Genomic DNA, 116,083 nt, shown 5'->3' on the forward strand with positions numbered 1-116,083 from the left:
GAGGTTTATTCTAGACAACACTCCTTGGTATCGTCATTCACTGACAGATGTGCCTGTGAAGGAGCACAGCGCTGAGAATCTCCTGTGGATCAATGGGACGTTCAGGGTTAAATGAGATCGGCATATGTTTCCAGCAAGAAGTCAATTACGTTGGAGTGAGAGGCTCCAAGAGCCGAGAACATTACAGTTAGCGAGCGTTAGTGAAGTCAGCCACCTCAACTTATGTGTCCGTCATGGGAGCAGGCGGCGTGAAACTACAGCAGTGTTCAATGCGTTTTGTTGTTTACAGAAAGTGTACTCCGACTGCAGCGAACCTCCCTCTTCTGTGTGGATTTAAACCACAGAACTGTTCCTCTGTACCTGCCAAAGCTGTGCAGTTGACTGGATTTTACTTAGATTGCATACAGTCCCCTTGCAATCAGAAGGTCCTCAGATCGAATTCCACTCCCACTGTACAACCCTTGATCAAGCTGTTTACCCTTAATTGACACAGTAAAAATATCCTACTGCATAAATGAGTAAAATATTACTGAAGTTTCTTACCTAACAGTGCATCTCACCTTAGGATAAGGCATCGGCTAAACAAAGCTTAGTAACTTAACATTTAATACCATGAGATTTTTTTTAGGCTCTGCCATCATTCCAAAGTCTGACACTTCTATTTCAATCATGAGTCTGTACTTGCTTGTCCCATCTACGATTCAAAAATAATACTTGATACTCTAAATGTCTCTACACAACCATATTCACCCAATTTTACCAAAGACAGAAAGAAAATTAGGCTCTTCATCTAGGATTCCGAAATTGCTCCAGTACGTCCGAGTGGCCTTATTCAGTCTCACGACTTGCTTATTAATGGCATTCTGTTTAGTTGAGACTTTATTCACATGTTCGTTCATTCATTCATGGTTTGGTCAATGTCAGTGCTCAAAAAGCATTGTTCTTAAGTGTTGTCACCTCAAGTAGAACAAACTGTCCTGCAGTGCTCTAATTGGTCTGGGCCCTACACAAATCCTCAGAAATGCTCAAGTACTGTACTCTGAGGCATGAAAAAAATGCACTTGGATTTACTATTTAAAGTTCCATTATAATGTTTTAAAGTAATGAGTGGCTGGACTTCAATACACTTACAATTATTAATTAGTATTCTTGTGGACATGACAGCACTTTACTGGCCTTGTTCTGTTTTCGACTTCTCAGAAAGGATTTTAAAAGCACGTTAGGAATGGTAATTAGCAAAGCCGGCCAAGTGTGTATCTCTGGTTTGTCTTCTACCCACCTTTACTCACACACACACACACACACAGTCCTTATAAAACCAAATTTCAGAATCAAAGCAATACCACAATTTCATGAGTGACAATTTCATCAGCAAAAATATACAGACTGCCTAAACCAGAGATTTTTTCTTATACTAGTACTACCGCTAAGACTGAAGGACAAGTAAACTTTTTTCAGAAAACATTACTAGTTCTTTACTGTACTGTAGAACGGGATTTTCAGTTCTTAATTTGTAGCTGCCATATCCATCAGCGGTTCTGTCCGCAGAAGTCGAAACTCTAAACGATGCGTGTTTGAACAGATGCCGAGCTTAAGATGTTCTGTTTTCTTCGTCCCGTGATTTTACGTCATGCTTTAAATGACAGAAAATGTATTCTTCCACGTGTATGCATGAAAGCAACAGCAATTATTTATCATATCCATACGAGGCAAACAAAACGATAGTGGAAAACCTGCACAGGGAGCCATCCCTGGATATACAGTCAGCAGCATAAATCCAAGAGGGGTAAGTAGGGGGCTGTTAATTCCCTGTGCATGTAAAGGCAGACACAAAACACGACGCCTGCTTTATCTTCGACTGATAAGTGTAGGAGAAGCAGCCCTGTAATGGATTTGATAAGAGTCATCTGCAGCTGTAATATTACTGCGTGCCTGAGTGCTTTGAGAGGGCTTATCTGTGTCAATTGACCATTGTAATTCCATTATACAAATGTCATATACTAAAGAATAAAATCTAACAAGCAAAATTATGGTCTGTAATCCTGAAAGCACTAGTGCACTTCTACAGGGAACAGGGAAAATGCAAATAAACAAAATAAGAACAATAACAACATTTTGTTGCTATGTGTTCATTACTTATAATTATTTATTCATTTATCTGACACATTTGTCCCAGGTAACTTACGACATTATGATTGTAGACTATGCTACTTGCAGTGATTTACCCATTTGTATCAGTAATCTACTGTTGCTTTGGAGAAAAGTGACAGTTAACTAATCGTGAACATAAGAAAAGTATTTATACTGCATACTCTTAGACCTTTGTGTGGTACTATGAGTTATGCACACAAGGACAGAGGCCACTCAGTAGCAGAATAAATTCTGTAGTTTTCCCTGTTCATTTCTCTTTGCTGCTCTGGACTGGAGATCTTAAGACCATTTGAGATGGGAGCGTGACCTTGTTACCTGGCGCACCACACTTCTGATCATTACCCTGCCCTTCTGCAGCATTTGTGGTTATAATATTGCTCAATTTGTATTCTGAGAAAGTCTCCTGGGACAGAAGAGAGCTGAGAAGGCAGCATTCTAACTGAATCACAATATTTAAAGGCCAGCAAAGAGCTTTTTAAATGTTCATTGGAGATAACTATTTAAATTGGATTGGTCTGGTTTTATATGATCTTAACAGACAGTCAGTCACATGTAAAGAATGCAAAAGCAGGGACAGAGAAAATGAGAAATTAGTTACATCTTCAAGAACATAAAGGACAAAAATGGTGAGAAATGGGAAAGTGTGATTTAAGAGACATGACTGTTTAATCTTTGTATATATTATGGAAATGAAGAGCAAGTTATTTTTAAACAAACCTAAAACTATCACAAATAAGTAACATTAAGTAATGTCAATTTAGACAATAAAATTCAGGTGCAGAAAACAAAAATAAAACCTTTTTTTTCTGAATTAACTGATATTTCTTTTTTTTTTTTTTTTAAAAAAAAGAGGTCCCTGGGTCAGAAAAGGTTAAGAAGCTTGGGTCGAAGCCTTTGATATGGTCTAGTAAAGGGAATGATCTTAGCACTGAGATACAGTATTTACTGATTTTCACAAATTACTGCATTTCACAGAAGATTGAGGGAAACACAAGGTACACCCTGGTCAGGGCAGCAGCCCATCTAAGATATCCAAGGAAATGCATATGAACTCAGGAAGGAGAACATGAAGATATTCATGTTCACACTCACAGCCCTGAAGTTGAGGAGACACCACAACCCAACGGGCCTCCATGCTGACAAGAGACACACACTTCACCGGATTGTATTTCTTTAGCTCAGTCACTGATGTGTCACAATATGTCTATATACTTAGATACATTTTGACCTTGCTTTTAAACTGGATGCATAACAACATCCAAGATTTAATATTAAACACAGCCCAAAACAATATAGCAAATGAATGATAATGCCAGGGTCTCCTTCTTCATTATGGTAAAACGTGTAATGTACAGGTTGATCTCAGCTGACAGGCAAGACAAAATTAGTCGTATAATTTATTGACACTGTAAATATGGATAGTTTTCTATACTTTATTACAGCGGTACAAGTCCCGCTTAGGCTACCGCTCTGGCAAAGAGTACGATTTCAGAGACTGAGTACATTTCTCTAAGAGATTAATTAAAGACATAGCAAATAACCTTGGTAAGGTCAAAAAGTTCTACGCAAAAAGAAAATGCGTATATCTGTCATTTAAAAAAGGATATTAACATGAAAAACTGCAACAAAACATGTGATGCAAGGCAACGGAATCTCTATGATGACTAAGTGGCAACTAGTCAGGCCAGAATATGAGTGTACAAGTAATCAAGCATTGTCAATGTGTGTTTTCCGATAGAAAGATACACAGCTGTATGACAATTATTTTTTTCATAGTTTACATTAGTTTAACAATAATCTCATCTACTGGCAGTAAGGCAAATCATGGGATAATTTGGAAAGAAATCTGTTTTTTTTTTAATGTTATTAAAAAAGTGTTATTTGCAGTAATTAAGCACTTGCCTTATTAACAGTGCAAGACAGGAATGTATCATTAATTACAAGTTGATCTATTCTATCAGCTGCTAGGTGTTCTGTGATCCAAACTGAAAGAAGCTGCAGAAGCCAGTTTGTAGAAAAGAGGGCCGCCTTTGCCGTTATTATTTTGCGCACAGTCAACACTTTTATATAAATAAAACTGGATATTTAATTGGGGCAACTGATACTGACTCCTGTAACACAGCACAATTATAATAATTACCTTTTTCACTGAGCTAAGACCTGAGCTCCACCTAGGTCTTGACCCTACAACCATCAGAGTACAGAACATGTACATGTCATTAACCACCCAGGTGCTTCTTCATCTTGTGTCACTAGAGGTGTTGAGCTTGTAAAGGGGACTGCAGGTACTGTAGTGATTAGCATGACCACCTTTGGCTTCAGAGGTTCCAGGTTCAAATCCCACCTCCTGCTGTAGCACCTTTGCTGAAGGTACTTACCCAGAACTGCTCCATTTAGGGGAAAATCGCCCAGCTAGCTGTATAAATAGGTAAATCACTGTAAGTTGCTATAGGGAAAAGCATCAGCTGAAGGAATAAATGAATGTTTGCTTTAACGTCAAATGTGTTAAACTGTACTGATTCACATAAAAGGTAAGAGTAAATTCTTATTGACATATTTTGACATTTTAATTTTGATATTATTATATGTACTTCGGGGGCGCGGTGGCGCAGTGGGTTGGACCATAGTCCTGCTCTCCGGTGGGTCTGGGGTTCGAGTCCCGCTTGGGGTGCCTTGCGACGGACTGGCGTCCCGTCCTGGGTGTGTCCCCTCCCCCTCCGGCCTTACGCCCTGTGTTGCCGGGTAGGCTCCGGTTCCCCCGCGACCCCGTATGGGACAAGCGGTTCTGAAAATGTGTGTGTGTGTGTATATGTACTTCAATATATGTATGTAAAATGTGGTAAAAAATGTATTCTTACATGAAACAAACAAGAAAATAAAAAATACTGCTGATGAAAACAACCACTTAGCCACTGTACTCTTCTGAATAATTTCCCCTTTCGAAATGTAAATGACAAATAATGGAGGCAGTCAAGGAAACGCTGTCTTGCACAACTGAAGATTAACATCATTTGTATCAGTTTACAGGGGGGACACCAGGACACACAGCTCAGGGAGGTTTCTCCAAGTGCCTTGACTGGAGGCTTCTGGGAAAGGCGGGGGGGTGGTTTGAAATTAAATGGCTAAGATACACACAATCTCCACTGTTAACCTTTATAAAAACTGATTTTAATTGTTTTAAGTACCTATGATGTACTTACATCTAGTCCAAGGTGTATCATGCCTAATGCCCTATGTTTCTGGACTAGACTCTGAATCACCACAACCCTGCACTGAACAAGCACTTATTAGTTCGTTAGTGAGTGTTTTATGTACTCATCCACTTTGCGATACGTAAAAAAAATGAGGGATGGCAGAAGGAGTCAGAGAGGCACAAACAGAAAGTGCTGAAGAGGAGTCGGGGAGATGCTGTGCGATGTGTCCCTTGCCAGGTGCAAACTTTCTCCAGGAACACAGCAGCTGAGAGTGCTGGTTCACAGAGGGTTCACCCATTACGACGCCGGGCAGCCAGCTGGGAGCTAACCAGACTGATAACCCTGAGCGGCTGGCGAACAGGCCCAACGATTTTCCCATCAAGCCACCCGACGCGGCGCTCTCGCATCCAGCCAATCCCCCGCCGGCATCGATCCCATCCTAAACGAGGCTCCCCTGTTTCATACCATGAGCAATAATTAAAAAAAGCAGCACATTGATTTTAACTAATATTACGAGAGATCTGGGGGCCCACACGCTTACAAAACAGCAAAGGTTCTGGGCCGCCATTCATAGCAGAATAAAGGCGCTTGATTACGCTTCAGATGCGGCGAAAAAGAAACGCAACACCACTGTTAAACAAGTCACAACTTGCATGTATTGAGCTGCGCTCTGTCTGTTGCTCTGGTAGCCGCAGTGTAAAGTAGCCACGGTGCTTTAAGTCCTATTAACACAAGCAGGACGGTCAATAACTCTGAACTGCACTACTGCTTGTTTTGCAAGGTAACTATTGTGCTAAGAATCCTCAGCGTAAATAATTTGGACAACAGGCACTGGGGATCGCTCCACTTCATAGCTCAGAGACTTCTGAGGTACTCTTCTGTGCTATTTCCAGTAAGGTTTTCGCCTTCATTCGTGTCCCTCTTGTTCTCATGGTAAACTTACTGATTAATGTATAGGTACATGTGATGGGTAGGTACAGTTTTATTCACTTATCATATTTTTCCCATTTAATTCTCTCTATTTTTTAAACTGATAAGAGGCCAGAGATGAACACAACTAGGGCACAATAAAACAGAAACAGAACCAGAATACATATACATACATATGGATGGAAAAAAATACCGCAAAAGGGTCTGAAAGTTACCATATTTACACTTATTCATTTAGCTGATGCTTTTCTCCAAAGCAGCTTACAACGTTGAGCTATGTTATAATTATTTACCCATTTATACAGCTGGGTAACTTTACTGGAGCAATTTAGGGTAAGTACCTTGCTCAAGGTAGTGGGTGCGGTGGTGCAGTGGGTTGGTCCTGGTCCTGCTCTTCGGTGGGTTTGGGGTTCGAGTTTCGCTTGGGGTGCCTTGCGGCAGACTGGTGTCCCGTCCTGGGTGTGTCCCCTCCGGCCTTACGCCGTGTGTGCCGGGTTAGGCTCCGGTTCCCCGTGTCCCTTATGGGGCGAGTGGTTCGGACGGACGGACCTTACTCAAGGGTACTACAGCTGGGGTGGGATTTGAACCTGTGACCTTTGTGTCCAAAGTCAGCAGTTCCAACTACTATGCTACCAACTGCCCATTTAGGAAGGGTAGACATGTAGCGCTAAGAAATTGCAAAAAATTTCACCAACTCTTCCAATTCATGAGATTTATGATGCAGTTATTATTTCTCTGCTTTAGCCACCTGACCCAAAAGTACAGATCTAACATCAACATACATGTTATATGCAGTTAACAAATTATTTTAACCAGCAAGAAACATACTTCAACATACAATTACTTCATAATTTAATCCAATCATTACATTTTATTCATCGACATCAGAACCTGTAACAATTATGATAAATAACAATTTGTCCTTGGGAGCCCTATGATGTAAGGTTTATGCTCTAATTTTGGATGCTTTTAATAAGACTATGTAAATAAGGATGACTCTAAACAAGAGGTATTAAAGATGAAGCCTTCAACAGGACACGAAGCTCAAGGCTGACTTTATATCAGCTATACGATTGAATAAAGCGAGATTAAAAAACAGAGTGACAGAACTATGTTTCAGCACAAAACGTATCTGCTACTTTTAAGATGAATGTTATACTTTAAAGAACTTTTAATGTACCAATTTTGTCAATGCTACTTAACTCATTTACTATTGGAAATCAAGACATCATTACATTTTGTCAAACTTTTTCTGAAAACAACTTATTATGTCAAATCCATTTTTAAAAATTTCTGGCCAAACTTAAAGATGAATATCTGTACATGAGATAAGTATAAATGTTCAACTTTGCTTTTCTCCTCTTACCACCCAGTGACATTAATGTTGTTTTGCATAGGTGAGTAGAAACAAGATGTTTGCGAACACCCTGAAAGAAGCCAGTTCCTCATGACTGTTTGTTATAAAGTGTTCTCGAACTGTTGAGTCTTTGTTACGTTCAACACAACGGGACAGGGAAGAGTGCATCATCATCAGCATCATCGTTATAAAAGCCAATTCATTTTGTTCTTTCATTGTGGCCACTGATAATCCTTAGCATTTAACCTGTGTTTTGATGGCATGAAATTGCACCAAGGTCAATTTTAATAACTGTCTATACTCACTCAAGAGCCATCAGCTCTATTGACATCCAAGTTAAGGCCTCGCAGACTTTGACTGCAGATGAAAGACTGGCTGCACACTGCAATCACAAGGACAGATTATTATTGATATTAGTAAACGGGCATCAATACAGATCTGATTAGTGCTCAGAAGCTGTATAACAGAAAGGCACACTATGGCCATTGGTGGAAAGGCCCATTTTTATAAAAGATGCTTTGTAGGTTTTCATAGCATACCAGAAATCCTTCTGGAAACCACTGCGTTCCTCTAACATAGACAATCTTGTAGTATTTGTGTGCACAGTATATTTCCATGTTGTGTTTGGATAAGTACAAAAAAAAACTGTCTTCATATTTGTTCTTTACCAAAGACTTCAGTCACATACATTTATTTAGCTGACACCTTTCTGCAAAGTAAACTATATCATTAATCTACTTAAAATTACTTACTAATTCATACAGCTGGGTGATTTCACAAGAGCAATTTAGGGTACGCACCTTGCTCAAGTGTACTACAGCTGGAGGTGAGACTCAAACTTGTGACCTGCAGATGTAAAGGCAGCAGCTCTAACCATTATACTGGAAAGATTTAGTCACACACCAAGAATCTTTTTAAACAAAGACAATACGAGTGCAAGATGCATAAATTACACTAGCTTTAAACATTGAGATTTTAGAGAAGAAGCAAATGAGTTTTAAACTGTACTGTAAATTTTCAAAATGTAAATCTAAAACTGTGACTTAACTGTTTTTATGTCTTCAGGACTTCACATATTAGTGTTAATTGCAAAATGTCCCAGTAAATGTATACAAATAAGATTCAACCTGATAATAAAACGAAGACTGATACATTTATTTAAACAAGTAACTAACTGTTATATATAGATGACAAAACTTTACCTTTTGTTTGCACAGTTTTGTAAAGTTACATATTCAGGTCAGATTACTTTCATAGTGCAGTCTTATTTGAGATTAGGAAGTTAAAGGATCAAATAGATATGGTAAATAAACTGATATAACGCATATTATTATCATTATGGGGAACTACTGCCATCTAGTGACAGTATAAATGTCTTTTTATATATACACTGTGTATTAATTTGCATTTACCTGACACTTTTCTCCAAAGCAACTTACAATGTTAAGATCCCTACAATTATTTACCCAATTATACAGCTGGGTAACTTCACCAGAGCAATCTCAGGGAAAGTACCTTGCTCCAGGGTATTACAGCAGTATGTGAGATTCAAAACTGCAAACTCTGGGTTCAAAGGCAGCAGCTATAACCACTACACTAGCAGCTGCTATTACCATGCGATCACCATTTTTTATTGAAAATATCGATCAAAACTCCCATATGATATTGATAAGTTTTCTGAAAGTAGTTATAGCATATCTCATATTTAGTACATCAATCAAAAGTCAATAGCATTTTGCCGGAGCTTGAATTTAATTATATTGTTAGTTTGTAGCACTGCCCAGCATAACTAAGAAAGCATACAGGAAATTATTAATCTTAATTCTTTATTGTTAAGATTATTTCTTAAAAACACATCCTGATGCACTAATGCCTCAAATCTCCTGGGCTGGGCTTTACATTAGGGCCTAGGTTTGAATCCACCTCAGTACATGTGGTGTTTGCCGGTTCTCTCTGTGTTTAAATGGGTTTTCCTCGTGTGTGTTTCAAGTGAACTGAGGACTCTAAACTGCAACATTTTTTGTGTCTATGCCTTTTATTTAAGTTATAGCAGCAAAGCACATAAAAATGTAAATATTCATTCCTAACAGTGAAAAGCACCGGTCTGGCCTTGTGAAGGGCACGTCCAGAATGTTCAGAAACGGTCCAAAGCGACGCCACCTCCCTCTTCCACGGTGTACTGATGGAGACACCTTGGTGTTGGTAGCCCAGCGAAGTCGTGCAAACAGCTGCCGTTCCTGTCGTATTAGCAGCAGGAAGCAGGCTGCCTTGCGCATGCTGTAGGTTACAGATACCAGCCTTAATCCGAGCCTTGGATCAGTCCCCAGGCAATATGCTAACAGCCTCCTCTGCAAGCCAATTTACAAGGATCCGGTCATGTTTACATTAGCCCCCTCTCCGTGCATGAAAAGAGCAGGGCGACACGCGGAATAGAAATGAGCAAATATGAATAATTCAGTCTGCCTCGTGGCCATTAACACATTTTCCTCTGAATAAAGTGATAATAGGTTATCATCTGTGAAATGGAATTGCATAACAGAGGGTCTCTGGTTACACTGGATGAAATTAATTTCACAGCGCATCTGCTGAGACCTGACTTGTGAATGCTAAGCATGAGAAAATGTAGCCTTTCAGCTCTGCTAGCTTTCTAATTAGATTAGCATGCCTGTTCGCAAGTGGGAATCTGTGCCTTCGTGGAAGCATTACACTTGCTCTGCCCAGAGATCCCTAATATCTGTAATAATGGCACGTCTGTGGCAATTAGAAAAAGGTACAAACAGATCATGCGTCCTTATTGTGTTTGCCAGACGCGGCTCTAGATCAGGCCATGCACTCATTACATGGCTAACATGTCTAACTCAAGGGCTGTTATCAATAAATGTATGTTATTAATACCCGGCCGTGGCATCTTGCCTTAAGTGTCTACAGGACTGTATTTAGCAGAGCATGGTAAAAGCACACCGACAAGTGCAAGCACAAAAAAAAAAAAAAAAAAAAAAAAACTTTGCTTTGGAAACAAATTCATTAGAAAATTGTTTGCTCACATAACACTCATGTCACAAGCAGCAGTAAGCAATTACATCCCTTTTTATGCCTGTGACTCCAAAGTTGCACTTGAGGTCAGTTACACTGCTTTGCTTTGTCTATCTGATATTTTTGATTTTGGAAGGTTAATGTTCCAGAGTTGAAACTAGTGCTTTTGACAATGGCAGCAGCAACACTCCTGAAAATGACATTGAGATGCAGCAAGGACTCATTCTCTAAGGGCTCTGGACTAAATTATGACTGAGCTCATTTTTTCCTCTAAAAATTAATGACATCAGAACACTGAGAAGAACAGTATTTCACATTCTTGTTTTACAGTGAAAGAAAATTAACTAAGGACATGAGCTGGTGTAGTGTTAGGGATGTTCTCTTGCTGTCTAAACATTTTAAGGTTCAAATCCCCATCCTTGATTAAGAAACAGCTTGGAACGGCACAGTAAAAATACCATGATGCACAAATGGGTAGATCAGGGTAAAGTTGCTTATCAAACACTGTAAGTCACCTTGGACAAGGTGTCAGCTACATAAAGGTAAATTATACATGCTTTCTCCACTGTCAAAGGCTGGCAGAAGATTAATACTTCAAAACAGGTCAGGACAGTTTCACTCGGCTGTCACTGCCTGAGCCCTATTTATCACAACGTTAAGTGTTCGCATTAAATTATCCGCACTATTATGACAGTAATATTATTTGTCAGGATTACTGGCAGCCGGCAAGCCTGCGAACGAGTATCCCCATTCCTTATTGATCCCTGCCCCTTCACACAGTCAAAGAGGCTGTCTGAATGAGGACTAGAACCTTGTATGTCAGCGTTGTTTGTCAGTGACACGGTGGAGACTGAGTGCAAGGAAGAAGGGAAACCACAATTCTTATTCTTTGTGAGAAATACACCTACATTATTATTAATCACTATTTAGATGACAGCTTCACCCAAGGAAACTTACATTACAATAAGGGTACAGTGGATATGATTATTCATTTATAGTACTGGGTGATTTTTACAGTTTAGGTTCCTTGATCCAGAGCACCGCTACAGATCCTTCGACAGCAAGGTGACTGCTCTATTAACTGCTACGCACTGCCACGCACAATACGTGTGCCGAGTTCTAAGAGAGCAACTTCCACGATGATCTTCTACATACGTTTTGTCGCTCGCCTTTCCTTCAGCAACAGGAAGCAACTACATATTTAAATGCTTACAATTAAACATGTGTTTTAAATAGCAGCAAGTTTAAAGCCGTATCCAAAATTTCACAGCCATTCGCAGCATCTAGAATAGGCCAGAATCTGGAGATATCTGCAAAAAGGCCAAGAGCTTCGCCATGGTTGAAGAGTCACACCGGTACAACACAAAAGTAGACGCAATCAAGTTAGATTCCTTTGAAAATATTTCAAATTTTCCATTTCCAACATCCAGACACCATGATTCCCATTAAAGTTCCTCCCTACAAACATCACAGTCTCCACAACACACTTCATTCACAGCCCCTGTTTAGACCTTCAGTTCTGCAAACATCTGCTTTTAAGGTGTAGCCTCAATTGAGTAAATCGTTCCCTCTGGTGACCTACTGCTGCCATTTAAGTAATTAGTAATCTCTACAGAAACAGCTGCACAACCGCTGAAAACAAGCAACTTTATAATGGAAAGAATGATTAATTCATTTTCTACTGAAATTTTAAACTTAAAAATACTCAGTTGCAACAGACTCCTACAGGGCAAATAAATATCCTATAGACTTATAGTGAAGTTAACTAACACAGAATAACATGAAGAACACGCAACTGCATGTTTAATCACAAATATTGAGTTATAAACAAGTGGATACTGTGTTAGTGAAACAGCTGAAATTTATTTTATATCAGAAAATTGATAAAACATCTGGGAGGGATGTTACATAAGTGCAATTTAATTTTCCCTCCTATACATTTTGTGACTGTAAAGCAGTAAAAACATTCTGTTTTCACTTAGAAAGGAATGTATCAGTTCTTAATGAAGCCCGTCTGTTGTGGGTTGCACTTTTGTTTACTCTGAGCTGTACGTCGCTTTGGAGACCAGTGTCTGCTGAACGTGTAAATGTAAATGTTCATAGTCTCTTTATGTGGAACGATTGCAGTATTTCCTAAGGTCTTATATCCTTCACCCTTTCCAATTCCAGCTCATCTCGCTACTTCCGCTGTCATTTTTTCACACACACTTTTTTTGTGTGACTTACTTTTTCCTATCCATTGACCTTCTAGTACCAGTCAGCCTTCCTGCATTAACTTAGTACTGGACGACTATACGTGTAGATCTCAAATGCACTTTGAAAGAGTTCCACTGTTCATTTTCAATATTGCGTTTTTTTGCTTTCTCTTTGAAGTCTCTCGTAGTTTTCACCTGAATAAATACAGTTTTGAAATGAAAGCTGTTGCGGTAATGCAAAAGCGGACAAAGTCAAAACCAAGCTGGAAACCGGCGAAGAGACACATTTCTGTATATTCATGTGCAAGAGGAAGTAAAGGACGTGTCATACGAAAGACAAGGCAGCGCTGAGGCTCGGGGAGATTTGCTGCCTTTGAGCGTGACTCTTTAGTGGTAATAGGATAACCCAGACATGGCAGTGGTCTGTCAAACTGGCCCTCAGACTTGACCCCGGGTGAAACAGGAAAGATGGCTTTGTTCTCAGCAATTCAGCCCCCGTGCCACCCAGTAATGAAGTGACCTAAAATAAAAGAAAACATTCAGCCGCCGTCTGATGATTCTGCGGGATAAGAAGAGGGATTCCAAAATGGAGTCACACTTCATTTCATTTTTTTCACCGCCAACGAGATCTTAGCCCTTATCTGATAAAATTGAACAACTATTACCAGGTTGAGGCCGAGTAAAACCCCCTTGACTGCTCTTAACAGAAATCCTATACACTCCACTTTGTCAGCAGTTTTTGAATTCATCGCCGCCACCAGATGATAGGAATAATCTCACCAACCGAGATTGACAGTTCATTTCAGAAATCAATATTTACAATTTACTTCTTTCAAAGTTCATTCGGGAGAAGATTCCATATTATCCCTTTCCAAATAAGCTGATCATATCTCAGGCCAGCCCTGGAATGAGTTTTCCCAAAATGTGAATTTTTGGTTTAAAAAAAAAAAAAAAAAAAATCAATGTCAGCATTGTGCACTTTAATCTAGCCTGTGATGACAGTAAATCTTTATCTTCTTACGGGCAAACGCCCAGAGGCAGCTGACACCATTTCCTCCGAGAACAAAGCCCGGTCCGTGTGGAACGCTCTCAGACACAGGGGAACGCTAATGTGGCTGGACATGTTACGGCGGGGTCATTAATCAGACTCGGTGACAGCCACTTCTTCCTGTCCGCGGCGGAACGGCCCGAGCTGCTCTCCGCACCGAGTCGGCCCAGAGGAGGAGTGGCAGGAGAAGCGGCAGAGGACGTGTCTACCGCGTTTTTTGTGATTTCAGCTTCCACATCACTGGCCAACTAATTATCTGGCAGTCGGCTTTTCAATTGCTTCTTCCCCAGCTCCTCATGCAACTTCCCCGAGTGTCATTCTACACCCTCCTGTCTATTCTATAAAAGTACTTTTTTCAAATATTAAACAAAATTAACTTAACATAGCCACAATAAAAAACAACAGTGTTTGGACTCTGAATTAGACATGTGTTACATGTTTTTTCTCTGCTTGTAAACAAACACAGTTCAAACACAATAGACTGCACAAATAAAATTGTTTTCCTTGTGGGGGACAATAATTTTGTTTTCGCTCACAAAAATACGGTATTATCGTCTAATGGTTTTCTGGCCAAAGATGCTTGTCTAACAAGTCCTATGACATTTAAGGATGGTTTGTGTTGTGTTAATATATCCAGAAATTCACTCACTTATGTCACACAAATGAGGCAGCAAGGCTAGGCACATGGCACTGGTTTCCATTGATGTACAGCCTGTTGTGTCACACATAAAGCAAATATTCACGGAAACACCAATATGTCAAACACGGGGAACCTGTCAGCAGCACAAATCTCTCTAAAGCAGATTTGTTTGTAAGGGAACATTCAGTGGCAGCAAATAATTGATGTGTGTTTGCCATGGCCCCATTCTGTTACAATGTGAACCCTGTGTCAGACAAGGGTCTTCTATACATGTCCACTATCCAGTTCAAATGCGGCCTGTTAAAATTAATAATGCACTGTAACAGACTCAAGGAAGCTGATGCAATTATAGGTGTGCTGTGTATAATTTTCACTAGTGGTCCACAAATATTAATTTTATGTATGATGTGTTTCAGTACCAACACATGCCTTTCAGAATTAAAGAATTTAACAGTCCCCAATGTCATTTACTGCCACCTTAACTATTTCTTAATGTTAAAAAAAAAACTCCTTGACTTCTGTTGTAAATAATAATTGCACACATACAGGGCACCTTCCTCCAGTGAAAAAGCATCCAAATGGAACATAAATAAATTCAGAATCACAAATTATAGCCATAATACCTGGTGATAACGAACAGGTTTGCTTTCTTATAAAAGTTATTATAGCATTAATAAGGCATGAAAACAATACGTGATTCGGTTTCAAGGTCCCAATAATTTCATTCCTTACCCAGTGAATATACATTTTAAAAAGCATTCAAATAAAAATAAGTGTTATAACAGAATTCACTGGTTATCTCAAACAGCCCTGACTGTTAGTAGGAATGGGATATAACTACTAAAGATTTCTTCGGCAGAGACCAACACCATCGACTGTGTTCAAACAGTATTACCCAGTGTCCAGAGATGTTCAGTGTCCTACGGGAAGCAATAATTCAGTTTTAACTGATTACAGTGTGAAGCAGGGGTTTTTGTTGTAATTTACTCAGTCATCTCATAAGCCTAAATAAAGATAGGATGACTCCTCTACGATGTCCGCTGCCGGTAATGTAGTTGAGGGACTGTCTGTCCCAGCTCTGCGCATCCCTTCTCGGGACTGAGGCTCTCCATTCACCACCCAGAGAATAAAACACTGCACTCTCTTATTGACTCACAAAAATAAAATAATCTATGATGCATGGACAAGCTACAGTGAAATAATAACATCCTTAGTAGTGAAAAAGAGCCCTATAATAGAGTAATTGGGCAGATTTATTGCCGCCCACTTGAGCGAAGCCGCTGAAACAGCCCGCTATTCTATTTAATCTCATATCAGAGGAATTATTGGCTGGTAATCCATTGTTAAACATCATTTAGAATGATGGATGGAAATGTCAAACTTCCGCATGCAATCAATTCATATCTCATTAGTACGTATTATTTATGATTCCCATAATAGCCTTGCCAAGAGTCTCATGGGGAAGACTGAAACCTCAGCTGCAGCTGAAATTCAATGAGAAATACTGTAGCTTATGACTTAATAAGAGAATATAGAAAAATAATTTCCCACAGTATTGATCTCCTCTCCTGGCTGACAAATGAATTGAAAAGCTTGACCTGTAATTGAACATGTTGGGGTTTCCTTTCACAGACAAGGGCACTGACTCCATGTCAATGCTCAGTGATGGTATGCGGCGAAAAAAATCATATATACCCACGAGAAATACAGACAGATCTTAAAAGCAACTTAATGAATCTATACAAGGAATGTATATTCTTAAAGAACTTTTGTAACTAAACAATATTTTGCAGTTGACTAAACAGCACAGGATCAACAGACAGTAAAAGACAATTATTCATGGAAACCTGTCCTCTGATTCTCAACTGCTGCATTTTACCCATTTAATGTCTCTTTTAAAAAAGACACAATGTCGATTGTGTGTTAAATACACATAATCAAAACTGAAAAATCACATTTAAAATAAATAAAACACCACTACGTCAGAAGGCTCATTCATTCAATTTACAGGCTTGGAAGACAAGTGATTTTTTTAAAGGAAAGGGCCAAAATATGATTTATAATGTAATTTTTACCATCATAGTTTCATATGTACACACCTCCCAGGGGGAAATTAATTAATTAATTAATTAATTAAAAAAAAGTCAACTTTACCCATTTAGTTTCTTGTTCAACAGAGCTTCGGCAGACCAGTCCTCTGCAGAAAGATTTGCAAAAGTGCAGTTGTTAAGCTTTCTTTTCTGGGATCTACAAAAAAAAAAAAGTCATGTGTAAATACTGATAGAATGATTGAATGTACAGTATTTCTGTGAGAAAAATTACAGCAGCCATGACGTCATATTAATTTCTTATTAGGGGGAATCCAGCAGCCTTTCAAAAAGAGGAAACTTTTGCTCTTTGGAAGAGACCACACTGACTTGACACTGGTCAACATACCATCATCATCATCATCATCATCATCAATTTAAAACATTGTTATTATCTTTGTCTTGCGTAAGCGGTAAGGACAGTTTAATGCTTACAGGTTCTGATAAATTAAAGCCCGTTAATTTCTCTCTGTGACACATGTATTTGAAAAATGTATGAAAATAATAAGAATATCTGTCTCGGGGTTTTCCAAAGTTCCTTTCTAATAATATAACAAATAGGGCGTTTTATTTTAGCTACTTCGAGACTCGGGTTTTTATACGAACCTGCCATCTGCTGGAGAATTGCTAGAATTGCTCTCAGCCTGGGAAAAATTCCTCAAGGCCAGGAGCGCAATATTTTCTCTGAATGTATCTGTCGGATTTGTGTCACACGTCAGTCTCGAACATTCTGCGTTTCTTACGAGACTCCTCTCCGCAGCTGAGCTGCTCGCTGCAGTAATAATGTCACTGTGCAAACACGGGTGTCACACACACCGACTGCGCATCAACAGTCGCGTCTCTATCTAAAGAGCTTCACCCGCTGTTAAAGACGTACTTTTTTATTGCGGTTGTGAATAAATACAAGGCAAATATGAACGCAGTATCACTACCACCACCTGAAGTAACTACCTGGCAGGACTCGCTTTAATGACGTCACCAGAGGGCTCCTCCCAGCCTCCTTCTCAGTCACGACTCAGCCCCTCCCCCAGCCTCACTCTCGGTCGCGACTCAGCCCCTCCCCCATCCTCACTCTAGGCCCCGCCCATCACACATTTAACTCCACCCTTAGCCACACCCTCTGCCAGATCTAATTGAATGGCTGGGTGCTGCGGGCTGTGTTTTAGATTTGCAGTTTGTCTCACACGAATTATGGATAATACTTAATTCACTAATTTATTTTCTGTAATTTACTTTGTCATTAACCAGAATAGTGAACAGTTATAGATAAGTAATTATAAAATTATAATTATTATATAATTAATAATAAACACTAATCCAACTGATGTCCAGGAGAGGTGTAGACTTAACTATATTCCACAATAATGACGGAAATAAGAACAAGACACATATGAAGAAGACTCAGTCTGAAGCGTTTCCACTCACTACTGAGCCCCCGGTTCACTCGCGAATGAACGTGCTTAACCAGTAGGCTCCCCAAGATGGCGCCCGTGTGGCAGCTACTGAGGAACACGTAGTGTATTGTACACGCAGACAGTCGACTCGCACTCCCTGTCGGTTTTTGGAGGAAGTTTATTATTCTCGCGGGAGACGAATAATTTGATTTGTTTTTATGTGAATATTGTACAGTGGCAAGCGCTATGCTGCTTGAGATCCAAACGAGGGAGTAGCAATAGTAAGAGATGTGAGTAGACGTGACAGAAAGTTGCACTCAGCACTATTCCTGAAGTGGTACAAGGCCAGTCGACTGCACTTTCCGCCAGTCTCTGACCTCTGAGTCTCCACCTTCCTCGCTCCGACTGTTGAGTTGGGTTAAAATTCTCTAACGTTTCGCACCGTAATGTCCTTCATTATAGCTGTACGGGGGCAAAAATAATGCAAGCACCATTTACATTTACATTTATTCATTTAGCAGATGCTTTTCTCCAAAGCGACATACATGATACATCCCAGAATAGATACCAATATGAATATCACAGATACAATACCATCTTTACACCTCCCATGACAAGTATCGCACCCGGTAAGGCTTTTTGACCATAAACCCATGGTGATGAGAAAATGCATGAAGTCAGTTGTGCGTTGGCACAGCCAGTAGCGCTGGGGTGCCACAGCGTGCGGATGGATGCGTGTTTGAACTTCACTCCATCCTCCACCTGGAGCTACAGGATATTTTTTTTTTTAAAAAAAAAAAAAAAAAAAAAAAGCAATTTATTGAACATATAGCACTCACTTCAACAGCAATCATAACAGAGACCATACAAGACACTGGTGAACACTGGAGACTTCCCCCAGGTCACTCTGAGCCCCCTGCTCCACATAATGGTTAGGGTTTCATCCCTTAAACTCCCCAGAATTCCCCTGTGGCAGATTAAGCACCAGCACTATAACAGCCAATCAGAAAGAAACACAGCACTATGTACAGGAGTAGACACAAACACCAACTACAGTATTTACTTTAATCCATACCGGCCTTCCCTCAGCACCGTTACAGTATGTTCTCCCAATATTTCATGTGGGTCTCCTCCCACAGTCCAAGCACATCTCTTTCAGGTTAACTGGCAATTCTTTGTTGTCCTTAGTGAGTGCGGTGGGTTACCTTGCTCTGCTCTACTGATGGGTGAATAACTGCAGTGAGTCTGTACAGTGTATCCAGTTATGCACTACACTGTAATTGTTCTATGTACTTTAGAGAAAAACATCTCAAAGTTGACTCAGGAACCCATGTCAGTTTTTCCACTGCTTTGGGATCACAGTGTTGTGTTTGGTGGGATTGAACCCATCTTCATGAAGCCTTTTCTATTACACACATCTTGCGATGCACCTGGATTCCTCATCAGTGATGTCACCTGGGGTCGCTGAGTGTTTCAGGTCTCTCGGTATAACACATCCTCACCCAGGTGACCCACGTGGATCAATCCTGACCTAGCTGATGTAGCCTGCATCTAGGTAGAGCTTTCTTGAACCCACAACTCACCTCATATGTATGGAACCAGTGTACTTCCCGTGTTGAAGTTGACCTTTCCGTAAGCTTTGCTTTCCACAGCAACAGAGTTCTGGACTGTGATGGCAGTTGCCTTGAGCATCTTGGGCATCTTACGTGCGTCTTCACTGAACCGGTGCCAACCCTTCCAATTATTGACTTGAGACAACTGCATCCAGCACATTTCCACTGGTCTACTTTTGGATCAGGCTGTGCCACCTCAATCACTGGTACTGCTGAGCACTGGTAGGGATGAGCTCTGCTTGGATCTTTTTTTTTTCCCCCAATTATCACCAATTACCTGTCCAACGCAGGTCACAGGTATTTCTTTCATATTGTTCGTCTGTTTGAATATGTTTATAAATTGGTCTCTTTCTCCGTATTCAAAATCCCAAAGTTCTCACATCTCTCCTCTTACACTGCTTCAGTAAACTGCATCTAACACACACACACACACACACACACACACACACACACACGATTTGTGAGTCAGCCAGGACACAAATTCTTGTGTCACCAGACATCTGCAGAGTGAAAAGATGGAAAAAGTAAGCAAAGTAAGAACACGTTCCCCATACCTTTCAGACAGACAAAAGGAAAATTGTCCTCGCTCTTTGAGGTAAAGTTTATACATTCATCCACGAATGTCGGCACTTTGCGCTCTTAATGTTATTCAAGAGACAGGTGCTGGTTGTGGGCGGGGTGTGCTGGAGACAGGTTGTTAATGTGCAGGGAAACAGGAACGTCTAGAGCTCAGACAGTGACGTGCTGTAATTGTGCGGAACAGAAGTGCGGTTCATTAATGTCAGCGCGGCGCACAAAGGCCTGCCAAGGAAACGCCGTCGTGGTGGAGTCCCTCAGTACCGCTGCATTAGTCACATAGCAGGCAAACAAAAGCTGGGAGAAACAAATGTCTCTGCCAAACTTATTTGTCATTATTGCAGCTGGAAACCCAACAACGATGATGGCGGTGATGACGACGATGATGTTCAAATGCAAAGTGACTTTTTTCTGTAGGCTGGGAAAGCTTGTTATACTCAGTGCTATAGCTTATTGTGCAGTGACAGCAAAGCCTTGCGACTTCTCACATATCTGAAATCTCTCTCCCACTTTCTTTACGTTCATGGGGAGAAAATTTAAATAAAACAATCAGGACGTATTATCAAAATTTGCTAAGCCTCTGCGGCTGTGAGCTCTCGCTCTGAGAAACACGGATCTGGAGTCAATGTCTTGGCTGTTCTCTCTCTACTTTCTGCGCTCCTTTGTTCCAGTCCTGACCAGGAGTGCTGTTCTGCCACGTTCTGCAAGCTGGTCTTCTCAACCACACGTCATCACAGTCCACACGGTGTTACCACCAGTGCCGGTCCACAGTGTCGACCATTGTCCTTGCGTGGTCCTCCAGAGGTGAAGTCCGCTGTTCAGCACTCTAATACACACACACACACACACACACATTTTCGGAACCACTTGTCCCATACGGGGTCGCGGGGAACCGGAGCCTACCCGGCAACACAGGGCGTAAGGCCGGAGGGGGAGGGGACACACCCAGGACGGGACGCCAGTCCGTCGCAAGGCACCCCAAGCGGGACTCGAACCCCAGACCCACTGGAGAGCAGGACCTGGTCCAACCCACTGCGCCACCGCACCCCCATGCACTCTAATACTATGGGCGTTAATGAGACAAGTTCTGCTGAATACTTTAGGCCTGGTGGACATGAAAGGACATTTTTAACAATTATTTAAACTTCTTCGTGAGGTTTGGAATGAGGCTAGGTAAAGAAAAACATTCCGTCTACAGTGAACAATACTACTGTAGGCACAAGCCTATACGTTTGTACCATACAAAAGCAAGTGAAACGGTATCTGCCGTACATGTATAAAAAAATTGAAAGCATTGTAGAAAATTTTTGACGTAGCTTTGTATATTGCCTGTTTAAATATAAACGTGTTAATATATCTTCCATGTTGTAATGTGTTTTAAATATGTTTTAATACATTTATTTAGCAGATACTTTTCTTCAAAGTGACTTCCAACGGATACTAACTAACTAACACTACATAGAGTTCATTGGAAGTTGCTTTGGAGAAAAGCATCTGCTAAATAAATAAATGTGATATCAGCCCACACACCTTATTCACCATGGTGACTTACACTGCTAGATACACTACTTACACTGGGTCACTCATCCATACATCAGTGGAACACACACACTCTCTCTCTGTCTCTCACACACTATGGGGGAACCTGAACAGCATGTCTTTGGACTTACTAACCTTTTGTCTTACTATCATTTCATCAGCCTGTGATGACTCTCTCACCAGACTACAAGTTTGTAGGTGAAGCTGATATGCTGGCACTCACACAAAACTCAAGAGCCTTTCAGCAGATTCTCATTATGAGGTTTACTGCCAACAACAAGAAGTTAGACATTACACAAATGCAGAGAAAACTCAAGTGTGAAAGCACGAGCAGAGGGCAGGGGCTCTCAACAGGTATTGTTTTTTATGCTCTGCTTCCTCCTGAATGAAATCTAAATATGTCTCTAGAATAATGTGATTAAGAACCATCGAGCACATGGCCTACAGTCTGCCTGTCTTTTTCTCTGCAGCTTCTCCCGCTTCCTTTCAGCAAACACAGATGGCAGCATGGATTAGTTCTCTTCTCGGAATACCATTCAGAATATCGTGACAGAAGAATAATGGAAATTGTTCTTTGACAGATGCTGATTTTTTATAAACCCGCAGCTGAAAGGAAATCTGCAAAGAAGAAAACAAGAATATAGAGTAATCGGACTGGTATTTCATAGTCATTTTGGAGACTTTGTCAAAAAAAAAGAACATTTTTGTGACCTATTAGTTTATCGTTTTATTTATTCTGCAGATTTTATAAGAGCTTAAACAAACAGTAATAATTATTGTACACAAAACATTTGCAGGAATATTTACAGTTTTGCCAGATATGTGCTTTACAGTAGCCAAGTTATGCTGCGTTAAAAAAAAATGAATCACAACTTTTCAATTACGTTCTAAGTTTTATGAGAAGGATGTACTCTATACTGTTCAATAACTATCGAGAATCTACCCTTGTGTACAACTACTAAAGGCAGCACTGGCAATTTATTCCAAGGCCCCTCAGCACGCAATGTATGAAGCTTTGTAAATGTCAGTAGGTAAATGACATGAAGCTGACAACGCATTCGTCTTCCATACCTAGGAACACTGATATTGTTCTTCTATGTCACTTTGATCTATTGTTATTGGCCTTCATGTGATCCTCATGGCAACAGTGTTTTTATATATACAGTACTAAAAACTGGTATTGTTACCTGCTCAAAATGCCTTTGTTTATAATAAGATCCACTGTTTGTAGAGACTTTTATGTCAGAAGAACATTGCGCCTGGAAAACGTACAGAGGTCAACTAACTCCAAAAAAAAAAACAAATCATATTTGGTTCAGCACCGAATTCATGAAAAAAAAAAAAAATCTGTTGGCTGGTTCAAAATAAAAAAATAGCTAGATAATTACATACCACTTCAGTAGGCAGAGAATGACCCACCGTAAGCTCACTGCGCAATAGCAATTTATTTACATTACCGACGGTAATTTTTGTCCTTCAAATAATTGCACTATGAGTAGACAGGGCCATGAAGTCTGGTCCTTTGTGATCTGAATTTGAGTATAACCGTGTTTTAATTTCAAACAACATAACATCAACATCTTTAAAACATACTGCATATTTAAAGCGATTTTTATCAGAGCCACAGTAAAAAGAAGTCTATTATACTGAACATCACCATAACACTATTTTCACCCATACAAGTGAGTATTCTTCTTTTCATTCCCACATTAAATATATATTTTCTTATACTTAAATATGCAGTTGAATGATGTTCTGTTGCTTCTTTCTCCTCATGCAGTACGTGCCAGGCACAGCTCACCTAGAGGCCTTAGTGTATTTGGAGCATCACACATTGGTGCAATTGGTGGAGGGGGGTGTGCCTATTCTGCTCCTCATCTCCTTTGTGTTGTTCAGCGGGGAGCTGCTGGCAAAGTGGCAGCTGAAGACCTGCACGTAGGCCTTCCTGAAGTTCTCCGACAGGAAGGCGTAGATGATGGGGTTGATAGATGAGTTGCTGTAGGCCAGGCAGTGGGCCGTCACCCGGAACACGAAGGACGCCTGGTTCAGGGGGAAGGTCCCAAACTCTACCCAGAGGTGGACGATGTGGTGAGGCAACCAGGAGAGGCAAAAGACCACCACTACCACGAGCACAGTCTGCGCAGTCTGAAGAACAGGGTGGAGATCATAGTCATAAACAGGTGGAAATAATACATACCAACAGTTTTTTAACCACATTTTCACAGGGCTACAACTGTTATTTATTGTCCTGGACTCGTCTCACGCTGCTGCGTATCTGCACTTTATGTAGTCTCGCGTACTGTGCTGTGTTGCACCATGGTCCCGAAGAAATGACATCTCGTTCCACCGTATACAAGCTATGTAGAGAAATGACAATAAAAACCCACTTGACTTGACTTATTTCCTAGATAGCGAGGGATGGTGGCAGGACGCTAAGGGCAAACTGCCACAGGAAACAAATGGTGTGATAGAGCAACATGAGAGGAATGATCAAAGGGCCAGACAAACAAGTTTATGATCATTTATATTAATAAAATATGTTTTTGGGTGTACTTTTAAAGTCTGCTGAGGAAGATTCATTTCCCAAGCTAAAAGGATTTTTTATATTATATAATGGTTGAAAGAGAAATGTTACTCATAACGAATTAAAAAATCAAGTGCTGTCTTGTTTAATAATTTATCATGTTTTTACTAAGAAATGCCGACACATAAAACATTTTCATGTTTACATGGTAATTAATCTGGAAAACGAACACATTTAATGTGTTTAATAAAGCTTACGCTGGCTCTTATAACAAGATGGGGATACGTCTACATCCGTCTTTTGAACAAAGAAGCGTATCATGCAAATCGTGTAACTTAACGTCCAATGTACGTTATGAAGCATATAATGCAATCATGTAACTCTTCTGTGCATGAAATAATTTTCTGAATGCTAAAGTAAGATGTAGAAATTTGTACCAAGAAGGATACCTTGTGGTCTCAAGCAAATCTGTAATCCATAAGCAATGGATGACAATTAATATCTGCTATGTGCAGAATAATCTCCCACTTGCTGCACAGGTATGGTGTCATGAGAAATGCCAGAGAGAAATGTGTGAGCAGAGCTACAAAACACTCTCTAAGTCAAAAGAATCTCCACTTGAGCCACATTTTACCAAAACTGTGAGAAAAACATGCTTACATACCTTTCTCTTCGATGCCTCGGACTTTTTTGAAAAGCCTCTTAGCTTTTTGCGCAGGTGGTTTAAAACCTGTGTATACATAACACGATATAATTAACTACATAAGATGAATTTCATAAACAGTGGCACAGTGAGTAGCACTGCTGTCCCCCAGCATCTGGGTGATGCAAGAGGATGTGGATTTGGTCCCCACTCACTCTGTGTGGAGTTTACATGTTCTCTGGGTGCTCTGGTTTCCTCCCACAGTCCAAAGTTGTTCAGGTTCCTCCATAGTGCGTGTGACAGAGAGAGTGTGTTCCACTGATGTATGGATGAGTGACCCATTGTAAGTAGTGTATCTAGCAGTGTAAGTCACCACGGTGAATAAGGTACGTGAGCTGATAACTAAATTGTATCCATTGGAAGTAGCTTTGGAGAGAAGCATCTTTTAAATAAATACATGTAATGTAATGTAATGTAAATATAAGCCAGCATATGTTTTTAGGCAAAAGATGCAGCAAAATTGTGGAAAAGAGAAAATTGTTGGCTAAACTGTGATTTTCCCCAAACTTTTCAGGAAGTTACTTTAAAAATAAAGAAAAAAAAACTACAGTCCTTAGAAAAGCAGCATTACTTGTTGGGAGAAATACTGAGGAAGGGAAAATGTGCCCTCAACTTGCCACAAAAGGAAATAAAAAGAGCCATTACATAAATGATCAAGTAAACAAACATGCATGTTATATTTATTCATTTAGCTGACACTTTTTTTCCTTAAGTGACTAACAGCATTAAGGTCTTTACAATTAATTACACACTTACAACACGGCTGGGTAACTTGACTGGAGGAATTTAGGGTAAGCACTTTGTGAAGGGTACTAGCTGGAGGGGAAGCAAACCTGCGACCTTTTGGGTCCAAAGGCAGCTGCAGCTATCTATCTATCTATAAGGTTATACTGTCTGAAGGAAATCATAAGAATAAAAAACCACTGCAATGCAACGAACACTGGCGAGTATTAAAATACATGCGTAGTCTAGACATATGACCTCCCCCACACACACACACACATACAGTCTATGACTATGAAAGAGTGATGGGAACGTGTCCGGTCACCCTAGGCATAACAAAACGCAATGAAAGGAAGACTGGAGAACTGCTGCAATGACGAGTCAAAATGCAGTGAATTACTATAGTACATTTAAACGATGCTTTTCTGCAAAGCGACTCACAGTGGTGAAAGACCTACAGCTGGGTAATTTTTTAGGGGAGCGACTTAGGGTAAGTAGAACTTGCCCAAGGTACTAGAGCTGGAGGTGAGACTCGAACCTACAACCTTTCGGTCTAGAAGAAGCAAGCAAGGCTGGCTCATTACTGCTTACCACTACCGGGCAACCAGCTACACTGTAGTACAAGAGCAGTACGAGAGTCGTACAGGATGGTGCACGTGCGGCGCGTGCTCAGACAGCAGTGACTCAGGGCGGCGCGCTCCGCTCACCTTCGCGTAACAGAAGGAGATCAAGAGAAGCGGCAGCATGTAGCCGAAGACGAAGGTGAACACCACGTAGAGCTTTCTCCTGCTCTGGTCCGGCCACACTTCCCAGCAGAAGGTGCCTTCCTCTCCCCTGTGGACTATGCTCTGGTGGTAGGCAACAGGAGCTGCCATGGCCAGGGAGAGCACCCAGATGGACAGCACCCCGAGCAAGGCGTGCCGCGCCAGGCGGATGGACGAGGACCTCCTGGAGTGCACGATGGCCACGTAGCGGTCCACGGACATGACGGACAGGGTGAAGATACTGACCAGCATGGAGACCGTGAAGAAGTAGTGGATGAACTTGCAGATGAGGGCTCCCAGGACCCACGTGGGCAGCATGTAGACCGTGGACTGGAAGGGGACGCAGGACACCAGGTAGGACAGGTCCGCGATGCTCAGGTTCAGGATGAAGATGTTGGTGGTGCTTCTCGGCTTACCGGGTCTGTCCCGGGCCAGGACCGTGATGACCATGGAATTTCCCAGCACCCCGAGGCCGAAGATGAGCCCGAATATGAGAAGGGTGATGACATTGTCGGTCCCGATCTCAAAAACCGCTTCCAGGGGAACATCTCCAGTGTCCGACTGGTTCCCAAAGCTCACTTCTCCACTTTGGTTGGGCGAGGAAAACTGCTCCATCACCTCTTCCGCTTCAGAAGAATTCCTCCCTACACTACTAACTAAGACGCGCACATTTCTTCACTTTCTATGCACGAACAAATTGGAACAAAAAGTGCGACGCATTGATTGATTTGCGCAATTCCTCACACACTCCCAATCATCATGTCTGAATTCAAAACGCACATAACGTTGAGCACTTACGCCTGGCTTTTTCAGAGACTCTCTTAAGTAAACTAATGCAAATTATTCATTGTTTAATTCACACGGCTAACATTTTTATTGTTTTATCCAATGCAGCTGTTGCGTTCTCGCGCGTAAAAGCGCTGCGATGCGGCGCGACGCGACGCGTTCCCAGCACAGGAGCCCGACTAAATACTCTTTATTCCCTCGAGCCCGGCCATGCGTTCGCTCCACGGCTCTTCCCGCTCTCATCCTCTCCTGCTCCACTTCTCTTCCCCTCTTTCCTCCCTCTGTCGTGCACCTCAGTGCCCCCCTTCCGTGTTATTCAGTCCGTGGGCTGCGCCTGCGGCGCGTCAGCGCTCCTCTCCCAGTCTGCGCGTCCACTATCCAGCATCTACCCAACACTCTAAGAAAACCCTTGGGAGGGAACAAAAATGATTAGATTTACCTTTAATTTCTAGTTATCATTTCGTCACATGTCATTTCAGCGCAGCTGCTGAAACCTACATGTACTTGATGCGTTATTCATTGTTGGCACATTTTACTGAAAAGACAGGGTCCAGTGTTCATGTTAAATCTCCAGCTTCACTGAATGGACAGCACAAGGCAGAAAATGCAAAAAAACCCACAAAACTCATAATTATAGTGGTCAAATATTATAAACACATATAAATCCCCCTCATTTATGGCATTTTTTTAAATTGCAGTTGATGTTTATTGTATTATTAACTGTTACTTAGCTGATGCCTTCATCCAAGGTGGCTCACTGATACATAGTCAGCTTTGCTATGATTAATGGCCTTTCAAACATCAACATACTATTACTGTATCAATTCAAGTTGGGACCTTGATCGAGGTAGCTAAATAGGAGTGGGATTTAAACCCTGGATCTTCTGAATGTAAGGCAAAAGTCTCAGCCACTACACCAAATGTAAATGCAAACCACATTTGCACAATTTCAATCTTTACAGCAGAAATTAAACGGTGCAGCCTAATTTACATGCAGAAATGATGGCCAGCTGACATAATGAGTGCAGTGAAGAGCTGTGTGACAGAAACTGCAGCATTATGACTGGTGTCCTCTTCAGGAGCGCGTGTGGATGCTTGGCAGGCTGATTTATAAACACAGATATCATGAGAGTTTGCCAGAATTCACCTTATGGTGCCAAAGTCTGTGTTTTGTAACACAGCAATTAGCCTTAAATGCTCTTTCCTACCCAGTGATAAGGCTCAGCTGTCGATGAGTGTATCTGGAAACCTGGCTTCCCTCCACCCTGTGTTTCTCATTGTAGTTGGGAGCATTTGGCAGTTAACATTGGCTACTGACATTTTGCATTGTTCGGGAATATGCATAGTGTGTTTAGATTTAATTGATTTTAAACTCTGACAGGTGAGGTGGCATTAGTGATGAAAGCAGAAAAAAATCCATAAAATATAGATAAAGACTGGTTTCTGAACTCACGTCTGACCAAAAGTATTTCTGTGGCATCTGGAATGCCATGTGCCATATACCAAAAAGTACAAAAGTCTCTTCTTGGAAGTCTAAAATAAGACTGTACTGTCTTAACATAATTACATACATCTATTCATAACTACAGCATATAGCCAACACTACATATTTCCTTTGCACACATGTATAGAGAGAATGAAAGTTTAGGATGGCATTATTCCAGTATAATGTTAAGGATAAAGATTTGCTTAGTTTAAAGTCTAAGTACCATTTTGGTTGTCACTGTATTTTCAATTAGTTGCTGTCTGCTATAAATAGTTGTACTGGACAAATTCGACAAACAGCTCACATATTTGAGGTTGTGAGTCACATCTGATTCCTCTGCAGTGGGTATTCTTTTGATTCTTGTTTTTAGAGTATGGTAAATCAAAATGTAAGAATATCACATTTAATCTGCATTACTTTGTTCAAAATGCATCACTTATCTACATGTATCTGCGATGGGTGTGTCGTGGAGGTGTGTTAATGGAGACCCGGAGAGATGAAAGCTGCATGCGGAATTGAAAATATTCTCCCGTTATTATTTCGCCATTTCCACACAGTTGCATTGTAGGGGCAGTGGTCATACCCAGCAGTGTAGGTCAGTCTTGCAGCGGTCATGGGCAAGGTGTGGTACCGCTCAGGTGACCACGGAGAAAGGGACAGCACACTAGAGGTAACTGGATCACCTTTGCTACACTGTCCTACAACCCTGAGGTTCAACACTTGCAATCCCACAATTAATTTGATCCCATTTCTGCCATCTGGAAAGGATGGTTTGATGGCTCCCTTTGAAATGGCTCGCTAAAACTGAAAGAGTGCGTCCAAGTGGAATAAAATATGTACCCTCATTTATGGACCCTGGGTGCCACTAATCCGCATTTCACCGGTCTTAACTGTAATTTTACAGTTCTTAGCACGTTACTACATTCCCAGCAACGTTTGTCATTTTTTAAAATCAGCATTCCAGAATTGTGTTCATGTGCTGAATTGCTTGGTTTCTATCATTATTATAATAACATAGGTCATAAGGTTAGTCATAATATTTGGCTGATTCATTTTAAGAAAAACACGGTCATATGGCCGTTTTGTGCAATCATTGTAACATCACTTTAGGAGGAAATGTTATGAAAATAACCCGTTTTGATTTTTTCAGGGCATTGCTGTTGCCAGTAGATGGGGCTTTTACTGACAGCAATAAACAATTAATTATCATTCTTTATATCAATCCTCAATATGCAATTTTTTGATATTGGCAGTTTGACGGCTTCCAAATCATTTGGCTAAAATGTGGCTGCCATAAAAAGTCTGAAAAAAACATTATCTGCATACTAATTTAAAATCTACTCATTTAAAATCTTCTTATACTTCGGAAACTATTCTCCATTTTTGTCTGTCATAGTACAGCAAAATATCTACTATATAAGTGTATAAGAGGAGCCCTTGACTGGAGGAGTGAAAAGAACCTTATCGCAGATGCTTTAGGTACAAGGTACAACTAAAAAATTAATAGCATTTACTAAAAATTTATCAAAGACTGCATTGCAGGGTCTGAGTCATCGTATTCTTCCAAGTCCTTATCCAGGAGGGATGAGATGTGTCCCTCGGCTGATCGTCAGGACAGGCCGATACGCAGAGCATGAAGGAAGCTGCTGCTGTGAGGCCACCATAGAGGAAATAATAGTAAGAAATATGGACCAACGGAAGGGATCTTACGGTAACCTGTGACTGGTCACTGTCGAGTGGGCCTGCTTTTCGCCTCCACATATGGGGAAAGATGAAAGAATGGATTACAGTATATAGATTACCCATCATCCAAGGGGCATTTCTGCAGGTTGTCAAAAAAGACATGACAGTAATAAACTTCTGGGTGAAAAAAATGCCGAAAAATTCGATGCTTTTCAGACGTGGATTATGACGTGTGGACTCTGGTTTGTTGCTGGAAGATTATGACTGTGATTTTCTGCAAATTAGTCTGTGACGTACATAAAGCGCTTGCAGGAATCATATTCTTTAGAGAGTTTCATCAGGCTGATTGTCATTCATACCTGAACCTGTGAGATCATTTTCAGGGTTAGATATGGCTTGACTGTGTTACACTGAGAACACATATGGAGGAAGGCTGTGATACAGCGTTCAGGACAACCAGTAAGAAGAATAAGCTGTTATGAAACTATTTTTTCATATGAGGTGTAAATTATGGGCAACCACCACACACACACACACATTTTCAGAACCGCTCATCCCATACAAGGTCACAGGGAACCGGGGCCAACCCAGGGCGTAAGGAGACACGCCCAGGACAGGACACCAGTCCATCGCAAGGCACCCCAAGCAGGACTTGAACCCCAAACCCACAGGAGAGCAGGACTGTGGTCCAACCCACTGCGCCACCGCACCAGGCAACCACTGTTTGACTGAAAATCCAAACCCTTCTCAAATTGTAGAAGTCTTGGTAGAAGTTACTTGACTTGTCAACGGCATAATTTAAACTGAGTGAATTTCCCTCCGTTTACGTGGAAATTCTCAGGTTTCATTGTTCATCGAATCAGAATGTTGATTTGCATCATGCGATTTCATCCCTGGTCCTGGTGGAATCACCCTGTGTTGATTTTTATTTCTGCTGAGCTCATAATTTTTCATAAGAGAGCTGCCGAATGAAGGAACTGCACAGTTACTGTACGTTCAATGAAACGCTTTAATGTGAAACCAGATTTTTTTGGCTGCGGAAGCCAGTTTTTTCCAAGAATTTTTTTCTCACTTTCCATGTGTTATTATTGCGAGACGGTGCAAGAACAACATGATATGCCCATGAGAGTTTAAAAAAAATGTCATTTCCAGGAAGCAACTCATAATTAAGTAAGGTACTTTTTATAAGGGAAAAAATGTCATTTTTCCCAGAAAATATAGCACGACTTTGCCATTACCAAGAAAGCTCTTTTTACTGACCTTTCAGCTGGAGGAACTTCAGGAAATGATACAGTCGAATAACTGACCCCATCATGATGTTCTCACTGGGTCTTTACCAACAAGTCTGGTCTTAGTTTGCTGTAATATCAGATGTTTGTCATGCCCACAGTATTTTTTTCCTTCCATCGTTGAATTTCGACAGGTTGATGTTTCTACGAGCTTGTTGGCTTGGTCTCATGTGTGCGGTATAAGTCTTTTCAGAGCCCCCAGGGGTCAAGGTTAGCAGGACTTGGTAGAATGTCATGCCAGTCATTATCTTTTGGCCCTCCTGCTCTTTTTCCCCACTGTGTCCATCTGCCTTGCAACCCGAGCCCAGCCACTCTTGCAACCCTACCGTCCCCCACCATGTGTAGGGATTCTGCATTCACCGTGTCCTTCCATTACTAGCGTTATTTTACACTGCTTTAGACACAGAAAATGAAGGCACTTAAAAAAAAATAAGTGAAATTGTACTCATTTGTCCCATTTAGTGCTATTCAAATATGTGCGCTTTAAATGGTGCGCTCACCAAGTATTGCGTAATGTACATTCTTATTATTTTATGCTTAGTCTGCATTTATTTTTGTATGAGCTCATCTTCTTACTTTTGGTGTTCTTCATTGTTGAAAGATCTTTCCATCGTAATGGTCTTTATTAATACAACTCGGACTTTATTTTATTTTTCATTGTCATGATTGTGTTGTAGGTAAAACGAGCTTTTTTGAAAATCTGTTTCTGCGTCTATCATGTTCTGAGGCTCTTCTGTTTCCATAGTGACCCTTTTTCTTCTTGCCTGTACTCAGAATGTTTTTCTTCCATTGAAACTTAATGCCGCAGCAGGTGATCATGTGTTTAAGTGCATAAGGCAGATCACATTTGGGAATATTCATCTTTAATTAAATTTTGCAGAATTTAATTAAATTTGTTTAATGTACTTCTGATTTCTTTAATGTACTTTCTTTTCTTTTTTTATGGTTTTGATGAACACTTTGTTTTCATTGCTAAATTGGGTGGGCCTTTACTTTTATGAAGATATACAAAGGCACTTTCCGTGAGGTCAAGCTGACCTTTGCACTGAAATAATCCACTAGCAGTCCCATCATCGAACCTAAACCCCAGTGTCACAATAATTCTTAAACCTGGACACAGTCCAATAAAATTTAAGGGAGTGGCTGCTAAAACATACTTTCTGTCCCAAGGGCTACAGAACACAGAATACATGACTTAAAGAGTCATTGCAATTTTTCCATAAACTCACACTATGGGCAGTGTTTACAAACATCACTTTCAACTTTGAGAGGGGTGTACCTTCCAAAAGGCAGGACTATGACACACAACGCATAAATAGTATTATAAAAATACTGGGTGGCTTGAGGTCAGTTAAAGCTACCCATTAAACGTCCCTTTAAAAGTTTACCCCAACCCAACCAGACAGGAAAGTGCTTAATAGCTCTCACTGTAAAATTTCAAACCTATCCTAGTATAAGCAAAGGTACTGTCACTCAAGGGGGTGTGGTGGTGTGGCAGGGCTAGGGTTCAAGCCCTACCTGGGGTGCCTTGTGATGGACTGGCGCCCTGCCCTGGGTGTGTCCCCTCCCACTTCGGCCCTGCCCTGCATTGCCAGGTTAGACTCTGGTTCGCCACAACCTGGCTTTGGACAAGTGGTTGTTGACGATGGATGGACTGCCAGTCAACCACCTGACCCTCATACCCTAGTAAAGGAGGAACTGCCATAACAAGTTTAAATTAAAATCATTTTACATTTATTCATTTAGCAGACACTTTTGTCCAAAGCGATGTACATCTCAGCAAAAGTACAATTTACTTAAGAACAATCTATATATATATGCAAATATTTTTTTAAAAAATATAAAACACTTCATCTAAAAATTATTGTTGAATTATTACATGTATTCCACTTCCGACCGAGTGAGCTATGTTAACAAATGACTAAGCATTTAAAGGTAAATAGAGCCTGGTCTTTTGTGAATGTTCTGTTCACTGACAGTTCCACTTATTGTTCTCACATTCGTTTTGAAATTTGCGGGTTACCTCTGTCTCTTTAGCGGAGAAGGCCTGTTTTTGTGCCGCTTTTCAAAACGCATTCAATCCAACGGTTTCATAAACCGCTCTTTAAATCTGTGCTCAGGATGGGGGTGTTATGATAGCTGCTGATACATTCAACAATAACACGCCTGGATAGTCAGAGGTGGTGGGTGTTGCCTTGGCAAGTACACTGGAAAACATACAGGCGTCAGCTAGTAAACAAAATCGAAAACACACACACACACACATTTTCAGAACCGCTTGTCCCATACAGGGTCACGGGGAACCGGAGCCTACCCGGTAACACAGGGCATAAGGCCAGAGGGAGAGGGGACACACCCAGGACGGGACGCCAGTCCGTCGCAAGGCACCCCAAGCGGGACTCGAACCCCAGACCCACTAGAGAGCAGGACCGTGGTCCAACTCACTGCACCACCGCACCCCCTCTATTATTAAACAGTCACTATTAAATGATTTTTCAAGCCTGCAGGTGTCTGAGTCGTTAAGGCTTGTAAAATGAATTTCCCTGCGTCCAATCCCCAGTCCAGCTGTGGCACCTCTGACCAAGGTTCTTCGTTGAACTATAGAGTAGTGAGAATACTCTATTGTATCAATGCATAAATCACTGCAAGGCTGATCATCTAATAATGCATTGGACAAAGGTGTCAGATATGCGATGATAAGTATTAAAAATCCTACTTTTTAATATCTTAGAATGTTGTTAATGACACAAAGTTGCGACGTTGCCATACAAGAGTCAAAACTGAAATGAATACAGAATGGTACAGAATTGATGTATTATTAGAAATAAATCTAAATTCTCTACTTTTTTTTTTTTTAAATAAATCTCTTTGAACAAAACCCCTTTTGTTCACTCTGCATGACCTCCTACTGCAGACAATAGACATAAACATTTCACAAAGAAATGCTGGAGTTTCCAGGTCTGTTTTCTTCCCGAAGTGTGAGAGGAAAACTCAACATTAAGGCACTTTGGCAGATGTACCTGTGGACTGAACCATAGGGAGTGGGAGTAAAGGGTGTAAAAACCAGCGAAGCTGAGGCTCAGATGAAACTAAATGAAGTGGAACGCAGCAGAAACACACCTGTATCTTACAGGTATTTCATATTCATCATGTCTGCATCAATGTGTATGGAATGTGTACAGCGTGTTACTACTGTGTAATTTGATGATATAATAGGCTGTACAGATGGGAGTGAACACTGTATCAAGTATTTACTGTACTGAAAAAGGGCTGAGTGGTACCGTGAAGGGTGTTTGGGCGCATTCTCGCGCGTGTGTGTGTGTGTGTGTGTGGGACAGCAGCAGCAGGGCTCCTGCGGGCTCCAGATAAGTGCCTCCCCACCCCGCACAGACACACACTCTGTGTGCCCGCAGAGCAGGAAGCGAACGGCCACGTTCACCTGAGCGAACACGGGGACGAGGTAAACTCGGGTTAAAACGGGGTATTTTACCGCGCTACGCTACTACGCCGGGCTTCGGACGCGAGCGTGTGCTGTACGTGGTGCGGGCGGGGCGGCGATCGGGACAGTGAGTCCCTTCTTCATTACACACACACTTCAGGATTCCACTGATACCGTTGGCGTTAAGTGTCGCTCCGACGTGCATGGGTTCGAGTCCCACTTGGGACCTCGTTCCGGCTGCGTCCGTCCGTCCATCCGTCCGTCCGCACCTCTCAGAGCTGCAGCGCTGTGCTGGTCGTGTGGATTTGAACACGTCACCGCATCGCTCTCCCTCAGCCGCCGCCTTATTATACTGGGCTATTATTTTATATCATCATGTCATGTTCAGCGGAAATGTAAAAAGTCATGAGCAGCGCTGCCGTCTGGAGAGTTTCTAGCAGCTCGGGCATCGATCCTATTCCTATCCTAGGTGGTCAATCAGTGTCGCTGGTAGCGAACATAACGTGTCTGCTGAGCTGGACTGCATTTTACTGCAATGTCAATGTACTCTACTGCACTGTACTATACAGCAATACTGCTGTGCTTTCGCGTATAATTTACAGTACTGTGCTACATATTACTATGGTGCACTGGACAGTTACTATAAGAATCCTTCACAGTAATGTGCAGTGCTGTGCTTTACTATAAGGAACTACACTATATTGTACTGTTTAGCACTATGGTAATGTACTGTTCAGCACATACTGCACTATACTGTATTGTACAGGCTTTTACAGTACCATTCTATACAGTACTGTGCTGTACCAACGGTACTACTCTATGGCAGCGCAGTGTTCACAGCTTTTGTCCTGCGGTTTGAGAGTGACTAGGTGAAATCTCACCCTTACTGTAGATGTCAAAACTAAAATTTATATTCATCACCTCCTTGATAATGTATTTATCTTCGGGCTTTCGCTCTCATTTCACTAATGTGTTAAACGGGAAGGAAAAGCTGTCCGTTTACATGAGCTCACTGCGGGGTACGACCTCTGGCGTGGACCCCGAGCGTGTACGTCTAGGACGACAGGAGTGAACAAAGGCAGGAGGCGTGGGATTCCTCTCCGGATCTGTCACTGCAGAGAGCAGGAGAGGTAAAGGATTGGACCCAAGTGCGGGTGCATTCGTAGGGACGGACAAAAACAGAGGTCGTGGACGGGCGTGGGTTTTCTAGGCGCGGACGTCGTTTCCGGGGGCGAAGCAAAACTCAGTAACCAGAAGATCAAGCCAGGGTCAGAAACCAGGAGAGTCAAACACAAAACAGGGAACTGGGTACAGGAAGAAGAACGCCGAATGTCACAAAGCCACGTAGGGAGGCGTTTGCAAGATTCCGCACCCGGTACCAGGACGGCACCGCCTTTATACCTGGCCGGGTTGATTGGTACCAGGTGTTGCCGTTATGCTCGCAGGTGTGGGCATGACAAGATCAGTGTACAGTACACTGTAAAGAAGGAACGGTGATTGCTAAGTGAAGCTCGAAATGATGACATGGATTTTAATGAAGTTTTATGTACAATAAAAGGTAACGTTTCCACATCCTTCTGCAGATTCAGTGTTAATACAGCAGGCGTGAAATGTCGAAACAGTAGCTCTTTGCGTCATGGTATAAATCATCAAATTTGAATTTCTTTAAATAGAATATTATTTCTTCAAGACCAAATCCTGTTGCAGTGTTTTTTTGTGGTAATTCTGTGCCTTGACTGACAGCGGTTGTCAGGAGGACTCCTCTGATCTCGCCCACAGGGGGCTGTCACTGCGGAGGGAGCCGAGCAGCAATCATCTGTCCTCCGCCAAGTTTCTCTGCTGACGGTGTAAAACATGTTCACCCATCTTTCCGTGCTTCCTCGGTTTTCTGCTTCAGTTTTCCAAGAAGGGAAAAAAATGCGTAGCGACAAGCTCATAAAAATGAGTCGGAAAGAACACGAGGGACTAAAAGTTTGAACCAAACAGGAGAGAGTGTCTAAGTTAAAATGGTGCATGGGCTGAACTGACACCCTGAGAGAAAATTGTTAAAATTAGTTGAAGAAGCCAAGGAGATTTTTACAAGTTGGGTCACACAGTGACACGGGAGGTAGTTGTGGTGCCTTCAGCTCCCACGTTGTGGGTTTCAGCACGGGTTCAAATTTGGCTCTGTTTGTGTGGAGGTTGCGTGTTCTTCCCATGTTCGCATGGGTTTTCTCCCACAGTCCAAACAGATGTGTTTCAGGTGAACTGGTGACTGTAAATTGCCCTCAGTGTGTGTGTGAGTGAATGAGTGTATGTGATATCCCTGCAACAGACTGATATCCCATGAAGGACGTACCCTTTCTCATCACCTATGCTTTCACCATAGGACCTAGACCACCTTAACCATAAAGGCAAGAAATTACTGACGGGTGGATGGATGGATGGATGGATGGATGGATGGAAGGATGGGTGGGTGGGGCAAGTGCATTGGTAAACCCTACATTTCTCCAAAGTGTACCTCTGTGAAGGCAGTGCTGTGGGTGTAAATGCATGGCTCTGTTCTTGGTTCCATATAAAATTCCATACTATTTGAAAGCAGTGTGTTCAGCACCTTGGAGAGGGAAATGTCTCTTGGTACCATAAACACCGTGGTAGTGAAATGTGGGCCTCTTTTGTGAGTCCTGTGAGGACGATGTACACAAAACAACATATTTAAAAAGAAAAAAAAAAACTACTGATACCCAGAAGCTCAGGATAAGTGACAGATTTTTTTTTTTTTTTTTTTAAATCAGAGCTAGTGGGAGAACATTACATGTTCTGATAGATGTCATGACTTGATTTATCTTTGTGAAGCTTAATTAACAACAGCTTGAATCAGGCTCTAACCCTATTTCAAGTGTTTATTATCACCTTTTATGTTAATTATTAGAAAGAAGCCAGAGGCCGGCGTCTTTCAGCAGCTCGGAAAGAACGTTTCAGGCATTAACAATACAACACTGTCCTTTTCCTTCAGCTATATCCTGTTTGTGTAGAGAAACACAGAATACATGTGAGTGCTTCTCATCCATTAAAGAGGAAATACGATATAGTCCTACGCTGCATGTTGTAATGATAGCGTACCTTATAGACTACCTGGCCAGACACTTAAAACCACGTAGAACTTAATTGTTCATTATTTGCTGAAGTTGCCTGAAGGTGGAGTTGGCTGAATTTCCCTTGGTGTGAGTAAAGGAGTGTGTCTCACGCAGGGAGTACCCTGCCCCTCGCCTTGTGCTTCCAGGATAGACTCCGCACCACCACGACCCTACGCCGAACAAGCAGTTTGTGATAGCGAACGAATCAATAAATGAATATTTCCGAACTTTCGTTCTTAACGTGTAATGTGAGGTTCTTTTTGCCAGCGTCCCCCCCCCCCGTGCAGTGTTATCGGCTGTTCTATAATACCAGTTTTGAAAGAAATGTGTTGAGGGATGAGCGCCTTCAGTCAGCCCGATTTCCCCGGGGGGTTCCCTGCTGTAGGATCCCAGAGCGCTGGGTCACGTTCGAGTCCCATGGCGGAAAACTGTCATTCCAAACACCGTGGCGATGATCCCCACCAACTGTCTCGGTGCTTTTAATTGCTTTCGGTCCTACAAACCGCTTTCCCATGGTGATAGTGTAATTATCATTAAAAAAAAACTGCGCAACACACCCTAGTTTAACAATGTCCTGCAGCCATGTGGAATCACTGACAGCCAAAAGAAATCTCTCTATAGAGAGCAGCGCTCTGCCGAAACTACAAAAGACTCATTAAATTATTGCTTTTAATGTTATATGATGTTCCCTTTCCTTCATGCTAATACCTAATAAATTAATAAATAGAATGAGCAGAATGAAGGTCTGACATTGACACACCTTTGAAATTTCAAATGTACCCTAGTAGTCTTTTGAAGCGTTAGCACAGTGGAGTGTTTAGTAAAATGTTAATTTTGCCTGTGCGAAAGTTGCAGTTATGTAGTGACTAATAATAACTCCTCTCCTCGAGTTACAGACGCCAGTGAGAGCATGGGAGCGCAGGCCGGCAAACAGAGACCAAGGCCACAGAGTTCTGAGAAGGTAACAATCAGCTGGAACGGGGTGAACTCGAAGCTTTCACTATGGCTGAAGTGGGAGGAGGCAAGCAGGGCTACCCTAATGAGGTTGCCCAAAATAGAGGATCAGCGGGGTGGGTTAACACTCGCAGCTCATTGGCCAGTGGACCGATGTGATTTATCCTCGCGATGGCAGGATTCTGACAAATTTCACAGCGAACTGCAGTTCCCTTGGTATTTCCAGTCCGCGTGAATTTCCACTCCAATTATATGAAAAACAAGGTGCTGAGCTGAGAAAACTAGCAAATTAACTAAAAAAAAACAGCTAAAATTTGTACAAAAGTGAACAATTATTATTACTATTATTATTATTGTTGTTGTTGTTGTTGCTTGCTTAATGTAAATTATTTATTGTATCATTGCATGAGAATCAGAGTACACAGCCGACTGATAGTATGCAGTTATTATTATTATTATTATTATTATTATTATTATTATTATTATTATTATAGCACAGTCTTCAGTCTTTGTATTCTGTGTTTCTGCAGGCTCAAGGCGTGAGGAATCAGAGCGCTGGCAGTTGTGAAGCGACAGAAGACAGCGGCACTTCTGGTATGGGGTTCTGTTGAAAATGAGAGTCAAATTCATGCAACACTCCTAGAAATATTGCAACACATTGTGTCAGCGACAAACCCAGAGCAGCTTGTTATGTTTGCGATAACGCTGCAGCCGAGCTGACTTTATTAAGGAGCCCTGTAGGGTTCCCACTTTGCCGCACTCACCTGTAGGTAAAGGTAGTAGAACGTGGGCGTTCTCATTGCAACCGTCAATCAGCGTTTCGGAGGAAAACGAAGGATTCACAGCGGAGTCTTCCTGTGAACTCCTTTCGAAAACCGTGGAGAAGCGAACTCCTTACACGGCCAGGTGTGTCTGCAGACCCGAGGAAGTTCATTTACCCCAAGAAATCAGCTCGCCTTGGATGGATCCCGCTCTCCGGCAGGTCCGGGGTTCAAGTCCCACCTGGGGTGCCTTACGATGGACCGGCGTCCCGTCCTGGGTGCGTCCCCTCCCCCTCCAGCCGTGCACCCTGTGTTGCCGGGTTAGGCTCCGGTTTGCCGCGACCCCGCTCGGGACAAGAGGTTTCAGCCAGCGTCTGTGTGTGTGTGTGTGTGTGTGTGAGATCAGCTCACCCACACTTTTTTACATCGGTGCAGTACCACGGTTTAACAGACGGGGGGGTCATTTCTCTGTACGGCTTTTCAATTGACTCCAAGTCCCCCCTGTGTTTCATTATGCAAATCAGGAGAGCAGTAATTCCACGGTGCTTGTGCAATGTAGGTACGCTGAGGGTATTGTGAGGTGCAGAGCAGCACAGAGATGCACATCTCTCTCATTGACTGTGACACACAGCGCTACGTCATGGCTTCCCACCGGCCCGGCGACGCAGGGCAAGACCAGACCCTTTGTGTTCTTTGAGCAGGCAAAGCAAAAAGTTTTCCTTTTCATCGCTCTGGGATAGTTCATCAGCCAGTTTATGTCCTCCTCATTTGTCACCCATGCGAGGTGCACTAAAATATAACTCCTGCTGCCATGAGGAATGGATTGGAGGAGTGTGACTGGAGCGGGTTGCCGCACACTCTGTGCTACAGTAACCCCGGCTTGCGAGATACGCGGTACCTGGAGGATTGGCGCTGCCGCAGGGAGCACACTGCTGTACCTCCCATCACACCCTTGTTTCATTCTCGGGCAAAAAAACACAACGGATAAAATGGCACAACATTCACACTGTGCGGTGTTCGCAAAGTTTTACAGGTGTCGCAGTGTGTGTTGTATCGTGATGTGTAAAGTCACACACTGCCTGTAGTGGGACACCTGTCACTACACTTCTTGGAGATCCACGTAAACAGCAAACTGACGTCTACAGCAGCTCGCCCTGAGCGGGACCCTATCCCGGAAACACACGGCACAAGGCCGAGGGGTGAGAGGACACACCCCGGACGGGACGCCAGTTCGCCGCAAGGCACCCCAAGCGGGACTCGAACCCCAGACCCCCCCTGGCAGCGAGCACCGACCAAACCCGCCGCACCATCGCACCCCCCTTTCCAGTAAACAAGTAGTGAAAAAAATCCTTTTAATATTTCATTATACTGAATAGTTCCAAAGTGTGAAAAAGCAAACACCTCACAAAAAAGATGCGTGACGTTTTATCAAAACTCCAAATAATTCATATAGCGTTACACTTTTAAGTGCTAAATATTCGGCTTATGAAACAAGTTGGTTAATGAGAAAATTAAATCAATTTATTGATGCAGGCTGTTCATTTTAGAATCGAGAGTAATGTCAGAAGAGGGGGTATGTTGACGCAGTGGGTTGGACCGGGTCCTGCTCTCCGGTGGGTCTGGGGTTCGAGCCCCGCTTGGGGTGCCTTGCGATGGACTGGCGTCCCGTCCTGGGTGTATCCCCCCCCCCCCGCCCAGCTTCACGCCCTGTGTTGCTGGGTTAGGCTCCGGCTCCTCGCGACCCCGTATGGGACAAGCGGTTCGGACAATGTGTGCGTGTGTAATGTCAGAAGAATTTTTTTTTTAAAAATTCCAAGAGAATTGCACACCTCAGGTTTTAATTCGAGGGTATCAGATGTTTTGACTGGTGCGAGTGAAAACAGGAACCTTGGAGAGCTCATCTGCATTCAGCAGAACTTTGCAGGAGATAAGCATTCTGCTCCGTGCCTCTGTCCCACCCACGCATGCTGCTGAGATAACACAGGGAGCCTTGAGCAAATGTTTGGTCCTTTCTTTGGCCATGCATAATAGGCAACGTGTGGGGAGGGAACAGATATCACACAAGGGCAGAGGTACTAATTATGAGCTTTTAAGAAGCCTTTGGTAACTTTGGTGTTGGGAAAGTGAAAAACGGCTAAGGCCCTTTGTCGCTGACAACATCTGAGCACATCGGAATCCCCAGGCGGTGTTACGATGGACTGTCACCTTTGCCTCCCCTGGGGACACGCTTGACAATCCTTGAAGTGCTGCAGCTCCTCCTTTTCCTTCTCTCTAATAACATTTGATGAGCAAGAAGACGAGTAACAATGACGCTGCCTTTGCTGCAAACCTAGTGAAAACAAGTCGGAAAACAGCTTTCATCCTTGGCTCCGTTCTTCGCCGGGACACCTTTGTCTTTTTTATCGCGCGCAAAAGTGCACGAGCCTCACGGGCTGAATATCAACAGAGTTTCGTTTTGGCCGAAGTCTATCTGATGTCCTACGGAGGAGCACGCATCACCTCCACGCCGTGACCGTTACCCTCATCGCACGAGTTCTCCCTGCACCTTTACAGTTTCCCGAGAACCAGTGAAAAAAGGTTTTATACTTCTAGGGTTCCTAGGAATTTATCCAAGCCCATCCCCAAACATGTGGTGCCATTTAAAAGCATAGAATGTCCTGTATAATGTGGTCCCAGCGCTACAGCGCGTACAGTTCGGGACGTGCGCTTAAAATTAATTGACCTCTAGAGCAAACAAAATTTCATGGCGGGGTCTCTATCAAAACTATTTTTTTAGGGTGAAGACACATAATAATGAAGTTTGAAAACTCTGCATAAGGAGCATACGATGATACGCTGTGGGCCCAAGGGGCACGTGGCCCATCTGGGGTTCTGCAGTTTGTTGGACTTCCTAAAGAGACACATTAATATCTACATTTACATTTACACCGAATGCACTTGATACGCCGTAAAAACCGCTCCTTCTTTTTCCCTGCACTTTGAAATTGGTGTGAATTAAAGCCTTAACTTAGAGTTGCTTCTGCAACATGACTGTCTGATCCAGCAGTGGGCTTAATTGTATATTATTATACCGTAAGGCACACCTCGACTAACATACTGTGTGTGTGCGTGCGTGCGTTTTAGTGAAATGTACCTTTAAGTTTACAAGGATGACTGAAGGGTCCGGCGCTGATGGCCCTCTCACTGTAGCTACCACTAGCTGGTACTGACCCTGATGCTGCCCCAGCATGCTGCCGCCCGCTGCCGCTCAAAAGCAGACATTGTTGAGAGGCGCATCCATCACAGCGGCAGTGTTCTCCGGATTGACACCATTGTTCTGGCTCTGCTCCGGTGGGGCCGTGCGCAGGAGCGCAGCGAGTTCGGCGGACGCGAGCCGAAGCAGGGAGCCGTCCGAACCAGGCCCCCCTGCAGCTCTCGCCTTCGATCCCATGCTTTGCTGCATCGGAGGTGTCGGGCTCAGGTCGGGTGCCGTACCCGGTTTACCTGAACGTTACCCTTCCCTTTCTTCGGCGCTGTTCTCCAGAGAGGCTGCCATTCCTCATTTAAATATTCGTCCCCTCCTCTCATGGATTGTCTAAAATCAATAACTGCACTCCGTATATTAAGACTCCTGATGCGATCTGACGAGTCACTCCCTCGGTGGAGCGATATCGCAGGACGGAACCTCAGCAGGGGAACATTTTTGAATCGGGGGACACCGCACGAAAGTAAAAGAAACATTCGTGTCCTGTAAAGGTGGTCGCTGCTGACTTCCACCCAGAGGATGATGCCTGGATTAGGAGGAACACGCGAGCGTCACCGTCATGCGCGTCAGCTAAGATAAAGAATTGAAAAGTCACCGCGAGCAAAGGGCGAAGCACGAATAACGGTCCGTTTATTTCAAAATGTGCGAAATGCTGCTTAAGGACATGCGGGCCCCGGGGAGCCGCTCTCCGACGGAAGCGCAACATTAAAGGCCGTGAAGTCGTCTGATGCTGTCCCAACTAGGGAGATGGTCTTACTGGGCTGGTTGTGGCACTGTGGTCCACCCCAACCGCAAGTCCCTCATGTTCAGGCCATTCGAGCTGGGAAAGTGGCCACCGCCTAACAGCCGCTGCTTCCTAGTGACTCATGCGCGGCGTCCTGGAGGTCCTCACATTACATCATTGCTGCTGTGCTCCTTCAGGGAAGAAGATCTAACAAGTCTTGAATGCGATGCAACTTCCAGGATCCAAAAGTCCTCGCCAGCTGCTTGTTACTCATTTCATTTTTCGCATGGGTCTAGTTTTACCCTGTCTGCTACACACCGTTTGGCACTTTGCTTAAAAATTTATATTTCTTATTTCTCAGGAAAAAGTGATTAAAAGGTTCTATTACTTGTGAAATTAAATTACCGCTAAAAGTCATGTTACAGTAACATCTGGATGTGTTTGTTTAGCTCTTGTCTTCAAAGTGACCAACGATGATAATTAGCTTGTATTGATCTGATGCCAAGCAGGGGGTGGTGGCGCAATGGGTTGGACCGGGTCCTGCTCTCCGGTGGGTCTGGGGGTCAAGTCCCGCTTGAGGTGCCTTGTGATGGACTGGCGTCCCATCCTGGGTGTGTCCCCTCCCCTTCCAGCCTTATGCCCTGAGTTGCTGGGTTAGGCTCCAGCTCCACATATGGGACAAGCAGTTTCAGATGGTGTGTGTGTGTGTGTGTGTGTGTGTGTGTGTGTGTGTGTGTGTGTGTGTGTGTGTGTGTGTGTGAGATCTGATACCTTTATTCAAGATGACTTACAGTGCTAAAGACATTACTCTGAACGCCCTTCAATTGCTCGCCCATCTATGCACTTGAGCGGTGTAACACACACACAGTCCCTCACGCTAAAGGCAACTTGGAGTCACCAATCCCCTGAAACATGTCTTTGGACTGCGAGGAGAAACCCACATGAACACAGGGAGAAGATGAAAAGTCTACACAGGCTGAGTGGGATTTGAACCCGCATGCAAATCCACAGGCCAGGAGTGCTGAGAAACCAGCGCTACCACCATCGTGGCAGCTTATACATTGAGAAGGAGCGCATTCCACACACAGGCTGAAGCCACTTGTCCCGAGCAGGGTCACGGTGAGCTGGAGCCTAACCCAACAACACAGGGCGTAAGGCTGGAGGGGGAGGGGACACACCCAGGACAGGATGGCAGTCCATTGCAAGGCATCCCAAGCAGGACTCGAACCCCAGACCTGCCAGAGAATGGGACCCGGCCAAACCCACCGCACCACCAGACCCCCTTTTGAACACATTACGCTGCTGCTTAAATAAAACTTTATTATGACATAACTGTCTGTTACATAACCGTTTTCCTCAAGGGTTAATCGTATCTCCACCTGTACTTACTGTAATATTTTTCTCTCGTTTCAGATATAGTTAGGACGTGTTTCAGTTACTGAAAAAATGCAGCAATTAAAAGAGATGGTGTGCTTCCTGTCCTTAAGATCTTTCCCACGTTCAGAAATACAGAAACCGCGCTTTCCATCTTTTCCGCCATTTCAGTCGGGTTCGTAAGAAAGTATATTTCAAAATGCTTCGAGGTAATGGCTACTGCCTGGAAAATGTGAGCATTTTAGCCCTCTGATCCGAAGGGCCCCGGTGCCCGTCCCTGTTTCGGAGACAGCCGGACACCCGCGGTCCCTGACTGGCAAATGACGCTTTTCACATCCCGGGTCCGGCGCTTCGCTTTTCCAGCGCTGTCGTGAAAAAGGCAGGTACCCCACGCGGAAGAACTGAAGCGCGAAAGTGGATTTGGCATAATGCAAATGTTATGCGAAGTCACAGGGAAACCCTTTCAAGAGAAAATTGGCCGAAACACGGCATTTTTCATATTTTCTCAAGCTGTCAAGAAGAAAAAACAGTGGAGTTTTCGAAAAGTGTGTTTTTCTTATATTTCTGACACGTTCGCTTAAAGTACTGTGCGTCCTTACCCCTCGATGGGCGGGGAGGGGGGTACTGGAAATACGATTCCATTTAACGTTAAGTTACTGGAACCATTCAGGTTAAGTACTGTGCTCAAGGGCACCGTGGTCAGATCCCGACCCCCCCAATACCTGCTGCCGTTTCTGTCTTTCATCAAGTGAATTTCAAAACCACCAAAATACCGCTGACCTATGTTCTCGTGGAGGAGGTTCCATAAGTCGGCCCTTCTACGATAACCGTAACGAAACGTTACGCTAAGAGACCCTCGGTTTGGTTTCCCTGCGACATCAGGACGGCTTCTCCGGACGGATGCGACATACTGATTTTGAAGCTGTCGGAGAGAAACACGGTACGTTTATGAGCTGTAACACGTACACGTTAAGAGTATTTCTTCACCTCTCGTCGCACGTTGCTGCATCCGAGTGCAATTTCTCTCTGGAGGTTGATATCGATCGATTGATTGATTGGATTAATTGGATTGATCAATAGGGGCGCACGGCGGCGCAGTGGGTTGGACAGGGTCCTCCTCTCGGGTGGGCCTGGGGTTCGAGTCCCGCTTGGGGTGCCTTGCGACGGACTGGCGTCCCGTCCTGGGTGTGTCCCCTCCCCCTCCGGCCTTCCGCCCTGTGTTACCGGGTAGGCTCCGGTTCCCCGCGACCCCGTATGGGACAAGCGGTTCGGAAGATGTGTGTGATTAATCAATAGTGTGATCGATAGGGAGGTGTGAGGATTGAAATGAAGGAGCAGGCGTGCCGTTTGCAACCTTGGCTCGTGTTTATGTGACATTTCTCTCCCACTTCCGAAGGCGCGTGGATAACTGGTGGGTTTTGCCTTCATCGTCGGATCAATCTCTGCGGCGGAGGGGCGTTCCCCGCGTTTCCGCACAGGTTCATTGATCCGAGCGGCACTTGGCCGGGAAGAGAAAAACCAAACACCTTCTCATTCGGTGTAAAAGCAGGGAGAACTGCCACGTGCACCGGCGGAATGCCGGACCTGTTTCCACGTCCATGTGCAGTTCGAGACGCCATCGCAGTGAGCGCACCGCCTCAGCTAAGCCTCGCTCCCCTTCGTAAGGGATCATCGCGAATAAAATAGAGACGTGGCAGAACAGAGGATTTCTGTGCTTTTACTCGGCCTGTGGGTGTCTCGGAGCTGTTCGGCCGTCTGAAGGCATTTTCAGCTGCCCGGTGGGCGTCTGGGTTCGAGGCCACATGCTTGTCGTGGCTGGAGAATGTTAGCCATGTTTGTGTCCCACCACCGTTCTCCATGGCTCCCATTGTTGAGCCGCTGAACCTCGGCGACCCACCCTTCCCCCCCTTGGCCGCGCGCTGAGTGTGTCGCCCGGACACGGGTTCGCGCACTGCGGTGCCCGCTCGCTGCGCGCTTCTTGCTCGGCCCGTTGCTGCCGGGCTCTACCAGATCACATTGTGAGGACACGGCGGCAAGAACAGACGCACATTCCTCCACGCTGCTCTGTTTATAACTCCTCCAAGTACCCTGGCAGGCTTGGCACCGTGTTCGCTCAGCGTAGGAAGCTCTGAGAAGCTGAACACAAAGAGTCGTGGTAGTCGCAAACCTCGGCTTTGGCTTAACGTGCAGACACGAGTAATATGAGCATAAACATCAACACCTATAGACACAGTATAATGGTAGTGTAACAGTCAAAGGTCATGGGTTCATGTCCCCCTCCAGCTGTGGTGCCCTTGATATAAATAAGTGGGTAAATCAATGTAAGTAGCTTAAGGTTTGAAGTCGCTTTGGAGAAAAGCGTCAGCCTAATGAAGTGTTTGCCAAAAAGTATAAATGCAAATTCGCAGGAGGGGCCGTGCCGCGGTATCCTTGAGCAAGGTACTTAGCCAGCACACACAGTCTGAAACCAGTTGTCCCAAGCAGGGTTGCAGCAAACCCGGCAAAACAGGGCGTAGGGCTGGAGGGGGAGGAGACACACCCAGGACGGGACGCCAGTCCATTGCAAGGCACCCCAAGCGGGACTCGAACCCCAAACCCGCCAGAGAGTGCCACCGCGCCCCCGGTAAAATATTCAGCTGTATAAATTCTCAAGTCACTCTAAGAATATATAACAAAATAATACTGCACAAATAAGGAGGCTGGATTGAGTGGTTTAAAAATTTAGGCCTAGAAGACAAAAACTTGCTGAAGTAATCTGTTGACACGTGCAATTCGATTTCGTAACCGTGTTGCCTGCCAAAGTCTTTGACCGTGTATTTGCATTAATTGCTTTGCCATCTAACACTTTCCGAAGTAGAGTAATTGAAAGCAGCAGGACGCAGAGTTACTAAAGGAACAAAGCAGTAAAAGGCGCATTCGGGATGAGAACATCCTCCCAACCAAGGCTGCCTGTATGATGTAATGATGTTCCGATTATATACGTGTCTCTGAGATAATTGCTAAATGTTGCTTTCGGATGCCGGTATTGTGACAGCCTTTCATCCCGGAGATGAGCTGTGCAGAAGAAAGACCCTGCAACTTGGGTCTGTGGGAAAAGGAAAAACAAAGACCGTTCTCTTTCCAACTGCAGTGTTCTTTGTATGTTTGTGAGGGGTTTTGAAACCCACCATCGCCCCAGCATCACCCGAGCCCAACCTGCTCGTTACGTAGAGGAAAACGAGACGGCGATTGGCCCTGCGAAACACATCTTTGGGAAAGGTCTTACAAGGGTTCGCAATCGTAACATACTGCTGCAGCCATTAACCTAGCACGAGGAACTTGCAAGATGAGTTGGGCTTTGCTGTATGTTGAGTTGTCTCACATCATTCATCTGGTTGACTCTTTTCTCCAAAGCACTTACATTGCATTTACATTTATTCATTTAGCGGACGCTTTTGTCCAAAGCGACGTACATCTCAGCAAAAGTACAATTTATGCATTACATTAAGAGGAGGAGACATAGCTGCAGACATGTGACTCAAGTGAACCTAGTTTACTGCCTACCACTTGCTGCGCCGAGGTTCATCGTTCGAGTACGTGCATAAAACACAGCATGGACGAATCCTGATACCCTCCTACCAATTTTTTTTTAAATAATATTATAAGATACACAAGCAAACAAAACAATGCCAGAGTAGTGGCTGAATAAAGGCTTTATCTGGTGATGCTCATGAGGTTACGGTGCATGAACATTTACACCATACATGAGCTGGAGAGATCTTGGGCGAAATGTGTCTGGAAAAGGTGAGTTTTCAGACTCTTCTTGAACGTAGAGAGAATTGCAGCAGTCCTGAGTGAGAGGGGAAGGTCGTTCCACCACAACGGAGCCAGAACCGAGAACCTCCACGCTTTACCGTTCGTGCGCGGGACCACCAAGCGAGTGGAAATAGACGAGCGAAGGGGTCTAGCGGTTGATCAAGACCTGTAAATAGCTGGGAGCAGTTCTATTGATGCATTTGTAGACAATAAACAGGGTCTTGATGTACAATTATTTAGTGTAGCAGTTTCATGTAAATACTTTGCTCAAGGGTACTACAGCTAGAGGCGGGATTCAAACCTACAACCTTTGTATCTAAAGGCAGCAGGTGTAATCACTGCGCTACTAGCAGCTCCAGCTTCTAGTCCCTGTGGATGAATGTAGCGAGTTTACAGTAGTGCTTCAGAGTTTGTTCGACTATCTCCAGCTGACATCGGGAAGGCTGTCAGGACGGAGAGTCAGATGGCTAAACGAGTTTTTAGTTTCATAAAGTATAAGGACGAGTGTCTTGACCCATGGAAATATTTTTATGCTTATTTTGGCTTTTTCTCATGTTGAAACATGCAGGTTTGCTTTTAAAGGAATGTCTCACCTTTCTAAGCACAACATCACTGATGAAGTTCCACCTTGAAAAGTCCTATCGCGACTTAGTGTTTTGCTCTTACCGGTCAAGTGTGTAAGAACGTGGTATTCTGTTTAATGCAGAGCTGTACGTAATGTCAAGGTGAATAAAATGACTCTCTTAGCGTCCCTCGATCAATCTGTATTCATCCATTTAGCTGAATAAGACAGGGCAAGGGCCCTTCTCATAGGCACTTCAGCAGTAGGTGGGATATGAACCCGCAACCTTTGGATCCAGATTTAGTAGCGCGCAGCCTGCTGCACCGCCTTGCCCCTCGGTTCAGGTGATGCACAGAATGCAACTCTCATCCAGTCCTTGTGTTTTCTTTCACAATGCAGAGTTCGGCGTAAAGGTTAAAGACGCATACCTCGAGCTCCGAACCTGCTTTTTCAGCCCTCGGTGAAGCCCTGCTGTAGAACCCTAGACCGGTGCACACAGCCTGAGCTGTGCAGTACAGTAGCTTGGAAATGCACCATGGTGTGAAGGGATGCAACACTGACTCTGTTATACCCATCACACATGACATGCGTCGATGAGTATTCCTTCTAGACGAGGTACTGACGATGTGAACACTCTCTAAACGTGTGCGGTCATGAGACAGGAGATGGACAGTAGAAAAATAACGATAGATGGTGGTTCCAGTGCTTGTTATCCCTGTTATCCCACCCTTTGTCTAGTTTACTATTGCGTATCTGATTAATTCTTGTACAGGAAAATCTTTAGGCAGAGGTGCCAAATGCAGCGATGTCATTCTGTCGGCCTCACTCGACAAAGCATATGCAACGTCGAGCAACTGTACGCACAGTAAGTTCAAGTGCGTTCGTTCACATGATGCTGGCAGCTCTGGATCTGAGCATCTCCACGGCAGGATGAAGGCGCGGGGATTGATTTCCACAGAGGCTCAGCAATTAGATCCCCGCTGTGAGCCGAAGGATCGTTTGGAAACCGTCCAGCGCACGAAGATGTGCCCTTAATTTTTGTTTTCAGGTATTTGATGTATTTCAGCAGCGCGAGTCAGTTTCTCGCATCCCTTTTCGCAGATATTCCTCCTTTCTGCCCTCTCCTTCCCCACCGCGTTATAATTTACTCATTTGTAAGGCGTCAATCAATAATTTGAAGCGCGTGCATTTTATTAATATCTGCCGGCGCCTGAGCTTGTGCCGTAACGATGGATTCCGTTTGATCCCGGGTGTTTTTCCCAGCGCCTTCGCAGCCAGCACGTTCGCTCTCGCTGCTTCTGTCAAAACCGCCGGGCGCGTCCTCGCTTTTTATTTCGACGCCGCACTCGCCGAGGTTATCCACACCGCACGCTTTTCCTCGCTTCAGTATAAATTAGAGCGCGAAAAACAAAGGACGACTGTTAAGGATGTCAGCACGCAGATGCCTTTGTTGTTGTGCTGTTCAGCACCCGGCACAGCGTCGGCATTGTTCCGCGGTCGGGGTTACAGCTCTACACGCAACGCCTTCAGGCCGAAATACCTACATCTCCATTTCTAATTGTTTGCGTGCTGAGGTGTCATTGTACGCGCTGTCGAAGAACCGTTCCCTTCCCTGCGGTACTGTGGGCTGATGCTTGCTGTGAAACACTATCCAGTGTTTGCTGAGTCTGGGTGTTAATTTTTTAAGAATGTCCAAGCCCATCTGTCCATCGTCCCTGACCGCTTGTCCAGTGCAGGGCTGCGGTGGTTCCAGGGGCCGATGCGAGATTTCGAAATAACGCTTTAAAAGCGGGCGGACGTGTTGCACCGCGTCCCCCAGGTGTCGCTTGGCTCTCCTAAGACGTGTCCGTGGCCTGTTTTCGGGTGAACGCGTACGGGAGCGTACGCCAAGGAGCACCCCGACTGCTAAATGGCCCAGCGAATCGATCGCATATTATGCATCTTTCAATTCTTATGTCACAGTGCCTTTCATCTGTTTTCCTGTTTTTTCGAGCGAAAAGCTAATACAAGAGGACAGTTTTAACAGTTGTGTCATTGTGCAAGACGTGGTTTGGCAGCGGGACCTGGTCCATAGACAGCCCTTGTTATTCGCAGGCCCGGGAGAGGCAGATGTGAAGCGGAACAATGAGATGTCCTCGGAGGAGACAACAGTGACTGACTCCACGGGCGCAGCGGGTCCAAAGAGTGCCTGGCCCCGTGCCAGCACAGCTGACCCCGGCGCCGCCCGCCCCCACTTGGTCCGCCTCTTCTCCCGAGATGCCCCGGGCCGCGAGGACAACACCTTCAAAGACCACCCCTCCGTATCGGATGAGCTGCACACCATCGAGGAGCGCGGCGGGACGGGATCGGAGGGCGGCCCGGATTGTACGGAGCGCGAGGCAGATTGAAGTTCTTACCCCGGTTCTCAGGGTAGAGAGACAGAGGCGTGCCGGAAAGCTCACCCAACACCCGACATGGCAACTGCGAGCACCTCAGGGCAGAGCCCCTTCGGACTGGGCAGGAGGAGAAGGAGCCCAGGTCTGTTGGACCAAATTGGCAGGTTCTTTGGAGGAGACAAAAGGAGGAAGGGAAAGGTGAGCGGCACACGGGTTCGGCAGGGAAATGCTTGCATCTGTCTCGACTTGCATCCTTCGCCGTCACGCGGCGCAGTACGTTTTTCACAGCGCAAAATACGCGTGTAAGCTCTAGATTGTGGCCGGTGCACATTTTCACCGTGGTCTTTGCATGATGTCGTTGGGTGTTTTGCACCGGCGGGTTATCGCTACAAGTCACCGTAGGGCGTCCGAAAGCCGGACCGCGGCAGCAGACACTTAATGGCGTGAGGAATACAAATGGATACTTTTTCCGGTTCTTCATCAAAATATTTCCCGTTCATATCACCCAGCATTTTGCCTCTAAATAAAAAATATTGCGACGCTGCTTCATCTTTTAATTGGCTGTATGATGAACAATTCTAGTCTCAAGTTAATAGCTGCAATTGCCGCTTTGTTTTGCCTTGAACCATTTGTTGTGTTTGTATGCTTTCTATTCATATGCTTATTTTACATTATTTGATGAGAACCGCAAATAAATATTGATAGCGTGACATTTTTCCTGTTAATACGCGTTTTATTTCGCGCACGCTTCCTGGGCTTTCTTATGTCTACACTCAGTGACTTTAACTGGCCTGCTGTTCCAGCTGAAATTCTGAGTTTAGAAAAATTTTGATTTCCTTTTCTTTCCCACAAGTATCATATTAAGCACCGTGGACAATGGGAGTAGACTGGAGCATAACATATGTGTGGTGTAATACCACAAAACGCTCGTGGCTTGCGCCTTGCACAGGGTGCGGACTTGCCTCAAATACACTTTAAACCTGTAAATTCAGGTATATTTTTAACGGGTTACCGGTGATCCATTCAGTATGAGCAAGGCAGTGATTTAGCAGTTAAATATTTTGCCGTGTGGATTTAAGGAAATGGACGGAGGAAGTGAGAAAGAAAGAGCTGTTTTTACACAAGCGGAGAGTTTCGATGTCTCCGTGCCTCTTTACCCCCGTCGCCGGCTCGTGAAAAAGAGTTGGGGAACATGTTCAGTGACGTTGGTCTGTTCCGAACAACTTGGATCGCCTGGAACCATTTTGAGCAGAAGCGGTGTCGCAAGTGAATAATTTGTGAGTTATTAATCTGAGTCGTTCATCTGAAGCACCTTTATGATTATTTTCAATAGAAATTATTACCTGGAAAGACCAGTAATATCCACAACGGGCTTTCTTTTTGTGTTACGTACTAATATTTACAATTTCTCTTGCATTTTGAGAATGATTCTCTTGTCCTGATAGTGATTCATCTTAATAAATGGTTTGAAAATCACTTGTAAATGATTTTGCTTGACATTTTAATGAATGTCAACAATTTAATTTATACATTCTTTCAGATTGTAATTCACTTTCTTGCGTACCACTTTTTATTCTAGGAATGTTGGCTTTTTTGCAGACAGACATGATTAGTTTGTAATAGACATTTTCACTTGATTTTATACATGTTATACCTGATAACATGGAAATTAAGATGTAAAGCAAACAATGATGTCAATTATGATTGTTTCAACAGGAGAAAAAAATAACAAAGACTAAGCATTGCAAACAATTTTGTACTTAAGGAGCCTTAGATACCAAATGTGTGTTTAGTTTGGGAGTTTTACTCGGTAGGAAAGACTTGAGATTTTTTTTTTTTTTTTAATAAATTTCATACATACAAAGGAAGGGCATAATCCGGTTCATTAAAATGACTGTTTGTGAACATTAGCGTATATTTAGAAATAGCAATTTTGAAATGTTTTTTCAGCAACATCCAAACACCTTTCAGTGTAAATAATGGTATTTTCACTAACATGCCTTTAATTCCTCAGTACTGACCAGGAATCATTGAAGCAAAGTTTAGTGATGGTAGTGCAGTCTCAAAATTAAAAATCCCAAAATTCTGTTGTTCTGATTACATTAAATGAATTTTCAGTAGTAGTTTTTTTCTTATTTGTACAAATTTAAATACTAACAATGATACATTTCATTTGGATTGTTACAATAGCCAGGCAATGTCATTTTTGGTTGCAGAATAACTATTATTGAAGAAAATTAAATATCTGCTTGATTTAAAAAAAAAAAAACAGGTTCACGTCTCAGTTTCTTTTTGTCTTCCTTGAGTTGATATTTAAATGAATCCGCTGCTTTGTTTTTGCCCGGAGCTATTGATTTTTGTATCACCTTGAAATTTTAACGAGTAAACATTTCAATTAACCTTTTACACTGTTGTTTTCCTACAGCGCATCATTGCCATAATGAGCAGTATTGATCTAACGATGATTCAATCTATTAAGGTTTCATTAAAACTAAATCTGTTTAATGCAGAATTATGTATATTCTAGTACTGGAGCTGTATAAATTTGAATTCAACTGGCTTATTTCCATGTCCTTGACTTGAATGTCATCGATACTAGAAAGGCGTACTGCTCCCCAAATATTTAACCCTTAAACACCAGGAGCTCTGATCCTTCCTGCACTACAGGTATATCAGGGCCTTTCCTGTTAACACAAGCTGTACCTGGATGGACGAGTCTGCGAATTAGATTTATATTATGCTAAATAAAGTATCATGAGATACCGTTTTCCCTCCCAAATGAAATGCAAAAACATTTTTTTTCTTTTGATTAATCAGATCCCCTATCTCATAACGACAGTTCATGTTGGGAATCAGTCGGTAGATGTTGGTACATATTCACAGTAAATAACATTAATACATATTTGATGGTGTCTTCCATGATACTCTTTCGAAGCCTTTAAAAAGATATATTTTATTCAGTGCTAAAGGTGTGTTTCCATGTTTAAGTTCATTTAAGAATGATCTTGAGCCCTTTGACTTAGTTTTCTTGTTTTTTGGTGAGCAGTTTGCAATCGAAAGTTTTTCCTCTACACACTCTAAACTATCTCATAAGATTACAGGAAACATCACAGGTGACATTTTATTTGTTTAAATGGTACGAAATGTTATTACTTACAATAAGTGGCACATCTATGACAAGTAAGTCCCAAAACTGTTGGATGCTGTATGGAATTATATGCATTATTTAAAAACCTGTCTAAACTTCTCTAGATCCATTCAGATACTATAGAAAGACCTGTAGAGGACTTACACAGGGAGGGTTTGAGAGCCCCAGAGATGCTAGATGTTTTTAAGCTGCAATATTTAAAACTTAATACAAACTAAAGGTAGGTCAGAAGTCAGGAGTATATGGATTCATGAAAAATTATTTACATTTAGCTGATACTTTTCTCTACACACACAGATTTTCTGAACCGCTTGTCCCAGTCGGGGACGCGGGGAGCCAGAGCCTAACCTGGCAACACAGGGCGTAAGGCCGGAGGGGGAGGGGACACACCCAGGACGGGACGCCAGTCCCTCGCAAGGCACCCCAAGCGGGACTCGAACCCCAGACCCACTAGAGAGCAGGATCTAGTCCAACCCACTGTGCCACCGCACCCCCCTACTTTTCTCCATAAAGATGTATAATGTTACATCATCAAATTTTTTGTAGCTGGGCTATTTTTACTGGAACAATTGATGGGAACTACCCTGATGAGAGGTACCACCCCTGGTGGGTGGGATTTAAACCAGTGAACTTTGGGTCCAAAGACAGCTGCTCCAAGCGCTACACGACCAGCCACCGCCTTCATAGCCTAATGCTACCTCCTGCTCTTTGCTGTCGTTTTAAATACGTTCCAATTTGGGCAATGACTTCCTAATTAGACAAGGACCTGCGCTACAAACTGCACACATTTGTTACGGGAATGAAATCAGGGTGTGTTAGGGGACATGGCAACGAGCGTGGGGAAATGACACTCCTAACACAGAAGGTCAGGTTCGCAGCTCTGGGGTGATACTATTTGGTCTCAGTTCTCATAGTTCTGGTAATACCAAGATGACCAAAGCAAACAAATACACTGAAACCAGCCTAAAGCCTAAATAAATAAATATATGTAAAGCCAGATCTTATTGGAGATTAGTTGAATGTGGCCCCTCATGGTACCAGCCAAGCCCATTTGAGTTTTAGTTTAGAAAGCCTTCAAAGGTAATCTTTCTACATATAGATAGATAGATAGATAGATAGATAGATAGATAGATCCCACAAGGGAAATTATTATTAATATGCATATATTTAAACCAATAAGGACAAATTTTTCAATGATCAATAATACCATTTTTTTTCTACCAAAAGTGAGATGTGAGGGGAAAAAAAAAATCAGTTTATTTCTTAACATGTAAAAACAGTGTGAAAAATTAATAATATAGGTTATTACACTATTTTAGAGATATTTTTTTCAAGATAGGATCTTGAGCAATGCGTGACAGTGTTTAAGTTGATCATACCGTCTAGTCCAACCAGCTTCAGAGCGTGAGGGACACTGAGTTTTTAGCAAGCCGAAAACTGTGCCTTTCTCCCATTAATGCACACCTCTGTTTTTGCTCTCAGGGGTCTTTCCGGGCCCACCTGTCCGCCTCCCCACAGAGGCCCCTGCATGCCTCCACTCGCCGACGTGGAGATGACAATGCCGTGGTGCACTTCTTCAAAAGCATTGTGAGCGCTCTGCACCTTCGTAACTCTTCTTCGAGCAACGTGGCGGGACGTAACTAGGCAGAGTGTTCATCTTCTCCTCCATACACACCATCGGTCATCATTATATCTACATTTATTTACTTATCAGACGCTTTTCTCCAAAGCGACTTCCAATGAACTCTACGTAGTGTTACCAGCCCACACACCTTATTCACCGTGGTGACTTACACTGCTAGATACACTACTTACAATGGGTCACTCATCCATACATCAGCGGAACACACTCTCTCTGTCACACACACTATGGAGGAACCTGAACAACTTTGGAGTGTGGGAGGAAACCAGAGCACCCAGAGGAAACCCACGCAGACACGAGGGGAACATGCAAACTCCACACAGACTGAGCGGGGAATCGAACCCACGTCTTGTTGCACCACTACCTGCTGTGCCTCCATGCCGCTGCAATCAGCAGTCACCGGTTTAGATTTTGTGTAAATGGAAGTTTGAGAGCAACAATGTAAGTGCCCATTAATAGTAGAAGAAAGTGGGAGAGCACAGCTAAGACAGGCGGGTGGCCCAGTGGTTTACACTAAATTATGGGTGGAATATGATTTGCAAAAACAAATCAATCTAGGTTTGTAATGGCAAGCTTTCTATACTCCGTTCATATGTGGAGCGATCCCAATGAATACTTCTGGAACTGAAATAACACCGATACACCAGGTAATGTGGTTTGTTTTTCCCCACAGGTCTCCCCCCCTCGTCCTAAATCCAGGGTGAGTCCCATCAATAATTTGTTATACAAACTGCCTTTTCTTTGCAGAGAGGAGGGGAAACAATCTTGCTGCTCACTTAATATGATAAACTACAGCCTAAAACCTTTTTGGGTGCAGCAAGAAATCCTTCATCGAAACTTCTCTTAAAGTCACTTTCCTTCCATCTAGTGCTCGTTTCCCCTAAATGAACCCCCCCCCCCCCCCCCAGGTGCAGTCATCAATTAGGGGGATGAAGGGGAGCAAAAGTTTTTATTCCTATATTAAAGTTTTTTTTTATCTATACTCATCGTCTGAGTGTCCATTGAGCTTATTGAGGACCTTCAGAGTTTAATACTGTTTTGTGCAAAAAAAAATGCAGAAGGATGAATTGCAACTCTCCCGCATGGTGGAATAGATATAAAATCAATGTTTGATGTTCAGTTGCTCCCTCGTGACCCAATCTCTGTCTTTCTTGTCTCCAGTGGAGGGGACTGTCTGCCAAATTAGGCTGGGTAGGTAACGAACAAGATCAACAGCCTAAATTAACCAGCGATTAAACCATCTCCGTATCAGTCGAAGAGTCATACTACTTCATTTCCATTTGCGTTTGTCTGGCTGCGCTCTGAGAAGTTGTTCTCTTTCCCCTATTAACTTTCTCGCTAATAGTTTGCGCTTCATTTACACTGACTTACAATAATCACTGTCCCAAACGGATGCTACTCAAAGACCAAGTGCTTAGAATGAAATCCACTGCTTTCTTCAAGCCCTTCTTTGAACTAACTCTTATTAAATATAAATGTTGTATGGCTTTATTCTATTTTAAAGTACTCATTGTACCCTGATAAAATCTGTATTTTTTTTTTTTATCCAAAGATGCTTCTAGATCCTGGACAGATTTCTGTTGCACTCCTATGTGGAGCTGGACTTATTCTTCCCCATGGACACGTGTCATTGTTTAAACACGTCCAAGAAAATCGCATTCACATCATATCCAGTTTTATTTTTCTCTTGCAGTTCTAAGCGTTTCCTTGTACGTGTGTATGTCACTGGTATCAGAATGTAGTTTGTCCATCCCAACTTTACTTGTGTTAGTGTATTCATTGGTGAAAATAATCCAATGTGTTTATTTCAATTTCAAGAAATTATGGAAGTTTCCCTCCCCCCACACAAACAATCCCCATGGAGAGACAATCAGCTATTTTGGCATATTGAACATGATATTTACAGCTGGTATAAATTAATATTTAACTGTGGAAAACCATTAATTATTGACCTAATGGCTCACAAACAGTGTTGATCCCTCATTTCTGACTTGAAATTTAAAATAAAATTAAATGTAGTTTAGGCACTGAAATCGGCTTGTGATCCTTAAAACATATTGCAGTACTTTTATGCTTAAATACTTGTTTTTCTGGCATTTGATCCAGAGTGACTCACTGGTCCTGGATGACTTTGAGACATCTGGACTTTTTCTCACCCACACCCGGTAAAGAACCTCGAGGGAACTGACATAATGTCCACAAACCCTTGTCCCTCCTTCCATATCCCAGGACTCTAACGTCGCCTTTATTCCGTCTGCCGCACTGCGGTCAGAATATATTAACCTCGTGGCTTTGGGTGAATAATCTCTTCGTTGTCCCCCTTCCTGCGAACGCGCGCATATTTCCAGAGAGCTGCCGCAGTTTAAACGAGCGGACAGCGTGTCGTTTGCCTCTGCGTTCAGTCACAGAATAACGCGCGCCACGGTTTACCATGCCATGTTACTCTTATTTTTCATCATTTCATAACCTTTTGCCAACTTTCTCATCTTCCGTCAGCTGATTATTGTGATCATTATTATTATAATGTCATTTAGATGGGTGTCTGTCTCAATCGGCAACAGCACGTACAGAGCGTCACACTTCGGTACTGTGAATTACTTCAAAGCTTCTTATATACGGTATCTTCCTTGGTAAAGCAGCTGAACCACGGCGCTTGCCCTTCTCTTCCAAAGGCAGCAAACAGAATTGCTTTGCGTTCTTTTCTTCCCCCCCCACAGAACTTCTTTTAGCTGCTCGCGCATTAAAATCCCTCACAATCGAAGGGCGGCGGCGTCGTCGAGTCGCCGCTCGCTGCGGATTCTACCGCGCTTTTGCCTTCCTCCGCCGTGGGTCAGCCAGGTCCCCGCTCTCCACTCGCTATGGCGACCGACTGACTGACTGGGCCTTTTCCTTCCAGGGGGACCGCAGGTCCTCGCCGGCTCGCTTCTACGAGGTCGCGAAGTCTCCCCAAAAAGGGCGCCGGGGAGAGGGCCAGGGAACGCTCTCCAAAATCTTCAAACTGGTAAACCGAGTGGCCTCCCGCGCTCTCCTCTCCTGCAGCTCACACCCTGACAATCAGCCTGCGCGGCGCGGCGCGGCGCGGCGAGACTCGGCAGCTTCCCGCCCCCTGCCGTGTCGTTTCCACCTTCGTTTCTTACTGCTTACTCTCTCTCTCCCTCTTGCTTCCTCTCTCTCTCCCCGCACCGCAGTGATGATATCCGTGTTATCATCAGTGATCAGTAAGTGATCGGTGACGTCCATACGCTCATCCATGGGAAGCGCCTACACATGCCCTCCTGAAACCCAGTTGCTCATGATTTTGTCCACTCAGAGGACGTATGTTTTTTAACCATGTCTCCCAATACAAGCTGCGATCGCGAGTCCTAATGCAGCTTATAGAGGACATGATTCTATGCGTTTAAACTATACCACATATTCGGGGGGTGGGGCTTGCAAAACATCCTAGAAATTCTAGAAATATATGATGGAAAAATTCCTTTTTCGCTTGGTCTCAGGAGGATATGCAACATCTCACTGGCCCAGACTGCATAATAACACGCATCAGAATTTAATCCGGGAGGATTTTCTAGCTCTCCTGTGCATGACTGCTGCGTTAAGGTGGCAGTTAAAGTGGTTATAGTCATACATTTCATTTTTATCATTTTCTTACGCGCTCCTTAGGGGTGACTAAGCAGACCTGCTGTGGTTTTGGACGGCTTCAGTCTATCATAACGAAATATATTTTACTGAGCTTGCCTCATCGATGTGCTGTGGCGAGTTTCGGCGAGCGGTGAAGAAAAAAAAATCAGGGTAAATATGAAAACAGCATTAATTAATTATTACAGTGAATGACAATGTGCTTTCGCAAAGTCTTTGCTCAGTCTTCCAGCTCTTTTGGATGATTTAGGATGCAGCGCATCGCAGACATTTACACATCCGGAGTCAACGCTGCTCTCTTCTTCATACTGTTTTAAAATGTCTGTGGCTTTTCACTTGATCATCTTTTAACCTCTGACAATATTTAATGGACATAATTCTTCATTTAATGCCCCACTCTCATACTTAATCAAAAAGTTACCAAGTAAAATAATCCTGCTAACTTTCTTGTAAAATATTAAAAATATTTCTAGTAAGTTATACCATACTATGCATAACAAATTTCAAGTTTTTTTTTTCTTTTTTTTAGCGATGTATAAAAATGATTTACTTATATAAGAAAGTGTTTTTTTTTTTTTTTTTAAATTGGGTTGTTTCAGAATATGAAAGACTATTGTAAAATACTTTTCACACACATACACTGCCTGAGCCGCTTGTCCCATACGGGGTCGCGGGGAGCCGGAGCCTAGCCCGGCAACGCAGGGCGTGGGGGGGACACCCAGGACGGGACGCCAGTCCATTGCAAGGCACCCCAAGCGGGACTCGAACCCCCGACCCACCGGAGAGCAGGATCCGGTCCATCCCACTGTGCCACCGCACCCCCCAAATACTTCTCAGTTCAATTCAACTTGAATCTTCTTTGCATGGACTTTTCCTGAGGGAAAATAATTTCTACATATTTGTTGAATTTAGCTCAGTTTATCGAAACATCCGTATTTTACCTGGTAATACAGAGACAATAAAATATATGGATGTTCTAAAACACTAAAAGAGAGGTATATAAATTCTGGAGCCTTGACCGACATACCAATCAGGACAACATGCAGTTTTGCAGTTTGTGACACAAGTTTCCACGCATTGATCCTCCGCCAGTCAGATAGTCATTATCTTTCAAGAAAATGGCATCGCTGACCTGTAACGTTTCAGAAATGTTGCAAGGGATTGTACAGGAGAACAATCCAGAAGACTGCTGCGACCTGAAACTTTTCTCCATGTTTTGTCCCAGGGGGGGCGCCGATCTCGTTCACCTTCCAAACGCTGAAATCCCTCCTTCTGATCCCTTCTCAACCAAAACAGAGGTTGATACGAATGAAGAGGAACGAAATGAAGAAGAAAAAGAACAAAATAAATCTACTTGAGAGACTCACACCTTGGCCTGGTAATAATGCACTAAAACCAACTTGCCTTGTCACATAGATAGACAGCAATATTTGTAATGTTTTTCCTGGTATAAAATTTACCTGCAGCCATTGTCTCTGAGAACCGGTGGTGGAAGTCTTAGAAGGTCTCCTCAGAAGCTCAGCTTTGAGAGATTTTTCTTTCCATTTTTCCCTCTTGTGGCTGTGACGTGTCGAATGCTAAGAATCGTTCTTGTCCTGTGGCGTCTTCCTTATTCTTCTACTTGCAAGTATTTCCAGCGTAACACATTCTGGCTCGTTTCTCGAAGACCCATCCATGTGTAACTTGTCCATTCGTCAAAAAAAGGAGTCTTCTTTTGTGAAAAGCGAACTTCTGCTTAACAATAATGTCAGCAAAGGTACAGTATCTTGCCCGGGGTGTGTTATGATTTTAGAGTAGGGTGTTGGGCCTGTGAAACTTAAAATTGGGCATCCACAACAGCTGTAAACTCAATTCGATTTTTCAGCAAACAATGTAGCAGTATTATTGCAAGTAATGTATTGACATGTTTATCCATTTAAATCTAATTCATTAACTGTTATTATTTGTGGTGTTGTTTTTAATGAAGCAGAGAAACTCGAAGCCCTTCTGAAATGCACTGTTTTTTACTGTTGAAATGTTGAATTGCCAAAACAGCCATATTTGTCAGGAGCGTTGTAGCTTGACAACTGATTGATCAGTCCTTTATAGCTTTTTATTCCCATGTGATCCTTGTTTACACTTGCTTCCTATTTACAACTTTTAAAAAAAAGATTTTTTTTGAAACAATAAGACTTGCCAAAACATTGTGCTATGACCATACAGTTTTTATACACCTGCTTTGTGTTTCCTTAACTATTTCAAACCAAAATGTTTTTTGTAGCTGCTTTTGTATCTAAAAATGTGTTAAATGATAGATTGCGATTCAGGGAAAAAGGGTTAGTGGAAAGTTGTTGAGAGTCATGAGGAAATGGGCCAAAAGAAGGATGAGATACATGTTTTGCCGCACTGTGATTGCAGTTTGTTTCTCCAGAAAGTTCTACAGTGCTGTATGATTGAAACGAGCTTGAGCAACATGCCGTGTACCCAACCCCTTCATCACGTGTGTGTATGATTCCCTTGCATGAATGTAAATTAAAGACCCTGATTATCAATATGCCTGTCTGAAATGACTTGCCTCTTAACTCTAAATAAAAAGAAACACTTTAAAATTAAGTGTTTTTGATATCTTAAGATTTTTTTCTTTTAAGTCTAAGCAACCACTGAGATAACAAATGACTGAACACGTGATCGATTATAGTCATTTTCACTACTTCACAGCTCTTCCACTTCAAAAACTGTCCAGAAAATCCCAAAGAACTGCATTAAAAACCACACACTTTCATCTGAGACACTTACTATGACTGAGAATTGGATAAAAAGCATGAGAACAACTTTGATCCAGTGTATCTGCCCCTATACCTAAACACCCGCATAATGTTATCAAGTGTAATAAGAGGACACATTAAATGAGATGGCCAGAAAAGCATTTTCACAACAAAAAAAAAATCACAATTCTGAAACATATGCAGAACAATATCTAATTCAATACGTGGATTGTTCGGAAGTCACTGGTTCTCTAAAACAAAACACAAAATACACATAAAAATAAAAAAATAAAACTTTCCATATTCTGATGATAGCTTCAGTTTAGCTGCTTAGTCGATCAATTTACCAAAAGCTTCTTACAGTGGTGCTGACACCTCGCTGGAGCAATTTAAGTGGTGAGTCTTACTCAAGGGTACAGCACAAGGGCCCTTGTAGAGACTTAATCACTGTAATTAGCGATCCACTCATTGTCTGACTGTAACAGTAGTAGAAAATTGCTGGTTTTACAGTAAATAACTATGCAAATACCCTTACACCCATCCTAATCATTTGAAAAACAACTATAATAGACTGATAATTAAACTAAAATAATTTAAATAACACCATTTTATAATTTGTAAAAAGTACTCAATTTATTTTCACATAAATATTTTAACAATGTCCTGATACAAACTATACAACTTATCTGTACACACTGCTAGAGTTTACTTAACAAAACTGAGAGAAATAGAAAAAAAAAAAAAACATTTTCTATTCAGGCTTCATCCAACAAGCATATCCAATCTTTACATTATTTACATTAAAATTAAAAATCGTGCAAAAGAAAAATGTATGACTGTAGATTGAACTACATTTCAAATATGACAACTTTATACAGCACTGTACTCTCATGAGCCGTAAACTGAGAGCCAATATGTACATAAGAAATGTGATGACGGTAACCAATCACACAGGCAAAAACAATGAACAAAACAAAGAATGTCTTTAAAGTTATGGCAAATTACATTAGTAGAAATACGTAACTCTATTATTTACCCTTTTGAAACTTCAGGCTGGATATCATTCTGCAATCCAGAATGGTCAGCTAGTTTACAGCTACTTTACAGCCATGCAAATGGTGAAGAATAAAGGCACAGATTCATTCACTTAAAAAGCATGAAGACACCTGGGACTAAAATTAGGTTCATATGTATAAACTGTTGACACTTTTTCCACTTGCTCAAATACATCGAAATAAAAACGGGTACAGAACGATGCATAAAGTATGTTCAGAATGCAAGTCGTTTAAACCTGACTGGCAAAAAATAACTAAGTGCATGTATAGACATGTTTTACTGTCCCTGCTGTAGTTAGTGATCCCAATTAAGCCAAAGCACTTAATTTTTAAAAGGTTTTGAAGATCTGCCAATTAATACAGATGCATTCAAGAAATAATCAAAGAAAGGTCACTGTGATATAGAAAAGGAATTCAAGAATTCTAATTATTTTGAATCTGGTATAAAAGGTCACCCAGATATTCTCTTCTTCGTGGCAGGTTGCCATGTTTTTCCGTCTCCTCTTCTTTCTGATGCAGAACAAGACAGCCAACAATGGCACTTCGTAGTGGTGAGCTACTTTAATGTGCCAGTACTCGTACAGGTCGCTGCAATGTTAGAAATGATCAGGTTTCAAGACCTGTAAATGTGCTTAAATTTTGTAGCAGTTCAGCCACCACCAGTGCGTTTCTATGGAAATGCACTATGCACAGCAGCCAATAATAAGACTGCACTCAGGTGGGATTAGTGCTAACTGAAGAAATCACAAGTATCAGTGGCAGAGTGAGCACGGTTCTGGAAAGAATCTACCGAAAAACATTAGTGATGCCGCATTGCCAGTCGCTGGATGATTCCTGCACCACCTCAGCCAGGTCGAGCCCTGAGGTCGCCTCCTCCTCCCCTCCTGCCTCCTGGCCCATGCTCATCTCCTTGCCACTGCCTGTGAGGAGCAAAGGAAGGAGAAGCTCTGTTAGAGGGTGCAAAATACCGAAGTTCATGTTACCCTCCACTCCACTCCACACTTCAGGAAAATGCAATGACCTTCAAATATAAAGGTTATGTAATTCAAGTAAAGTGAACTGAAATATATTTTTAAATGCGGCTGGCCTCCTACTTACAAACTTAACTAGGACTGAGAGTTGCTTTGTTACTTAGTAAGTTTGGGAGCAGTATGCAAAATGGAGCAGGTGCAAATGTCAGCAATACGGACAGCTCTGCAGGGTGGGACTTTTTCTAATGGGAAGAGCATCACAGTGGACTGGCTCTCTTTCTCCCTTTAGCAGAACACGCACACTGAGAATGTGGACACCCAGTCCCTCTTGTGAGCCGGGATGCCTCGTGCACAATGTGGCCATTCTGACTGCCTTGGCAGGAGTGTTTTTTCTTTTTTTTTTTACACGGTGTAAATACGGAAGCACAATAAAGAACCAGACCAGGGTGTTGGTACTGCATCTCCTGAAGCCCTTCTTTTCCCCACACATAACGCAAAACTCACCAATACCCAATACAAGCACTATAATAAAAAATAAAAGGATCATTATTAAAAATTTAAAAAACAGTTTGAGCCATAGATTTTGCTCATGTGCTCAGAACCGGTACGTAGATGCAGAAGACATAGGATTATCTACAACTAGCTCACTAGCTGTTTGCTCCGCTGCTCCTTTGAAAAATTCAAGTACTAACTATTCTGGATGGCTACCTGTCTGCACTCAGGTGATGCTTCAACCAAGCTATTTGAATTGGTTTCTGATTACTAACTCTCTTTTTATGTAAAAATAGACACTAATACTTCCCAAATAGGTTTCAGCAAAGAGTTTGCTACTTGAAAGCTCTTAATTTGGGGAACTCTACTCAAAAATATTATTTCTTTTAACATTAACCCCCCTCAGTTATTGTTTATTACTATATTAATTCATGGTAAGAACCTTAACTCAAGGGTACAGCATCAGGAGCTGGGATTCAAACCCCGAATTCTCTGAATGCAAGGCAACAGCTCTAACCGTTTAGAGCTGCACTATGAACTTACTAGAAAAAGTAACAGTAATTTGAAAGAACTGTCAAATCGCAGATGTCCACTTACAGAATGCAGGCCATAGAACATGCTTTGCTTACTAAAACGTATGAAATAAAAAATAAAGACCTGTAAATTTTGTATCGGTCATTATCCGTATTGGTCACCATATTCTGTGATAAGTTTCCTAGTGGCTCTAAAGGCATGGGTGTCTTGCACTTTTCGATGACTGGGTCCTCATTGCACAGCTTACCAGTCACACAACTTTTTTTTTACAGCAACGAAGGCTGACTGTCCTGTAGCAGGCAGTGGCAGTTTATGGAGATGCTGCGGTGCTGCTGTGTGGTTGCGAGAATAGCACAGGCTGCTCATTTCGAGCGGACGGCTGTTAACAATTCAGCTCTTGCATTCACAACACCTTCAAGCAAGTTCCTTCCTGAGTGAAAACTTGTCTTTGCAACATGTCAGAGCGCAAAGCCAACCCGAACCCCCCAACCCCCGACACGCAGGAGGTCCGATTGCCGCGGCTCACCATAGCTATGTGAGCGCTTCATGTGCAGCTTCATGTTGCTCTTCTGTGTGAAGCTGATACAGCAGACCTCACACTTGTACGGTTTCTCCCCAGTGTGCTTCACCGTGTGCACCTGCAAGGCGCTCTTCTGGTTGAAGGCCTTATCGCACTGGGGACACTTAAAGGGTCGCTCACCTGGGTAGAGGCATGAGACACATGCACATTAGCATGCAAGCGCCACCAGCTGGGCAAACATGGCATTACAAAAAGGCCATAAAGTGAAACATACGAGCACTAACGCTTTATGAAACTTTTCTATTCATGCTTAAGCAATTATTTCACTTGAACAGCATAATATGAGACAGTAAATCAACGACTCTACAGCTCAGAGTTTTTGTGTTCAATTTCATTTACCAAGCAATTTTTCCAAGAAAACTGGGAAATAGTAGTAAGAAAATGTATAGTTATGTAAATGCTGGCGGGGGGGGCACAGTGGTGCAGCGGGTTTGACCAGGTCCTGCTCTCTGGTGGGTCTGGGATTCGAGTCCTGCTTGGGGTGCCTTGCAATGGACTGCCATCCTGTCCTGGGTGTGTCCCCTCCCCCTCCAGCCTTGCACCCTGTGTTGCTGGGTTAGGCTCCGGTTCGCCGCGACCCCGTTTGGAACAAGCGATTTCAGACAATATGTGTGTGCGTGTAAACATCGAACAAGGTGTGAAAATTAAAATGTATTCGTGGGATTCCATATAAATTGACTGCTGGAACTCATTACTACCATAATACCATATAAATATGTTCATAAGTTGAGCACTTGTATAGGAAAAACAAAAAATCTGAAAACAACTTATGTCTTAAATGGTCTCTCCATAAATAACGGTGAAAAACAGTGAGAAATTGCCCAAAGAGAAATCCTTATCAATGCACACCACTAACAGGCTCAAGCACAACACTTAGCATACCAGACCACAGTGAGAGATTAACCCTACAGTCTTATTCACAGCTCAATAACTGCAGTGCCCACAGGGACTGCCATAAGAGGCCATTAAGTAGAGAGCTGTGGTTGGAGAATGTCCAGGGCCTTTCCAATCGCAATTACTACACGCAAAGCACTTTAAAATGCTGATCGAGATCTTTGGCACAAGGGCCAATGGGTCGATTTCGTACAGCTATTCTTTAACTCATTTTCGAAAGGATAAAACTGCTTTCATACGTGTAGATTTATTCGTTCAGCTCATGACTTTCTGCTGCATGAAGTAACTCAGAAACAAGCCTTACATGCCCTTCTTCATGTTATGCATGCATGTGGAGAATGACTGGTTGTTACAGCAACTTTCTGTTTCTCTCCACGTAAAGATGCATGAAACACGAAACAGAGACCATAGTGGAATAGTCACAACAGAATCTCTTCCTTTCCTGATCACAAACAGTTCTTTGATCGTTGAAAACTAAACTACCTCTTTTTTTACGAGCAATGACGTAAGCATGAGGATTACCTGTATGTGTCCGGTTATGTCTTTCCAGCTGGCTGGGCTTGGCAAAGGCTTTGTCGCATGTGGAGCACCTGAAGGTTCGGGGCCTCTGGGAGCTTGGTGATGGCCCCTGCTGATGGACCTGCTCGTGCTCCTGTGGCCAAAAACAACATACGGCATCACCGCAGGTGTGCACCGGGGCCCAGAGACTGAGGGAGGAAGTCATGCTTTCAGCAAGACCAACATATTAGACTGACATTACAGTGAACACCACAGAGCACAGAGTAGAGGACATACCAAACGAGAATATATCACATACAGCTAATCATTTAAAATATACCGCTGACATGTTAAGGTTGAAAATCTTAATTATCAAATCTCAACTTTGCAAATGTCAGCATGTATAACATTCGTAATGAGACTGATGTATTAGTGAAACAAACAGCTATATCATATTATATGTTTTATGACGTAAATCAAATATACATTGACTTGTTAGAAATGCCTTGCACTGAACTTCAAATAATCAGTAACGTCATTCCAATTGAAATTGGACGAGATGTTGTGGGTAGGGGAGGGGAGATCAAAGCTGCCCATGCACAAGGTCACGAAAATGAATGCTTTAGATGTAGGCGGAACAGTCTCACTTCTAGACAGAACGTCAGTTGTGATAGAAACTGTTCAGACTGCATCACAGAATTTTTCCCCATTTATACAGCTGAGTCTTTCACTGGGTCATTCTATTCAAGGTTATTAACGTACGTGCCTCATGAGACTTGTTGTGATAACCATCAGGTTATACATCTTCATATGGACCCTCAAATTGTGTTAGCTTGACACCAACACAACACCGTGACAACCACTGAATAAATATGTCTCTGTTCTATGAAATAAGGAGCAGAAACACTTCGGCACTTGACTGTTACTTTCACATTTGGAGAAAACCCATGGGGTATGGCACAGATAACCATTTACCTAACAGCAACAAGGCTAAGCATCTTCTGACAGCCGAACACCCTGGATGAGTGGAGGCCTTCCTCGCCAAGATTCAGTGCGTGTCCTACAGTGGTCTTTGTTTCCCCAATGAGGTAAGGACCTTCTACCAATGCAGCAAAACGTCCACTGAATGAGCGGATTGTCCTTTTCAAGAGGGTGACGCAATCTCACAGAATCTCTTCTTTGTGTGCTCTTGAAGCAACGTGTTTCTTTGGGAACTGATCTTAAATTTACAGCATACATTTCAATTGACAGTAAAATACTCAGAAGTTTTAGACGAACCTGATGGGTATGTCAGTATAATTTTGTAGACAGCAAATCTCAGTCACAAAAGAGTGTGGTCAAAAATTTTACACAGCCTGTGTGATGTCTGCAAAGTTTTGCTGTACATAAAAAAAAAACCCCAGTCCATAATAGCCTTCACACAAGAACACTTGTGAAGTGCGATGGACAGAGTAGTGGGAATCTGTCGAGAGGGAACTGCCAGGTGGTAGATTGCTGGCCGCTGAAGGGCGAGTGCTAAGAAGTTGAGCTCTCAGCGTTGATACTCCTGGTAAAGACATGTACACTGCCTGTAGTGATGAATCTCCAAATGCAAGAAGAGCCATGTTCATACATTCATATGTTTCTGGCACATACATACATAGTTATTTATTCTCAGCAATCTTCCTTGCTGTCTTTTTTTTGGGAGGAGTTACATTTAATTTAGTTTTTTCTCCCAGCAATCTCAAATAGCAATATTCAGCACATCTGTATTATGGGGGCAATTTAACTTTAGCACGTTTAACAAATGTTTCATCATTTAATAGAGTTGAGCCATGATTAACTCAACACGCAATGTAAATATGAAGTCAAAATACAACGCCTGATGTACATGTCCATCCCTTCCTGAAGGAGACTGCGGTCTCCTCTCCAACTTTGAAGAATACAAATCACAGAATGATCTACTTTCACTTGTAGTTGGGTGTATTGATCCTGCTGGACTAATTTAGACTCTCTGTGCCCTCGGGGATGACCTCTGGTCCAAGGCTGCATAAAAGAACTGCCTTGCAGAACCACACCACAAGAGGCTTATGAAGCTTATCATTTCATTATATACTTAGCAGTGTTGTGTTATTATTCAGGGTTCTATATGAATAAGATAAAATTAATTGTAAGGGGATTGTTATATTTTCCATTGTAATACCATGATCAACTTCAAAATGTAGGGTAAATCATTTATTGTTCAGTCTCCCTCTGTACTGTGCATGTGCTAACCTTCATTTACATAATTTAATTATTCAAATCTGGCAAATATCTAACAGGACATTTGTTTCTTGTTATTTATGATCCAAACAGTTTCAAGAAAACCACTGTAAATACTAAGGAGAGATTCTTAGTTACATTGTTAAGACATTTTCTGTTTTGACTGATTTAGACTGACAGAGTAGATGGTCATGCACCGGACAAGAAGTAGGGGAAAAAAACCACTCACACAAAAACACACATTTCCCAACCAATAAACAAGTGAAACAAACAAGATGTGCAGTTCCATATTTAGCTTTAGTGATTTTTCCTTTTACAGCCATAGGCATCTTTCTCAAAATAACTGCAAAGTATGACAACCCGTTTTTTTTATTTCAGTCCCCAAATATACTTTCCACAAGGTCTCATTTTAAAATAACTGAAAACACAATGGTGTCTTTGCTAAATCTTATCCAATAAGACCCCACTGGAGCTAATTATCTGGTTTCAACAGGATCATTATTGAATCTTGATTTATTATTTATACTTTTCTCTTTATTTATACTCTGCTATTGATTTCAACTGAGGACAAAGAGTATGGAACAGACAATGCATTTGCTGGCGGTCTGGAAAGCAAAACTGTGTGTATTATGAGTATGAAACCTTATACATGTACTTGTGCAGTGTGTGTTCTACTGAAAATGATGCACCATTTATTCACCTGAAAAGTACTTCACATAGTTTGTTTTGTCTGCCCATGTGTCCTATAATACTAGGGTGGGTGGGTGTGTGTGTACTTGTGCACGCGCTCCCACCTTGAGGTGCGTGGCCCTTTTGAACGCCTTGCTGCACACCCTGCACACGTGGCAGCGCTCCTTGCCGTGGGCCTGTCGGCAGTGCCTCCTCAGCATGACAGCAGTGGGGAAGACTTGACTGCAGTAGAAACACTGGTTGAGGCCCTGCTGAGACTCTGTGGATGGCTCTTTCATCTGTTGCCTGCTCACCCCGGGGATCTGCGAAACATAGGCAACTTTGCAGCTCAGATCTGCCATGAAAAATGGCCAACAGTATGTGTGGTCAAACAGGATACACACCACAGGAAAAAGAAAATTGTGCACCAAAACTGCATGAAGATGAACACCTTGAGCTGGTGAAATCACACCAGAACACACAGAAATACTCAGTGAGGTCAGGCTTAATGCATTCTAAGAATTAACAAGCAGGGCAGCAGGTGGCACAGTGCATAGAGCTGCCACCTTGCGCTTTACAGTCCAAAGTTTGAATCCCACCTCCTGCTGTAGTGCCCTCGAGAAAGGTACTTACCCTGAATTACTCCAGTAAAATTTACCCAGCTGTATAAATGGGTAAATCACTACACGTAGCTGATAGGTTTGTAAGTACAAACCCAATAGTGTAGGTGACTTCACAGAAGACTGGCAGCTATAAATAACAATAGCGAAACACTTCCAAAGATATAGGATTGCGACTGATTCCGGAATTTAAATTTTATGTCTCTTGCTAAGAGGGGTGCGGTGGCGCAGTGGGTTGGACCGGGTCCTGCTCTCCAGTAGGTCTGGGGTTCGAGTCCCGCTTGGGGTGCCTTGTGACGGACTGGCGTCCCATCCTGGGTATGTCCCCTCCCCCTCTGGCCTTACGCCCTGTGTTGCCGGGTAGGCTCCGGTTCCCCGTGACCTCATATGGGACAAGCGGTTCACAAAGTGTGTGTGTGTGTGTGTGTGTGTGTGTGTGTGTGTGTGTGTGTGTGTGTGTGTGTGTGTGTGTGTGTCTCTTGCTATAGACACACTAATTAGGGTGCATGTCACTTGTGTGTATTCTATAGGAAACAAATGTGTGTGAATGGGAATGGAACGAGTCCTCACCCGAAAGCCATCATCCCCTGCGACTGTACCCGGTACTGGGTGACTGACCAGGATGACCTGCTGGGAGGAGCTGGCGGTTTGACCAGCGAGACCCGTGTCACTCAGAATGGTGGGAAACTGCTGCCCCTATGGAATACAACATTTCTCCTGGTGGTCAGGGTGTGATGGATTAATTCAGAGAGAACTCCTACATTAATGAAATCATTGTGATCACTACTAACAAGCACTTTTAAAAATATTTTTTTCAAAGGTTGTCACCTTCAGTTTTCTGACTGCATTTTGATTCATTTAACATTAGCAAATCCAAGAGAAGTACTTTATGACTATAAAATGACAGAAAAATTACATTCCACAAATACTTTACACATGGTGGAGACCTTATTCATCAGATAAAATAGAATTCTCTTCTCAGAATTGGTCTGAGAGGGATCAGCATATACCCCGTTTTACATTATAATTCACTTACAAGTGGAAGACTTACAAAGGGATGACCCTGTGTTGTATACAGCTGAGAGCTGTCTTAAGTAAATGTTTTTATTAAAATTTATTAATAAAACTGCACAAGTTATCTAAATACAGGAAAAGAAGGTCTGCTATATTCACAGGTCACAGACTCACTTAGACCTAAACTTATGCTTCTGTCAGATAAAATTCATCAGATAAAGATCAAACTTCATAAAATATTTCACAGATGTCAGTCAGTGCTCTGTTGTTCTTTAATTAAATTCCCTTTTCTGGAAGACAAACTGAACCGTGACGGCCATGTGGCAGCACACACACCTGGGGCGCGATGTTGAGTGTGACTGTGTCCAGGCTCCCCGACAGCATGCCCTGTGTGTCTGCCAGGGTAAAAGTCATGCTGCCGTCGTTGGCCACCCCTGAGGACGACATCACCAGGCCCTGGGAGGAAACGGCAGTCTGGGACAGAGAGGTGGCGGCGGGAAGGCTGCTCTCTGAGAGGGACCCAGAGAAGACATGCATTGAGTGCGGCGAGAAGGCATCAAAAGGGAACACTCATGTTGTAATGCTGCACTTTAAATCACCTGGTGTATAAATTATCAGTTTAGAGGGCTTCTGTGTGTGATTTCAAAGCTGGTAAACCTGTGACAGGTGGATTTCAGATCCATAGCACTAACGTGAGATGATGGAGGAGTCCTCCAAGGAAGCCTATGTGTTGCTTCTCACCTGCGATTCCAGTACTGGCCGGACTCTGAGGTAGAAGCTGGTTCCCTATTGTCAGGGTGGCGCTGTTAGCTTGGGTGCTCATGGGAGATGTCAACCTTATTCCTCCGTTCATTTCCGCCCCGCCTGCTGTGCTGTGCTGTGGCATAAGGTCCTGGCCTTTACAGAATTAAATGAATAAAGAAACAGGCACACTGTCAATTCTCCAGAGATACTGATTCCAGAATTTGCTTTTGATGAATGTTGGAAATTAGAAAAGCTACAGAAAATGAAAAGGAAAGTCCTGGAAACAAAGTTTGTTCCTCTTTAGACTTCCATGTCTACACAGTTGCAAGTAGCTCAGAACTAAAGAAAACGCCACCAGAACCTCCTCAATGCAAAAACTGTATGCAACATAGAACTTTATTGAATGACTACATGACAAAAAAAAGGACAAGTGCTGCAATGTCACTCTGGTTACCAGACAAGCTGACAAAACATACTTTAAATGTGTGTGTGAGGAAATTCTGGTCTGCAGTGTTTCCCTAGTTTTCTGGAACGTCACCGTTTATTTTGCTGTGCAAAGACTGAAAGGACCCTGTGTGTCTTGACTCTGTGTGACCTGCTGTCCATGAATTTACTATTTTGTGAATCGCATGTGTCTGTGTGCATTGCCACGTACCTGATATGGTGAGTGTAATCTCTGGTGGGTCGCTGGAGACTGGGGCAGGGTCTGTGGCAGATGCCTGGGCCAGAACCTGACTGAGGCTGGAGTTGTTTATGGTCAGCGTTATTTCCTGACCACTGCTTCCGGTTGTCACCAGGCCCGGGGAGGTCATCACTTGTGCCAAATCATGGGATCCTGAAAAACCATATCACTGCCATTAGCATCGCTGTTTGAAAACCACGTGGTTGGTTCCGTACGTCTTCATTTGTGGATGTTTTCATGTTTTTTCCTTCAAACATACAATGAACAGTTGCTGTTAACCTTTTAAAAAGTTTTGCAAGCTAAATATGAACACACACACATACACATTACATTTACATTTATTCATTTAGATGAAGCTTTTTTCCAAAGCGACTTACAATGTTAAGTTTACAATTATTACATGCTTACAATCATTTACCCATTTATACAGCTACACACACACACACACACATACACATACACATACACATACACATACACATACACACACACAGAAATTCATTGGGAAGATCTTTTTCTTCAAAGTGACCTACAAATCAGAGTAAACAAAACTAAATTCACAACAGGCATTAGGGTTTATATACAAACCGGCAAGTTAAAGCAATGCCCTATATCACAGAATTCAAATTTAAATCAAATTCTTAAGCAAATTTATAGACCAAGAGAAGTGAAATCAAAAAGCTTTTAAGGGTCAATAAAATATAATTATGACAATACTGTGATATTACTCATAGTAAAATATCTTATTAAAATACCTCATACCATTAATATTAAAATATCTCATTAACTACTGGACTCCTTTTCCTTGTTAATACTAAGAAGTTTTTATGTTTTCCTCCAAAAGTTGCATAATGAAAGATTTCATTTTTTCTGTGTAACAAATTGAGCCTGTTTTTAAAAGTAAAGGTGGGTTTAGTATTATTGACTTCCCAATACTCACTCACACACATACACACACACACACACACACACACACACACACACACACACACACACACACACACACACTGTCTGAACCACTTGTCCCATACGGGGTTGCGGGGAGCCGGAGCCTAACCCGGCAACATGGGGCGTAGGGCTGGGGGGGGAGGGGACACACCCAGGACGGGACGCCAGTCCGTTGCAAGGCACCCCAAGTGGGACTCGAACCCCAGACCCACCCGAGAACAGGACCCGGTCCAACCCACTGCGCCACCGCGCCCCCCCCACACTTCCCAATACTTTTATGTTTTATTTTTATGGTATTTTATAATAATTGATTCAACGGCTTGATTTATAATTTTGTTTAAGAATTTTCTCCAAGAAAAACTACACACTGAAGTTGTACAGTCATGATGTACATAAACATCTGGTTCACTTCAGTCCAGCAGACTGCGTGTAGACAGCAGTCATTGCACCGAGCCTGGCCAATCCGGAGCACGTAAACAGAGAAAATGTACAACAGTAAAACCATCAGTCACACATGGAGGCAGGAAGGAGCTGTCAGTGGTACCCACCGCTGCTGGTGGCTGTGAGCACCGCATCCTGCTCAGTCAGGCTGGAGATGCCCATGCTGCCAGGGGTTGCCGATGGCTGCAGGGATAGACTGGTGAGTGGGTGGATGACCACATTGGTGGGCACAGCTGAGTCGCCTGCCATGAGATGGGCACCAGAGATTTGGGTGAGCCCCGTGTCTCCCGTCAGCTGGTGAGAAAGCAGGTTCCCCTGCTGCAGTGTCTGCTGCAGAATGGCTGGATCGATCTGCAAAAAAAAATAAAGAAATAACTATTAAAATTATGTTTGGATGCCATTTTGATCAAAAGGAACACATTTTGCACCATTTAACTTCATTCTTCATTCTAAATGTTTGGCACAGTTAGCTCTGACTAAGTTAATTTTAAATTGGATACCACTGATGATGACCAGATGGACAGTAAATTCATTTTTACAAGATTATTGAATTCCAATTTAATATACATTTTACCTTTTTCACCAGGCATGCATGACAGATGAGTGAGTGCTTCTGACACTTCAGTCGATTGCTGTCTTTAATGCTAAACTGATTTTGATATGGTTTAATGTCAGAAAAGCTATGTACAAAACATATGTAGTGAGCTGCACGGCAACACAGGCAGGAAGACATCACGATGATACACATAAGAGAAGTACATGATAGGACATGTAGGAATACAGGCGAGACATATAAAGGATGGGATGTGCAGGAACACTGAATGGTGGTGGGACATATGAGTGTAGTGAATGATGGGAAATGAAGAAACATGACTGGACAAGTAGGACCCCTACATGGTGGGCCATGTAGGATAGCAGCTAAACGGTAGCCGGCACAAAAGAGCAGTGAAAGAGGAGCTGCACCTGCAGTGTGATGTTGTTGATGTTGCTGGTGTCGATGCCGGAGATCTGCACGTTGGGGCACAGCAGGTTAGCAGAGGTGAGCTGCAGGTGAATACCCTCCAGAGTGGCCAGGCCATCTGACAAAGACACCGTGAGGTCGCCTCCGGCTGAGGAGAGATCAAAAACAGGGATGAGCCTGTCTGTAATTTTAACACAGGAATGGATATCAAGTCTTTTTTAAGATGTATAAATTCTGCATATACATGGAGATTCAAGTACATCACTGTATTGAGTTGTGCTCAACCAAAATTAACGTAAGAGTCCTTAAATCAACGTCAATGGAAATTTCCAGCAAAGAACTAAGTGAAAAGCAGCCAATTCTGTCATAACTGCAAATGAAAAGCATGACACTCTTCTCACTTTCATAACAGGACACAGTCCTTGACTTTTTGAACAATCTTTTGATCAAACAAAGTCTAGACTTGTGCAAGAATTACACAACAGGGGACTTGAGATTCAATGGAAGGGGAGGAGAAACCATTTTTAGAAATTTTTCTAACAGGTCTGCCAGTACACAGACCCAATGGCTGAATTCACAGAAATTTTCTCAGTATTCATGCATAACAAATTATTCAGGATAATCTCAATTTATAATTTCACCTTCTTGTTTACAGCAGCATCTAAATCATTTCTACTTTTTTCTATGCCCATCCAACAGAATTATTTCTTAGGACTCATTTTTAAAACTCAAAACCCATTATAAGGAAGACAAATAACTTTCTGAGGGTGACTGAAAATTAATAGAACAGACTCCTTTCATAAAGAATTTATCCACCTCGTCCTTCCTGTTAAAACAGAACGGGATGTGACCTGTGCAGATTAACAGATCTGTCCACTTAACTGTGGGCAGTAAACAAGGATGAAGAACCAAAAATTAGCCATCACAAGTGCAAGCAAGTGGATAAAGGCAGTATTTTTTTACTGTATCAGTTCCTTTGTAAGTACCTTGCTCAACTGTATTGCTGCAGGAGCAGAGATTCAAACCTGGGTCCTTTGACAATAAGGTGACAGCTCTAACCACTACTCTGCCCACTGTGCAGTTTCTTAGCTAACACTCTTAGAGTGAAAGAGCAGCTTTTGGGTTACCAGTCGATGTCCTCAACCACTACGATACTTACTGGACAAGGAGGCAGGAAGGATGGCCTGGCCCACAACGCTCGGCTGCAACAGGTTCTGCTCAAACTGACCGTTCATCACAGGGTTGCTGGTGATGTAGACGGGGTCCACATCGGTGGCCTCAGCAGCTCCCGTTTGGAGCATGCCCACTGGTGGTAAGGACTCAGTAGGCGGGGCCAATGCTGGTCGGGCCTGCCGCTCAGTCCCCTTCTTCCCCTTCTTGGCTTCCATGGAGGACTTGTAGTGGCTCTGGATATGTGTCTTGCGGTGGCCGGAGGTGCGAAAGCGTAGCTCGCAGAAGGGGCACTTGAAGGGCTTGGAGCCCGTGTGCAGGCGCATGTGCACCTTCAGGCTGCCCTTGGTCGAGAAGGACGTGTTGCACATGTGGCAACTGAACAGCTTTTGACCTGCATAAACCCACCAGGAGCATCAGGACCATGAAGGAAAAGTGACCATAATTGTGGCCCGTGGACAGTGAAGTAAAGGTAACAGAATCCTTAGAAAACCATTTCACAAAATCATTGCCATTGTCAAATACGATCAAGTACCATATACAAATGTTATAGAAACATTATGTGAAGATGGATGAACGCAATGAGAGGGAAAAAAAACCCATAAGACCCTTATTCTCTGTCATTCATATTGGAGAACGACAAAAAAAATATATCTTTGTTGAGGTAAAAAGGAAATTTTGGTTATTAATGAATGATGGTGAGATATAAATAAAAGAAAGCAATTAAACTTCTCCGCAAGATAAGCCATAAATTTGCCATTTACCTTTCCACTCAATTATAAAAGCTAAAAAACTGCCTGCCTATATATCCCCTCACTGAGCATACATATTAATAGAGTGGCAGTTAAGGACAGCTTCATTTCATGATTTTTTTTTACACAGTCAGTGAACACATTTGGAGAAAAAAATACGATAGCTGCAATAAAAAAGTCAAATGCCCCATAAAATGGTTACAAACTGTTAAAGGCATTCACTTAAAGGGATTCAGTGAGGTAAAAGGAGCAGGCTTCCTTACTGTACTATATCATCATAATTTCGTAGCAGCACGGACCAAATCCAATTTTGATCTCCAATCTGACTAATCTAGCAGCATAACAGTGTGTTCCTCAAGTTAAGAACATAGCGCTCATGAACCTACAGTTTCATCTATGCACGTAGCACGCAGTGAAAAGGAAGAAGTGAAGGAGAAAGACACAGGCCTGTCAGACAAAATAAGAGAGAAGCCAGACATGCAGACCTAAGTGAGTCTTGACGTGGCAGTCCAAGGTGGACTTCACCGTGAAGCTCTTGCCACATTCGTCGCACTTGAAGGGCCTCTCTCCTGTGTGGATCCGAATGTGTCTACAAGAAGGACAGAAATGGAAACGAGTGCCCCAAACACGCAGCTCATCAGCACTTTCCTTTGACAATAAATATACTTACTTGGGTCATATTGGGTTTATACCAGCGACAATAAGTAACCATATGCCTTATGTTCACGGCATTAAGACTTTTCAACGAAGCCACATGTCAACCCATATTAAGCAACTCTTACAGAATATTTAAAAATTACTCCTTATCATGCTATGTGTTTGCATTAAACTGAAAAACATTTCTGTTAATAGCATCAAATAAAAACATTAGCAGACTTTAACTGAAAGGGAGGGATCACACAATACTGCCAAACCAAAAAATACTTAAAAGGGCAGATTAGTCACTGGGTTTTCAATTATGAAAATTGCTCATAATGAAAAATTTGTGGACTTTCATCTCTTTTATGTTAGTTTTTCTGCATAATTCAATGACACATTTAAATGGAAAATTTATTTAATTCAGCTTAAACTACCACATTGTGAATTTTAGGGGGATGCATATTCATTAGTGTAAAACTGCATATAATTCTGACACAAAGCTGTCTGGGACAAAGGTAATGATTAGGTTCTAGATGGCAATTACTGGGGGGAAAAAAAAAAAAAACCCTCTACCAAATACTATCATTAGATTTGAATTGCTTTAAAAAAATCATTTTTCAATACAGTTACAATTTCAAATCTTGAAGTAATGTTGACTTTTAAAGAGCGGGGGCCCCTACTCACACTCACCGGACAAGGTCACTGGGCTTCTTGAAACTTTTGGGGCAGTAGTTGCAGCGGTTGGCAAACTTGGGCTCTGCTTCCAGCTCAGCCGTTTTGTCCTTCATCTCGCTGACACGGTCCCGCTCTGCGGCCGACTGCACCAGTACCTTCTCCGACACAGAGGCGTCGTCACCGGGCTCGTTCCGGGCCAGCTCTGCTGTCTGCTCTTCAGTGAAGGTGATGATGTCAGCACGGGTGCGCTTCGGTTGGACCCGATCAGTAACCTCCTCATCCTCTGCATTCTCCTCCAGGGCTGAAGGTGAGGCAGAGCAGTTAAGGTGAGGACTGTGCTAAACGGGTATTGCAACAGGGCTGCACCCGAGTCCTGAACTCGAAATTTTATGATAAAAAGTCTGGCTCCTTAAACACAACACTACGTCCTGACTGAGGAAAGGTGACACTGAAATTCTGGTTTCCATTGAGCTTTCAACTTTGTAAATCATATCTTTATTTGCCCAGGATTTCGTGGTGAGACAATTTATAATACAATTTATGTAGCAGTCTGCATTCGTCAGATATGGCTCTTTGGCGGGCCAAAGTTCATTTTTTCTACTCATATGCAGCAAAGACATTTTAGCCAAAGCAAATATACATTTTCTCTCAGCATTGCCAACTGCACACTCTTACTACTGTCAAGATGCCTAACAAAAACTATGTTGATACTGCTAGCTTGGAACACGAACATAACTAGCTCACACCAGTAAAACAATTCAGAGATTCTCCCTGCATGCTACTTGTACAGGTTGATTTACTCTAAAACATGCTTTAAGAGGATATGTTGGCAACAGCGATGGAGGTCACTTTTTAAAGAAACTCAAACCGTTTATTTCAGATGCTTTTGGTTTGAAGCCTTTCTGTGTGTTTAAACCACAATGTGTTAAAAATCCACTTTTCATATGTATTATGAACACATATAAAACATTCAGTCTTCAAGTAATAGTCTTCTACTCACTGTGAGGAGCCCTTAACATATAGGGATACAGTGCTATTTGTACCTCTAGCTGCCATCTCATGGTCCTTTTTTATGTGCTTTTTGCAGTGCTGGTTGGTGCGGAACGTCTCTGAGCACATGGGACACTTGAAGGACTTGGTGTCCGTGTGCATGGCCATGTGACGGTTCAGGCTTCCATTGGTGGTGAAAGAGGCATCGCACACGCTACAGCGGAACGCCTTTACACCTGGGACATGAAAGACCAGACTCACTGCTCCACAAAACCAAAACACCACACCTACAATTACAGTTCAAAATTTCAAATAAAAGCAGTTCAAAATTAATAAAAAAATAAACATGGCATACCAGTGTGTGTGTTGAGGTGGGATTTGAGCACCCCCGCTGAGACGAAGTTCCGGCCACACATGTTGCACCTGTAGGGTTTCTCCCCGGTGTGTGAGCGCACGTGCTGCTTCAGGTGGCTGGACTTCTTAAAGCCCTTGCTGCAGTAGGAACATCTGGAGAAATCAAGCAGTGGTTAGTTAACACTACACACATCTGTATGAGAGAAACAGGTTATAGAGTATTTCATAGACATTAAGGGTAGCAGGTTAAGGCTGCTGGCTTGCAATCTGAAGTTTCCTGATTCAAATCCAACTCCTTCAGGAATACCCTTGATCAAGGCACTTATCCTCAATTTATACAGTAAGAATCCTTGCACTTTAAAAGCGTATGACAATATGACACTTTATGAAAACGACCATAGAATGACTCTTGACTTTAAAAGTGTATGACAATATGACTCTTTTGGTTGCAGTGGGAATTAAAAGGCACCATTATCATAGATACTGTTCCCACTGGCAGACAGTAAAACTTCTCAAGGAAACAGTATAAAGCATGAAACTGCAAGGAAACAACTCTTGCGTGCTGTGCTCTGAAGTGTGCCAAGACAGTATGCCATCAAACAATGACCTGTAGACCCTCCGGCTGTCTTCATCACTATCCTCTGGGAACTCCTGGCTGTGGGCAGGCAACTGAAGGTCAGCCTGAGGTGGATCCTGGAGCAGGCGACTGGGCTGCTAAAACAAGGAAATGTTATCGGCAGGTGTACAACTTATTTCACAGAGGCAATGGACACAACAATGTGTGGACTCAGACCAGTGCAGTGCCTCTTGTGATGCTGCAGTGATTATTGTGACCATACACACTAATGAGAACCAAAGTTCAAGTGAAAACTCAAATGAACAGTTGGCACTGGACCTTTTATTAATAGCTTAAAAACTGAGTACTTATAAAAAGAACTGTAAATAAAGAGCCTATCAGATAGGTGAACCAGAGTACACCTGATTCAGACTGTGGGCACCTACCACATCGGTGCTGGAAACATGTAAGAGGTTCTGTGGGTGGTAGCTGGAGGACAGGGCCTGTGACTCTAGGGTGCTGGAATCCTGCAGCTGCTGAACTGTTGAGAACTGGGGCTGCTGAGTGAATCCATCTGTCATGGGGAAGCCTGTGGTACCGCACACAAGCAAAAGGGCAAACATCAGCACACATAAATTCCAACACCTATCCAGGAAGTCTGCTGGGACTCTTGAGAGTTCAGCCATTTTAGAGTAGGCCTAGGGTTAGCAAGCATCAGAGGGAGAACGTGTCCCATATGGCACAGTCACTGCCACAGTCACGGGGATCCGAAGGATGCTTTGCTAAAGCATGTCATAGTTGTGAGAAAAAGTTTGTGAACCCCGTGGAATACTCTGGATTTCCACATGAATGGCTCAGGAAAAGTGATCCTGCTCTAAGTTATAATAATAATAATAATAATAATAAATAAAGACAGACTTATTCAGAAAATAACATTCAATTTTACATTTCCATGTCTTTACTAAACAATCAAGGTCATTGACAAAAAAGTATGAGTACTTCTTCCCCTCACAACTGTATCTGGCCAATGAACAAAGGTATCAAGAAGGCACATATTTCAGTCAGGTCATTTTTGGCTTCATGTCTGACACATAACCTCAGAGATATCAAAAAGGCACTCCAAAAATACAATCACATCTTTATTGGTCTAAACATTACTGGCAGCATGTGGCCATTCAGTAGGAGTGGCTGGAAGATGCACTTCAAAGGAGCAGGTATCTTATACATCCACTGCAAGCCCACACCATTATTATAAAACACTTGTACTAATCATCCTCCTTTGAAACTAATACAAGATGCAGTAGTGAATGAAAGGGAGCTTTTCATATGTGGGAACTGGTATTGTGTGCCATTCAGTCACTGTCTACTGTTATCTTTATCTCCGTGCTCTAGATGTAATACATATTCCAAGTTTCATAGATAGTGTGTGAAACTGCATAATGAGCACACACTCCCAGTGCCTTCTCCTTTCATTCTGAGAGGCACAAAGTGACACAGAAAAAGGAGTGTGAGTAGAAAGTGCTCCTCTGATTTACCTCCAGGATAAGGCTATTCGGGGCTCCCTTTGGCAAGGCTCATCATAAGAGAGAACTGAAGCCTTTGCTGAGAGCAAATGACACTGTTACCGTACTGCATTCAGAACCACGGCAGAGTGGGAAGGGAGCGTAAGGCACACACAGGATGGTTCACGTAATATCTGCTTAACTGTGAGTGTAACGCGTGGACAAAAGAAACGGATATAGTAGATATGGTAAAGGACAACCTGGATGCAACATTTATCCGGCCATCGAAAATGTATGAGCATTTAAAAAAGGTTGAACCTGAATCCATTACGAGCTACTGAGAAGGTGTAATAATCCATGCGCATTCGGTTGGCCCTTCTGGGACAAAGGCTGAGGAAATTGCTAGTGTGACACAAGGAACTGTCTCAAAGGCCATGGCTGCCTGGCTAAGAAAGGTGCAGAAGCACTATCATCTGCCTTTCCTCATTGTAAAAGGTGTTTTGGAGGAGAGTACATTGTGTCTCCGAGGTACCAGAGCTGCCGAACCTGGTTTAGAGTTGGCAACAACAAAAATCTTCCAAGATGCCACAGTTCTTGCATATGGGGTATGTCTTTGGGTTTCTGGAGGTGCATGAGGACATAGTTACCCATCTTTTCTTGCCCCATTTGTGTGTGGTAAATACTGCCTGTGTTTCGCTGAGCTGTCAGTACATGGTTTAACATCTTACTTAGTAGTTGCTGTGCCCATCTATATCTAACCTACTCTTAGAAAAGTATGAATGGTAGGTGCCAAGACCTGTCTTTATTAGCAGCATGAGTTAGAACAGCTCAGATAGCAGCAGCATGACTGACCCTGTGGACAAACAATGTAATCTGTTTGCAACATCATAGTGAGTAAAGCAGACAAACAGGCAGACACTCATATTGTCCTCAAGTGGCAATGCAATGCAAGCGTTAAATCGCTGACTGGTACCTTGTGTTAGTGTCTGCTGGTCAAACGATGGCTGGGGAAGCGTCTGCATCTCAAATTGGCTGATGTTCTGAGGCAAAGCATGCTGGGATGACACAAGTGTATCTGAAGCCATCAGGCAGCAAGAAAAAGAGAAAGAACAAACATGGTTACATAGAAAACAACATGCAGGTTTATCTGTGTAGAATTTATTTGACTTGGGAAGCACTTTTCAAGCTACTTCTAAAGCTGTTCTAAAAACATGCCTCAAGCTTGGTGAAGTGAGAAAATAAGATAAATATCTGTCTAACACAGTGGTGATCATTCAACTTGCCAACTGCTCTGCAGAAATTCCCAAGTGAGTATGGAGGCTACGGTGAACTCAGTCACCAGAAATCTGTCAGCTCCAGGTGACACCACTTATATCTGCTCCTTGACCTGCTCTATGGTTCAAACAAAACAATTCCCACTTCATCCCTGCAAAGCACACATGCTGACCTCACTGTCTCTGTACCAGACACAGACAGCTGCTTCAAAGAGCTCGCTTCCCTCATGGGAGTCTTCTGGCTACTTCTCACACAGTACATATACATGTGAACAGATGAGTGGATGCATCCGTCCAGGCCCCCAATAACATTACCTTCACATAATTTCCTTTCCCCTGGTCACACTCCATCAAAACATTGTCTAATGCAGTTATTTAGATTAGCCTTTGAAGTTCTAATGTCTTTTTTGGCTTTTCGGCTGAAAAGTCAAGATGCTAAGAGACGACCGCTGAAAAAGTCAGGGGTAACATTTTCCTTTCATCTCTATTATGACATCAATTTTGACTGAAGTACCCTTTCCTTGAACCTGGAGGGGGTTATATCTGCAATGACCTTTAGTGTAACTGCTGAAGAATCCAGATTCTTACATACAAATTTGCCTGGTGAGACATATTTCAGTGAAGAATAGAAATGGATAAAATGGCATAAAGAAATTTCTTTTTAGGGATTTATAATGTAATATCTCTCAACAAATTAACAAAATGCCGTAATTTGTGAAATAATATAGAAAATTTGATTAAATACATTTACATTTAGCCTTTATCCAAGGGGATGTACAGTACAGTGTTAGATGATAAACACTGAAATTATATATAACGATTTCTATGGCTAGGTAATTTTTACTGTATCAATTAAGGGAAAATACCTTCATCAAGAGTACTACAGTGGGAGTGAGGATTTGAACCCAGGTGGAAAAATCTCCATAGACAGGCCGTGAGTACAGTACTGTACCCCACATACACCAGCAAGGTCACTGGGTCAGTGGGAGTATGATCTGCACTCAGCCTCCCGCAGAATAAAAATAAGACACGGTAGGCCAGAAACAGTATGATGCAGTGATGTCTTAGTGGTGTGAGTCAGTCACTTAAGAAATTCAGCGAAAGTTATTTTGTAAAGTAGGTGTCGAAATAATACTGCTTTAAAATATTTTTTCGGGGCACTTTACGGCATCTCGGAAACACGTGAAATTCCTGGTGCTAACCTTACTTGGGTTCAGATGGCATGAGACCCATTTGCACTACATATTAACTAACACATTAACTACTAATTAAGATTTAAATTTACATAATATTCACATTTATCCATGTAGCTGATGCTTTTCTCCAAAGCAATTTACAATGTTAAGGTGCTTACAATTATTTACCCATTTATACAGCTGGGTAGAGCAATGTAGGATAAATACCTTGTTCAAGAGTACTACAGCCAGCAGTGGGAATCGAACCTGTGCCCTTTGGGTCCAAAGGCAGTAGCTCTTATCATTTTTTAATCCAAATGATTAAAAAAAAGCCCAGTGTTACATACAGTGCTCGTGAAAAGTGTGAGTACACCTGTGAACGTGGGCAATACCTGCATGAGACAAACGAGATGAAGGAGTGAAAGCAAAAGGCTAGTGTCTGAAAGCTATGGGAACTGCTGGAGAAAAGCTGAGAGGACGTCGCCTCATTTTCTGCTGAAACTTGTGAGCTGAGTGTCTTATGCAAACAAACTTTTTCTAGCCAGTGTACTCACACTTTTTACTGGTACTGTGTAAAATGTAATGACTAGGTTGTCAGGGCTGCAGAGAGGCCTACCTTCTTCTTGCACCAGTGGCTGGTTAGTCAGCTGTGTTTGCAGCGCTCCCTGCTGGGAACTGCCCACCACCTGAGCCTGAGCCAGTCCCAGAATGCCTTGCTGATCGGCGGAGGGCTGCTGCAGCGCATCGGTCTCGATCTCCACCTGGATTGTAGCGGCCTCTGCTACCCCTCCAATGGCACTCTCCAGGGAGGGGGTGTCTCCGGAGGCCTGCTGCTGCTGTAACTGCTGGGCTAGCTCATACCTAGCAACAGTTGGACAGGAGGATAAGTAGGTGGTCTTTCTTTAACAGAAAGCTCTTTCATCAGAGCATTCACTTCAACAATTCCTGTGTCATGTCCTTTTTCAATCTAAAATCAGCCCTTCCCTGTGTTTTCAAACTGACTACTATTTTCATTATCTAGTCACACTTACCGCTCCAGTCTTGATCCAATTATAGAGGGCAAAAATATGATTCTTATCATCAACTAAAAATTCATATAGAAATGGCAGTTTTGAGGCCTATTCCAAAGCATTTTTTTAAAAGAATGATTAAACATCGCTATCAAAATGACCAGGAAAACATGACTATCAATCATGAAAATGAGAACAACAGAACAATAAATTGACAGAAGATGGAAAGAATTTTACAAAAAAATCAAAGTGTAGGCCAGCACACGCAGACACACACCTGTGTGTCTTCATATGCTTCCGGCAGTTGGAAGAGGACTTGAAGGTCTTTTGGCAGTAGGGGCACATGTAAGGCCGTATGTCGCTGTGCGTGGTCATGTGTCGCCGCAGGCTGCCACTTGTGGTGAAGGTGCTATCGCACATCAAGCACTTATAGGCCTTGAGGCCTGAATGTGTGCGGATATGTGACTTGAGCACACCTGAGGAGGCGAAGCCTTTGCTGCACTGGCTGCATTTGTAAGGCCTTTCTCCTGTGTGGGACCTGCAGGGTAAAACTGTGAGTAAATGAACAGGATAACTGGGGAAAGTATACCAAAAAGTAACCCTGCGTCTTTTATGTTCTCCTAATTCTCCTTAAGTCCCTTTGAGCCTCCCCAAGTCTCCCCGAGTTGGCTCAAGTCCCAATGTCTCCTGAAATCACGCTGAAGTCATTTGACTTCCCCCAAAGTCTTCCTGACTAATCTGCAAGTTCCCTCAAGTCACCCTGAGTCCCTCTGAGTCTCCCCATGGCTTTCCAAGTCACCCTTTGCCCCTCCAAGTCACCTGTGATCCCCTTGAGTCACTCCAACCCTAACCCAATCAAGTTCGCCAAAGTTTTCCCTAAATGGCTGAGTCACCCAAGTCTTCCTGAGTTGCATGGGGCACCTACAAGTTCCCTCAAGTCCCACTGAGTCACCCCAACACTCTTTAGTTCCTCCTGAATCTTCTTAAGCTATCTGGATGCCCCCACCCCCCCAAGTCTTGTCAAGTCACTCTAAGTCTCTCTGAGTCCCGAGTCTTCCTGAGTCTCTTTGAGTTGGCTCTGAGTCTTCCTGAGTGCACCAGAGACCCCCAGATCCCCCTGTGGTCTTTCCACCCTTTGAACAAGGGCAGGGGTCAGCTAAGGTCTCCAGCTGCATTTAAGTGTACAAATGCTGCATAAATTTTAGCATTAGCTTAATGACCTCACTCCTCTTAGTGTGCACAGTGCTGCCAGTGACAAACTTTAACCATGAACTTCCCTTAATGCTTTTTTGTGTGAGCTTCAAAGACATCAAACCTGAAGCGCAGCTTTCAAGATGAAGCATTCTAAAGTCAAGGGTGTTTTTATACACCTAAGTAGATTTACCTTCTTTCATATTTCAAATAATAAAAATTTAAATAAAGAACTGCATGCTGAATAGATATGATATGCAGCCCAAAATTAAAAATGTCATGTTCAGTTCTAAAACACATCTATAAAAACCTTTCAAAAATAAAAGAAAATTTAATAAAATGCTCAGACAACAAAAATGCAATTCCTTTACATAGCAGAGATCACCTAGGAAGAATGCCCTTCTTTGAAGTATTACTTGTTCCTCCACTTTCCTTATGTACTCTTACCTTACGTGTTGCTTCAGGTGGCTGGATTTCTTGTAGGCACGGTTACAAAAGGGACATTTGTACGGCCGGTCTGAGACCATGACGTCTAAGAACTGCTGCATGGAGAGGCTGTTGCGAGGGTTCTGGTTCTGGATAAGACCTGTGAACAGAACAGAGACCAAACAACAAAGGTTCCACTGGATCCAATGTCTTCACAGCAAAACAGCATGGAAGAGCAACATGCTTGATCAGCTACTTCAGCTAAGATACAGCAGTTCACAGTGAAAGGTTAAAGGTCAAACTGCACTCTGTTGTAACTGTTGAGCCACTACACTGGCTCCTTAACTTACAAACACAATTGACACTGGAAGTTCGTCTCCAACTCGTTTTGCTTGTAACTCCACTGTTGCATTTACTACTAAGCCACAATCAGTGACTAATCAGTGAAAGGTTCATAACAGACATCATTCAATTTATTTACTAGGTTCTATAAAATTGCTGAAATTGCTCAAGATATATATGCTTTGGATAACTTTTTACTGAAATATTTCATAAACTTTGAGCTACATTGTAATTGATTACACAAAGGTTATTTAAAATGAATTAAATACGTGTTGTGTCCAATTGCTTTAATTGTTTTTCGAGATTTGTGGTCATACCCAGGTCTGTAATGAGAATGGGCTCCTGGAGCGGGATGTCCGAGAGCGGCAGGCTGTTCTTAACCACCCGCACCCTCTGGGACTTCCGCGGGTACCTCTGCTTCTTCTGCTGGGTGCTCTTGAAGTGTGAAGCCATGTGGGTTTTCCTGTGGCCAGATGTGCGGAAGATCTTCTCGCAGTGCGGGCATGGGAATGGACGTGCACCTGTGACAGCGGAGGTGAGGAGGGCGACATTACATCTGGCTCCGAACTCGACAGAAACATCATCAATGTCCATCACCATGTCTTTCCGTTGTGGAGCATAGAAAAATATCATCCAGCTGACTAAGTTCTTTTTAAATCAAATTTTTCTCATATTCCAGTTTTACCTAAAATCTCAACTACCCTAAAATGACATGGCCACTGGCAAAAAATTCTCTGAAAATTAAATTTCTTTCATCATATTAATATTTGTGTATATTATGTTTATATCGCATTTAAATACACACCTTTCTTTTCATTATTCAGAGAGAACAGAGCTGATAAATTTAGCAGTAATATAACCAAACAGTTGAGAGAGAAACACGGAAATGAATTAGCAACTTAATTGCTTCATCATGTTCTCCAGTTTGTACATAACTGACATTTGAAAACGACTACTGGGAAAGGCACCAACCTTATAAGCAGGGAGACAGATTAAATGCCTGGAGGGGGACAGATGCAGTAACTGCTATTCTACCTATTCCAGGTTTTCATGAATATTACAGATGTATAAAAACCTGAAAAAATAGTAAAGTATGAAAAATATATTTGATAGATAGTCTAAACTAAGGAAATAAATAGTTAATTAAACTGCAGAGTTTGCATGTTCTACCACTGTCTGACTGTGTTTCTTTTAGGTGCTCTGGTTTCCTCCCACGGTCCAAACACATGTGTTTCTAGTAAACCGGTAACTATAAATTGCCAGTAATTTGTATATGTGTGAATTGAGTGTGGGCCCTGTAATGGACTGGTGTCCCATCCATGGTGTACCCTGCCTAGTGCCCCATGTTTCTGGGATAGACTCTGGACCGCCATGACCCTGCATTCGACAAGCAATTATTGATAATGAACTGATGAATAAAAAATTGCTTTGATATTTGTTAAACCAAGTAAAAGTAGATAAACCCTGACATGCTCCAACCTTAAGAATGCAATTAATATTATACTGTAATTTTTTAGGTGTTCCTTTTGTTCCAGTTGACAATGTGAGGTTTGTAGTTTTACTGTATAAATTTCAGATAAGTATACTGTAGTACCTTACACAGGGGTGCTAGAGCAGAAAGCAGAATCTGAACCCAGATTTTTTGATGACAAGGAAGCGGTCCTAAACTCTATGATATCTGCGGCTGTTAATTCATTAAAACTGTGCCATGAAGAGGACTTTATACACCACTTCATATATTTGGGTGTAGGATTTCAGTATCAGTATAAGTCAGCAAGTACGTATGCAGACATCCCCCTGGACATCGTGCCCTTTCAAATGTCACTGACCCACAGATAACCAAGAGCGAGGGGTGTGCCTCTCCCCCAGATCTGATAAAGCGCTCATCCTATGTTTTCCTCTGAACGGTTGTGTTTTGAAATGCCTTTCAAAGAGAATACTGGCAGTGAAGTGCACTCCCCTGAGACACGTGACCCCTACAACTGCCTTTCTCCTGTCAAGCATAATTTTCACATAAAAGCCTTCTGATGAAAACTGATGTAACCTGCATGAAATTTTCTTTTGAAAGATATAAAATTAGATCTTTTGTGGGGGTTCAAACCTGTAGTCTGGCTTTTACACACATAACACACAGTTCAAAAGTAACCAGGTAGTACAAATTGCTACAGAAAACTGGCACTTCACACCTAAACTTGTTTTTTTATTATTTGTATGTTATGTTTTCATATATGAGGGGGCGCAGTGGCGCAGTGGGTTGGACCACAGTCCTGCTCTCCAGTGGGTCTGGGGTTCGAGTCGCACTTGGGGTACCTTGCGACGGACTGGCGTCCCGTCCTGGGTGTGTCCCCTCCCCCTCCGGCCTTACGCCCTGTGTTGCCGGGTAGGCTCCGGTTCCCCGCGACCCCGTATGGGACAAGCGGTTCTGAAAATGTGTGTGTGTGTGTTTTCATATAACCACTGCTGATGAGAATATGAGTGAGTTATTCATAAAGTACAGGCCGGCAACCTCGGGTGTAAGCAGCAGTAGTAACCCTGATTTTGAAGATGTGGTTATAATAAGCACTTCATTATGCAAATATGGGACTACAATTTAACTGACCTTTATGGACTTTTTATTCATCTTTATTGAATAAGATTGACTCAGCAAGACTCTGAGTCTTGCGAATAAGCAGGTACACTGATATTTTTTTTTTTTTTTTTTTTTTGACAAATTATTTTAAAAAAATGAATACACTGTGAACATGGCTCAAATTCACATGAGTGTTTCATGTAGAGAAGATGCTGGGTAATTGAAGCCAGCCAGGCTCACCTGTGTGTAGTCGCATGTGCACCTTCATGCTGCCCGATGTGGAGAAGCACTTCATGCAGCTCTGGCACTCAAAGGCCTTGATGCCCGTGTGTGTCTTCATATGGGCTGTGAGCGTGCTCTTCACGGCAAACGCACGGAAGCACTGCTTGCACTTGAAGGGCTTCTCGTGCGTGTGGATGCGGATGTGGCGCACCAGATCGCTGGGCTTCTTGAACTCCTTGGGGCAGTAGGGACACACGTGCCACCGGACGCCATTCTCCTCACGGATGGAGCCTGTGTTGGGGGGGCAATAAACATATTACCAAACAACAAAGCCAGATGACTCACTGGTATTTGATTAATATGCTGCTAACATCCAGCCATGTGCTGCTGATCTTCATCCCTAGAGCAACCAGTCACAATAAAGAAATACCTCCAATGAAATGCATCCCATTGTTTTTAAAAGTGAAACTAGGAAACACAAAGTTATTTCCAGAATTTTTTGAATAATACATTAAATATAAACTGAACATATTTCCTTTGTTACAAGGCATCTATAGGCCTGTCAAAACCTCCCACCTGGCATCTGCACATGCTTCTTATAGATGTTCCTCTTCCCTTTGCGATTGCCCTTATCCAAAGGGGGCCCCTTGCTCGGCCCCAGCGGGTTGGTGGAGGAGCTGCAGGCCAGGCCCTCGCTACCCTGGCCCTGAGGGGGCACAACAGTCCGGGGCACTGCCCTGTTCTGGGTGTGAGACTGCACTGGGATGGCGCTCAGTCCACTGTTCTCCAGAGCTTGCTGTAAACACAGTCAAAATGCATCAGCACCATTCCTGCTTTGCTCTGGGGGCAAATTCTCAGACCAAACACTGACCACTGCACTGATTTCCTCCTTCTCTGCAGGCACCAGACCTGTCTGGTCAGCTCTTCCCATTTCCTTTTGTACACTCACAATGCTTACAGCAGAAAAGATTTCGTATTTCATGTCAGTAGTTTATTTTGTTCTTTTGAACAATCTAATGTACTACAACCAAGAGCACTTCCAACAACACACTATGAATACAAAGTAGGTAGGTGATCTGACTGAGTTCACTTTTGGCAGAAAAAGACAAAAGAGTGTGGAAAATTGTGTGTTCAGGAGACCAACACTGAGCTTTATGCAGATTTTCTCAATACAGAAACACATCTTCACTCTCCCATTAAGAGGAAAGCCTTTATTATTATGTAGGAGGGATTATAATGCAAAGCGGATATAATGGAAAAGCATGGAGAGGCAGACAAGCAGCTTATTTTTAACAAAAAGGAAAGCAACGCTTTGACTGGGCAGCTAGACAGAGGAGGTACCTGAAGGATGTCCTGATTGAGGGAGTTCTCCATAGGCATGGGCTGTCCTGCTGGCTGGGTCTGAGCGCTCTCCCCGGTCACCTGCTCTGACAGCTCCAGCAGCTGCTGGATCACATCCGTCACTCCCTCCGTTCCCTGGGGGCCTTGCGCTGCCTCCCCTGACTCCTGAAAGAGGAGAGGAGAAAAGTGTCAGGGAGCAGGACGACTACTTTCTAATTCCCCAAAGACGGAACTTCGGGTTCCAGGAGATGATGCTTCACCGGCTTTGAGGAGATTGCTGAATTGTACCAAATGGGAAAAGGGGGTACACCATCTGCAAACTACAAACAAAGGAAGCCATCTGGAATAAAATGCAGGTGTATGAGACTAACATAAAAGGAGGGCATTTTCAAAGTTTCATTAGTATAATTAATAATAATATTCATTATTATTCATTCATTTCACTGATGCCTTTCTCAAAAGCGACTTACAATGTTAGGTAATAATAATGAGTTACCCATTTATGCAGCTGGGTAATTTTTACCAGAACAATTCAGGTTAAGTGGCTTGATTAAGTGTACTGCAGCAGGAGGTTGATTTGAACCCAAATCTTTCAAACCACCACTGCTTACCAAGCCACATTACAAGAAGTTACTTCATGCCTACACTTGAGGCCACATGTGGTTTTACCAGCAAAAAGGCAGCCCCCACTCAATGCAATAATGAGGGAAGTCTCACCGGTGGGTCAGGAGGACCTTCCGCAATGGACATGTGCATCTTACTGGTGTGGGCGTGGAGGCTGCCAAGTCTCTTAAAAACACAGCTGCAGTCCAGGCATGGATACACTGGGATGCCCTTAGACTGAAAGTGAAGGAGTGAAGATACAAGGTGAGGCCAGTAAGACTGGGCTTTGGTTAGGTACTGTCGACAGCAGAAACAATATGGGACAAAATTTACCTTACAGAATTACACAGAATACATTGACACAACTTCGTGACTGAGCAACTGAAAAGGTAGTGATTTTCTGGGAATACACAAAAGTGACAAAGAAAACAAATCAAATAAGAATTATGAAATATGAAAAATTAAGAAAAAATAAGAAGTTATTGCATTTTCCATTTCAATTAAAATATATTGATATATTGGTTCCTCAAATTATAAACAAAATTGGCACCAGGTGTCTGTCATTTTTTTAAATTAATATTGCTATTAAGCAAGCAACACACCTTAAAATTAAAACTAATTGACGACAACTGAAAATAAAAAAAAACACCCTTTTCTTCACAAACTCCTGTTCAATGCAGATTGTTGACTGATTTATCCAACAAACATGTGCAATGTTTGACATGTTATTATTGATCACTCGCGGTGGGTCTGGGGTTCGAGTCCTTCTTGGGGTGCCTTGGGACAGACTGGCGTCCCATCCTGGATATGTCCCCTCCCCCTCCAGCGTCACGCCCCGTGTTGCTGGGTTAGGCTCCGGTTCGCCGTGACCCCGCTCGGGACAAGTGGTTTCAGCTTGCTTGTGTGTGTGTGTGTGTGTGTGTGTGTAAGACAACAAACTCAACCTCTAACCACTGTGGAAATTAATAAAATTAATGCAGTCCCTAATTCTTACTCTGTTTTACTACCACCTATCAGCTGGATGTGTCAATACAGCTCACACTGGATCCATGATATACAGAATTTAAAAAAAAAAAAAAAAAACGTGGAAAAAAAAAAGCTGTTGAAAAATAAACACAATATTCCATTATTCATAACATGAGGAGTCAGTGCATACCTAGATAAGATCTCTTTATACAATATTCTCTTCTTGCTTTGACACACTGAAAAGACCTTAGATAAAAAAACATGATAAGGACTTGTATTTGAGTAGCGGCAAGTGTCTCTTAAGAGAATAATGTGTTTCTGAAGCCCTCTCTTGTGGAAGTGATGAATCCACTCATGAATGGAAGGGTTTGGCATCTTATGAGATAGTGGTGATCTGTAAAAGCCAGAGTCCCATCTCCCTTTGACATACAAGTCTTAAGGGCAGCGGTGATCGCAGGTCACAAATACCTATAATTATTACTATCACAGTCAAAACAGGTCTTCACGTGTGCAAAGCATGAGAAACCAAAGATCTCAACCAAAGTTTGAAAAAAGTGACAAGAACAAGTGAGTGAAGGAGAGTAAGTACAAGGGACTACGCTGCAGAAGTAAGGGATCATTTGAGAAACTCCAAACTGTATCCATCATACTGGTGCCTCTACACCCCGGAGACCAAGCTGTTCAGTACTGAGTGAGGGCTTGTCTAGGGATTAATGTTATAAATAACAAATCCTACAGGCCGAAACTCAGAGGGCAGCCTGCTCTGGATTCCTGAAGCTCATCCTCATTGGTGGCAACATAATTTGGATGAGTACAACACAACAATACCAAGCCAGGAGATTGAGTCCTCCACTGAAAAACACCTGCTTGTGCTCAACCTTTCTTTTTCTTTCTTTCTTTCTTTCTTTCTTTCTTTCACATTTTTGCTTTATGAAACAAACACCTGTTCACACACACATACACACACACATTGGCTGAAGCTGCTTGTCCTGAGCAGGGTCACGGAAAGCCGGAGCCTAACCCAGCAACACGGGGCGTGACGCTGGAGGGGGAGGGGACATATCCAGGATGGGACGCCAGTCCTTCACAAGGCCCCCCAAGCAGGACTTGAGCCCCAGACCCGTCAGAAAGCAGGACTCGGCCAAGCCTGCTGCGCCACTGGACCCCCCAACACCTGTTTAGTTCAGTTTATTATTTACATTGACTGTGAAAATGTGCCTTTGCTGAAATACAGCTTAATTTTAATAGATTATTTATAAAAAGACTAAAGCCAATTCATTATCAATGACTGTCCAATGCAGGATCACGGTGTTCCAGAACCTATCCTGTGGAAACACTAGGTGAGAGAGAGGGTAAATCCTGGATGGGACACCTCTGTACTGTATTGCTTTCTTTTTATATTGAAACTAATGAGAAGATTCTCTGGCACACTGGTTATTACAGTAAGCAAAAGCGGTTTGCAAATAATTCACATGGAAGTGCCTATTACCATAATTGATGTGTGTAAAAGCTACTATACATGGGTACATATCTGATTTGGGCACTAAGAGATCTTGGCCACATAGATGACTTTCAAGGAACAGGACACCAAAGCTGGATGCACTTCGCCAACATGCTTATGACTCTTCTGACACATTTGGAACCAGTGGTAACAGCTGCTTTTTTCTCATCTTGCTTTTTTACAGTTCCTCAATGAAAGGCAGAGAGCACTTGAGTGGGAAAACCTGGTTTTTCCCAACCTTTTATACGCTCGCTGTGCGGAGAGGGGGCCCATCACAAGGGGACTATATACCCACAGCATTATCAATGCAGCAAAAAAGGGAATCGGGAAAGAAGTTATCTTGCAGAACAGAAAAAAAACACACTATAGCCCTGGAACTCCTTTACCTCCGACTGTCTGGAATCCTGCAAGTTCCTTCAGGTGCATGGATCACACTTCTCTCCATTACCCAAATTAAACATCAGTCCTGAACTGAAACATGCGCATCCTTAGCGTTTGGCATGCTTTGAAGTATGAACCTGAAGTGCAGTGTGTGACAAGCACATCTAAACTTCAAAGCTTTCACAACAAAAACCCAGGTAGTGTATTTCTGACTCAAAAATGCCGTACGGTCCCCCAAAGCAGCACCAGCAAGTTGCGGCAGACAGGGCAAAGAGGGGAGAGCGCCACAGAATCGGAGAAGGACAAGAACGCGGCACCCACCTCGGAGTGCACTCTCTGGATGTGCGAGTGCAGGTTGCCCTTCTGGGAGAAGGAAGCAGGGCAGAGCGAACATAAGTGGGGCCTCTCGCCCGTGTGGCGAACCATGTGGGTCTGCAGCACCACCTTCTGGTTGAAGGCCTTCCCACAATGTGTGCACTTGTAGGGCCTTTCACCTGACCACAAAAGAACAACAAAAGCTGATGTTTACACTGATTTGTATGGTGGAGTTCCTCAGCTTAAATTAAAACAAAAAAAAAAAAATAGAAGCAAAAGTCATTCAAAATATTTCACAAAGTTAATATTAGGTAGAAAACTTGCAAAAAAAGACAGAATGCTCAAGGGATATCAAAAGGTCTATCTTCCCTCTTGCAACTGATGTGGAAACTCATATTTCTAAACAATGTGCAAATTAGACTTTAAGTAATTTAAAAAAAAAAAAAATCTCCTAAATCATAAAACCCACTATGTAATGTTTTTATCTTAGTAACTTGCAAACACAAATTCACTATTAAGCATGCCAATGATGCAGTGACTCCTAGTGTATAAATATGGTACAGATCTCAGAGGTAACTAATTATTTGAATGAATGAATGAATGAATGAATGAACACATTATTAATCCCAGAGGAAAATTCTGTTTAGTTGCAGCAGCATGCAGTATACAGCACACATACCCACGAACATACATACAGACACACACTGAAGACAGATAAATAAGTAAATAAGTGATGTAAATGACCAGCTTAGATAGGTAAATAAGTAAGTGTATTTACTCTAGTCATAACTATAACTAATAATCTTACAACAACATTCATGTTCATCCATAACTGGAATCTCTGACAGTCAAAGAAAGGCAGGTGGTAGCCTAGTGATGAGAGTTGTTGCCTTTGGACCCAAAGGTCACAGGTTTGAATCCCACTTCCAGCTGTAGCACCTATGAGCAAGATACTTATACTAAATTAATATAGTGAAATTACCCTGCAGTATAAATGGGTCAATAATTGTAAATTGCTTTGGAGAAAAGCATCAGCTAAATGTGTAATTTGATAAGCTCTTATAAAAGAATTTGGAATTTAGAGACAAATTACAAAACATAACAAACAATCTGCAGCCTGTGGCATTCAGTTCATTAATGTTTTACAGGGCTGTATTTACCTCTACACTCTTGCTAAATTTGGACCTAATTTGCCTAAAAGAAGTCTTCTTCAATGTAATACGGTTAAAGTCACTAGAAAACTACAGCTAGAACTGTAAAATCAACTGAAGGGCAAAAAAGAAAAAATGTGTTATTCATTCTATGTTTTTTACCAACATGAGAAAATACATGCAAATTTTACATCAGTGCAAGTTTCATAAATCTACCCTGTAAAGCCTTAAAGGAGAAAATTCAAATTGTTTTATGGGTTACAAACAACCACTTTTCATACTGTTAAAGCAAATTTTTACAATGGAACTGAAAAGGAAGGCAAACTAATTGGCTTTCAGTAAAAAAGCTTTTTTATACTTTATTTGAACATATTGGCTTTTGCTTCATGTGTGCTGCAGTATGATGTTTGTTTTTAGTTTAAAGAACTAAAGAAAACAACCGAGGTAAACTGACAGCTCCCAACAGTTCCCGGTACCACTTCCGTTTAACATTAGCACATCTGTCCAACCACCCTGCATTTAAAATAGCACAATGGAAGAATTGCTTTGTCAGGAAAAAACACACTAAAACCAGTTTAAAAGAGAAACACCACCAGTGGAAAACATTTTGATCCCTTGTTACCAACCTGTGTGAATTCGTATGTGTCGGACTAACTGGCTGGGCTTTTTGAACGTCTTTCCACAGTGCTGGCAGCTGTTGGTGAACCCGCTCCTGTCTATGTTCTTCTTGTAGTTTCTCAAATTGCCAATGATTGGCCTGTAAGAAAAAACCAAACAAAGAAAACCTTGAATCTTAATTTATGATCTTCGCTCATTTGAATTCATTCATTGCATCATCTGTGAAACACCACAGGAACTGAGAATACTGTTAAAAAAGCACCTTTTCCGAATATGTGTTTTCTTATGTTCTTTGAGCTGTGAGGACATCTTGAACTCCTTGCTGCAGATGTTACAGGTGTAGACCTTGCTCCCGTTGAACTCCTTACGGTGGTCCTCTAGGTGCAGAGAGAGCTGACTTTGCAGGATGAACTCATCACCACACTCTGAGCAGATCAAGTTCTGCGGATGATGGCATCAAAAAATATGAAAACAAGAAATATATGTAAGGTACATTTATTACATTATTGTGTTATACATTATGAAATATTGTCAGGCACCATCAAACAAGTGAAAACATGCATATCTTGAACAGTTCCTGATTAGCCTCTAATGGCAACTTTAAGTTCCAATACTTTCCAGGATTCTGAATCAAAAATGCGAGTAGCTTTTTTTCTAATTTGGATTTCCACTGTGTCTGGATCAGACCATCTGGGAAAATGTTTTCGCTCCAACACTCCTCCCTCAGAAATGTTCTGTAACAAAAACGACTCTTTCTAGAATAACACTGAAATCACGTATTTAAAAAAAGATGTCACGATAAATGCTGCACTTGAAACTCACACATATATGCTAGTCTAAAACCAATAACACCGCATAAACACACACACACACACACATTTCCAGAACCGCTTGTCCCAGACGGGGTCGCAGGGAACCAGAGCCTACCCGGCAACACAGGGCATAAGGCCAGAGGGGGAGGGGACACACCCAGGACGGGACGCCAGTCCGTCGCAAGGCACCCCAAGCGGGACTCGAACCCCAGACCCACCTGAGAGCAGGACCTAGTCCAACCCACTGCGCCACCGCGCCCCCCACTGCATAAACAATTTAAAGTAAAACATGGACGTGCTAAACCTCCTCCTTCTCGTGCAGCATGATATGGGACTTGAGGCTGGCCACTCGCGAGAACTTCTTGCAGCACTCGGGGCAGGTGAGGTCCTCGAGGTTGTGTGTGGACTTGTGCAGAGTGAGGTTGAACTCCACGTTGAAAGACATGGGACACTGGTCGCATCGATGTGGCTGGTGAAGAAGGGAGAAGACAGTGGACATAGTTCAGGACACAGGAAGGACCACTGTACGGCTAGAACACCATGGGTACGCTCGTCCCCGGAGAATGGGGTCCTGCATGAAACTCCACGCAGTGCTATATGAAAATAAGTCCTGTTTTCCTCACATAATGGGCCTTTGGATTGAAACAGTAAGATTTTTGACAGAAACATGGGCGATATACCTAAATATGTTGGCACTATTAACCAACCAGCGGATATAAAAGTGCTGGACATTAATTGTACTGTTCTGGTTGACAAATCATACTGGTGGGATCATTTTATTGTTTGTCATGTATTTTATTTGGATGTTTCATTATTTTTATTCATTAATTTATCTGATGCTTTTCTTTAGAGGCTGGCCAGTTAAGCTGCTTAAAGTGATTTGCCCGTTTATACAGCTGGGTAATTTTTATTGTGTCAGTTCATGGGGACTACAGCAGGACATGGGATATGAACCCAGGACCATCCCATCACAAGACGGCAGCTCTGCCACAACCCTACCATCTTCGGCCAGTATTTCTGTGGTTTTAGAGTGCAACTTTTTTCCCCATAAGACACAGAGGTAATGTGGCCCCTGTGTAACGGGATGATTTTCGTGACGGGACGAGGCCCGTCAAGTTGCGAAACGAAGTTCAAAGCGGACCTCGTCCGCCCTGGCCCTTTGGGCCGACGTTACGAGCGGCACGCTCGTCCCTCTCGTGCCACACACCTTGTCGTTGGCCTCGTGGTCCCGCAGGTGACGCTGCAGGTGGCTCTCTTTGGTGAACACCTGCGAGCACACGGTGCACTTGAAGTGCCTGGCCTCGGCGGCGCCATAGCCGGAGTTCTCCGCGCCGGACTCCTGCAGGTCGCCTGCCAAGGAGGGAGGAGAGTCATTGTGAGACGGGGCGAAAGAGCACACGCAGAGCGACACGAGCTCAAAGCAGAGGACGGGACGGGACGGGACGGGAGGCCGCGGCTCCCTCGGCTACCGCCACTCCATACCCTCAGCACTGCACTTATGATTAATGCGTTTGCCCTCAAACAAACTTTTTTTCTTTTCTTTTTTTTTCTGTGGCTGTGCTGCCATGTGGTCATTTTGGGTCCAGTTCACTGAATTGTGACGAGAATGTACAGCTCAAATGTACAGCTCAACTAGAGGACACGGCAAATAAAAGGGCACAAAGGCTATATTTTATCTATGCAGAAAATGTAATGAAACATTTCACAGTTGACGTGTTCGTTCACATCATCCTAAGTGCAATGTTTTTAACTTAACTGACGTGTGTTTACTGTCATATAGCTACATCCGTAAAACTAGGAACTTACACTTTTCTTACATGGATACAAATTTTTCATAAACTGTAAACGCTAGACTACAGCGAGGACTCTGGTGGGGGCAAATTGTGATGGTGCACCTAAGTTATTTAACAATTATTTCCTACAAATTCGGTTCACTTAATACTGCGAACAGTAACTCAAGTTTTGAGGAGCTGGACTGGCTCAGAAACAAAATAACCGTAATTTAGCATGCAAGCTAACAGCTAGCTAATGCTAGCCACACGCACTGTGAGAAATGAACGCTTCGGATGGCTGAAATTTAGCTTTGTTAGCTTGACAGTTGCGGCAGCTCACTGTAACAAACTAACTGGCCAAAAAGTCCTACAAAATTGTAATTTTCCTTCAAGTCCGGGGTTACACGTGTAGCAGTGAACCACCGGTGCACTGAAGATCAAAACTGACAAAGCTTCTGCAAGCTTAGTTCCGTGAAAACCTACACGCCTCGAAAGAAAAGAACAACAAGGCTGCTGAAATGGATGGCAAAAATGTTTATTTATGGTTAAATTGTGAAAGTGAACGCCTTTTCGCAGCTCGCAACGCTTGACACCGCGTTCCCCAGACGACGTGCCCGCGGCAGCCGAGGTTTTTACAATAAATAAGTAGAGCCACCGAAATGTTGTTATTATTAATATCATTCCGCCTCGATCCCTCCTTTACAGCACAAAGGGAGACGGACGGACACCCACACTACCATATCCGGGGACTATATACATACTGTTTAAATAGTTTTATCTCGGAGGCGCGGCGAGTTGTCCACGCCATTCGTACCTAGATTAAAAGCACGTACAGAGCTGTATTTATTCGTGGCGTTTTGTCGCCGTTTACCTGTTTCGTCGTTGGTTTTGTCCCTCAGTTTGCGCGGTCGGCCCCGCGGCATAGTTTCTGGATTCAAGGCGGGTGTGCTGTGAACGATTTGGATTTCAAAATGGCGGCCTCGAGAGGGCCATGAATGTTGGAGCCGCCGGGCTGCGGAGGAGGGAGACATCTAGTGTTCGGCCATTATACCTGTTGAGCAAAGGGAGGCATCGTTTGCTCTGTAATCGCGCCTGTACGAGAAGTCAAACAAAATGGCCAGAACTACTTCGTAATGCCGTTTTTTTAAATTAACTGCTCGCATTTATAACTCTAATACGTTTATTATTAACCATTTTTACCTCAGTCTTCTTTGAAACAAACAGTCGCAATATGTTTAGTGATGTAATCATTAAATTGATAAAGTTATTTAATTAAGTATGCCTAATGCAGCACTTTAAAAATAGTGTTGAAATAATTCTTATTTTCCCAGTTTAAAAATAAGTGTATTACCTTTTCCTGTGGGCTGGAACGTACAGACAACTACCACACACCTGAGTTTTTTTCATTATTTTTGTGCCTTGGGGGTTATCCCATGTCGTAGTAATTACCCTATTTCCCAGGTTACTTATTTTTCCTTTTTTATTTATTTATTTATTTATTTATTTATGTATGTATGTATGTATGTATGTATGTATTTTAGGCAGAACATCTCTATGTAATGTAAGTAAGGCACTGTAGTGAGGAAAAATCTATATAAACCATTAAAAAAGTTATGCAAAGAACATCTTCTGCTTAGGCTTACCAAACATTTCAGCTTTTCAGGGTGCCAGAGGTCAGATTTAAAGCAAAAAGAACTGGATAACTGGGGGAATGAACTGAGTTCGGAACCATTTATAATCTCCCGATAAACTGGCTTTACTATCATCACTAGACTGTAGTGGGTTGGTATAATATAATGTCATAGATTTTTTGAATACATGTTTCTCCCCTTGTTTGCTCCCCTGAGCACTACTGCTGCTAAAGGAATAAAAATGCTGGAGCAAGGCTTACTATGTGTCCTCTCTCCATGCCTGGGAGTTACTGTGACGGACAGCTTGCTAACACAGCTGTGCCTCGACGCAATAAATCAATAGCACATCCACTGGGTGCTTCAAAAAGACCCCAAAGCTCTTTCAAAGGGGGCCTCAAAATTGCATGACTTAACTCACCACTTGCACTCCTTTACAGTCTCCTTTCTATTCATAGGTTTTTTTTAATCCAAAAATATTCTGTGTTTTCCTGCAAATGATATGTATATTAAAACTGAGAAATAAAAGGGGGGTAGCTGGTAGTGTAGTGGTTAGACCTGCTGCCCTTGAACCCAACGGTTGCAAGCTCAATCGTCACCTCTAGTTGCAGTACCTTTGAGCAAGGTACCCACCCCAAGCCGCCCCAGGAAAATCACCCAGCTTTATAAATGGGCTAAGAACTGTAAGCTTGTAACTGTAACATTGCTTTGTTAACATTGTAAGTTGCTTTGGAGGAAAAGCATCAGCTAAATGAATAAGCGTAAAAAAATTCAAAGAGTCTGTCGCCTTGGCCTTGCACCCTGTGCTGCCACTTTGGCTCCAGCTCCCTGCAACCCTGCTTGGAGCAAGTGGCTGTAGACAATGCAATGTATACTACCACTCATAAGATTGCTATATAGGAAATGCAAAATGTTTATTAAATACACCAATACTTCACAAGTAAAATAAACAAACAGAAGTCACAATACAGCTTTATTTACTTACACACTGATATGAAAAGGCATTTGTTACAATAAATGAACAACGCACAAACACATTAAGGGGTTTTTCGTTGAATGAAGTTACACTTAAACTCTTCCTGGATGTATTACATATTTGAGTTTGCTGGATTTTTTTTAAAAACTGGACCAGGGTGGCAGCAAGAAAAGTGAAACGTGAGAAAGGCAGAGATGAATGTAAGAAATGAGGTTGCAATGGTGTGTTTTGTGCCTACTATCTTTAAAGCTGAGCAGGACTCACTGAAGAGTTCTGAGAGATAAGAAGGCAGTACACAAAATTAACTTTAGTCAGTGTACATATGAACATACAGCACTGTACTGGGTTTGCTAACCACAACCCCCCCCCTCCCAAACATACACAGACACAGAGGCACACACTCACAAAAAGAATACCACAGAGAGGCATGTGTCATAAAATGCTATTTTGGCATCGTGGGATGAATCAGTTTGTATTATGTCATTATTAGTATTACGTGAAATGCAGCACTGTATTAAATACAATACAGCACAGTCACATTTATTTATGGGCCAGCAGTTAGTAATGAAAAGTGCATCAGCAGAGGGCACTGGTGACTTACTAACAATAACGGCGGGTTAGTGGGTTAGTGGGGAAGTGAGAGTTTACTGGTCTGTCAACATGCTGCCTTTGAGATAACATCAGAATTGTCTCAACTGTCAGATCTACAGCTTGACATCTCGTTGGCCGCCACTCTTAGACTCCTGGTTGGCACAAGAAAAGTTTGTCTAGTTTAAAGTGAGCTTGTTTTGATGTTTTTTTTCAGTATTTTACACAAGGATCGCTGTCTATGCTTTGTCGATTTTAAAGTTTTTTTTTTAGGTTCAAGGAAATGAATTTCTGCAATGCCGCTGACCGAGAGCTTGTGACCCCATAAAGGACAATATCAATATTGATAGAGCTCGAGCCTCTCCTGCTCATTGTGTAACTACACACACGTAGAGGCAGCTGAGGTCTAACCACTGAAACCCCCCCCATCAATCTCATAGCAACAATGGGGCTTTTAAAATGTCATTGAGTACAAGTGAACAGCCTTCAATTCAGTGTCCTGAACAACATAGCAGCGCCACTGGAATCCTGCCCGGTTTGCGAAACCCAACGAGTGAATAATCTCGCTGCAACGGCCCCCAAAAAACCGAGGGAAACATTAATTGTGATATGGATGCTTTGTGGAGGGGGAGAGGTCACAAGGGAACATGAGAACCAGTGGGTATGTAAATAGGGGGTGGGGGCGGAGGGTGTGACTAACAGTAGACAGAAGACGAGCGCCGTGCCGTGAGCAGACATGTTGAGTCCTTCGTCGTGATGCTCCCAACCACCTCCCCCTCCGCGCACGTGTGCGCGCACACACACACACACACACACACACACACACACACACACACACACACACAGAGTGATGTGGTTATCAAAAGTTTCGTCACTACACCTTGTCACATTAGCACTTGGCTTGGCTTTGGAGCTTCCGAAGGAAAACGAAAAATAAATAAAAATAAATTGTCACCTTCACACATGAAACCATGTGGTTCAAACTGCAGAACATTTACGGTTTTTCGGGCAGTCTTAATTTTGTCTTTCTGAAAGATATTTAACCGGAGCTCTTTTCAGACCAGAAATAATTATGTGTGTCTTTTCTGCAGCTGAAGCACATTTTGAAGAAAGGCCAGAGGAAGTTGGCTCTCTGCTTGCTTAGTTTTTTCATACAGTTCCATTTGAGGCGTGTTTGATGACGACGCCAAAGAGATCGTTCCTGCACCTATTTTTTTTCACCCAGTCTTTCATTTCTCTTTACACGTTTATGCGTGCAGGCAGGCACTATACCTCAGAAACAGATTGCGTCTATTTTAGGACGTACTTGAGGGAGAATGAAAATCCCGACCTTTGCTTTTGTGTCTGTATTTGAAGCAAAGGTTTGGAAGAAGCACTTCTTAACCCACCACTTGCTTATTACTTCATGCAATAATTCTTCCTTAGCTCTTGTATGAAATGATTAGTTGAATTCCTGGCATTGTCTCTCCTCTTTTCCAAGCAAGGCACCCATTGTTCACACATACAGACCCTTTTGTGAGTTCAGTGAACCACAAAAAGCAAGAGAAGAGAGGAAACAACTCTCAGGTCCTGCACACTTTCATTTTTTCCAAGAAACCTTTGTTTCTTCGCTCTTGAGAAGTTGCTGAAGGTAACGAGACTTCAAAACATGGTGGTGAGGCTTCTTTCAGCGGCCTGCCCATTTTCATTAACTCTACTCACGGAAACATGACATAACATTGGCACACAGTCCTCCTTTTTAACTATGCAACACAGTGATGGCGCACACTCGCTTTTTTATAACTTTTATTATTTACTCACTTATTATTTCTTTCATGCATCTTTTCATTTCTTTACGTGAATGTACATGTCGCTGACACTGCACTACTGTAGAAAATTCTACTGAGTGCAGGACAAAGCACTGCTGTTACTTATATACAGTATATATATAGATATATATATATACATATGTATATATAAAAGTATGTTTTGGGGGTTCATGAAAGGAGCAGAGCTGAGATGAGCAGACGTATTAACCTCACACTTTATCATCCAACGTATGTCCATTGCGTTCATCTGCTTGAAGAACACTTGGAGAAACTGGAAGCCGAAACATAAAATATCTTTAAATGCTGCTGTGCCTCATCTTTGTCTCCAAAGAACCAAGAATTGCCTGAAAAGATCAATTCCAGCAACTGTTTGCAGTAAAGAAATGGTGTCATCAAGACTTGTTGCTTCAAAATCTATTAAATTGAGCAAACGTTGCCAAGACTTATTGTCCACTTTCCTGCTCAACATTTAAGCACAATATGCTATAAATATAGTGTGTATGTAAACAGAAGGCTGACGACACACTGAGCTGTCAGAGATTGAGATGACAAGGTGCAGACCTCTGTGTACCTCACCCTTCTTCTGTTTCCTATCTTCCAGAAGGAAAAAAAAAAAAAAAAAAAAAAAAAACAGAAACCATCTCCCAGGTGCGACGGATGTGGCTCTCAGATGTCGGAGGAAATGGCCAGGCCTCTTGACTAGATTATTCTCAGGACCAAATGGGATCATCTGACAGGTCCAGTTGCCACTAGCAACCCGTCCTCCACTCCCACAAGGTGCTTTTAAATAAACAGGATGCTCTTTTGCTCTCTGCAGGGAGGGAGCCAACAGGGGAGAGAAAATCTCCATGATTACTGCAAACTCTCTATGGCAAAAGTCATTTCCGATGCGCTTTCGAAGGAAAAAAGTCCTATCTAAATTAAAAGGATCCGTGACATACGCACCCTGTCCGTGTTGCATGTAGCATCACACATATGTTCCAGAGATAACTGAATGAGTCTGACGACTCGTAGCCCCCACCCCAGGTTTTAAGTGCCAGTAACTGGGTCACAGTGTGGTTGACTAATTGCCTTGACGAGATTAGGCATCTTTGCAGTTGGCTGCTCTGGGAGCCACTCCACAGGTTAAGCCCGGGGTCAAGCCCTTTGTGTGCCGACCATGTCACTCAGGCGTTTGTACTCGCGGCCTGGTGCCGTGCGTCCATCCATCACGACGCTACCTCATATTACCGTTTGCAGGCCTGATTCCATTAGCACAAAATTGTCTTAAAAGACAGGTCATTATTCCAGGCTTGTTTGGAACACATCCTCCTGTCCTCCCCTCCCCTTCCCTTCCCTCCCCTTCCTTTCCCTCCCCCTCCCCTCCCCTCCCCTCACGGGCACCCTAATTTTTTTTTGGAGTGGATCAATTTCAATATTAGCTAGCAAGCCAGCTTACTCAAAAATGATCCTGTTATCCAAATAAGTCTTGAAGCTTATTGCAAATACACAGTATAATAATCTTCTTATAATGTATTAATTGTTCAGGTATGACCTTGTGTGTTATGCTCATACGACATTCAGGCACCTTCATCGTCGCTGCCATCCGGACATGGTATTTTGTGCGCGTCACGAAACGGCCTGCTTGGAGCGCACTTCTTAACACAACTGACGAGTGACTTTTCTCTCGGTTCTCCTTTGATATGTTCACATTTGAGACTACATTCAGCGTATCGTGCTCGCAGTCTACACGACAGCGGGGCACAATGCCCAAGATTTCCATTACTGCATAAAATGCAGGACAAAAGAGGGTCTTTATGAAGTTCTGAATAAGCGGGTGGGAGACAAAGGGGGGGCAGATGTTAGTCATGTGTTCTGAAGGAGGGGACTGCTGCCGGCGGAGCAGTGGGAGCAGGGGAGCGGGGAGTGGCGGAGCGGTGCCGCGAGACGTCGCCCCCTTCAGGGGAGCTGGATAATCACAGAGCCTTCGCAGCAGTGTGAAGAGCTGCTGCATTCCAACCTTGCCATCTGCCCCTCTCTCCTCCATCTCTGTCACAGCATCTCCTGGAAAACGTGCCGCAGTGGACAGCAGAATATTCCATCGCTGAACAAGCAAAGAATATGTATCCTCTGAGGCAAAAGAAAGACAATCACTATTTTTCACCCCGTGCAAAAGTAACGGAGGTTTGTTGCGGGCAGGCGGTATTACTATGATCAATATTACTACTGTCATCCGCATTATTATGCTTCCCTGCCTAAAGGAAGTAAATATGCTCCTCTCAGAAAGATACAGTCACAAGTGGTGTAATTTTTTTTTTTTTTTTTTTTATGTTTTCATTGACCATACCCATGTATAAGGGAGCACAATGTATTCCTTTCATTAATGAGAAAGTGAATGCATTTTTTTCAGCGCAATCTGTGTGAAATAAGCCTAAACACTTTATTTGTGCCTTTGCAGCTTGAATCAAGTCCCAGTTGTCCATGTTAATCCACTCATCCAAAAGATTTCTGTGCCTGTGGTTTCAGCCATGATTAAAAATCTGTTTTGGTTTTCTTACCTCTCTAAACTGCTGTCGTAGCAGCCTGTCTGGTCAAGATGCACAGAGGCTCTGAAGAGAAGCATTGCCATAAAAACCTTCATCCAAAACAAAATGCACCAGCGGAACATTTTTTTTGAAGCAGGAGCAGAACAACTGTCTGATGGGTTACCAGTAAATTGTTGGATTGAATAATTCATTAATTTACATCACACACGCATCATTTGTTACCGCTTGTCCCATACGGGGTCGTGGGGAGTCGGAGCCTAACCCGGCAGTACAGGGCGCAAGGCTGGAGGGGACACACCCAGGACGGGACGCCAGTCCGTCGCAAGGCACCCCGAGCGGGACTTGAACCCCAGACCCACCGGAGAGCAGGACCCGGTCTAACCCGCTGCGCCACCGCATCCCCCAGTCATTGAGTGAATTGACACTTTTTTGCTCCAAAGCAACGTACAGTGTTTTATCCATTTATACAGCTGAGTATTTTTTACTGGAGCAATTCAGGGTAAGAACCTCAGTGTAAGTATTATAGTATTATACATTTCTTTAGCTGACACTTTTCCGCCAAGCGGCCTGTAATGTTTGGTACGCTGCATTAAACTACTTCCAATTATATGCCCATTTACACAGCTGAGTAATTACTACTGAAGCCATTCAGGATGGGTACCTTACTCAAAAGTACTGCAGTGGGATGTTGGATTCAAACCCAGCTCCTTCAAGTTGAGGAGAAGAGCTCTAACCACCACTACAGCAGGTCCTTTGAGTCAAGTGTGGCAGCTTTAAGCACTACGCCACCTGCTGCCCTAAATTTAAAACCTACTTCTAATACATGGCAGTTCTAGAAATATTACCAGGGTTATGAAACAATTATATCAACTTCTAATTACATGATGCATGGTTGTAACCACACTGAGCTCTTGCAAAAACGGGGTGAAACACAAGATTTCTCCAGCTTGATGTAGTTAATTAAAAAAAAAAAACAGATGAACTGATTAATTCCTGTTTGTCCACTTGGGATAAGTTGGGTACATAATGCGCTGATGAAACTTGAAATTGTTTTCACTACGGAGGTGTGACATGTCCAACAGGTGACTGGTATTCAGAGTCACCGCGGTGTAAAATGCATATGCGTCTGAGCTTACATGGCTGTCACTTCGTGTGTGTCGTCGCAGAGGCATGTCATTGTGCGGAGCTCCTCGCAGGCCGTGTAGCTGCAGCTCTGCCAAATTCTGAGCTCCGCCGGGTTTTTCGTCATGCTTCAGGAATGCAGAAAGTTGCCCTGTGAGAAAAAGCAAAACAAGATAAAAAGGGCATTTTTTCAAATTTATTTTACTTATTATTTTGTTACGCATAAGAAAGGTTGAAAGTTGCTTCCACTGCCTTTCTTTGCTTTATCCTGATGCTGCGGCATAATTTCTATATAAACAGACAGGTGTGAACAGGCACTTTTTGGATCAGGGATATAAAAAATGCACCGTTTGCATTTTTTGCTTGCAGTATATAAGTGCCACTGCTATTTTCTGAAAAAAATCAGGGTTTAGAGAATTCAGCTGTTATCCTGATGTGGGAAAAATCATGGAAACCTTTTTTTACATTGCCAGACAAATTCCTTAGGCAGTTGTTCAGAGCTGCCATATCTGAGACACATTTCACTCAGCTTCGTTTCCTTCGCTAGTCAGTGAACTCACCTCTCCTTCTGAAATGATTCATTACTCGACCAGCGTGTTCTCATTACAATCTTTCTATACTCATCCTATCGCAGTTGCAACACAATGTCCACCAGCTGTGATTTTTTTTTAACTAGTAATTGCACTGTCCTGCCCCCGAGTTCCACAAATAGAGTCTTCGTAAATGCATGGTTTGCCTAAAATGTGAAGAAAAGTACATAATAAAAAAAATGTTTCTCACGGATCTGGGGTTCTTTTGCCACAAAAGCTCATTGCGTTTCTCACGCGTGCGTGGCAACGTGGCAAACGCTCGGATGCACGGCTGCTGCGCGAGCGTGCTACGGACAAACGGCGTGTACCTCGGCTGTCCACATTCAGGGCATCGATTCAGCTGACAGTGTTTCCGTGGGAGAGGAGGGAGGAGGGGCAGTAGCTAATGCTTCCCATCCCCCAGTGAAGAGCACCAGCTCCATGATTTACTCCTTCCCCTCTGCGCTCCACACATTTCAAAGGCACTGTTATGCAGATACCGGACTGCCATTTCTGTTGTTCTTCACTCGAGGGCTGAACATCCAATTACTTAGACGAAAACTGAGTTTCTTAGGAAAGCGCCTTTTTCAGGATTCATCTTACTCCTCTGTTTTGGATTTGTAGTCACCTATCAATATATTTCATTAATTCAAATGCAAGCGTACATTAAAATATAAAGGAAGCGCTTTGAGGGATTGATTGTTTATTATTGTACAGTAAAATAATATGAAAATTTTTAAAAAGGCATCAGAATGGATGGAGGCCAAATGGGTTTTAATCCTCATTTTGGGCTAATACAAGAAACAATGCAGTTAGTCTTTCAGGGATTGGGGGTTGCTGGGGGGGCTGGGGATTATGTTTCTCTAGAGTAACCAGAGATTAGGGAGTTGAGTTGCAGGTCTTTTCAGAGACATAAACAAAAAGTGGAACATTTGCGCAAAGGTGGGATGGGTTCTGCGAGCCCAGCCCTGTGCCAACAACAGCTGTCACTGACACCAGAGTGGAGTTGTCACCAGGGCACAAGGGACCCGCTCACCTGCACTTACCGTCATTTATTGCGGCACACCAGGCAAGCCAGAGAGCGCGGCAAGGGTAACAAAGGCATTGCCATCCGCTGTATAAAGATTTTAGAATGTGGTTGATAAGGCACTGTCAAGATAATTTTATGATAATACAACAGAATAAGATTTTATTTGGTTGACTGGAAAAGATTGTCACTGAGCTATCTATCTCTGCTCTCTCTCTCTCTCTTGCTCTCTCTCTCGATATATATATGCATAAGTTACTTGAAGTGGTTCATTTTTTTGATGATCTAAAGAAGGAGGACAATCAGATATATACCTGGCTGAACAAGGATTTAGGCCAAAAGACCTCAGACGTGTGCAACCTCAGCATTATGAAACAAGGTCTGTCCTGCACTTCTTCATCATGTGATGCAGACTAGATTTCCTCTGCTGTACGACCTTTAAAGACACATAACTTTCAACATACTGTATTTCAACAACTGAATGTTTACAAAATTTTCATCCAGAAGGTAAATGAACACAATAAGAAAATCTAAAAAAAAAAAATACAATTTATCAAAGTTGCGTTTCATGTCTAGACGGTTGTTCCAATCTCATAGGATGTCATAGGGTTAGAAAAACAAAGTCTGACATCACTTTTTAATGAGCAGTACTAGGAATAATTCAGACTCTAGACATATAATTTAGATATACTTTAGCATCTTGTGTTACTCCTCACCGTCAAATTTTTGCCATTAACTTCTTTTTTTAAACAAGGAAAATAACTTTGTGCCAGGTTAACAGTTCAATAAAGTCTCTTTATAATAGAGCTTTTTTTATTATTATCACATCAAGTGCATAATGTTGCGCTGTACTGTACTTTAATGCACATTATGGCGCCTTTACCATTAGTGTCTTCACGCTAAGAATCTCCGGACACCTAAATCTTAATGATATTATATGTAGGTTTAATATCGTTGGCAATTAGGTTCTTACCGATACCTTTCGCAATTTGAATTGCACTGAAAGGGTCAAGTCATAAAACTACAAAAGCGAATCTGAACTCAGAAGTCAGACGACAAATGTCTGCACGGCATCCTGTTTATGTGCAATATAATTAAATGATCACAAATCTATACAGCTGCAGCACTGTAATATTGCTTCTCAGCTCAAAGCCGTACCTGCAGTCTCAGATTGCAAATCACAAAGTGTTACGTTTAATTTCAGTCCGGTTTTACAAGCTATGCAGCACGTTCTTTGCTTTTTCTCCCTACAATAAAAGGCTAATTAGATATTACACACCATTTGCACTGTATTTGAAGTAACAGGGTTAAAAAAAAATGGTTTTCATAAGAATGCAATAAAAAATTCCAACCAGATAAAGCAAAAATTTCTGAGCGCCGTTGTCTTGCCTACATTTAAGAAGAGATGTTCCTGTCTCCTTCTGCTGTCACCTGTACCCGTAAAACAAACCTATTATCCTGCAGTGTTCAGAACACACTTCCTGGCTCACGGTTCACAAACAGGGTATGTAATTATACTGCATAAATTCAAAGGGGATTGAATGACAATGTGTGTTTGTTTCTAGATGTCTAGGCAAATAAATGGCACTTTGGCAACGACACTTTGTTCTCGGTGTCTTTCAGCTTATGGAGTGAAGGAATACGGACGGAGAGGGAGTTACTTTTGAGACGCTCTGCCTTTGCGTTGTACTCTGAGGTTGCTCGAACCAACTCATCTCGACATACATGTGTTACAGCCCCGGGGTACACATGCACCATTATTGCCGCACCGCTCCATTTTTCATGGCCGGTACAAGCCGGCTTGTTTCGGCTGTCATTTCAGCTTAATACCGAAAACAAACAGAAAATTGAATTTAGAAAACGGCCTAACTGGCACTAGGATGTCGTCTGGGACGTGCTGCGGGCTCTGGGTCGTCGTCCTTTTAACACACTTTCGTTTCCTCGGCGGCAGACTCCAGGAATGAATCTCTGCCGTGGTGAAGGCAGGAGGCTTGTGTCAGCAGAGCCACAGCTGCTCCATTTTAAGCAGGCGTCTTATGCTGAATTACTTCTGTACGAATCCTGCTGCATAATATATTGCATTCCATGTAAAAACAGTGAGGTGTATATATCAGCCTAGACAACGGCAGCTGTAAAATTACAAAAAAAAAAATGTCACAAGTTATTTCCCTTTACTTTTTTGGAGTTAATAATGAGATGCACACCAGAGGAAGACACACATATAGCAGAATCAGTAAATGAAGATGTGGAGATGCTCAACGTGTGTATGTTGCAACAATAGCTGTGTGTGCCAAGCAATGGCCCGTTAATCCTGTATAAATAGCTGAAAGAGCCAGGCGGTTCCTTTGACCTGTCCCTGGCAAAGCCTGCTCGTTTTTCTTGGATGGATTAAGGACCTCATAAGCATAAAGAAGGCTTTCTGCTGTACCTCATGAAGAAGCTTTACTCATTACTGATCTATGCTCATAGTTACCATGTATTCTTCATGGTTAACATCAACTTACTTTCCTTTGGATAATGATGATCCAGCATAGACCAGTCGCCATAGAAACAAAAAAAAAAGAAGGATCTGTGCTCTTGGATCAGGCCTCTGGGAAGTGGTCCTTAATGAGTTTGGTGGTCCCAGAGGTTTGCTTAGTCTTTCTGCTCTGGATGGAGGTTTTCCCCATTGGATGATTTTTAATGTTTCACAGTCAAAGGGTTTGCTGACTACCTGAGATCTGCTGCCTGCAAAAGTGTCACTTGGTGTTGTATTATTAAATGATTGTGCTTTTGATTTTTTTCCCACTGCAGTCGTAATGTATCATCAGTCAGTCGTCACTTTCCTCACTCTTGTCCTGGAGAGGGTCACAAATAATATATTATGATCATTTTGAATCGTGTACTGATAAAGGTTCTCCTGTTTTTTTATTTTTTTTAATTTTTTGTGGGATGTTCGTCATCCTGCTCTGCAGATGACCTATTTTTTTTCAAGTTACTGGCCATCTCTTTAAGAACATTAAAGTGAATTACCTAAAGTGTCACTGTAGGTTATAGTTAAATTCTTCACCATCGTATGACGCAAACCGATTTTCATATAGCCATATTTACATTCGGCTTAAAATTCTTCTAACCAGAAATTCGCTTTGCATGCATGTGCAAACATACTACTTCCTATAATATCTATCTTACAACCATATTTGCATCCCAGGCAGGCTGTTTATGTTCTCTGACAACCAAAAAATGTTTTCATAATGGTACATCTAAAAAGGAGGATGTTTACACAATTACGTCTTTAAGTGACTTGATTTTCTCTGCAAAAGGTTGTGGAAATGCAACATTTGATAAACTCAGTGTTCTGTCTGCTGATCGCAGAGGCACCGATTTGTGTAAGTTCAGTGTTTCAAGGTCACAGCTGCAGTAGATTACCTGGTTAAACTGAACTAGGTCTGTTGGAAGAAAAGGTGTTGCTTTCCACAGATGTGACCTTGGACAGCTCATCACAGCAGGTTTCTTCATAACATTATGCAGCACTGAGTCAGGCAAAAAAAAAACTAAGGTCATACAAGTTATCAGGCAATCGTGCACGATAAAGGGTGGTGTACCAATAAAGAAGGAGAGTGTCTTGGTCCAACACGGAGGGCACCACGGGACCTCAACATAATGTATCTTCAGGGAAAACAGACATGCTGCTCATGATGGTTTAGTGTCTTGCCAAAGGTATTATACTCCAGCCATATTTGGGCATTAAGGCCCTCACTTTTCTTTGGGCCTTTATGTGTGTTATCAACTGGGCGGAATACTTTGTGCTGAATGTGCACAGTGACGTGTTGGTTGCCGGAGACAGATGTACTAAATGGGGATTATTCTCATTAAAACTCTGGATAAAAGGAATGGACTGAAAGAATGATAAGGTGAGAGTTCATCTTTCTTGATAAAGATGACGAATCCCAGGTGTGTGATAAAAACTCTTTTCACGTGCACAGTATTTTATAGGTGTCACAACTTTTCAGCATTGTCTGTGTTCCAGATAATATTTATTTTAATTTTGTTAATTTGGCTGTTACAGATTTTTACAGATTTACAGATTTGTCTTCATGCACAAAAGAACATGTATTTCAAAGTTTCCAATTCTAAAATTATTTATTGTTTTTAAGAATTATAACAAAAGCAGGCCTACCCTTCACTTAACCTTTCCTACAAAAAATGTGAATGATTGATTGAGTAAATTATAAATGTGGTCAAATTGTAGGCTAAAGGAATTATGTTTGGCTGCCACGTGAGACTATATATACAGGATTTAAAATCACAACTTTGTTTTGCTCTTGACTGTATAAAACAATGAATTCAGCAGCATGCCCTGCAAATCATGTTGCAACATTCTTTCCTTATGCAAGAATGAAAAAATTACAAGGCCCTAAGTGGTTAAAGGTTGCACAGTTCATAAATTAAGAAACTGATGAACGATAAAAAAGTAATTTAATTTGTTCACTAATCACAGCACAATCAAACATGTTATTGTCAAACTTTGAACGGATATACTTAGTATACTACGTTATAATTAGATCTGAGTTTGTCAAAATATCTACCTGGAATCAATATCGATCAAAATATTGTCATGAAAGTTTATCAGTTAATATTCTTAACTTACATATGTACATCAGTTGTGTATTTTAAAAATCCCACTCAGATTTTTAACTCATAACCCACTGCGACATTCTCGAAACGAATAGCTTACTTAAAAATGAATTTAAATTTTCCTGACGTATTAAGATGCTTTACTCAGAAGACCAAAGAAAAGAATGACGGCGTTGAGGTTTTGTAAATATTTCATCCCTCCATTTTGGACAAAATAGACACGCATCAGAGTAAATAATCACATATTGAAAGAAAGGAATACTTCTTGCTCCTGTTACCAGTAGCTTACAGTATGTTGGTTATTATCGTTTACACTTTAAATGTAGGAGGAAAGAAGCAGTTT

The 116,083-nt window shown here is 42.7% G+C and overlaps 4 protein-coding genes across 6 annotated transcripts; 2 read left to right on the forward strand and 2 right to left on the reverse strand.

Annotated features, from left to right (window-relative positions):
- Positions 1-22,217: 22,217 nt before the first annotated feature.
- galr1a (galanin receptor 1a) lies at positions 22,218-27,637 on the reverse strand. 2 transcript variants are annotated; one of them, XM_018750316.2, is made up of 4 exons: positions 26,415-27,637; positions 24,946-25,011; positions 23,559-23,902; positions 22,218-22,375 (listed from the first exon to the last, which is right to left on the reverse strand). In XM_018750316.2, the coding sequence occupies exons 1-3, from the start codon at positions 27,084-27,086 to the stop codon at positions 23,585-23,587; spliced, it is 1,056 nt and encodes a 351-aa protein (XP_018605832.1). In that variant the 5' UTR covers positions 27,087-27,637; the 3' UTR covers positions 22,218-22,375; positions 23,559-23,584. The 2 variants fall into 2 exon arrangements, with proteins under 2 accessions (XP_018605832.1, XP_018605831.1); XM_018750315.2 differs by lacking the exon at positions 22,218-22,375 and having other exon boundaries at positions 22,851-23,902.
- LOC108933292 (myelin basic protein-like) lies at positions 26,763-52,086 on the forward strand. Its single transcript, XM_029248192.1, has 4 exons — positions 26,763-26,825; positions 39,167-39,231; positions 39,755-39,818; positions 51,779-52,086. Exons 2-4 carry the CDS (start codon positions 39,181-39,183, stop codon positions 52,069-52,071), a joined length of 408 nt encoding a protein of 135 aa, XP_029104025.1. The 5' UTR covers positions 26,763-26,825; positions 39,167-39,180; the 3' UTR covers positions 52,072-52,086.
- mbpa (myelin basic protein a) lies at positions 51,989-63,018 on the forward strand. Its single transcript, XM_018750318.2, has 6 exons — positions 51,989-52,257; positions 56,690-56,794; positions 57,523-57,549; positions 58,011-58,040; positions 59,746-59,850; positions 61,711-63,018. Exons 1-6 carry the CDS (start codon positions 52,138-52,140, stop codon positions 61,744-61,746), a joined length of 423 nt encoding a protein of 140 aa, XP_018605834.1. The 5' UTR covers positions 51,989-52,137; the 3' UTR covers positions 61,747-63,018.
- Positions 63,019-64,261: 1,243 nt separating this feature from the next.
- On the reverse strand, positions 64,262-101,820 carry znf236 (zinc finger protein 236). Of its 2 annotated transcripts, none has more exons than XM_018750277.2 (32): positions 101,752-101,820; positions 100,316-100,458; positions 99,413-99,577; positions 98,559-98,737; positions 98,305-98,435; positions 96,534-96,706; positions 93,479-93,601; positions 92,762-92,926; positions 91,997-92,216; positions 91,439-91,711; positions 88,947-89,150; positions 88,309-88,447; positions 86,948-87,208; positions 86,277-86,521; positions 84,185-84,286; positions 82,156-82,298; positions 81,761-81,864; positions 81,155-81,306; positions 80,853-81,035; positions 79,825-80,110; positions 78,981-79,084; positions 77,733-78,137; positions 76,576-76,721; positions 75,720-75,963; positions 74,197-74,376; positions 73,539-73,694; positions 73,134-73,306; positions 72,354-72,479; positions 71,289-71,486; positions 68,278-68,407; positions 66,808-66,981; positions 64,262-65,204 (listed from the first exon to the last, which is right to left on the reverse strand). In XM_018750277.2, the coding sequence occupies exons 1-32, from the start codon at positions 101,801-101,803 to the stop codon at positions 65,071-65,073; spliced, it is 5,613 nt and encodes a 1,870-aa protein (XP_018605793.1). In that variant the 5' UTR covers positions 101,804-101,820; the 3' UTR covers positions 64,262-65,070. The 2 variants fall into 2 exon arrangements, with proteins under 2 accessions (XP_018605793.1, XP_018605792.1); XM_018750276.2 differs by having other exon boundaries at positions 81,761-81,867.
- Between the last annotated feature and the right edge of the window lie 14,263 nt (positions 101,821-116,083).

Source organism: Scleropages formosus, chromosome 23 (assembly GCF_900964775.1).
Source record: "Scleropages formosus chromosome 23, fSclFor1.1, whole genome shotgun sequence".
Lineage (NCBI taxonomy): Eukaryota > Metazoa > Chordata > Actinopteri > Osteoglossiformes > Osteoglossidae > Scleropages > Scleropages formosus.

What these genes read in the sequence shown, in the direction of transcription:
- galr1a (XM_018750316.2), bottom strand. Translation starts at nt 27,086, where the DNA reads ATGGAGCAGTTTTCCTCGCCCAACCAAAGTGGAGAAGTGAGCTTTGGG. An exon ending in TCTCCTTCTGTTACGCGAAG is followed by an intron (nt 25,012 to 26,414) that starts GTGAGCGGAGCG and finishes ATGTATACACAG; the next exon opens with GTTTTAAACCACCTGCGCAA. An exon ending in CCGAGGCATCGAAGAGAAAG is followed by an intron (nt 23,903 to 24,945) that starts GTATGTAAGCAT and finishes CCTGTTCTTCAG; the next exon opens with ACTGCGCAGACTGTGCTCGT.
- LOC108933292 (XM_029248192.1), top strand. Translation starts at nt 39,181, where the DNA reads ATGGGAGCGCAGGCCGGCAAACAGAGACCAAGGCCACAGAGTTCTGAG. An exon ending in GGCCACAGAGTTCTGAGAAG is followed by an intron (nt 39,232 to 39,754) that starts GTAACAATCAGC and finishes GTGTTTCTGCAG; the next exon opens with GCTCAAGGCGTGAGGAATCA. An exon ending in AGAAGACAGCGGCACTTCTG is followed by an intron (nt 39,819 to 51,778) that starts GTATGGGGTTCT and finishes TGTTATTCGCAG; the next exon opens with GCCCGGGAGAGGCAGATGTG.
- mbpa (XM_018750318.2), top strand. Translation starts at nt 52,138, where the DNA reads ATGGCAACTGCGAGCACCTCAGGGCAGAGCCCCTTCGGACTGGGCAGG. An exon ending in TGCACTTCTTCAAAAGCATT is followed by an intron (nt 56,795 to 57,522) that starts GTGAGCGCTCTG and finishes TTTTCCCCACAG; the next exon opens with GTCTCCCCCCCTCGTCCTAA. An exon ending in TGTCTGCCAAATTAGGCTGG is followed by an intron (nt 58,041 to 59,745) that starts GTAGGTAACGAA and finishes TTTTCCTTCCAG; the next exon opens with GGGGACCGCAGGTCCTCGCC.
- znf236 (XM_018750276.2), bottom strand. Translation starts at nt 101,803, where the DNA reads ATGCCGCGGGGCCGACCGCGCAAACTGAGGGACAAAACCAACGACGAA. An exon ending in GCACATGCGACTACACACAG is followed by an intron (nt 89,151 to 91,438) that starts GTGAGCCTGGCT and finishes CCGCTGTCACAG; the next exon opens with GTGCACGTCCATTCCCATGC. An exon ending in GACAGCCGGAGGGTCTACAG is followed by an intron (nt 81,307 to 81,760) that starts GTCATTGTTTGA and finishes TGATTTCTCCAG; the next exon opens with ATGTTCCTACTGCAGCAAGG.